Raw genomic sequence first — 113,900 nt, 5'->3', positions numbered from 1 at the left:
GCTTACTTAGGACCAACTGGACTGATATGGAGTTTTGGTCATCCACAACTGTGATACACAGTGGGGAAATGGACACTAATGTGACGTAGGCTGGCTTTTTCACTAGTTTAATGTATATTTTTAAGAGGTGGCTGTAAGAGATGGGTATTGTGAATAGTCCATCACTCAATAACTGTTCAAACCCATGTAGGCTCACCATGCAGGTTTCTGTTCTAACTAGCCATTTACACTGTACACGTGTCACTCATCTAAGCATGCTAGCCTCGCCCTTGTGCATCGGCCATCGCAAGTGCACTGGGCCCAGTTGCAAAAACAAAATGGGGGACATTATATTTACTATTAGACATGGCTAGTTAGGTGTTATATTTCAGCAATAAGGCCCGAGGAGGTGTGGTATATGGCCAATATACCACGTCTAAGGCCTGTTCTTATGCACAGCGCAACAAAGAGTGCCTGGACACAGCCCTTAGCTGTGGTATATTGGCCATATATCACAAACCCCAGAAGTGCCTTATTGCTTTTATAAATTGGTTACTAATGTAATTAGAGCAGTAAAAATAAATGTTTTGTCATACCCGTGATATACGGTCTGATATACCACGGCTGTCAGCCAATCAGCATTCAGGGCTCGAACCATCCAGTTTATGATTAGAGTTGGCGATCTCGCTAATGTGTTTTGCGTTTCCACTTCCTCATGTGGTGAATTAGCACTAATTAACTTTAGGCCTATATATAATATTAGCGCACATAAAGATTAAGGCAAATTCATCTCTCCTGAACAAAAACATCTGAAAATTCAGGAGCCCTATTTTGACCATAAAATATAAAAACATCGCAATTGTCAACCCAACAACACATTTTTCTAATAACATCCTTGATAAAGCATTGTGAATGACATTATAATGACTTTAAAATATTACTCAAATGTATTCTATTGTGTGACACTGCATGAAAAAAATAATTTTTGGTCCCACCAACTAAAAAAAGTGTGGGAACAATGTTAGACTAGAGCCCTGTTCATTATAGACCATCTAACTGTTGTTCACATCAATGTTCAGTTCTGTTGGAGAAAACCAATCCGCCTTATTGGGTAGTTAAGTTATCGGGTAATTGTGGCAATGCTTAATTTACATCATATTTATTTGAAATCCTAAACATTCATTATACAATTCAACCTGGGATCAACATTAAGAGATTTGGTTTAGCGTTCAAGACTCGACAACTCTCATCCCATACTGTACATACTGGGACACATTCGTAAAAGTTTGAATTTAATGGAAGAAGAAAAAAAATGCTTCTGAAAGAATCCAGTCCAACAACGTCATCACTGTCTCTCGAGATCTAGGTATCCACATGATATTATCACAGAGACTTACAGGAACACAACATTGATCTTGTAATGTAGTTACCACCAATGACTTAAAGGGGAATGGAAACACTTCAGGAAGTAAAGCTAAGCAATGATATGTATTCAATCCACTAATGCTAAACATGTTATTTACAGTGAGCTGGCGGTCTAAAACCTTTCCCTTTAAGGACAGGCAATAACACTTGAAGGCTTGTAGTTTAAAGCACTAGCCAAATGTACTGGAGCAAGGGTTCCCCATTCAAGTCCCTTGGTGCTGCCAGGGTGATACCTCTCACCAGTCAAAGTTGACATTCCAAGTGGTCTTTCTCTCCAGCCAACCTGTGTGTCTTAGAAGATCGCTACATCGCGTTAATGTACTTTCTTGAGACATTACACACTTCTCTCGGCGTTGTGAGATATATCATTTGTGCAGCGTGACTGCAGAACATATCACCATTGCATTTAATTTGTTTTCTATGCTAGAATGAGAGTAATGGCAATGTCTTGTCAGAGAGAGAACATGGGGAATTGGCTGAGGTAGAGGAAGGCGATGTTGGTAGAAGCATGGCTGAGGGTAGACCAGAGAGCAGGACTCCTCTGATGGCTGGGTGATCTAAGCGATGTTGGTAGAAGCATGGCTGAGGGTAGACCAGAGAGCAGGACTCCTCTGATGGCTGGGTGATCTAAGCATACATGGTCAACTGGAGCCACTGTAACAAGAGGAGATGAAAACAGGTTATGACGAGATGAAAGAAAGCAGAAGAGGACAGGAGTTAATGAAGGGAATTCCTCTTTGTATGGACGTGACGTGACCTTTTTACCTCGAGGACGTTGAGCTTGATTGTGCCGTCTCCGTTTTTGTCAAAGGCGTGGAACGTCCCTGCAAAGAGACCTCGTACAGATCAAACAGTAGCTCTATCAATGGAGGCTGCTGATGGGAGGACGGCTCATAATAATGGCCGGAATGGAGCAAATGGAATGGCATAAACACATGGAAACCATGTATTTGATACCGTTCCACCAATAGCTCTCTGGTCAATACCACAAGTCCTTCCTCTGCAATTAAGTTGCCACCAACCTCCTGTGACCGCCACCTATCTTTCTGTTATCTCTGACTCTTATTCAATGAGATGAATGCCTGTTGATTTTTCTGGTGGAATTTACATTTATCAAACCAGTGTGTACTAACTGAATATTTCCTCTAGCCTGACGAAACAGGAAATGGTGTCAAAGTCCAGTGTGTACTTACTGAACATGCCTTCTAGCCTGACAAAGCAGCAGATGAAGCTGTCAAAGTCAATGTTGAGGTGCTCGTCAGCGTAGCGCATCGTGATGATGTCATACAGCTGGTTGTTTAAGCGAAACCCTAAGTGGAATGGGGGGGGGTGGAATGGATACAAGATGAAGGATTTGCTGTAACCACAGTGGAAGATATTTTGTCATGTGCACAAGTACAGTAAAATGCCTTGCATGCTCTTTCCCAACAATACAATAAATCAATATACTGTATGTAGTACTCAAAAAAATACACAAGTCAAGAAGAACTGTGATGGAAAATTGTGTGAAGAGACAGCCTTAAATGTTAATTTTGTCATCCGTGTCACAATTACTCCTTGGTCCTGCCTGTGCTTAGTAAAGATATGTGGCAGAATGTCCTGAATATGTTCTATAAGTTAAAATATGAGACGGTCCCAAACACATACAGGAACCAACCCTATGAACCATGCAAATATAACTTGTCTGTGTAAGCAGTATATAAGCCAACTAACGGGACTGCCCCAGCAGAGCTCCTGACTGATGTGTACTGTGGTGCATCAAGTTTGCTGGAACCTCTCCAGTTAAATCAATCATCCTTTATTGTCAGTTAAGTTTGACATTGAATGTCCCTGTGAAGAAGTTCCACAACAGTACAAAAATACACAAGAATAGAAAGATCAAGAGAAATTAAGCTATATACAAGGTCAAAGTTCCTAGGGTCAGTGCCAGTACCATATTTACAATGCAGGGATACTTTTGGTTATGTAGTGTATGGGCATAAAAAAATAAAAATAATGGACAGACAATTTTTACGCACCAGGCGCCGTTCTGTGAGCTTGTGTGGCCTACCATGTTGTGGCATTGTTGCTCCTAGATGTTTCCACTTCACAATAACAGCACTTACAGTTGACAGGGGCAGCTTTAGCAGGGCAGAAATTTTACAAACGGACTTGTTGGAAAGGTGGCATCCTATGACAGTGCCACGTTGAACATCACTGAGCTCTTCAGTAAGGTTTGAATGTAAATAAGAGACCTTACAGTTTGCATTTAGTGGGGGTTGAGATTCAATTACCAACGTTTGTCTATGAAGATTGCATGGTTGTGTGCTCAATTTTATGAACCTGTCAGCAATGAGTGTGGCTAAAAAGCAGAATCCACTCATTTGAAGGGGTGTCCACATACTGCTATATATATACAGTGCCTTGCGAAAGTATTCGGCCCCCTTGAACTTTGCGACCTTTTGCCACATTTCAGGCTTCAAACAAAGATATAAAACTGTATTTTTTTGTGAAGAATCAACAACAAGTGGGACACAATCATGAAGTGGAACGACATTTATTGGATATTTCAAACTTTTTTAACAAATCAAAAACTGAAAAATTGGGCGTGCAAAATTATTCAGCCCCTTTACTTTCAGTGCAGCAAACTCTCTCCAGAAGTTCAGTGAGGATCTCTCAATGATCCAATGTTGACCTAAATGACTAATGATGATAAATACAATCCACCTGTGTGTAATCAAGTCTCCGTATAAATGCACCTGCACTGTGATAGTCTCAGAGGTCCGTTAAAAGCGCAGAGAGCATCATGAAGAACAAGGAACACACCAGGCAGGTCCGAGATACTGTTGTGAAGAAGTTTAAAGCCGGATTTGAATACAAAAAGATTTCCCAAGCTTTAAACATCCCAAGGAGCACTGTGCAAGCGATAATATTGAAATGGAAGGAGTATCAGACCACTGCAAATCTACCAAGACCTGGCCGTCCCTCTAAACTTTCAGCTCATACAAGGAGAAGACTGATCAGAGATGCAGCCAAGAGGCCCATGATCACTCTGGATGAACTGCAGAGATCTACAGCTGAGGTGGGAGACTCTGTCCATAGAACAACAATCAGTCGTATATTGCACAAATCTGGCCTTAATGGAAGAGTGGCAAGAAGAAAGCCATTTCTTAAAGATATCCATAAAAAGTGTCATTTAAAGTTTGCCACAAGCCACCTCGGAGACACACCAAACATGTGGAAGAAGGTGCTCTGGTCAGATGAAACCAAAATTGAACTTTTTGGTAACAATGAAAAACGTTATGTTTGGCGTAAAAGCAACACAGCTCATCAACCACAACACACCATCCCCACTGTCAAACATGGTGGTGGCAGCATCATGGTTTGGGCCTGCTTTTCTTCAGCAGGGACAGGGAAGATGGTTAAAATTGATGGGAAGATGGATGGAGCCAAATACAGGACCATTTTGGAAGAAAACCTGATGGAGTCTGCAAAAGACCTGAGACTGGGACGGAGATTTGTCTTCCAACAAGACAATGATCCAAAACATAAAGCAAAATCTACAATGGAATGGTTCAAAAATAAACATACCCAGGTGTTAGAATGGCCAAGTCAAAGTCCAGACCTGAATCCAATCGAGAATCTGTGGAAAGAACTGAAAACTGCTGTTCACAAATGCTCTCCATCCAACCTCACTGAGCTCGAGCTGTTTTGGAAGGAGGAATGGGAAAAAATTTCAGTCTCTCGATGTGCAAAACTGATAGAGACATACCCCAAGCGACTTACAGCTGTAATCGCAGCAAAAGGTGGCGCTACAAAGTATTGACTTAAGGGGGCTGAATAATTTTGCACACCCAATTTTTCAGTTTTTGATTTGTTAAAAAAGTTTGAAATATCCAATAAATGTCGTTCCACTTCATGATTGTGTCCCACTTGTTGTTGATTCTTCACAAAAAAATACAGTTTTATATCTTTATGTTTGAAGCCTGAAATGTGGCAAAAGGTCGCAATGTTCAAGGGGGCCGAATACTTTCGCAAGGCACTGTGTATATATATATATATAGTGTATGTATACGGGTAAGGTGACATCAGGATATCGACTCAGCAAAAAAAGAAACGTCCTCCCACTGTCAACTGCTTTTATTTTCAGCAAACTTAACATGTGTAAATATGTGTATGAGCATAACAAGCTTCAACAACTGAGACATAAACTGAACAAGTTCCACAGACATGTGACTAACTGGTGAGGACCTGCCTTACAACAGGCCTACAAGCACTCAGTCCAGCCTCAGCCTATTGCGGACAGTCTTGAGCACTGATGGAGGGACAGTGCGTTCCTGGTGTAACTCGGGCAGTTGTTGTTACCATCCTGTACCTGTCCTGCAGGTGTGATGTTCGGATGTACCGATCCTGTGCAGGTTTTGTTACACGTGGTCTGCCACTGTGAGGACGATCAGCTGTCCGTCCTGTCTCCCTGTAGCACTGTCTTAGGCGTCTCACAGTACGGACATTGCAATTTATTGCCCTGGCCACATCTGTAGGCCTCATGCCTCCTTGCAGCATGCCTAAGGCATGTTCATGCAGATGAGCAGGGACCCTGGGCATCTTTCTTTTGGTGTTTTTCAGAGTCAGTAGAAAGGCCTTTTTAGTGTCCTAATTTTTCATAACTGACCTTAATTGCCTACCGTCTGTAAGCTGTTAGTGTCTTAACGACCGTTCCACAGGTGCATGTTCATAAATTGTTTATGGTTCATTGACCAAGCATGGGAAACTGTGTTTAAACCCTTGACAATGAAGATCTGTGAAGTTATTTGGATTTTTACGAATTATCTTTCAAAGACAGGGTCCTGAAAAAGGGACGTTTCTTTTTTTGCTGAGTTTATGATCAACAGAGTAGCAGCAGCATATATGAAGATTGTGTGTGTATGTGTAGCGTCTGTATGAATGTGTGTGTGCGTGTGTGCTGGAGTGTCTGTGTGATTGAGTGTGTAGCGTGTGCATAGAGACAGGGCAAACATAAATAGAAGGGTCATTGCAGATAGCCCATGTAGCCATTTTATTAGCTATTTAGCAGTCTTATTGCTTGGGGATAGAAGCTGTTCAGGAGCCTGTTGGTGTCAGACTTGAATCACCAGTAGCACTTGTCGTTCTGAAGCAGAGAGACCAGTCTATGATTTGGGTGGCTGGAGTCCGAGCCTTCCTTTCACACCGCCTGATATAGAGGTCCTGGATGGCAGAGAGCTCGGACCCAATGATGTACTAGGCTGTCTGCACAAGCCTCTGTAGCACCATGTAATCGAGTGCGGTACAGTTTCCATACTAAGCTGTGATGCAGCCAGTCAAGATGCTTTCAATGGTGCAGCTGTAGAACTTTTAGAGGATTTGGGGGTCCATGCCCATGTCCTTTCAACCTGACTGTGGTTTGTGTGTGTGGTTCATAATACCCTTTTTACACTAGTACTGAGCCAAGCCAAGCTTCACTGGCCTGGTTAAACATCCACTATAGCTGTTGGATTGGAACCATGCTGGAAAGGAAAATGTGAAAAGAAAATATCTAAGCCAACACTGTGTGCCATGGTTCGGGTCAGCACTCTAAAGGAGTAATCAACTCATGGCTCTCTGGGAAGACTTCTAAGTCCATTCACCTGGAGGCACGTTCAGCAAGACAAAACATTTTGGAACGTTCAGATACAAATATGTAGAACAACCATGCGTCTGACATGTAGAATAATAAATCATGTCGGCTCGGTTCATGGTATTGCTATCTGTAACGTTAGAAAACGTTTGGCAACTGAACGTGGCCCTGCTGGGACTAAACGGCTGAACAAGTTTGTCCATGGAACTCACCTGCATCATTGACTGCGTTCCTCATCTCAAAGCTGCTGATGGTGCTGGATTTGTCCTTGTCATACTTCTTGAAGATCAGCTGCACACAGTGAACACATAACGGTCAATCTAAATGAATTTCAATATTGGGCTGAAAATTATCTGTTGATGATCGCTGTGAATCCATCTGTCTCAAACTCTAGGTGGCATTCTGCCTTCTCCCTATAGCTATTACCTTCGCCCACAACTACCTCATGTGAACTACAATCCCCACGCTGTGTTTTAATGTTTAATAGTCATTGCTTACGATATGGTTTTCAAAACATATGGCCCTTATCTTTCATCAGCAAGAAAGAATCCTTCAAATAAAAAATATGCAATTCCCGTAGCAGTTAAAGATCCATACAGCTACAGTGGGGCAAAAAAGTATTTAGTCAGCCACCAATTGTGCAGGTTCTCCCACTTAAAAAGATGAGAGAGGCCTGTAATTTTCATCATAGGTACACTTCAACTATGACAGACAAAATTAGAAAAAAAATCCAGAAAATCACATTGTAGGATTTTTTATGAATTTATTTGCAGATTATGGTGGAGAATAAGTATTTGGTCAATAACAAAAGTTTATCTCAATACTTTGTTATATACCCTTTGTTGGCAATGACAGAGGTCAAATGTTTTCTGTAAGTCTTCACAAGGTTTTCACACACTGTTGCTGTTATTTTGTCCCATTCCTCCATGCAGATCTCCTCCAGAGCAGTGATGTTTTGGGGCTGTTGCTGGGCAACACGGACTTTCAACTCCCTCCAAAGATTTTCTATGGGGTTGAGATCTGGAGACTGGCTAGGCCACTCCAGGACCTTGAAATGCTTCTCACAAAGCCACTCCTTCGTTGCCCGGGCGGTGTGTTTGGGATCATTGTCATGCTGAAAGACCCAGCCACGTTTCATCTTCAATGCCCTTGCTGATGGTAGGCTTTGTTACTTTGGTCCCAGCTCTCTGCAGATCATTCACTAGGTCCCCCCGTGTGGTTCTGGAATTTTTGCTCACCGTTCTTGTGATCATTTTGAGCCCACGGGGCGAGATCTTGCGTGGAGCCCCCAATCGAGGGAGATTATCAGTGGTCTTGTATGTCTTCCATTTCCTAATAATTGCTCCCACAGTTGATTTCTTCAAACCAAGCTGCTTACCTATTGCAGATTCAGTCTTCCCAGCCTGGTGCAGGTCTACAATTTTGTTTCTGGTGTCCTTTGACAGCTCTTTGGTCTTGGCCATAGTGGAGTTTGGAGTGTGACTGTTTGAGGTTGTGGACAGGTGTCTTTTATACTGATAAAAAGTTCAAACAGGTGCCATTAATACAGGTAACGAGTGGAGGACAGATGAGCCTCTTAAAGAAGAAGTTACAGGTCTGTGAGAGCCAGAAATCTTGCTTGTTTGTAGGTGACCAAATACTTATTTTCCACCATAATTTGCAAATAAATTCATTAAAAATCCTACAATGTGATTTTCTGGACATTATTTCCTCATTTTGTCTGTCATAGTTGAAGTGTACCTATGATGAAAAGTACAGGCCTCTCTTATCTTTTTAAGTGGGAGAACTTGCACAATTGGTGGCTGACTAAATACCTTTTTGCCCCACTGTATAGAGCCTCCATCCTACTAAACTACACTGTAGCAGTTACAGATCCATACAGCTATAGAGCCTTCATCCTACTAAACTACACTGGAGCAGTTACAGATCCATACAGCTATAGAGCCTTCATCCTACTAAACTACACTGGAGCAGTTACAGATCCATACAGCTATAGAGCCTTCATCCTACTAAACTACACTGTAGCGGTTACAGATCCATACAGCTATAGAGCCTTCATACTACTAAACTACACTGTAGCAGTCACAGATCCATACAGCTATAGAGCCTTCATCCTACTAAACTACACTGTAGCAGTTACAGATAGGTTAAGATAAGGTAGTTAAGCAAAGATCCATACAGCTATACAGTAGGCGCCTCTATCTGATGAAATTACACTTCCGCTACTCTTCCTGAGTTACACTTACGCACAGGTGTTCGGAGCATGCTAGATAGCTAATTCACACAGGTGTTCGGAGCATGCTAGATAGCTAATTCACACAGGTGTTCGGAGCATGCTAGATAGCTAATTCACACAGGTGTTCGGAGCATGCTAGATAGCTAATTCACACAGGTGTTCGGAGCATGCTAGATAGCTAATTCGCACAGGTGGTCAACTCTTGTCTTCCGTCTGTTTTCTGTAAACAAGCGCTGTAACATGGAGATATGGCCATGTGGGAACACTAATCCTATCAAGGTGGGTTTCAATTTAACACTTTTTAATCTTTTTAATCTTTTTTCTTGCTGACATGAAAGATAAGGTCCTTATGCTTCCAAAACCATATTGCAAGCGATGCATGCTAATGTTCCGTTTGAGCGTCGGGGGCTCTTAACAAAAAAAATGCAGAAGACTCCTTCATCCTAACTTCCATTTAAGTCAACATTTCACTTCATAGTGATGGCAACGGGAGACTACGGGTAAATGCGATTTAAGGGGAAGTTTTCTCCTTAAACCATCAGGCTCTGGAGAGTTATGGACAGAAGCATCCTACCTGCCAGGCTTTGATCTTACTCCACAGGTGTTTGAACTCCTGCAGGTTCAGTTTTCCTGTGCCGTCCGTCTGAGAAGTAGTTAAGGAAGAAACACCAGGCAATATTTTACCATGTGAAGTAGTGGAGGCTGGTGGGAGGAGCTATAGGAGGATGGGCTCATTGTATTGACGGGAATGGAATTAATGGAGCAGAGTCCATTTATGTGGTTCCATGTTTGATGTGTATGATACCTTCCATTAATTCCATTCCAGCTTTATTACAATGAGCCTGTCCTCCTATAGCTCCTCCCACCAGCCTCCTCTGGTGTGAAGAACAGCATTTCATAGAATTGTATATGTTTTTTGAAGTACTGCTTTTGTATCCGTCCGTACCTTTTAATATTGTTGTTTGCTCTGTGTTTACATAGACAGGCAACCAGAGTCGTAGACCCGAGATGGTATTAGAAACGTTCAAATAGAGTTCCAGTATTAATCATATGGGAGGATACATCCATCAAAGCGATCATGCTCCGGCAACTCTCTAAGCTGAAGCCGTCCGTCTTCATGTCATTATCTGTGGAGAAAAATATCATTTGGAAGACAAGTGCATACTACAGAGTGGACACTACGTAACAAGTCTACAAAAAGGACATGACAGGTGGACATCACAGGAGGTTGGTGGCACCTTAACTGAGGGAGGACAGACTCGTGGTAATGGCTGGAGCGGAATAGGTGGAATCGTATAAAATATGTCAAACACATGGTTTCCATGGTTTCCCTGTCTTTGATGCCATTCTATTCGCTCCATTCCAGCCATTATTATGAGCCGTCCTCCCCTCAGCAGCCTCCACTGATGGACATAGTGGGCACAAGGGAAGAGGGAGGGTCTGGCATTAAAAATGAGGGATCATGACAGCACTCACGTTTTTCCAGTACCCTTTTCATGACCACCTTGAGCTCGTTGGCACAGATCTGCATGTCCTAGAGAGGGGACATATCTCCTTTGAGCTTGTGTGCATGTAGACCCCTCAGTATAACCTATCCTTATCGCCCCCTCGGGTGTCACACCATCACTCACCTCCCCAGCAATCTGCTGGTAAATGGCCCTGAACATTTTGTGTTCTCCGCTCTCCTCATCCGGTTGCTGTGGTTTTGGCTGATTGGGAAAGTGAAAGAAAGAAACGTTTAGAGAAGATCGATGGAAGTGAAGGCATGATGTTATCAGGTTTCAGGCTGGTTTAAAAAGTGGTACAGTGCCTTGCGAAAGTATTCGGCCCCCTTGAACTTTGCAACCTTTTGCCACATTTCAGGCTTCTAACATAAAGATATAAAACTGTATTTTTTTGTGAAGACTCAACAACAAGTGGGACACAATCATGAAGTGGAACAACATTTATTGGATATTTCAAACTTTTTTAACAAATCAAAAACTGAAAAATTGGGTGTGCAAAATTATTCAGCCCCCTTATTAAGTTAATACTTTGTAGCGCCACCTTTTGCTGCGATTACAGCTGTAAGTCGCTTGGGGTATGTCTCTATCCGTTTTGCACATCAAGAGACTGAAATTTTTTCCCATTCCTCCTTGCAAAACAGCTCGAGCTCAGTGAGGTTGGATGGAGAGCATTTGTGAACAGCAGTTTTCATTTCTTTCCACAGATTTTCGATTGGATTCAGGTCTGGACTTTGACTTGGCCATTCTAACACCTGGATATGTTTATTTGTGAACCATTCCATTGTAGATTTTGCTTTATGTTTTGGATCATTGTCTTGTTGGAAGACAAATCTCCGTCCCAGTCTCAGGTCTTTTGCAGACTCCATCAGGTTTTCTTCCAGAATGGTCCTGTATTTGGCTCCATCCATCTTCCCATCAATTTTAACCATCTTCGCTGTCCCTGCTGAAGAAAAGCAGGCCCAAACCATGATGCTGCCCCCACCATGTTTGACAGTGGGGATGGTGTGTTCAGGGTGATGAGCTGTATTGCTTTTACGCCAAACATAACGTTTTGCATTGTTGCCAAAAAGTTCAATTTTGGTTTCATCTGACCAGAGCACCTTCTTCCACATGTTTGGTGTGTCTCCCAGGTGGCTTGTGGCAAACTTTAAACTACACTTTTTATGGATATCTTTAAGAAATGGCTTTCTTCTTGCCACTTCCATAAAGGCCAGATTTGTGCAATATATGACTGATTGTTGTCCTATGGACAGAGTCTCCCACCTCAGCTGTAGATCTCTGCAGTTCATCCAGAGTGATCATGGGCCTCTTGGCTGCATCTCTGATCAGTCTTCTCCTTGTATGAGCTGAAAGTTTATAGGGATGGTCAGGTCTTGGTAGATTTGCAGTGGTCTGATACTCCTTCCATTTCAATATTATCGCTTGCACAGTGCTCCTTGGGATGTTTAAAGCTTGGGAAATCTTTTTGTATCCAAATCCGGCTTTAAACCTCTTCACAACAGTATCTCGGACCTGCCTGGTGTGTTCCTTGTTCTTCATGATGCTCTCTGCGCTTTTAACAGACCTCTGAGACTATCACAGTGCAGGTTCATTTATACGGAGACTTGATTACACACAGGTGGATTGTATTTATCATCATTAGTCATTTAGGTCAACATTGGATCATTGAGAGATCCTCACTGAACTTCTGGAGAGAGTTTGCTGCACTGAAAGTAAAGGGGCTGAATAATTTTGCACGCCCAATTTTTCAGTTTTTAATTTGTTAAAAAAGTTTGAAATATCCAATAAATGTCGTTCCTCTTCATGATTGTGTCCCACTTGTTGTTGATTCTTCACAAAAAAATACAGTTTTATATCTTATATCTGTTTGAAGCCTGAAATGTGGCAAAAGGTTGCAAAGTTCAAGGGGGCCGAATACTTTCGCAAGGCACTGTATATCCCAACATGCACTACACAAAGCCATGCTAATTTTGATTGCATTGTGGACATCCATAGACAAATGGCAAAAGTAAAATCTGCCCTAAACGTCTATCATTTGTTTATTCATTACCCCTTTCCACCAGATGAGGAACCATGGCAACCAAACAACAGCAGATATGATATGTAAATACACAGTTCTGAGAACAGGTGCATTGTTACTGGAGATATGTTGACCTTTTAGAGCTGATTGTGGATCAGTGGGGGTGTCCGGAAGTCTCTCCCTGGTCAGGACAGAAGATGCTATGTGGCCTGGGGTAGATTTGGTTTCAGCCCTGTCACTGACCCCGTATTTTAGTAGGTCAGAGGTTACACTGTGCTAATGGCTACATTGGAGAATGCAAAATGGTGTAAAACACCTACAGGTGGAATTGTGTCAAGTGCAACTTCATTGGCATGGTTTGGGTGCGTGCACACGCATAAACACACACCTACACACATATACATTCATGCTACACACACATCACAACTGATGCTACTAGACTCTTATTATTATGCAAATTCCCACCCAATTTAAACATTTGCCCCCCAATCCCCTCCCTGTCCTGGCCACCTTGACAAACACATGCCTTCACAATAGGTTTCACCACAAACACCCCTCCCCTCTGCCCCCCTCCTCTCTCAAAGGAGAATACCTCTCCCCTCTGCCCCCCTCCTCTCTCAAAGGAGAATAGCCCTCCCCTCTGCCCCCCTCCTCTCTCAAAGGAGAATACCCCTCCCCTCTGCCCCCCTCCTCTCTCAAAGGAGAATACCCCTCCCCTCTGCCCCCCTCCTCTCTCAAAGGAGAATACCCCTCCCCTCTGCCCCCTTCCTCTCTCAAAGGAGAATACCCCTCCCCTCTGCCCCCTCCTCTCTCAAAGGAGAATACCTCTCCCCTCTGCCCCCTCCTCTCTCAAAGAAGAATACCCCTTCCCTCTGCCCCCCTCCTCTCTCAAAGGAGAATACCCCTCCCCTCTGCCCCCCTCCTCTCTGCACCCCTACTCTCTCAAAGGAGAATAACCCTCCCCTCTGCCCCCCTCCTCTCTCAAAGGAGAACAACCTTGACTTTCTCTTTCTTCTCCTTCTGAACCTCGATGTCATCTTGCTCAATCTCCTTGTTGGCCTTCGCTCTGTCTGATACAAACACGATGGGCTGGGGGTCGGGTGGATGGTGGGGGTGGGGTGGTAATGTTTGGGTGGATGGTGGCAGAATGGTAGTGATGGGGTGGATGGTGGGGTGGGGGTGGTAGTGGTGGGGTGGGGTGGTAGTGGTGGGGTGGACGGTGGTGGTAATGGGGGGGAAGGGGGGGGGAGGGGTAGACGGTGGTGGGGTGGATGGTGGGAGGGGGTAGTTGAAGTGACACACAGTGGTTAGAGATGATTGGTGGTAGAGGTGGACATGTGACACAGGGGTTAGATATGATTGGTGGTAGAGGTGAAAGACAGAATAGAAGAAGAAAATGACAGTAAACTCACTGGACGTAAAACAACATTTCCATTAGCCTGGATCCCTTTCTGTTTGTGCTGTATAGGCAACTCCTGTGTTTGGTATAGTAATGGCCGTAGGAGTTGGGCTTCACAGCTCGAAGAGATCAGGGGCCACCGGGCTAATGTTCAATTGGCTTCAAGTCTACATGTGAAATGACACTGGTAGCAATGGTAATTTATTTAATCTTGCGAGAAGTGAAAGAGGATATCATGAAAAACATCCAATATTCAATGTCTCGTCATAATTTGGGTAAATCAAAAGAAACTATGATGATGACGCACACACTGTACCTTTCCTTTCTTTGTCCTGTTTTTGCCTTGCTGTCGGCGTGAGGAAGAAATGGACAATAAACATAAAAATGAAATGGAGAAGTTAACATTGAAATGAACAATGAACCATCAAACCCTGTTCAGTAATAGTAATGAGGGAGAGAGAGAGAGAGAGAGAGAGAAGGGGAGGGAGAGAGAGAGAGAGAGAGAGAGAGAAGGGGAGAGAGAGAGAGAGAGAGAGAGAGAAGGGGAGAGAGAGAGAGAGAGAAGGGGAGAGAGAGAGAGAAGGGGAGAGAGAGAAGGGGAGAGAGAGAGAGAGAGAGAGAGAGAGAGAGAGAGAGAGGGGAGAGAGAGAGAGAAAGAGAGAAGGGGAGGGAGAGCGAGAAGGGGAGAGAGAGAGAGAGAGAGAAGGGGAGAGAGAGAGAGAGAGAGAGAGAAGGGGAGCGAGAGAGAGAGAGAGATGGGAGGGGGAGGGGAGAAAGAGAGAGGGGGAGGGGAGAGAGAGAGAGAGAGAGAGAGAGAGAGGGGAAGATGGGGAGAGAGAGAGAGAGAGGGAGAGAGAGAAAAAGAGAGGGGAAGATGGAGAGAGAGAGATTGTCAGTAGTGGGACTATATTTTTCATTCAAGTTTGAGTGATGTATTAATTGTAGGCGGAGGACAAAGACGCAGACATACAGACATGAACAGGTGCATATGGACAACAGGTTGATTTGATTTGATTTATTAGGATCCCCATCAGCCGACGCCAATGGCAACAGCTAGTTTTACTGGGGTCCGACACACGAAAAAGACATTACAGACAAAACACTTTACAATTTAAAAACATGAACATGTAGTGTGTGTGTGCATCTATCAGTTCCACATACATGTCAGTACATACACACAACTAGTAGGTCACATGAGAAAGAGGCGTTGTGCCGTGTAGTGTTGCTTTATTTGTTTTTTGAAACCGGGTTTGCTGTTCACTTGCTCTATATAAGATGGAAGGGAGTTCCATGCACTCATGGCTCTGTATTATACTGTACGTTTCCTTGAATATGTTCTGGACCTGGACACAGTGAAAAGACCCCTGGTGGCAGGTCTGGTGGGGTAAGTGTGTTCTGGACCTGGGGACTGTGAAAAGACCCCTGGTGGCAGGTCAGGTGGGGTAAGTGTGTTCTGGACCTGGGCACTGTGAAAAGACCCCTGGTGGCAGGTCTGGTGGGGTAAGTGTGTGTATCAGTGCTGTGTGTAAGTTGACTATGCAAACAATTTGGAATTTCCAACTCATTAATGTTTCTTATAAAAACAAGAAGTGACACAGTCATTCTTTAATCAACTCTTAGCCAAGAGAGACTGGCATGCATAGTATTAATATTAGCCCTCTGATTACAATGAAGAGCAAGATGTGACGCTCTGTTCTGGGCAGCTGCAGCTTAACTAGGTCTTTCTTTGCAGTACTTGACCACATGACCGGACAATAATCAAGATTCGACTTAACTAGAGTCTGCAGGACTTACTTTGTGGAGTGTGGTGTCAAAAAAGCAGAGCATCTCTTTATCATGGACAGACCTCTCCCCTTCTTTACAACCATTGAATCAATATGTTTTGACCATGACAGTTTGCAATCTATGGTAACACCAAGTAATTTAGTTTCCTTAACTTGATCAACAGCCACACCATTCATTACCAGATTCAGCTCAGGTCTAGAACTTAGAACTTAGGGAATGATTTGTACCAAATACAATACTATTACTTTTAGAGATGTTCAGGACCAATTAATTACTGGCCACCCATTCCAAAATAGACTGCAACTCCTTAAGGGTTTCAGTGACTTCATTAGCTGTGGTTGCTGACGCGTACATGGTTGAATCATCAGCATACATGGACACACATGCTTTGTTTAATGCCAGTGGCAAGTCAGAGAGAAAGGAGAGAGAGACGCAAGTCCATTTACTAACCTCTATTTGGTCTGACCTAATTGTATTTTCGGTTTCCCTGAAAGAGAACAGACAGACATTACACATCACCATCGAAGGCACAAGATCAAAGGCATGGAAGCTTCCTTTTTTTCTGTCACCCTTGACTGGCATGCCACCCACACACACACACACACACACACACACATACATAAATGGCCATCCACAGAAACAAATTCATCCACACACTCATTCATAGAAACACCAACACACTGAAATACCCCGCCACCATAGCAGCCCAGCCCCCCCCTCTCTCTCTCTCTCTCTCTCTCTCTCTCTCTCTCTCTCTCTCTCTCTCTCTCTCTCTCTCTCTCTCTCTCCCCTAACCCCTCTACCATGGCAGCCCCTGTCTCTCTCCCCTAACCCCTCTACCATAGCAGCCCCTCTCTCTCTCCCCTAACCCCTCTACCATAGCAGCCCCTCTCTCTCTCTCTCCTCTAACTCCTCTACCATAGCTGCCCCTCTCTCTCTCCCCTAACCCCTCTACCATAGCAGCCCCTCTCTCTCTCCCCTAACCCCTCTACCATAGCAGCCCCTCTCTCCCTCCACTCCCAGTCACTCACTCTGAGGTGCTGTTCTTCTCGGAGAAGACTCTGAGGATAAACTCTCCCTCCTCGTGGGGGTCAAAGGTCGAAGGGATGATCACGTACTCCCCGGGGGGCAGGCAGAATCGCTCGCTCACCTCACGCAGGTTGATGTAGGACTTGCATTTGGCCTTGGAGGCATTGTAAAGGAAGAAGTCTTTCTGCAGGTGCTGCTGGCTCCCAATCATCTGTAGAGAAAGAGAGGGGGGATAGAGGATGGAGGGATAGAGAGAGAGGAGGGATAGAGGATGGAGGGATAGAGAGAGAGGAGGGATAGAGGATGGAGGGATAGAGAGAGAGGAGGGATAGAGGATGGAGGGATAGAGAGAGAGGAGGGATAGAGTATGGAAGGATAGAGAGAGAGGAGGGATAGATGATGGAGGGATAGAAAGAGAAGGGATATAGTATGGAGGGATAGAGAGAGAGAGGAGGGATAGAGGATGGAGGGATAGAGAGAGAGGGGGATAGATGATGGAGGGATAGAAAGAGAGGGGGATAGAGGATGGAGGGATAGAGAGAGAAGAGGGACAGAGGATGGAGGGATAGAAAGAGAGGGGGATCGAGGATGGAGGGATAGAGAGAGGAGGGACAGAGGATGAAGGGATAGAGAGAGAGAGGAGGGACAGAGGATGGAGGGATAGAGAGAGAGGGGGATAGATGATGGAGGGATAGAGAGAGAGGAGGGACAGAGGAGGGAGGGATAGAGAGAGAGAAGGGACAGAGGATGGAGGGATATAGAGAGAGGGGGGACAGAGGATGGAGGGATAGAGGATGGAGGGATAGAAAGAGAGGAGGGACAGAGGCGAGAGGGATAGAAAGAGAGGAGGGACAGAAGAGGGAGGGATAGAGAGAGAGGAGGGACAGAGGATGGAGGGATAGAGAGAGAGGAGGGACAGAGGATGGAGGGATATAGAGAGAGGAGGGATAGAGGATGGAGGGATAGAAAGAGAGGAGGGACAGAGGAGGGAGGGATAGAGAGAGAGGAGGGACAGAGGATGGAGGGATAGAGAGAGAGGAGGGACAGAGGATGGAGGGATATAGAGAGAGGAGGGATAGAGGATGGAGGGATAGAAAGAGAGGAGGGACAGAGGAGGGAGGGATAGAGAGAGAGAGAGAAGGGACAGAGGATGGAGGGATAGAAAGAGTGGAGGGACAGAGGATGGAGGGATAGAGAGAGAGGGGGATAGAGGATGGAGGGATAGAAAGAGAGGAGGGACAGAGGAGGGAGGGATAGAAAGAGAGGGGGATAGAGGATGGAGGGATAGAGAAAGAGGAGGGACGGAGGATGGAGGGATAGAGAGAGAGGATGGACAGAGGATGGCGGGACAGAGAATGGAGGGATAGAGAGAGAGGAGGGACAGAGAAGGGATGCACAGGCACTGACTTATCATACTAGATAAAGGAATTTTAAAAATGACTGAATCAGTATAATAGAATAAAACAAATGTCTAAGGTAGACCTGGGTAGAATATTTATGTCTAAGGTAGACCTGGTTAGAATATTTATGTCTAAGGTAGACCTGGGTAGAATATTTACGTCTAAGGTAGACATGGGTAGAATATTTATGTCTAAGGTAGACCTGGTTAGAATATTTATGTCTAAGGTAGACCTGTGTAGAATATGTATGTCTAAGGTAGACCTGGGTAGAATATTTATGTCTAAGGTAGACCTGGGTAGAATATTTATGTCTAAGGTAGTCCTGGGTAGAATATTTATGTCTAAGGTAGACCTGGGTACACCTGGGTAGAATATTTATGTCTAAGGTAGACCTGGGTAGAATATTTATGTCTAAGGTAGACCTGGGTAGAATATTTATGTCTAAGGTAGACCTGGGTAGAATATTTATGTCTAAGGTAGACCTGGGTAGAATATTTATGTCTAAGGTAGTCCTGGGTAGAATATTTATGTCTAAGGTAGACCTGGGTACACCTGGGTAGAATATTTATGTCTAAGGTAGACCTGGGTAGAATATTTACTTCTAAGGTAGACCTGGGTAGAATATTTATGTCTAAGGTAGACCTGGGTACACCTGGGTAGAATATTTATGTCTAAGGTAGACCTGGGTAGAATATTTATGTCTAAGGTAGACCTGGGTAGAATATTTATGTCTAAGGTAGACCTGGGTAGAATATTTATGTCTAAGGTAGACCTGGGTAGAATATTTACGTCTAAGGTAGACCTGGGTAGAATATTTATGTCTAAGGTAGACCTGGGTAGAATATTTATGTCTAAGGTAGACCTGGGTAGAATATTTATGTCTAAGGTAGACCTGGGTAGAATATTTATGTCTAAGGTAGACCTGGGTACACCTGGGTAGAATATGTATGTCTAAGGTAGACCTGGGTAGAATATTTATGTCTAAGGTAGACCTGGGTAGAATATTTATGTCTAAGGTAGACCTGGGTAGAATATTTACGTCTAAGGTAGACCTGGGTAGAATATTTATGTCTAAGGTAGACCTGGGTAGAATATTTATGTCTAATGTAGACCTGGGTAGAATATTTATGTCTAAGGTAGACCTGGGTACACCTGGGTAGAATATTTATGTATAAGGTAGACCTGGGTAGAATATTTATATCTAAGGTAGACCTGGGTAGAATATTTATGTCTAAGGTAGACCTGGGTAGAATATTTATGTCTAAGGTAGACCTGGGTAGAATATTTATGTCTAAGGTAGACCTGGGTAGAATATTTATGTCTAAGGTAGACCTGGGTACACCTGGGTAGAATATTTATGTCTAAGGTAGACCTGGGTAGAATATTTATGTCTAAGGTAGACCTGGGTAGAATATTTATGTCTAAGGTAGACCTGGGTAGAATATTTATGTCTAAGGTAGACCTGGGTAGAATATTTATGTCTAAGGTAGACCTGGGTAGAATATTTATGTCTAAGGTAGACCTGGGTAGAATATTTATGTCTAAGGTAGACCTGGGTAGAATATTTATGTCTAAGGTAGACCTGGGTACACCTGGGTAGAATGTTTATGTCTAAGGTAGACCTGGGTAGAATATTTATGTCTAAGGTAGACCTGGGTAGAATATTTATGTCTAAGGTAGACCTGGGTAGAATATTTATGTCTAAGGTAGACCTGGGTAGAATATTTATGTCTAAGGTAGACCTGGGTAGAATATTTATGTCTAAGGTAGACCTGGGTAGAATATTTATGTCTAAGGTAGACCTGGGTAGAATATTTATGTCTAAGGTAGACCTGGGTAGAATATTTATGTCTAAGGTAGACCTGGGTAGAATATTTATGTCTAAGGTAGACCTGGGTAGAATATTTATGTCTAAGGTAGACCTGGGTACACCTGGGTAGAATATTTATGTCTAAGGTAGACCTGGGTAGAATATTTATGTCTAAGGTAGACCTGGGTAGAATATTTATGTCTAAGGTAGACCTGGGTAGAATATTTATGTCTAAGGTAGTCCTGGGTAGAATATTTATGTCTAAGGTAGACCTGGGTAGAATATTTACGTCTAAGGTAGACCTGTGTAGAATATTTATGTCTAAGGTAGACCTGGGTAGAATATTTATGTCTAAGGTAGACCTGGGTAGAATATTTATGTCTAAGGTAGACCTGGGTAGAATATTTACGTCTAAGGTAGACCTGTGTAGAATATTTATGTCTAAGGTAGACCTGGGTAGAATATTTATGTCTAAGGTAGACCTGGGTAGAATATTTATGTCTAAGGTAGACCTGGGTAGAATATTTATGTCTAAGGTAGACCTGGGTAGAATATTTATGTCTAAGGTAGACCTGGGTAGAATATTTATGTCTAAGGTAGACCTGGGTACACCTGGGTAGAATATTTATGTCTAAGGTAGACCTGGTTAGAATATTTATGTCTAAGGTAGACCTGGGTAGAATATTTATGTCTAAGGTAGACCTGGGTAGAATATTTATGTCTAAGGTAGACCTGGGTAGAATATTTATGTCTAAGGTAGACCTGGGTAGAATATTTATGTCTAAGGTAGTCCTGGGTAGAATATTTATGTCTAAGGTAGACCTGGGTAGAATATTTATGTCTAAGGTAGACCTGGGTAGAATATTTATGTCTAAGGTAGACCTGGGTAGAATATTTATGTCTAAGGTAGACCTGGGTACACCTGGGTAGAATATTTATGTCTAAGGTAGACCTGGGTAGAATATTTATGTCTAAGGTAGACCTGGGTACACCTGGGTAGAATATTTATGTCTAAGGTAGACCTGGGTAGAATATTTATGTCTAAGGTAGACCTGGGTAGAATATTTATGTCTAAGGTAGACCTGGGTAGATTATTTTCAAGTATTTCACACGTATTTGATGCAGTTCTGATAAAAGAATATGTATTGTTATCTGAAAGTCTCTTGTGTGTTTTTGGTGTGTTGTGTGTAGGCATTTTTATAACTAAGGTTTCATGTTGAACACACCAAGACAGAGCTACAAGTTAAGACAGAGGTACACCAAGTTTTACGTTCTGAAGCAGAGGTAGACTGACACACATAAGTAGCACTTTGACCACAGTCAGGTGACTACTGGGGTAGCTCTGACATCAGCTCTGACATCATCACAACAAGGTCCTCCATTCCCTGGCCATCATACCTCTTTGGGCACCTGAGGACAAGAACATAAGTCACTATCACCATGACTACATTGCCTATATGGTACACAAACACACTCCAGGCCAGCTTGAACAAAACGGGAATTAGGTGCTCGATTGAGGGACTTGAAAATCCCCAAAACATTCCTTGCCCCAGGACACACCAATGGGTGACTATCCAGGAAAATAAAGACAAGGGAGCTCTCAGTTTATGTATAGATCTGATCATTTATTGAACGAACATACAAACAGGCTTAAGTTTCGAGCGATTAGCTCTTTGGCTTAGAGTTTCCTTTCGCGAGGAAGGAGACTTCGCAAACCAGAAATCTCAATTTCTAACACGCTTCCCTCCAGAACCTAATTGAGCATCTGACCAAATTACGCACTATTTTAATTCTGGGTTAACCAAGATTAATATATGACTGATTTGATTTGAAATGCTAGAGCTAGGAGTTTTCCTAACCATACCACCCTTGTTCAGTAGGGCGCAACGTAGCAACATGTATTGAAATGGTAAATACATGTGAATATTTCTTCAGTAGTTTCGCCCACTTCCACTCAATTTCGAAAATATGTATCTTGTTTTGTACCGACTGGTCACAACCCAGAAGAATGTCCCAGCATTTATCCTGGTTAGGTGATCAAGAATACCTCCAGTTGTGTCCTGTGGTTTATCAGGAGGTATAACCCACCTCGTAGATGGAGAATCCGATGGTGTAAAGCTTGGCACCCTTGCTGCGATCTTTCCTCCGGCCCTTCTGCATCAGGGCCACCATGACGGTGCACGCAACATGCTCGGGGTCATCGGGGTCGTCGTCCTCCTCATACAGACGCATGCGGTACTGCGGGTTGGTCCAGAACGTGTCTATGGGACATCAGAGACGTGGTCAGTGGGGGTCAATGTCTTCATTCTTACTAGGTACTAGTTTTGGCTAACAAGCAGCTGAGAACGTGTGTAGTTGAAGCAGAATGAAGAGGGCATTATAACCATGATGTGTACCACTACAAATCAGCATAGTTCAAACACTATTTCTTCCAGCCCAAAGTCAACCTGGTACCTGGGAAGTTCCTGCAGCCTCCGGCGGAGCTGCCTCGTACCCAGCGGCCCTCGTTGACCGCCACCGTCCAGCTATGGGACCTGTCGTCCAGAAGTGTGTCAGGGGTCAGGTTACAGATCTCCAGCTTGGTGAAGTTCTTTTTGAAGTCCTCAAAGGATATCCTATACGGAGAATATAGTAGAATAGAATAGATTGTTGTTTATCCATTTGCACAGGAATCCTTTGTTACAGTGCCCAGCCCTGATGTCAGAAACATTGACTATTATCAGAGGGCTTCGTTCAGCTCACCAAGTCTCGCTCGTCTCAACCGTCTTCTTCTTCAGCCTGGCCTTGTCTGAGCTGGAGATGGTGGACCATTCTTTGGACCTGCGGAGAGAAAATAAAAGTCCCCTTGTTACATGTAGGCCACGTTGTTATGTTATGACTATGTCATGTATTTTATGTTTCTCTTGCTGCACAACCAGTGTCTGGAAGAATAAAAATGATGTATTGTTTATTGATTTGAAGGGGTGATTGGTTGGTTGAGTGACTCTGCACTCACTTGGCATTCCACGGCCCTTTCCATAGCACCATTCCCCAGGGGTTCCGCATTTGAACGAGGCGAATCTTGGTATCCTTGGTAACCTTAAGCTTGTCACACTAAGAAAGACACCCTTGGTCAGCAGTGAAAGACAGTTTGGCCCGCACCTCATATTAGTAGATACTGTGTTGTAACATTTTCATAGAGTTGTTGTTCTTTATTTATTTCTTTGTTTTCTGTCAGGTTTTATTTTATGCTATTTTCAGAGTGCAATGTACAGATTCAATCAACAACAATACAATAACATTAATTCAGGTTGTTTATCATTTAATAATGGGAATTGATGGGAAATTATGTAAATATATCACTAGCCACTTTAAACAATGCTACCTTATATAATGTTAGTTACCCTACATTATTCATCTCATATGCATACGTATATACTGTACTCTATATCATCGACTGCATCCTTATGTAATACATGTATCACTAGCCACTTTAACTATGCCACTTTGTTTACATACTCATCTCATATGTATACACTGTACTCGATACCATCTACTGTATCTTGCCTATGCTGCTCTGTACCATCACTCATTCATATATCCTTATGTACATATTCTTTATCCCCTTACACTGTGTATAAGACAGTAGTTTAGGAATTGTTAGTTAGATTACTTGTTGGTTATTACTGCATTGTCGGAACTAGAAGCACAAGCATTTCGCTACACTCGCATTAACATCTGCTAACCATGTGTATGTGACAAATAAAATTTGATTTGATTTGATTTATCTGTCTAATAATGTAAAGTGCTACGTTACAGTTTGGTAGAGGTTTGACCAGAGGCTTTGGCTTTGACCCGTGGCTCCATGACCATAATCGTACCTCCTCAAGTGGCTCCATGACCATAACCGTACCTCGTCTAGTGGCTCCATGACCATAACCATACCTCCTCTAGTGTCTCCATGACCATAACCGTACCTCCTCTAGTGTCTCCATGACCATAACCGTACCTCCTCTAGTGTCTCCATGACCATAACCGTACCTCCTCTAGTGTCTCCATGACCATAACCATACCTCCTCTAGTGCAGTGATAGAGTAGGCGTGGCCTCTGACCAGTCCATTCGCAGTTTCAGTCTCACAGTGACTCGGCAGCAAGGCCTGCGAGAGAGATAGGATGGACAGACCATCAGAACAGAGATACAGGGTCGTGTGGTGCCTGGGTTCAGTCACAGTAGAAAGCACAGAGCAGACTGACTCACGTCTATGGAACAGCCCATCAGAGAGCCTCTCTCCAGGGCTTTCTTCATGATCTTGTAGAGTTCTTTTGGAGCCTCGGACATCTCAAAGAACTCTGTCACACCCCCAGTGAAGTCCTCCATTGCCTCCAGGGTGTTGCCACCTTTCAGGGCCTCGTAGGAACCGTGCAACCTGACCAGGAGACAACCATACAGTTTATGATTTCGTAGTAAACTTTACAAATTGTACATCATCTTGTATGATTAAGTGGAGAATACAAAGGTGTGAATTCACTTTGGTCAATCTGAACCAGGTGATGCAAGTTGACAGTGACGCAGAGGCTGGGTTGTCGTTGCTGCTGTTGTTGTTGTTGTTGAGCACCCTTATTTTCCCCAAGGTGTATTATTAATAGACTTGTGTTGTGGCATCATCATTCACACTTACTTGGCGTAAGCCTTCTCCAGCAGAGCGCTCCAGAACTCGTTCTTCCTGAAGGACTTGGTGAACACCAGCTGGTTATTGGAGGTGGGGATACGGTCGTCCACCACGACGTCCACCCATTCGCCATAACGCCAGAACTGAGGGATAATGGAAGCAAGGGAGGTGATGAGAGGGAGTGAGAGCTGGGTTGTGTTCAGTAGGGAGAAAATGAGAAGAACATATTGTCACAGGGAGGTTCTACCTGTACTTTTCCAATTAGATCACAGAGTTTCATATTCCCATTGCAACATTTTTTTTAAAGTGTGCCCTACTGAAGGTTCAGTGATTTATATTCAGTACAGGGAATATTTTTTGGCAAACATGAATAAGATGTAAACTCAGCAAAAAAATAAACGTCCCTTTTTCAGGACCCTGTCTTTCACAGATAATTTGTAAAAATCCAAATAACTTCACAGATCTTCGTTGTAAAGTTCAAACACTGTTTCCCATGCTTGTTCAATGAACCATAAACAATTAATGAACATGCACCTGTGGAACGGTTGTTAAGACACTAACAGCTTACAGGCGGTAGGCAATTAAGGTCACAGTTATGAAAACTTCAGACACTAAAGAGGCCTTTCTACTGACTCTGAAAAACACAAAAAAAAGATGCCCAGGGTCCCTGCTCATCTGCGTGAACGTGCCTTAGGCATGCTGCAAGGAGGCATGAGGACTGCAGATATGACAAGGCCAATAAATCGCAATGTCCGTACTGTGAGATGCCTAAGACAGCGCTACAGGGAGACAGGACGGACAGCTGATCATCCTCGCACTGGCAGACCACGTGTAACAACACCTGCACAGGATCGGTACATCCGAACATCACACCTGCGGGACAGGTACAGGATGGCAACAACAGCTGCCCGAGTTACGCCAGGAATGCACAATCCCTCCATCAGTGCTCAGACTGTCCGCAATAGGCTGAGAGAGGCTGCACTGAGGGCTTGTAAGCCTGTTTTAAGGCAGGTCCTCACCAGACATCACCGGCAACAACATCGCCTATGGGCACCAACCCACCTTTGCTGGACCAGACAGGACTGGCAAAAGTGCTCTTCACTGACGAGTTTTGTCTCACCAGGGGTGATGGTCGGATTCGCCTTTATCGTCAAAAGAATGAGCATTACATCGAGGCCTGTACTCTGGAGCGGGATTGATTTGGAGGTGGAGGGTCCGTCATGGTCTGGGGCGGTGTGTCACAGCATCATCGGACTGAGCTTGTTGTCATTGCAGGGAATCTCAACGCTGTGCGTTACATGTGGTACCCTTCCTGCAGGCTCATCCTGACATGACCCTCCAGCATGATAATGCTACCAGCCATACTGCTTGTTCTGTGCGTGATTTCCTGCAAGGCAGGAATATCAGTGTTCTGCCATGGCCAGCGAAGAGCACGGATCTCAATCGGAGGGTGAGGGCTAGGGCCATTCCCCCCCAGAAATGTCCGGGAACTTGCAGGTGCCTTGGTGGAAGAGTGGGGTAACATCTCACAGCAAGAACTGGCAAATATGGTGCAGTCCATGAGGAGGAGATCCAATCCAGTACTTAATGCAGCTGGTGGCCACACCAGATACTGACTGTTACTTTTGATTTTGACCCCCCCCCCCCTTTGTTCAGGGACACATTATTACAATTCTGTTAGTCACATGTCTGTGGAACTTGTTCAGTTTTAGTCTCAGTTGTTGGATCTTGCTATGTTCATACAAATATTTACACATGTTAAGTTTGCTGAAAATAAACGCAGTTGACAGTGAGAGGACATTTATTTTTAGTAGGTTTTAGTAGAGTTTAGTAGGTCCTGAGTCTACATATATCGATTGAATAGTTCCCAGGTGACTTTGACCATGACCATACAGTACCTGGAAATGGAAGATACCAGCGTAGTTCTCTGTGAAACTCTGGTCTGATGGGATAACTCTGTACAGCAGCTTGTCATTCAGTGTCAGACAGGCAATAGCAGCAAGCAGCCAGCAGTCACCTGCAGGGAACAACAGAACGTTTTGCCTCGAAAAATAAAAAATGAGCGTACACCAAGCTCATTTCAGTCAGCTTTCTTCCCTTTGGTGCCGAATGAATATGACCCTGATCATAGCACAGAATTCAACTGTAAGTGGATATAGGACTATGTAGCGCTATGGAATGTGTATGTTCATTCTTTATTGACACTGCTCCTTGAGGTGTGATCTAGAGTGAATGAACCCCCAGACAGAAACAGTTGCCCACAGTGCTACATCTACCTATAGCAAAGAGGCTGAGACCATATGGGAAGTACATAGTACCATGGCTAAGTCAGGATCCCTATATACTACTGACTCCTTACGCCCAGCTTAAGGGTATCTACTTGCATGGCTATTTTCTGAACTATGTCAAGAACATGGTCTGGTGTAGTTTGACTGCGGCAGCCCCAGTTCGTTCTCAAACAGGAATTTAGCAGATGTTATGGGAGAGGTGTTTGAGTGCTGTGTAACAGAAACCCAAGTGCATGCCACGCGCGCAACACACACCCCACGCACGCTGTGCAAACACACACACCCTGCTGCAGGTGTCAGTCTTTTACAGTGAACAGTGTGGTTACTAGGGGGGTAACTTTTTGTCTCTCGTGCCTTAATTTCTCACACCATCTTTCCATCCTCACTCTCAATACAAGAGCTCCTTAATTGCATCCCCAGCTGTCTGTGTGTCGCAAACTTTGTCTGCCCTCTCCTTTTTCACTGTGCCGAGACACTATGGCTTCAGTTTGAACAGGGGCCGCTAATTAGCGAATGCTATTTGTGCTGTTAGATAACACCTGTATAACTTTTGATTTTCTCACATCCAAGTTTGGCATGACTCAATGCTGAATCCTCACTGTCTACTTGTACTTGTCTACAGTACTCTGCAGATGTTATTAGTCAGATGTTGCTGCTTCATACCATCGACCATGAGCATACTTTTATCAACAAGAGTCAACACCAGTGATGTCATACAGTGCATGATTTCTGTGGTCTTACCCAGTGATGTCATACAGTGCATGATTTCTGTGGTCTTACCCAGTGATGTCATACAGTGCATGATTTCTGTGGTCTTACCCAGTGATGTCATACAGTGCATGATTTCTGTGGTCTTACCCAGTGATGTCATACAGTGCATGATTTCTGTGGTCTTACCCAGTGATGTCATACAGTGCATGATTTCTGTGGTCTTACCCAGTGATGTCATACAGTGCATGATTTCTGTGGTCTTACCCAGTGATGTCATACAGTTCATGATTTATGTGGTCTTATCCAGTGATGTCATACAGTGGATGATTTCTGTGGTTTTACCCAGTGATGTCATACAGTGCATGATTTCTGTGGTCTTTCCCAGTGATGTCATACAGTGCATGATTTCTGTGGTCTTACCCAGTGATGTCATACAGTGCATGATTTCTGTGGTCTTACCCAGTGATGTCATACAGTGCATGATTTCTGTGGTCTTGCCCAGTGATGTCATACAGTGCATGATTTCTGTGGTCTTACCCAGCTCTCCTTGACAGATGTCTGTCCTACTAGCTCCGTCTATGATGAACTGGGGGTTGTCACAGATTTCCTGCCAAACAAAGAATCAGAAGAACAGCTGTAGCCATGGTAATATTGTTGGGATGTGCTACGAGGTATGGAACGTCTTGTGAGAGGGTCAATCTATTATCAGATAGTACTATGTCTTCTGGGGAATATCTTGACTGTACCATGATAATAATATGACTTACAAAGATATCACACTACATTACTAGATGGATAAATTATTGTCTTATGCACAGATTGAAGGCCTAAAATAGTCCGGTGTACTTTGGCAGAAACTAGGGTTGCACATTTTGGGGAATATTCAGAGGTGGAAACTTTCCGTGGGAATTAATTGAAATATATGCAAATTAATATTAATCCCATTTAAATGTAGATGATTTTTGCATTGGAAATATGTACCATATATGGAGACAGAAACATAAACCTTTTACCTTATCTTAAGTATACATAATTGCAAAAGATTAAATCCTTCCAATATATATATATATATATATATATATATTGTTTTACGAATTGAACTTTCATTAAATGAGTTGACTCTTCCCATGGGAGGATTTCACTGAACAACAAAAGAAGGGGAATATTGAATGATTCCCAATGATCTCCCAAAAACGTTTTCAACATACATCTGTAAAATTATAGTCTAGAAACTAAAGCTGTGGTTGTCTTCCTGTCAGGCTTCCATGTCTTCTCCCTGGACCTCCTCAATGTCCACTTCTTGAACATCAGACTCTGAGGCCTCATCTTCACTGTCACTTTCCAACCTTGTTGAGGATGGCTTGTTGTCAGGCTCAAAAAGCCTCAAATTTGCCCAGATGGCCACCAATTTTAAAATCCTTTTATTGGTCAGCCTGTTGCGTGCTTTGGTGCGTGTGTTCCCGAACAAGAACCAGTTGCCCTCTGAGGCGGCAGATGTTGGTGGGATTTGGAGGATGATGGAGGCAACAGGGGAAAGAGCCTCAGATCCACAAAGTCCCTTCCACCAGGTGGCTGATGAGATATGTTGGCACGACTGCCATATTTCATCTCCATCCCAAAGCCCTTGCTTGGAAGTGTACTTCGCCAGACTGCCAAGAACCTTACCCTCATCCAGGCCAAGGTGGCGAGACACAGTAGTGATGGCCTTGTTGATCTCTACACCAGATAGGAAGCTCTTGCCAGCATACTTGGGGTCCAACATGTACACTGCGGCGTGTATGGGCTTCAGGCAGAAGTCTTCACGCTTTTTGATGTATTTCAGAACTGCAGTTTCCAACGCTTGGAGCAACAGTAAAGAAGGCAGGGCATTACGGATCTCTCTTACATCTGCAAGCAGTCTGAACATCAGACAGGATGGCATCGTCTCCCAAAATCTGTGTAATGGCTACTGCTATAGGTTTCAGGAGTTTCAGGCTGCTTACCACTCTCTCCCAAAATACATCATCCAGGAGGATCTTCTTGATGGGGCTGTCCATATCGGCAGACTGGGATATGGCCATTTCTTGGGGAGACTCCTTCCCCTCCCAGAGACTATCAAACATGATGACAACACCACCCCAACAGGGGTTGCTGGGCAGCTTCAATGTGGTGCTCTTATTCTTCTCACTTTGCTTGGTGAGATAGATTGTTGCTATAACTTGATGAACCTTCACATACCTAATGATTTTCTTGGCTCTCTTGTAGAGTGTATCCATTGTTTCAGTGCCATGATGTCCTTGAGGAGCAGATTCAATGCATGAGCAGCACAGCCAATGGGTGTGATGTGAGGGTAGGACTCCTCCACTTTAGACCAAGCAGCCGTCATGTTCGCAGCATTGTCTGTCACCAGTGCAAATACCTTCTGTGGTCCAAGGTCATTGATAACTGCCTTCAGCTCATCTGCAATGTAGAGACCGGTGTGTCTGTTTTCCCTTGTGTCTGGGCTCTTGTAGAATACTGGTTGAGGGGTGGAGATGGTGTAGTTAATTATTCCTTGCCCACGAACAGTCAACCACCCATCAGAGATGATTGCAATACAGTCTGCTTTCTCTATGATTTGCTTGACCTTCACTAGAACTCTGTTGAACTCTGCATCCAGCAAATGAGTATATAAAGCATGTCTGGTTGGAGGGGTGTATGCTGGGTGATGAACATTCAGAAATCTCTTCCAATACACATTGCCTGTGAGCATCAGAAGTAAACCAGTTGCATTCCTGCGTTCCTCCATTGAGTCAAAAAAACGTAGGATTTGAGGAGGACCATGAGCTATTTCTATCGATGAGGTGTCTGATTCATCATTGTCACCTCAAATAGAAGTAGAGGGACCTTTGTCAGAGGTTGCTTGTTGTGAACGCCGAGGGAACTTTATGCACTTGGCCAGATGATTCTGCATCTTTGTTGCGTTCTTCATATAGGATTTGGCACAGTATTTACAAATGTACACAGCTTTTCCTTCTACATTAGCTGCAGTGAAATTTCCCCACAGATTGGATAGCGCCTGTGGCATTTTCCTGTAAAGATTAGAAGAAAAAAAATAGTTTAAAAAACCCAAATACAATTCCATGTACAGTTAAATAGTTAAAAAGTTGGATTAAACAACTCCTTTATAAGATAAGTGTTTTAAAATGAAATATGTATGGAAACAGGTGAATTAACATTCCTCAGTAAGCAGGCTCAAGCAAACTAAAACCCACATGGTAGCAAAAACTAACTAGCAGAAATTGTTCACAAGTTAGTAATTATTTAAACACACTTTTCTGTAGGCTACTATTTACTAGTTAACAAAAAATAATTTATGTCATATAAAATATATTCACCCCAGCCAGTATTGTAATCAAAACATACCAGAAAGCATTTAGTCCTTGGCTCAGACAGTGTAGTAGTGTGGGCTCAGTAGCATCTCATTAGTGTGCAAGATCTTGAGAATCAGCTGTACATGTGATGAAAGAGTGCACAGCACATGTGATGGAAGAATGCACTGTGCATGCAGAGGGTTGCAATTCCATTGAATTGGGGACAGTTTAACCAAAATTGCCTTATTGCCTTATATGTATCCCACAATAAAAGTTCACTATTATGAGCATTATTTTTTGATGAATTTAAGCTTAACTTACCATGAAAAATTCCTGAAAGATTCCGGACATTTCCGGGAAAGTTTCCGATGCTTTGCAACCCTAGCAGCAACTAAGAGACGTTTATTTTATACAATCTCCTATAGTGATTAACAGGTGTTGCCCAGGCATAAAACGATGGTCAAAACACATGCATTCAAAACTGGAGTCAACCTCACTTTACAATCATGTATTCATGAGTGGAATATGAAGGAGGGATGCAAGGCCCAGCCAAAAAACTCTTTGCACAACGTAAGTGATAAGTGATAGATCCATAGGGAAAACATAGTAACAGTAGACCAAGTCATCTGCTCACAGCTATTTTAAGTAGTACAGCAAAATGCAGTAGTGGCCTTAAAGTGGGGTCCTCATACCAAACATAGAAATAGTTATTCTACTGTATTTCTAGGATGCCAACAGAGCTGGGAAGGGTTGGCACAAAGAGGTATTGTGTTAAACTTTACATCCAGTTTTACAGTACAACGTAGCTGGTGACCGGATGTAAACTCTTTCATGTAAAGGCCTAACAGTATAAACATACTGTAGGTTTGCTTGCACAGTCATTTGAAGACAGGATTAAAAGTAGGAAGATCATGCACATAAACAAATGATACCACCTGGCAAACGCAGTGTTCAGGTTTTTCTTAAAAACGAAATGACAAAATTAGGAAGAATTTGCACTGAAGCAGTCTGGCGACAGGAAATTATATAGAAGAGAAAAGGACTTGACCCCTGGGGAGAGGACTTGACCTCTGGGGAGAGGACTGGACCCCTGGGGTTGTTTCAGAGTCTGGTTGGTTGCTCTTATTCTTTGGTTGGGTTGAGAATACTAGTTACAACCATGAATGAGACAACTTAGTGAATTATGACCTCTGCCATTAAAAGCAACTGTCACAGGTCACAACCTCTAGAGTTTTCCTACCAAGGGTTAATGTATTTGGTAATACCTCTGGACTTCTCACTTAACCTGGACAAAGATTGAATGCCAAAGGATCTACGTTGAGGGGAATGAGTTGAACTACAACCATGTTCAAATAGTTTGGCCTGCCTGTAGTGCAAGAAGGGTGGGCTTTGTGCTTTAGGGACTATTCCATTGGTTCCATTGCACCAGAAAAGCTCAATCAAGCACAGCTGAAATATTGTTCTAATATTATTTAACCCAGGTCTTGATCTCATTATTGACGATAGAGAAAGTGCAAGTCCATCTACAGTCCATAATAATGAATGAATGAAATGTAAGTTTCTGTCATTGGTGTGGATATATTTCAGTGTTTGTAGGAGTGTGTAGTGGTCACATCTTGTTTTATGGAAGCATATGTTAAAGCAGTATTGGAGGAGGTCATTATTAAAAGGGCTTGAGTTTCACGACTCAGTCATGACTCAAGGGGACGAGTCAGCAAATTGACAAATACTTGGATTGGATCCATATGCACCAACATGATTTCTCCACACCTTTAAGTGTGTGAAGAACGATTGCTTCACCACCAACTTAGACCAGTCTTACTGCTGACCTTGTGAGAGAGTTGAACTCGCATGGGCTTAAAATGGTCCAACTTCATCCGTGCTGGTGGATTTATAAATGTACAATTTTGACCCAATGGCAAATTTATCACATTTTTTCTGCAACCTGATCAGGGCCAAATTCCGGAGCTCCCCAGGGTGGTTATATATAACATACAGTACAGTAGTTCTAATTATATCCACCATCTGGAGAAATAGGTTGGATATACTGTTGGTACATACCAAGCCATCATCTTTGTCTTAAGATGTCTCGAGACTTCTTGAGACATAAAATTAAGATGTATTGAGACAGTTTGAGACATTGCAAATTTTCAAGACATCTAAATATATTTAAAGGTGCAATCCACATTAGAAAACAATACAAAAGTGGGCCACCCTGCCTCTGTTTTGGTAAAAAGCTGAGGGATGGGCCTGGAGAAATGTAACCAATCAACATAGACAGAGACTGACCAGCCAAGAGATCAAAATGATAGCTTTAACCATATTCTGAGGTTATACATTGTTTCCACAAGCTTATATTTTAGGTTATTATGGGGTATGAACGTTTAACTAAGCTTTTGAGGCATTAATAGTTAGATTCTTCAATAATCAGTGGGTACATATCATTAATTTATAAGTAAAAAAAAATGGATGTAGCAAATGCAGATTGCCCCTTTTTAAGAAACATTTTGAAGGCATGTCTTTTAACTTCTCAAGGCATGGTAATGGATGGGTATGTATGGTTGACATGGTGTGGTATAGTTTTGTACACACGGGACGAAAGCGTAACACAATTCAGACCAGCTTGAACAAAAAAGGGAATCGAGTGTTCAAATGACGGCCTTGATAATCCAAAAAAAAGCATTTCTTACCTCAGGACACTTCATGAGGTGACTATCCCAGAATGAGTTTTAGCATTGTTTTAGGTGTTAAATCCCTGAATGAGGCAGGTGCAACGTTTGCATCTGATGCAAAGGCTTAGTAAATCTGGGCCTTCAACCAAGTTTTCAATATCAAGTTAGTAAAGATCTGAGTTATGGTGGATAGAATGTCAGGTCAGCCTGTCCACTCCAGCAGTAAACCCCTCTTTGGCACCTACCTCATCACATGAGGTGCCCCATGGGTTCACAGGAAGGCTAACCTCATACCCCTGATTTAGACCTTGGATAATGTTGACCCTTTGGCTTTAAGTTAAACTTGGTCACATCGAGGTCAAGCTATCATGACTGCAAGTCAGTAAGACACCATTAGTCCTGTGACATTCCATGACTGGAAAACATCTGAGTAACATCAACTGTGGGCTTAAGCAATTTTATGCACTTACATGAGTCACTCCAGATTAGAGCTTTTGCTAAATGACTAAAATGTTCCATAGAAATGCAAACACACCCATGTATGAGCCTTCACAATGTCTTATTACAAGGATTCTTGTGAGGTTTATAATATGTTATCTCTCTTTCAAGTAAAATGTTCAACTGACTCAAAATGGCTGTTATTGTATTTAGTCAGGATCATCAAGAGATGATAATAAGACATTGTAAGGGATCATGCATGCTTACGACAAGTGTTACGCAATATAACAGCATTATGATGCATTGTTACTGCATTACACTTGCAGGCTTTGAGGTAACGTGTTACCCTATCATTATTTTCATCTTGGAATGAGAATCCACCAACAACTACAACATAAGATTCACATACTGTTGAATTACATGAATACCAAAGACTGCAAAGTCAAAAATACACTGGTTTTGCCAGTCAGAGAGTCTTGTAACAGCACACTGCCTAACAAGACTGATTATTGGTTGACTATAATATCCCAAATCTCCCTCTGCTCTCTCGCTGTAAGCCTCGTGGCGTGACTGGCGGTACTGTAGTGAGGCCTGCCTGTTGCAGAGTCTCAGCTGTCTGTGATTCTAGAACCTGATGATCCGCAGCTATGAGCCTACAAATATTCAGCAGAATTGCTCTCGCTTTCCCCCAGGTTATTTACCAGAAGTGATGTCATAACAATGTTTTTGCAGCTAATGAAGAGAGATTTGATCTTAGGCTGAGTGATAATATCTTACCACAAGTGGGTTGCTGTTTTTGTTAATCTACTTGTCTGCAGCCTTCAGCCCTCAATATGTTTAAAAAAAACTTTGACACACTTCATCAAGAGCTGGGGTGGTAGGTGTAACAGAGTAGATCCCATCCCTGGCCAGACTTGGGCTCAAACCAGGGACACATTGACCAAAAGCATTTCTTACTCAAAAAGGACAGAGATGTTCTCTAGTAGAACCTAACTATCTATTTATTTTCCTTTTGTGATACAGTGGTGCAGTCTTTATTGCAACATAAGTTCCATCTTAATAGCTTTACAATTTGTATATGTTTATCTAGCCCTGATAGATATGTTCTGATAGCACCTTCAATTGACTATGTAAATTTAAACATATCCTACCCCAACATACAGGTACAGTTCCAACCTTGAGGCAAGGTGTACTTCGCCCCTGCTAGTGGGAAAACAGATGGCACTCACCGTTGGGCGCTTCCACTCAAATTCAATGGGAAATTTGCTGCTGTACCAAAGAGAGGAATCATTGGGTGGGAACAGAGGGTCTTCAAACAGGACTTTCTTGTGTACGTATTTGTCTCGCAACTCCAAGAAGTTCTTCAGGCGCTTGGCATCTTTGACGGCCTCATTTCTGCTCAAAATGGCAGTGTAGATACTGTTGCTGGCCGTGAAGGGGTAGTCAGTCTTACCCTCAGGTACATCAGGTGATGCTTCAGTTTCCAACGCCACCTTCACTGAAGTTTCCTCAACAAGGGCCATCTTGGCTTTGTTTTTCCCCTTATGCGTGTCCTTGTTCCCCCTATCAGAGTGAGCTGCCCCCTTTATTATGTACGTTAGTCAGTCCAAATGAATGAAAGTGAGGATTCTTTTCAGATTTCAATGCAAGAGCATGAACTTGCAAAACATCCCTGATAAACTTCCCTTCGTCCTTCCTTGTGCTTTCCTCTCACTCTCAGTTCCTTTATATGCTGGGGGCACTCACAATACCAAACACACCCTCCAACCCACACTCATAAACACACACTGACACTTTTGCCTTTGCAGGTCTATAAATAGGCCCCTTGAAAAGTGGGGAGGAGGCCGCTCTGAAAAGGACTACCGCTCCGAACATTTCTAAGTCTACAGTGTAGGTCTACAATTCACTAGGTGGGAGATGGCAGATTGGGAAAGCAAGCTTGGGCGTGGGAAAGCAGGCCCCACATACCAATATTATACATACCATGTAATGATACCTACACTAACTTTACCATGTCTCTCCCTGATATCAGCCACAGTCAAGAACAATTTTGCTGATTGAATTTGAGTTGTTGTGTTGTGAAATGGATTTGTGGTGGGCCTGTAGTGTAGCTGATGAGGATGATGAATTGAACCTGTGGATTGCAAAAGCATTTTACATGACTCTCTGTCGTTCTCTGTGTCCAATGTTTAGTCTGTCCATCTGGGTGGTGTGCACTGTAGCCTTTACCAGTATGCACCAGGCAGAGCATTGATAAACATGAACCATGTTGATCTGAGGGAAACAATAGCCATAGGATAATACAGTGCATTCAGAAAGTATTCAGACCCCTTCCCTTTTTCCACATTGTTACATTACAGCCTTATTCTAAAATGGATTAAATAAAACATTTTCCTCATCATTTGGAAAGGCACACACCTGTCTATATAAGGTCCATCAGTTGACAGTGCATGTCAAAGCAAAAACCAAGCCATGAGGTCGAGGGAATTGTCCATAGAGCTCCAAGACAGGATTGTGTCGAGGCACAGATCTGGGGAAGGGTACCAAAACAATGTCTGCAGCATTGAAGGTCCCCAAGAACACAGTTGCCTCCATCGTTCTTAAATGGAAGAAGTTTGGAACCGGGCAGCCAGAGTCTTCCTAGAGCTGGCTGCCTGGGCCAAACTGAGCAATCGGGGGAGAAGGGCCTCGATCAGGGAGGTGACCAAGAACCCGATGGTCTCTCTGACAGCGCTCCAGAGTTCCTCTGTGGAGATGGGAGAACCTTCCAGAAGGACAACCATCTCTGCAGCACTCCATCAATAAGGCCTTTATGGTAGTGGCTAGACAGAAGACACTCCTCAGTACAAGGCACATGACAGCCCGCTTGGAGTTTGCCATAAGGCACCTAAAGGACTCTCGGACCATGAGAACAAGATTCTCTGGTCTGATGAAACCAATAATGAACTCTTTTGCCTGAATGCCAAGTGTCACATCTGGAGGAAACCTGGCACCACCCCTACGGTGACGCATGGTGGTGGCAGCATCATGCTGTGGGGATGTTTTCAGCAGCAGGGACTGGGAGACGAGTCAGAATCGAGGGAAAAATGAACAGAGCAAAGTACAGAGAGATCCTTGATGAAAACCTGCTCCAGAGACTGGGTTGAAGGTTTACCTTCCAACAGGACAACGACCCTAAGCACACAGCCAAGACAGCACGAGAGTGGCTTCGGGACAAGTCTCTGAGTGTTCCAGCCAAAGCCCAGACTTGAACCTGATCGAATATCACTGGAGACACCTGGCAATTGCTGTGCAGTGATGCTCCCCATCCAACCTGACAGAGCTTGAGAGGATCTGCAGAGGGAATGGGAGAAACTCCCCAAATACAGCTGTGCCAAGCTTGTAGCGTCATACCCAGGAAGACTGTAAGGCTGCAATCACTGCCAAAGTTGCTTCAAGAAAGTATTGAGTATGAATACTTATGTAAATGTTATATTTCCAGTGTTTTTTATTTAAAAAATGGTCAAACATGTATAAAAACGTGTTTTTGCTTTGTCATTATGGGGTGTTGTGTGTAGATTGATGAGGGGAAAACGAAACAATGTAATCAATTTTAGAATAAGGCTGTAACATAACAAAATGTGGAAAAAGTCAAGGGGTCTGAATACTTTCAGAATACACACTATGATAGGGCCAACTCCTGCTCTCTCTCTCTCTCTCTCTCTCTCTCTCCCTCCCTCTCTCTCTCTCTCTCTCTCTCTCTCTCTCTCTCTCTCTCTCTCTCTCTCTCTCTCTCTCTTCAGGCTCTCAGAATGACTTATTTGAAGGATTAATTGCTAGAATCTTAATTTGATTCTGCGGAATAAGAATGTTTCTGCATGGGGCATGCTAAAGGCCATGAGTGTCCTCTACTGGCTTACTAATTCCACTTCAAGCAGCTGATCTTTATGTTTTCAGAAGTCCTGACTCATATACCCTGGTTGCAACCTGTCAGTTCATAGCAGAGAGTTGCAGGACAGTGTGTTGTATATCGCAATCTCGGTTTGAGACACACTTGATAGCTGATATCTTGTTGTGTAAGGAAGTAGTTACACCGCGTGTTTTCCCTTTGGGACCTACAAAAAACGTAATACCTCTGTGAAAAGGTAGCTTGGCCTCACCATAGATGTATCTTGGGCCCTATGGGCCTAACCCACAGTGAGCACTATACTGACCTCTAGTGGCGATGAAAACGGAATGCATGTCTGGCCGAATAATTGGTTTTCTCCCCTACTGTGGGAGTGGCCTATTAGAACGACAACAGTAACTCTGACCAATCAAAAAGCATATTTTACTTATTGGTACTATGATTCGGTCTATGAAATGGCAATCGAGACTATCATCGAGTAATAAACCAACGTGGAAGGCAAATCCACGCCCACTGCCGTCTCCGTTTTGATTACTTTTGTAGTGATTTGAGCCGGTGTGTGTATGTCGCCATTATTTTATCAACCGTGTAGACCTCTGTTCATAGAAACCTATTGCTTTATAATTGTGATATTAAAAAAATGATTTCATTTCGATTGGTTTTTTTTCTCCAACATAGGACTTTGATGTTTTTGCAACAACCGCAGTACTATAGTATCTAGCTAGCTAACTGTTTTTCGCTAGTTTGGCTGACTGACTGGCTATCCAGCTAGGGACAAGATTAGCAGAAATCTAGCATAATCTGTCATTTTTGTTTTAAACAGCAATTCGGCGTGTTAAGTAGTTGGTGAGGTTAGTTAACTAACTGTCATCTTGCCTTTTGGTTAGCTAATATCCTCAAGGCGGCAAATCACGACATAGTTACGGTAACCTGTGGTGGCTACATAGCTAGCTGACTAGCGCATATAACTAGCTACAGTAGCTTGTTAGCAAATCGTATTTCCACAAGGATTTGAAAGAAGTTTGTAGTTGGAGTCGACTGATACGGAGCTGACAACATCATTCAAATTTACAAGGTAGGTAACTATGCTAACTTCATGTTAGCCATTTTTAGAGGGGCCCTTTTTCATGTTACGCTGGAGAGGAGAACTAACGTTACCTAACTAGTTTATTCTGACTGAATCAACGTCTGAAATAAGCTGTCAGATAGTCAAGCACGTCGTATCAGGTGCGTGGACAATATCAGGTTCAGCCCTGTCGAAGCAACGCATCTAAATTCAACTGAATTTAAGAGTGCCTCAGCCTTTGACATAAATGTAATATCCGGGGTGGCAATAGTGTGTGTGTGTGTGTGTGTGTGTGTGTGTGTGTGTGTGTGTGTGTGTGTGTGTGTACACACAATACATTTACTCTTCTGGCAATGATGCATGAAGCCTTTGTGTCTACAATTTGTCGGGTTTTGCAGTAGGTGTCCAAGCTTGACAAGATGTCAGAGGGAGAAGGGAAGCAGGTGTTGGACTCTGTCCAGGAGGGGAAACCAGAGTCTATGGTTGCTTCCCCCACCGGTCAGAGTGTGTCATCCGCGTCCCCCCCAGTGTCCACTGTGACACAGCCCCCTGCAACAGCGGCGACAGAGGACGAGGAAGAGGAGAGCGAGGACGAGTCAGAGATTCTGGAGGAGAGCCCGTGTGGACGCTGGCAGAAACGCAGAGAGGAGGTATTCAATGAGCATGTGCTGGAGAAAGGAAAAGAGTTACTCTTTGTGTAGTTAGACTTTTGGCCCCACAAATTTTGAACTTGTTTTTTTTACACAACTACTTTGAATCAGATGGAGAATTATTAATGTAATCCAACACTGTTCCTCATTTTAGGTGAACCAGCGCAATGTCCCTGGGATTGACAATGCCTACCTGGCCATGGACACAGAGGAGGGTGTGGAGGTGGTGTGGAATGAGGTCATGTTCTCAGAGCGGAAGAACTTCAAACTGCAGGAGGTGGGTTGGGTTCTCAACCAGGGCTCAGCTGCAACAGAACCATGCTCTATGATCAGTTATCACCCATTCATCACCACCTCCGCTGACCATCTAGCTATGAGCTTCCAGATCTTCTCATGACTGCGGCTGCCCATCTGCTTCAAAAAGCACTCAAACAGACTTTATCAAGCTACTGTTGTAGCATTTATTTATTTTTAAATTACCTGATGTTTATTTAACATACACTTTGAGATTGCATTGTTCATTATAGACAGAGTTAAAAAGTAAGAACAATTTGTAAAAAAAGAAAAGAAAAAAAAGAATAGTAACACAAAATAACGATGTTATATACAAGGAGTACCAGTACCGAAATGTGCAGGGGTAAGAGATAATTCAGGTAATATGTTCATGCAGGTAGGGGTAAAAGTGGCAAGGCAATCAGGATAGATGATAAAACAGCAGCAGCTGGCTGGTGTGTGTTGTGAGCATATGTATAGAGTCAGTGCCCCCCTTCAGATTTGTGATGAACTGTTCAGCATTCTTATGGCTTAGGGGTTGAAGCTGTTCAGGAGCCTTTTGGACCCAGGCTTGGCGCTTTGGTACCGCTTGTTGTGCGGTAGCAGAAAGAACAGGCTTTTACTTGCGTGGCTGGAGTCTTAGACTATTTTTAGGGCCTTCCTCTGACACTGCCTGGTAAAGGTCCTGGATAGCAGAGAGCTCGCCCCCAGTGATGCACTGGACAGTTGGCACTACCCTCTCTAATGCCTTATGGTTGGATGCCAATCAGTTGCCATAATAGGCGGACATGCAACCATTCAAGATGCTCTCAATGGTGCAACTGTAGAACTTTGAGGATTTGAGGACCCATGCTAAATCTTGTCAGCCTCCTGAGGGGGGATGAGGCATTGTCATGCCCTCTTCATGACTGTGTTGGTGTGTTTGGACCATAATAGGTCCTAAGTGAAGTTGACACAGAGGAACTTGAAGCTCTCGACCCGCTCCATTACAGCCCTGTCGATGTGAAAGGGGGTGTGCTCGGCCCTCCATTTCCCGTAATTTACGATCAGCTCCTTTGTCTTGCTGGCGTTGAGGGAGAGCTTGTTGTCCTGGTTATGTAGGCTGTCTCGTTGTATGTGATCAGGCCTACCACCATTGTGTCGTTGGCAAACTTAATGTTGGAGTCGTGAGCCATGTAGTAATGGGTGAGCAGGGAGTACAGGAGGGGACTAAGCATGCACCCATGCGGGGCCCTGTATTGATGTCTTGCCTTTTTGATGGTTCGTCAGTGTGTAGCGGGATTTCTTCTAAGCGTCTGGATTAGTGTCCCGCTCCTTGAAAGTGGCAGCTCTAGCCTTTAGCGCAGTGTGGATGTTGCCTGTAATCATTGGTGTTGAGCGTGTCACTGCTTTTCCTGCTAGAGTTTTTGCTTGTAAGCCGGAATCAGGAGGATAGAGTTATGGTAAGATTTGCCTAAGCTCCTTAGTGCTCAGACACACCAATGGCGTTTGCTGGCCCAGAGTACTTAGCACCTCCTGAACAGAGTGCGGGCTGTAATTTGTGAACCGACGGAGCACTTATTTTTGCATGTAGATTCACGTGAAAATGTCTGCAGTCAGATTTCAACAGCATATGGTTGCTAAAGATCCACATTTGGTGCGACATGAGCGAGCCTTAGGCAAAGTGTTCCAACCTGTTGCTGCCAAACATATAGCAAAGTACTCTTTACAAAGTGTTATGAAAACCGTTCACAGAGGTTGTTGCATAATCCTCAGGCACAATCCTCTCTCACATTGTTTTTAAACCTTTGTCAATGGGCTGGGTCATGTTCATAAGGGTGCATAACGTTTAAAAATATTTTGAACGCAAAACAAAAATGAGCATTTCTTATTAGACAAGTCCAGATGGTGGTTTGTCTTCTGTTTGGTGATGAATAAACAAGACCCTGTCCTTGGCTGTGTTCCTCTCTGACTGTCTAGACACTGTGCAGTCTGTTTGGATCTTGTCAGTGTGCTCTCAGGCAGTGTAGTCTGCCTTCTGTTCAGCATGTCAACATGCTGTGTTGGTGTGTGTTGAATACAGGCTGAGCATTGAGTAGAATGAGCTCCCTTTAGTTTGATTAGTTTTTGTTGATCATTTTTAATAGTTCCCAGAATTCTCCCGATATTGCGTTTCTGAGTTTAGGTGGCAGGTAGCCTAGTGATTAGCGCAGTGGTCGAATACCCGAGCCGACAAGCTAAATCTGTCTGTGCCCTTGAGCAAGGCACTTAACCCTAATTTGCTCCGTAGTACATACTATGTACTACAACACCTATCCGGTGTATGTGACAACTTAAGAAATATCTTTGTTTGACTCTGTGGGGAAAGTATGACTTGCAGAGATCCTGAACTAACCTTTGCTTTACCTCTTGCTTGGCAAGAGCAAGACCAGATCATATTCTGAGTTGCAATACCCTCCAATGTAATATGTGCAAGAACATTCTTGGCATTTCTTACAAGTCAGGATTGTTATCAGACATATAAGCCCTAGTTATTAAAAATATCCTGTGGCCACATCACCCACAATCAAACAAATGTAGACCGGGTTAGACCATTTTTAAATAAAAATGACATCCCCATGGAGGAAAAAAAGCAGGAACAGACATTAATTAACCCAGGTTAAGGGGTTTTGTTTGTTATATTGACTTTGTCTTAATTGGCCTTAAATTAGTGGATGATGAGAAAATGTAAATTTGGACTGAACGGTTGAGCTCATTGACATCAATCATGTTTATTAGTTGAAGATTGAGGTATGTTTGATTGCAAATATGTTTATTTTCCCTTCTCCTTTTTATCACTGTCCAGGAGAAAGTCAAAGCGGTGTTTGACAACTTGATCCAGTTGGAGCATCTGAACATTGTCAAGTTTCACAAATACTGGGCTGATGTGAAGGAAAATAGGGCCAGGGTAAGAGATTTCAAATGCAGTAAAATAACTACCTTTTTTAATAGTAGGAAATATAAATGGAATGTATTACACAGGAAATGAACAACTTTTTTCCACTTGCAGGTCATTTTCATCACAGAATACATGTCTTCAGGAAGCCTGAAGCAGTTTCTGAAAAAGACCAAGAAAAACCACAAGACAATGAATGAGAAGGTATGGAGTGGATTATTAGTCTGTTTGGATCTTAAAAGGGCTGTTATTGCTACATCATAAAAAAAAACAACTTAAATGAATGATACAGTGCATTCGGGAAGTATTCAGACCCTTTCACTCTTTCCACATTTCATCACGTGACAGCCTTATTCCAAAATGGATTGTTTTTAACCCTCATCTACACACAATACCCCATAATGACAAAGCAAAAACAGGTTTAGAAATTTCTGCTAATATTTATTTGAAAAAAATCTAAAACATTTACATACAGTAAAAGTCAAAGGTTTGGACACCTACTCATTCCATGGTTTCTCTTTATTTTTACTATTTTCTACATTGTAGAATAATAGTGAAGACAAACTATGTACACATATGGAATCATGTAGTAACCAAAAGTGTTAAACAAATCAAAATATTTTTGATTCTTCAAAGTAGCCAGCTTTGCACACTCTTGAAATTCTCTCAACCAGCTACATGAGGTAGTCACCTGGAATGCATTTCAATAAGCAGGTGTGGCTTGTTAAAAGTGAATTTGTGGAATGTCTTTCCTTAATGCATTTGAGCCAATCAGTTGTGTTGTGACAAGGTAGAGGTGGTATACAGAAGCTAGCCCTATTTGGTAAAATACCAAGTCCATATTATGGCAAGAACAGCTCAAACAAGTGAAGACATGACAGTCCATTACTTTAAGACATGAAGGTCAGTCCGGAACGTTTTAAGAACTTTGAAAGCATCTTTAAGTGTAGTCGCAAAAACCATCAAGCTCTATGATTAAATTGACTGGTACTCCTAAGTATTCAGACTCTTTACTCAGTACATTGTTGAATCACTTTTGCCAGTGATTAGCCTCAAGTCTTCTTGGGTATAAAGCTACAAGCTTGGCACACCTGTATTTGGGGAGTTTCTCCCATTCCTCGCTGCAGATCCTCTCAAGCTCTGTCAGGTTGGATGGGGAGCGTTCCTGCACAGCTATTTTCTGGTCTCGCCAGTGATGTTCGATCGGGTTTAAGTCCCTGCTGCTGAAAAACTTCCCAACAGCATGATTTGCAAATAAATTCATAAAAAATCATACAATGTGATTTTCTGGATTTTTTTTTTCTTCTCATTTTGTCTGTCATAGTTGAAGTGTACCTATGATGAAAATTACAGGCCTCTCTCATATTTTTAAGTGGGAGAACTTGCACAATTGGTGGCTGACTAAATACTTTTTTGCCCCACTGTATATACTGTACTCTATACCATCTACTGCATCTTGCCTATGCCGTTCGGCCATCACTCATCCATATATTTTTATGTGCATATTCTTATTCATTCCTTTACACTTGTGTGTGTATAAGGTAGTTGTTGTGAAATTGTTAGATATTACTGCATGGTCCGAACTAGAAGCACAAGCATTTCGCTACACTCGCATTAACATCTGCTAACCATGTGTATGTGACCATTAACATCTGCTAACCATGTGTATGTGACCATTAACATCTGCTAACCATGTGTATGTGACCATTAACATCTGCTAACCATGTGTATGTGACCATTAACATCTGCTAACCATGTGTATGTGACAAATAACATTTTATTTGTCATTACAATATTGTTTGTAAGAAATGTAATTGTAAACACTGTATAGCCTCTAGACATGGTGTAAAATGTTGATGTCATGGATGGGCAGTCCTTGCATCCATAGCTTTGTATATGACTGAGTGGGTCCATTTCTCCAGCTCCACCCAAATCAAAGTTGTTTTGGTCGCGTACACAGATTTTTCCCTCAACTGTTTACTGAAGAAGTGGCTGGGTGGCCGCTTTGCTATTGTTTGAGCCGTGCCCTTTTAAAGAACTGGTTTTAAATTGAAATGAACAAACAAAAATGAAACCAGGAAACAAGACTGACACAGAAAAAGCTGTATGCAGAATGTATGTCACCTGTATGCTCTTCCTGGTTTCCCAGTAGCTCAGTAAAAATCCCCTCTTGGCTGCAGGTGGGGCAGTGTCCCATTTTATTTCATCTTGTGACAGCGCTATTTCTAACCGAACCTACAAAGCCCACTGTTAATGCAGAACTTTCCCGCTGTTGCAATTTATACATTTTTTTGCAATTAATTGCAGCCTATTCTGGTCATTTGACAGAAGTAACACTTCAAGAACCACATGGTAATCCCATTTCAATTAGGTTTGAATGTCTTCTCTGTGCTGTCTATCAGGCCTGGAAGCGCTGGTGTACACAGATACTGTCTGCTCTCAGGTCAGTCTCTCTCACACACACAGCATTACATATATTCATATTGGACAGAGCCAGTTCTGTTTTTTCAAAACTCTAAATTCTACACATTTCACACTTCTCTTGAAGCTTCCTGTAACCTTTCTCTCCTCTCCCCAGCTACCTGCATTCCTGTGACCCTCCCATCATCCACGGCAACCTGACCTGTGACACCATCTTCATCCAGCATAATGGTCTCATTAAGATTGGCTCAGGTGGGTCTTTTCAGAGGTGTTGGTCTGAAGAGTATTTTTAGTCTCTCTTTAAAATCGGGGCCTTGTTCAGTAGGGAGGAAACATTTTGAAATGGAGTAGCTGAACACAGATTTCATTATCCATTGCAGAAATGTTTTGCTACGGTGCGCCCTACTGAACATACCCCAGGTGTGCCTTGCAACCTAACGTTCCCCATTCTCTTCGGACTAATTTGTGACTCGTCTGTTAGTGGCCCCAGACACCATCAACAACCACGTCAAGACCTGTCGGGAGGAGCAGAAGAGCCTGCATTTCTTTGCTCCTGAGTATGGAGGTAGATAACCTTTAACCTTAGACAAATGGTCCCTTTTGAGAAACCATGTAGTGGAGCTGTTTTTCTACTGACATTGTTTGACGTCTTTTTCTAGCTGTTGCAGACGTCACTACTGCAGTGGACATTTATTCTTTTGGAATGTGTGCCTTAGAGGTGAGTGAAGAGTGGTTTTGTTATTCTCACACTCGTATGACGGACGACTGAAAGAAATGAAATGCAAATCAACTTAATCATGAAGTCGATGACTAGCCTTGCTCCATGGAAACTGGAAGTTTTGTAGTCCAACAGTCTTGTCAGGTACTTCTTGTCCTGTTTCAAATCTTCTATTCCCCACACCTCCTCGTCTCTTCAGATGGCTGTACTGGAGATCCAGAGCAACGGCGAGTCGTCGTATGTGTCCCAAGAAGCCATCAACAGTGCCATTCAGTTCCTGGAGGATCCACTGCAGAGGGTGAGTCGTCGACCCTGGCCTAGCAGCTAACACCCGCTGCTTGTTGCTGATTCCTTAAGAGACACTACATTATTTATATATATTATATATATATTATATATTATATATATTTATATATATATATATATATATATTATATATATATATATAATATAATATATATATATATATAATTTATATATGAATATATATATATATATGAATGAATGACTGCAACCAACGGATGTGTTGCATTGAAATACAGAATGGGTTTGTCCTGAAGGGTGTTACCCAGTTCAGCCATAACATAACTATAGTCTGCATAGACAGGTTGCCTGACAACGTCACGAAAATGATGCGCTCGCATCGCAGGGGTAAAAGGCTGTGTTATGATTCTGAACGGACAGATGGCTAGCAACAATGACAAGTAGCATCCATGTAGGGAATCGTAGGTTGCTCATTCCAGCTCGTATCTTGTTCTTTACACCATGTCTTGCTTTTGAAGTGTTTTGACTCTATGCTTATATGGCAAACATTCACTAGCTAACCAACAAGGTATTTGAGAGACAAGTGCTTATTGTGCGACAGTATTTTTTTCAATAAACATTTGGAGACTAAATAGAGTTGACTTGTTGTCTGTAATCTTTAAAATTTAAGCCATCCCGTCTGTTTTTCCCCAAAGTTGCGCATGCATTGGTTTTGTTGCTAAACAACCCACTATAGCCCATAGTGTTCTTAAAGGGATAGTTCACTCCAAAATCAACATGGCACCAGACCATTTTTGAGCTCTGAAAACATTTGAGAGACTTTGATTTTATTATTTACATTTCTCTTTATTGACTGTATGTGTGTGTTTACCTGTGGCAGGAGTTCATCCAGACATGTCATTTCTCTTTAATGCCGGTGTTGTCCAGGACTGAACCTCGTCTTGTTAGTACCGGTGTTGTCCAGGACTGAACCTCGTCTTGTTAGTACCGGTGTTGTCCAGGACTGAACCTTGTCTTGTTAGTGCCGGTGTTGTCCAGGACTGAACCTTGTCTTGTTAGTGCCGGTGTTGTCCAGGACTGAACCTTGTCTTGTTAATGCCGGTGTTGTCCAGGACTGAACCTTGTCTTGTTCGTGCCGGTGTTGTCCAGGACTGAACCTTGTCTTGTTTGTGCAGGTGTTGTCCAGGACTGAACCTTGTCTTGTTAGTGCCGGTGTTGTCCAGGACTGAACCTTGTCTTGTTAGTGCAGGTGTTGTCCAGGACTGAACCTTGTCTTGTTTGTGCCGGTGTTGTCCAGGACTGAACCTTGTCTTGTTAGTGCCGGTGTTGTCCAGGACTGAACCTTGTCTTGTTTGTGCCGGTGTTGTCCAGGACTGAACCTTGTCTTGTTAGTGCCGGTGTTGTCCAGGACTGAACCTCGTCTTCTTAGTACCGGTGTTTTCTTGTGGTAGGAGTTCATCCAGAAGTGTCTGGAACAGGACCCCAGCAAGCGGCCCACGGCCAAAGAGCTGCTGTTCCACCAGGCCCTGTTCGAGGTGCCCTTACTGAAGCTGCTGGCAGCGCACTGCATCGTCAGCCACCAGCGTGAGTAACAAGACACACGCACACAGATACTGAAACACACTGCGACACACACAAATTGACACACACAAACTATCTTGTCATGTAGACATGATTCCAGAAAATGCTCTTGAGGACATGACGAAGAACATGGACCTCAACCTGGTGATCGTGGAGGTCAAGGACGGAGTTCAGATGAAGTGAGTCTTAGATCCAACTATCTCTTGGAATCCCAAAAGGATTGAAATGACTCTGTTAAAATCTTAAATTAATTTCAGATTTTTAGCCATCTCCACTAGCACATAACTGAGAAGAGAAGGAACTTATGGTCCTCAACTGCTGTTTAGTCTCCTATTGACACACGCTTGATGTTGTTGTGCCTTGGACAGTGTGTTCCTGGTTAGTCCGCTGTTCACAATCTGTTGATGTCCACAGGCTTTCCCAGTTCCCTGCTCTTGAGCTGGACAAGTTCCTGGAAGATGTGAGGTAGGGGAATGTGTGTGTGTTTTTGTAGAGGTGTGTGTGTGTGAGTGAGGCGTCTAACTCACCTCCCTCCCCTCCCTCTCTCTCTCTGGTGTATCAGGAATGGGATCTACCCGCTGACAGCTTTTGGGGTACCCGGCCCCAAGCAGCCCGAGCAGGAAGCAGTGAAGTCCCCCATCGTGCCCCCATCAGTCAAAAGCCCAACCCCTGAGCCTGCAGAGATGGAGACCAGGAAGGTAAGTCCTAAAGGAGGAGGGGGAAGTACAGAGCTGGAGACCAGGAAGGTAAGTCCTAAAGGAGGAGGGGGAAGTACAGAGCTGGAGACCAGGAAGGTAAGTCCTAAAGGAGGAGGGGGAAGTACAGAGCTGGAGACCAGGAAGGTAAGTCCTAAAGGAGGAGGGGGAAGTACAGAGCTGGAGATAAGGAGGTAAGTCCTATAGGAGGAGGTGGAAGTACAGAGCTGGAGACCAGGAAGGTAAGTCCTAAAGGAGGAGGGGGAAGTACAGAGCTGGAGACCAGGAAGGTAAGTCCTAAAGGAGGAGGGGGAAGTACAGAGCTGGAGATCAGGAAGGTAAGTCCAAAAGTAGGAGGGGGAAGTACAGAGCTGGATTGAAAGGCACACTGGACAAGGAAAAGGGGATTGATTAGGGAATTGAGTAGTTCAAGTATTGTTGAGACCCACATTGCCGTCAATACAGGCTGAACTCCATAGGCATAATATAGAAAATCAACAAGTGTAGGTAGTAGATACAAGAGACAAAATGTAGTACATATAAATGAAATAGATCAGTGTGTGTTTTTTAAAAGGGAGAGAGGGAGAGGGATATTTTTGTCCAAATATGTGTTATCTACTGGTTTGAATTGGCTTTGGACTACAAAAATCTTTCTGCCCAGGTCCTACAGATGCAGTGCAACATCGAGCCTGTTGATGAGGGCGCCAAACATCACGTAAGTTTCTCATGACTATTCATCACTGCTGATCTAGGATCAGGTCCCATCTGTCCATGTAATCTTATTCATTATGATTTAAAAGCCCTCCAACTCTGGGACGCTTTGTGAATACAGCCCGGGGGAAAACCTGTCCTGTTCAGATTTCAAACCTTTAAAAAAAATAGATAATCTACATACACACATCTCTATCTTACTTCCTTTTCCAGCTTACGCTGTTGCTGAAACTTGAGGACAAGTTGAACAGGCACTTAAGTTGTGATTTGTTACCAAGTAAGTATCCACACGTCTTTCGGGTTGATTTGGGGGTGTACAGAGCATGCTGTATTTATAAATACTTAGACATTTGGATTGACAGGGATTTAAAAAACAAACATATACATGAGCTGCTTAAGAAGCTGAGATTTAAAGTTGCCTTATCCAAAACAAATCGTGTATTTCTCTAAGCAGTAGGAAGCAGATTATTCAATCAACCTTTTTGTCTGTTGTTGATTATGGTGATATTATTTATCAAAGTGCAGCTGCTACTACTCTTAAACCTTTCGATGCCATGTATCATAGTGCCCTTCCTTTTGTTAGACGACAGTTTTGATACCCATCACTGTATCCTGTATCAAAAGGTTGGCTGGACTTCACTAAAGACATGTAGATCTCTATATTACTCCCTTTTTGTTTACAAGGCCGTACTTCAGAAACTTGTCTTATCTAACTTTGCTGCTAAAGTATAGACATCTGAGTTGCCTAACACGTCCACAGGGTTGGTAAACTCTTGAGGTTCCTAGGGTCTCCACCAAACTAGGTACAGTGGGGAGAACAAGTATTTGATACACTGCCGATTTTGCAGGTTTTCCTACTTACAAAGCATGTAGAGGTCTGTAATTTTATCATAGGTACACTTCAACTGTGAGAGACACAATCTAAAACAAAAATCCAGAAAATCACATCCAACAAAGGTTGGAGTCTATTTGATTGAGTGTGTGGACAGGTGTCTTTTATACAGGTAACGAATTCAAACAGGTGCAGTTAATACAGGTAATGAATGAAGAACAGGAGGGCTTCTTAAAGAAAAACTAACAGGACTGTGAGAGCCAGAATTCTTACTGGTTGGTAGGTGATCAAATACTTATGTCATGCAATAAAATGCTAATTAATTATTTAAAAATCATACAATGTGATTTTCTGGATTTTTGTTTTAGATTCCGTCTCTCACAGTTGAAGTGTACCTATGATAAATATGACAGACCTCTACATGCTTTGTAAGTAGGGAAACCTGCAAAATCGGCTGTGTATCAAATACTTGTTCTCCCCACTGTATATCTGCTTTTAGTTTTAATGCACCTTATTGCTGGAACAAAATTTGAAATAGAGTTCATCGGGCTGTCTGGGCAATTTAAAGTATTGATTGGGGATTTATTTGTGGATAAATATAACTGTTTTTCAGGGTGATTTGTGATGTTATATTTGTGCATACCATGATTATGTGTAATTTATTATACAGGGTGCATTATGAAAAGAGACCTAGGTCTCTGTCTTCCCTGTCAAAATAAAGGTTAAATACAAAAATGGACACATCAAGAGTGTTGTACTTTACCTTTTAAATGTATTTTCAGATTTTTATTGAACAGAAAGAGTGACTGTGATGAGAGATGGATTTTGTTTGAGGGCAGAAGGCCAGATTCAAACCTTTACCGACACTGTAGATATGTGTGCCGGAGGGTGTAACATTATCACTAGACCAGCCAGGTCACATGGTTTTTGACCTGTGTGTTTTGTGTACAGATGAGAATGTGCAGGAGCTGGCTGTGGAGCTCGTTCAGCTGGGATTCATCAGCGAGGTAAGACAAGGGGTCACAATCCCTGTGACCCCACAGCATGCCTGCAGCCCCAGGCTCAAAACACTCCAGCAGGAGACGGAGGGCTGAGGATGAGGCATTCTGACACTTTGCCTTTCAAATGGGGTCCTGAAATATCTTTTCTCTCGTCCAGGGTGACCAGCCACGGCTCGCTTCGGTTCTGGAAGAGGCCTTCTCTAAGTTCTACAGCCGGAACGGATTTTTGAATCCGGTCACCGTCTCCTCATAGCAGAGGAGCCTCAACCCCTCTGTCCTCAACCCCCCCCCCCCCCTGTCCTCATCCTCTCACACAGGACTTTGCTGTCGCTCACAAAAAAAATGTGGGAAAGCTTTGCAGGGACACAGGGGAAGGTCTTGGCCTGTCCCTGTCCCACCCCTCACTAGGTGTTTTAGTATTTTTTTGTAATTATGCTTCTAGTATATTTTGTTTAGCCATTTGCTTCTGTTTTAAAAGAAAAAACGACTCATTGTCACTTTAGTCAGTATTATGAGCTATATTTTGAACATTTTTAATGAGTTTTTACACACAACTATCAGAATTTTTGGTCGGTGAGCGAAAATATCTTCGGTATCGCATTCCAATGTACTTATGCATGGTGCTGTGTGTGGGCGGAGTGTGGTTGTGATTGGTCCTCTTCTCTACTTTCTCCCAGTAAACGAGGCATCTTCCTTTGATGTGAGTGTGATGCGCCCCCCCAACTTCCTTTTGTATTATCAGAATGAGATGTAGCTGTAGTTATGACGACACCTTTACATGAGCTCAGGTGGGGAGTGGGAGAGCTGATTGCAGTCCAAATGTTGGGATTATTAATAAGTTATCAATATGGTCTATCATGAACTTTCAGCACGGAGCCGGTTGGTTCTTTTCGTGAATGTTTAGTTCATTAGGATCCCCAGTAGTTGTTGCCCATGCAGCAGCTACTCTTCCTGGGGTCCACATACAAACGTTTCAATTTGAATTATTCTATGAGAAGGAACTTTGTCACTCGACTGTTTCTTACTCTTTAAAGTTTTATTTTACAAATGTTAAAGTGGTCATGCGTTTTTTTCAATGTTTGTTTTGGTGCCATTTCTCAGACACAGTGAAACAGTATTCACGTAAGGACCTCTGGTTTACACTTTAAGACTATTGGTTTACCTCAATAGTCACATTCCTTAACAAATAAATTGACTCATAACGTGTAGTGAATACATGCATGCACTCTTTATACCTTAAACTAAACTGGCTGCAAGTTAACAATTATCACTCCCTAATTAACACTACATTCCTATTCAATCAACCATTGTGAAGGGAAGATCTTTTTTCTTTACAGAAACTAAAGCGAGGAATGTGGTGTGGGCGAAGGCCTGTATGTTAAACTGAGAATAACGTATTGTCATAACAGACAGTATCAGTGTGGGAGTTACAGGACTGTATCGCTGATCCTCTGACGTGATCCCACGTTCTGCTTGAAATCAGATGCAGCACAGAAATATACTAAGAAGTCACAAACACCCACTTTCCTAGTATCTGTCGAGTCCACTTGCTGCTAGTTTGCACTAATGTACTGTTTTGGTTGTTTTAACTCGTCTTTTCAAATACAATAACTACTACTGCTTAGGTATGGTTTTAACCAGCAACGTAACGATTTGCATGTGTTAGGGGAGGGAGGGGTGTGGGTTTGGTAAGTGGGATACATGGGTTGGTATTTTTCTTCTATAGTGTATGTCATGCTGGACATAATGCTGTCTCGGGTAGGCAACCCTGGTCCTAGAGGGTCAGGTGTGTTGAATATTTGCAATCACTGAACTGATCAATTAGCTCCGTTGGTCAGGTGTGCCGAGTTGGAACAAAATGTCAATGCACTCCAGGAACAGGGATGCCTCTGCTGTATCTGGCTCTGCAACACCTTTCTCCTTTTTTAAATTTCACTTCCTGAAATAAACACGAGACATAGCACTTCAATGACTTGTTTGACTCCCTTCTGGTTTCTGTTGTTTGTCTGTTTTGTATTTTATGTAATAGTGTTTTCCTTTTGAATGTTTGTCTGCTAAAGAATAGATGAACTGATGTCCTGCACAGGGTTAGGGTCAGTTCAGTCAGTAAACTGGAATTCAAATTTCACATTTTTTCATAGAATTTGGTATTGTAATTTGTTTACTTCGGGAATGTAATTGACCGCAGCCCTGCTTGCATACCTATCATATTACCAGGTGCATGCAGAAAAACGGTATGCTCAAATTAGATAACTCCAGGTAAATGGTGATGCGCCACAGATGGAATTGATCTTATCACCAACGTTTTGGTCTCAATAACCTGAATGAAGGTTTTTTTTCTGCAAAGCTCATTTCAAACTTATGAAAAATCAGGTTCTGTGGTAACTGGTTAATGTGTACATTTTTATTATCAACTGTTTCATCAGAATAGTAAGAATAGTTGGAGCCCTTGAAGTATAATATGTATGTACTGCACAATCTTTAGTCACCAATGACATTGTGCCCAAACAACTAGTACTGTATTACACACACCAGTGTCACGCTGACAGAAACATTGATTTACTAAATTAAAGCAGCAAACTTTCATGTGCAAAGTACATCAAGCCTAAAAAGTATTGTTTCAATAGAAAACTGGAAACATGAATTCTAACAAAAAGAGACCAAAAAATGGTAAGATCAATTTCATTAGTATTCATCAATTTGAAAAACATTTCCGGGTGTGTTTTCAAATTCTTTACATTTTGTGTGTGTGTGTGTGTAAAAAAGACTACAAAAACATTACATATCACTTCAACTCAAACACATTACTGTCTCACATTAAATAGTGTTTTACCTCCTATTTTGAAAGTAATGTGTGAACTTTCAATTTACGGGTAATTTTGCACATCGCTACACAATTTTTGGTCCACAAAATTCCATGTTATATCCATGTTATTCACAACGCTGCCCAACTTTTATAGACAATATCAATTTTCAGATTACTTAACATGACTGGTAAATGATACAGTGGTGTCAACCACATCTGGGTTCAAATACTATTTGAAATCTTTGAAATACTGTAGTGTTTGCTTTAGTCTCTTGAAGAGTTCAAACCCAGATGGTCTGGGTTTGAACTCTTGCAACTAAGCTATTGGTTCCATTGTTCCAGACAAGCTCAAGGAAGTATTGATTTCAAATAGTATTTGAACCCAGGTCTGGTACGACCTGATCATCCTTTAACTTGAAGTGACACTGTCCAAAGGACCCAAACGGTTGATAATCAAGGCCAGGGGTTTGTCCACTGACAATACATGCATTGAATAAACGTTGCCCATCAATATACGGCAAATGAATGAGAGAAACCGAAAACAACGACATAAGGACAGAGTTGCTCAGACAGCCCAATTCTCTTCCAACCTAATCTTGCTCAACCCAAATCACATTACATTGTGTCAGGATTCTGAATTGAAAAGCCAACAGTGTCCTAACGGACGAGCATCTATAAAATGTAATATTTACTGTAGCCAAGGGAGCTCAATGCTACATTAACACATCGCCGTAGGCGTCAGTAATCTCACAAGTCCTCTAAACTCAAATACTTCTTCAAAGTAAAGATTGAGGGATATATGCTTTGTGAATTAAGCACCTGTGAAGCAGCCAAAGGCTTTTTGTTTCCCACCTCGCCAATGATTTATGGAGGGTTACTGAGAAGGTAATCATCTCAGACAGTTTATGTTTGGTGAGAACTACCGTATGCAAGTCCTTGTGACTGAGAATGTTGTTGAGCACTGTGACATCATCGCCACAACCAGGAAGTCTCTTGGGTGCTCTCCCGTTTCTAGGAGATAGACATGTTACAAGTGATTGCACAGGCGGATCCCTGCTCAAGAGAAGGCTTAAGATGGTCTACCGCATGTTTTCAACAGGTCGTGGTGGATTCTTATTTCTTAAGACACTGGTACATCAGCGCCCGGGGATTGAGCACATAGCGCTCTGAGTTGAGGAATTTGGTGAGGTACACCAAATTGAGCAATAACACAATTCTATAAAGCTATGACATAATTCTATAAACCTTTAACAATTCTATAGACCTACAACATAATTCTACAGCTATAACATAATTTAATGAAGCTATAACATAATTCTATAAACCTTTAACAATTATATAGACCTATAACATAATTCTACAAAGCTATAACATAATTCTATAAAGCTATGACATAATTCTGTAGACCTATAACATCATTCAATAAACCTTCAACAATTCTATAGACCCACAACATAATTCTATAAAGCTATGACATAATTCTATAGACCTATAACATAATTCTACAAAGCTATAACATAATTCTATAGACCTATAACATAATTCTATAGACCTATAACATAATTCTATAAAGCTATGACATAATTCTACAAAGCTATGACATAATTCTATGAAGCTATGACAATGCTAACAAAACAAAACGGCCTAAACCCAGCTGTCAGAAAACACAGAAAATGTTACTTTTTTCAATGTGTCAATCACTCTCGAGTCATCTGGGACCCACGAGCTAAGCCCAAGGGACTACTAGGGGGGCACTTGAACATTCGTAGTGTCATTCCAAAAAGTGATCAAATCCAACTCTACTCACAGACTCCAACCTTGACTTCCTCTGCCTCTCAGAGACATGGCTCCATAAAACCTCTCCATCTGCTGCTTTGATTGTGATTGGCTACAATGTCTTCAGGAGAGACAGGACTGAAGGAAGAGGAGGGGGTCTGATGATTTACGTTAAAGAACATATCCGATGTAAACAAATTGAGTGGTCATGTGATAATGAACTAGAATGCATTGACCTGAACGTTACACTGTCTCCCCAAATGTCTTTTACCCTTATTGGAATGTATAGGCCACCTTCCACCAAAAGTGTGTTTTTTGATCGGTTTAATAACATGCTTAGGGAATGTGACTTTGGGAAAGAGGTAAACTTAATGGGAGATTTTAACATTAATTATGAAGACACGTTTTGTCGGAAAACCCTCAGACGGATCACTAATACCTTTGACCTTACACAGCTAGTTAAAGTCCCAACCAGGGTGACTTGTTGCTCTAAAACACAGATTGATTTGGTGTTCAGTAATAAACCAGAGAGAGTGATTAAATCATTCAATATGGTTACTGGGCTATCTGATCATAATCTGACACTTATAGCCAGAAAGCTGTCTCAGAGGTTTAACCTCTACACTGTTAGAAAGCCGGATCAACTAAGAATACCGAAGAGTGAATTAAGCTATTTTGAAAACGCAATTAAGGGAATTAACTGGAATGATCTCTTGTCCTATACAGATGTGGAAGCTGATAGTCAAGTTTTTCTATCCACAATCCAGACTACAATAAATGGTTTCCTAAAGAAAATCAAATCCAAACCTGTCCAAAAGAGCGCTCTTCCTTGGCTAAATGGAGAATTCTGGAAATTGATGAAAGAACGAGATGATGCTCTAAAAATAGTCATAAGATCCAAATTAGAGCATGACAGACGTAGGTTTACCATGTTGAGAAATAAGGTGATGAAAAATCAGACAGGCCAAGGCAAACATTTTTATTAACATAATTGGTGAAGCAAAGGGAAATGCTAAACTGATTTGGGAGAATCTAAAAAAGTTAACAGGGAAAGACCATAGTAACACTGCAAAAAGACTAGAAATCATGGTGAATAACAATCTAACACAGGATGCAGTCGAAATAGCAATAGTCTTCCATTCCTACTTTATTGACTCGCTCAGTGCACTGACACAGAACCCCTCCACTGGTTTCTTGGGCTCAGTGCTAGTGAATGACGCTCAACCTGTCTTCATCATAAGGGAGGTTTCTGAGTCAAAGGTGAACAAGGTGATTAGCTCACTAAAGAACTCTAAAGCCAAAGATGTGTTTGGGCTGGACTCTACCTTTCTTAAAAACTACAAAGAGTCACTCATTGGCCCCATTACTAAGGTCACCAACACATCTATTGGTCTCGGGATGTTTCCAAGTGTATGTAAGTCGGTCATAATAACGGCCATCTTTAAATCGGGTGACCCTGTCGACGTGAGTAACTACAGGCCCATTAGTATACTACCTGTGGTGTCAAAGGTTGTTGAAAAGTGTGTAGCAGAACAACTGATTGCCCACCTCAACAACAGCCCCTTCACATTACACTCCATGCAGTTTGGCTTCAGACCAGTCAAAAGTTTGGACCCACCAACTCATTCAAGGGTTTTTCTTTATTTCTCCTATTTTCTACATTGTAGTATAATAGTGAAGGACATCAAGCCTATGAAATAACACATATGTAATCATGTAGTAACCAAAAGTGTTAAACAAATCAAATTATATTTAATATTTGAGATTCTTCAAAGTAGCCATCCTTTGCCTTGATGACAGCTTTGCACACTCTTGGCATTCTCTCTACCAGCTTCACCTGGAATTATTTTCCAACAGTCTTGAAGGAGTTCCCACATATGCTGAGCACTTGTTGGCTGCTTTCCCTTCACTCTGCGGTCCAACATATCCCAAACCATCTCAATTGGGTTGAGGTCGTGTGATTGTGGAGGCCAGGTCGTCTGATGCAGCACTCCATCACTCTCCTTCTTGGTCAAATAGCCCTTACACAGCCTGGAGGTGTGTTGGGTCATTGTCCTGTTGAAAAACAAATTATAGTCCCACTCAGCGCAAACAAGATGTGATGGTGTATTGCTGCAGAATGCTGTGGTAGCCATGCTGGTTAAGTGTGCCTTGAATTATAAATAAATCACTGACAGTGTCACGAGCAAAACACCATCACATCTCCTCCTCCATGCTTCACGGTGAGAACCACACATGCGGAGATCATCCGTTCACCTACTATGTGTCACACAAAGACACAGAGGTTGGAACCAGAAATCTCACATTTGGACTCATCAGATCAAAGGACAGAGTTCCACTGGTCTAACGTCCATTGCTCCTGTTTCTTGGCCCAATAAAGTCTTTTCTTATTATTGGTGTGCTTTAGTAGTGTTTTTTTTGCAGCAATTCGACCATGAAGGCCTGATTCACACAGTCTCCTCTGAACAGTTGATGTTGAGATGTGTCTGTTACTTGAACTCTATACTGCATTTATTTGGGCTGCAATTTCCGAGGCTGGTCATTCTAATGAACTTATCCTCTGCAGCAGAGGTAACTCTGGGTATTTCTTTCATGTGGCTGTCATAATGAAAGCCTGTTTCATCACAAAACTTGATGGTTTTTGCCAACAACACTTTAAGAAACTTTGAAAGTTCTTGAAATGTTGCGTATTGACTAACCTTCATGTCTTAAAGTAATGATGGACTGTCATTTCTCTTTCTTTTTCTTTGAGCTGTTCTTGCCATAATATGGACTTGGTCTGTTACCAAATAGGTCTATCTTCTGTATACCACCACTAACTTGTCACAACACAACTGATTGTCTCAAACGCATTAAGAAGGAATGAAATTCCATAAATACATTTTTAACAAGGCACACCTGTTAATTTAAATGCATTCATGAAGCTGGTTGAGCGGATGCCAAGAATGTGCAAAGCTGTCATCAAGGCAAAGGGTGGCTACTTTGAAGAATCTCAAACATAAAATATATTTAGATTTGTTTAACACTTTTTTTGGTTACTACATGATTCCATATGTGTTCTTTCATCGTTTTGATGTCTTCACTATTATTCCACAATGTAGAAAATAGTAAAAATAAAGAACCTGGAAAGAGTAGGTATATCCAAACTTTTGACGGTACTGTAATTCTATAGAGCTATAAAATAATTCTATAAAGCTATGACATAATTCTATAAAGCTATGACATAATTATATAGAGCTATAACATAATTCTAGAGGTATAACATAATTCTATAAAGCTATAAAATGATTATATAGCGCTTTAACATAAATGGGGAGGGGGACCTTGTGTTATCTCCAGCTGCCTGCGGGTGTCTCCCAGGGCTGAGAACAGGTCCAGTTTGATACGTGTCTCGGCGCTCAGGTTGTACTCCAGGTGCTGAGCCTTGTCCTGCAGGGCTGACAGGGCAGAGAGCAGCACATCCTGCTCCTCCTGTTCCACATAACGATACTTCCCCAGGGCCTGGGATGGGATCAGGGAAAGAGACACTCGCAACAGCCCCAGGGCTACATAGAAGCAGACTGGTTGGCACCCAAATGGATTAAGCTACACTTCACTGTTGTTGTAAAGCGAAGCGATGGTGAAACGTAGCGAATTCAGTTTGGATGTCAGGCTAACAAAGGAGCGCGGACTAACAGGGCCGTGTTCAGTAGGTACGATACTGGAGAACACGGGTTGGAATTGAGTGTAAGGTGGTGGTTGTGCCTGGAGTTGTCCAAAAATAAACGATTGGTTTCTTTTTCCGTTTTAAACCGTGTGTCCTACTGAACATGACCCTGGGGGTTTAGCAGTCATTCTGAGGTGCTTTTAACAGGATGTTTGGTTCCCCAAACTTGTAGAATGCATTTTTTTTAATACTCGTTTTTGTGTGCTGAAGAATTGCAACGCCCTCATGAGAAAGCCAATTTCCCCAGTTCGGGAACCAATGCACCACATGACCACACTATCTATTTCCAACCGTGATGGTGGATTGTTGGATGGCCAGCCATTCAAAAACAATGTGAGCTGAATATTTTTTTAAACGCTCTAAATACAGGGGTTCTCAGGGATCCCCGGATGTACTGCAGGGGGTTCGCTGTCAGATCTCATGTTAAAAAAATAATGAATATTACTAACAACTACAGATGAAATTAATTTTGTCCAAGTGATCCAAATAACTTTAGAGGGTTCTATACAATACAATGCAATATTATTAATCTACAATGTTAACCTTGGGCAACATGGGCCTGGGAGGGTCACAGGGTTATTGGTATCCAATTATATTTTTTCAAGGTCTTGTATTGAATACTTCTCAATACATAAATGCACTGTAATTTCAACTTGAAAACTCCAACATTTTCTCTCCGATGCCAAGAGGCAGGCCTTTAAAATGTTCCTTCCCAGGGCCTGAAATTTGGTTAGTCTGGCCATGCACTACCGAAGTCATAGTAAAACTCTTTGTATGCTATTTTTTGTGTTTTGATTATGAGGGTCCCTGATGAATTTTCTCCGACCCCAAAAAGTTTGAGAAGTTTGAGAACCCCTGATCTGGAACACTGACTGCCTTCAGATTATTCACGCTTTTTCCAAAATGTGTTGTGTTACAGCCTGAATTTAAAATGTATTAAGTTGAGATAAAAGTTTGACAAATGAATACAAAATGAAAAGCTGAAATGTCTTGGCTCAATAAGTATTCAACTCCTTTGTTATGTCAAGTCTAAATCATTTCAGGAGTAAAAATGGGCTTAACAAGTCACATAATAAGTTGCATGGACTCACTCTGTGTACAATAATAGTGTTGAACATGATTTTTGAATGACTACCTCATCACTGTACCCCACACGTACAATTATCTGTAAGGTCCATCAGTCAAGCAGTGAATTTAAAACTTAAGAAAAATCAGGTTCTGTGGTAACTGGTTAATGTGTACATTTTTATTATCAACTGTTTCATCAGAATAGTAAGAATAGCTGGAGCCCTTGAAGTATAATATGTATGTACTGCACAATCTTTAGTCACCAATGACATTGTGCCCAAACAACTAGTACTGTATTACACACACCAGTGTCATGCTGACAGAAACATTGACTTACTAAATTAAAGCAGCAAACTTCCATCTGAAAAGTACATCAAGCATAAAAAGTATTGTTTCGATAGAAAACTGGAAACATGAATTCTAACAAAAAGAGACCAAAAAATGGTAAGATCAATTTCATTAGTATTCATCAATTTGAAAAACAATTCGGGGTGTGTTTTCAAATTCTTTACATTTTGTGTGTGTGTGTGTGTGTGTGTGTGTGTGTGTGTGTGTGTGTGTGTGTGTGTGTGTGTGTGTGTGTGTGTGTGTGTGTGTGTGTGTGTGTGTGTGTGTGTGTGTGTGTGTGTGTGTGTGTGTAAAAAAAGACTACAAAAACATTACATATCACTTCAATTCAAACACATTACTGTCTCACATTAAATAGTGTTTTACCTCATATTTAGAAAGTAATGTGTATAGGCACATTCAATTTACGGGTAATTTTGCACATCGCTACACAATTTTTGGTCCACAAAATTCCATGTTATATCCATGTTATTCACAACGCTGCCCAACTTTTATAGACAATATCAATTTTCAGATTACTTAACATGACTGGTAAATGGTACAGTGGTGTCAACCACATCTGGGTTCAAATACTATTTGAAATCTTTCAAATACTGTAGTGTTTGCTTTAGTCTGTCTCGAAGAGTTCAAACCCAGATGGTCTGGGTTTGAACTCTTGCAACTAAGCTATTGGTTCCATTGTTCCAGACAAGCTCAAGGAAGTATTGATTTCAAATAGTATTTGAACCCAGGTCTGGTACGACCTGATCATCCTTTAACTTGAAGTGACACTGTCCAAAGGACCCAAAAGGTTGATAATCAAGGCCAGGGGTTTGTCCACTGACAATACATGCATTGAATAAACGTTGCCCATCAATATAAGGCAAATGAATAAGAGAGAGAAACCGAAAACAACGACATAAGGACAGAGTTGCTAAGAGTGAGCTCAGACAGCCCAATTCTCTTCCAACCTAATCTTGCTCAACCCAAATCACATTACACGGTACATTGTGTCAGGATTCTGAATTGAAAAGCCAACAGTGTCCTAACGGACGAGCATCTATAAAATGTCATATTTACTGTAGCCAAGGGAGCTCAATGTTACTGTAATACATCGCCGTAGGCGTCAGTAATCTCACAAGTCCTCTAAACTCAAATACTTCTTCAAAGTAAAGATTGAGGGATATATGCTTTGTGAATTAAGCACCTGTGAAGCTGCCAAAGGCTTTTTGTTTCCCACCTCGCCAATGATTTATGGAGGGTTACTGAGAAGGTAATCATCTCAGACAGTTTATGTTTGGTGAGAACTACCGTATGCAAGTCCTTGTGACTGAGAATGTTGTTGAGCACTGTGACATCATCGCCACAACCAGGAAGTCTCTTGGGTGCTCTCCCGTTTCTAGGAGATAGACATGTTACAAGTGATTGCACAGGCGGATCCCTGCTCAAGAGAAGGCTTAAGATGGTCTACCGCATGTTTTCAACAGGTCGTGGTGGATTCTTATTTCTTAAGACACTGGTACATCAGCGCCCGTGGGTTGAGCACATAGCGCTCTGAGTTGAGGAACTTGGTGAGGTACTGCGGTACGGCGGGCCGCGGCGTCATGAAGGACATGCCAGGACTGACAGCCATGACCTCGGCGATCTTGCGTTTCATCTCGCCAATCTCCTTATCCTGCTTGAGTACTTTTCCTGTGGGACAGAGGTACAGTAGAGTCACGATAAGCGATGGAGTTATAGATTAAAAATATAATTTATGAAGTCACTGAATTACTGTATCTGAACTCTCCTTACAGTGTCAAATCCTCACATAATAATCGGGCATACAGTATAACTGGAATATTCAAGCAAATCTTCCATTGATATCAATGCAAGATTTAAGTGAAAGTTCAAGCGACACGTGCATATCTCAAGTTGGCAATCGGCTAAATCAATGCTATATAGAACTATAACATAATTCTACAGAGCTATAACACAATTCTATAAAGCTATGACATAATTCTATAAACCTTTAACAATTCTATAGACCTACAACATAATTCTATAAAGCTATAATACAATTCTATAAAACTATGACATAATTCTATAGAGCTATAACATAATTCCACAAAGCTATAACATAATTCTATGAAGCTATAACAGAATTATATAAAGCTATAAAATCATTCTATAAAGCTATGACAATTCTACAAAGCTATAACATAATTCTATAGACCTATAACATAATTCTATAAAGCTATGACATAATTCTACAAAGCTATAACATAATTCTATAGACCTATAACATAATTCTATAAAGCTATGACATAATTCTACAAAGCTATAACATAATTATATGAAGCTATAACATAATTCTATAACGCAGTAACATAATTCTATAAAGCTATAACATAATTCTATAGACCTATACCATAATTCTATAAAGCTATAAATAATTCTAGAGGTATAACATAATTCTATAAAGCTATAAAATGATTATATAGTGCTTTAACATAAATGGGGAGGGGGACCTTGTGTTATCTCCAGCTGCCTGCGGGTGTCTCCCAGGGCTGAGAACAGGTCCAGTTTGATACGTGTCTCGGCGCTCAGGTTGTACTCCAGGTGCTGAGCCTTGTCCTGCAGGGCTGACAGGGCAGAGAGCAGCACATCCTGCTCCTCCTGTTCCACATAACGATACTTCCCCAGGGCCTGGGATGGGATCAGGGAAAGAGACACTCGCAACAGCCCCAGGGCTACATAGAAGCAGACTGGTTGGCACCCAAATGGATTAAGCTACATTTCACTGTTGTTGTAAAGCGAAGCGATGGTGAAACGTAGCGAATTCAGTTTGGATGTCAGGCTAACAAAGGAGCGCGGACTAAAAGGGCCGTGTTCAGTAGGTACGATACAGGAGAACACGGTTTGGAATTGAGTGTAAGGTGGTGGTTGTGCCTGGAGTTGTCCAAAAATAAACGATTGGTTTCGTTTTCTGTTTTAAACCGTGTCCTACTGAACATGACCCTGGTGGTTTAGCAGTCATTCTGAGGTGCTTTTAACAGGATGTGCTTTGGTTCCCCAAACTTGTAGAATGCATTTTTTTTGAGTGCTGAAGAATTGCAACGCCCTCATTAGAAAGCCAATTTCCCCAGTTTGGGAACCAATGCACCACATGACCACAATATCTATTTCCAACAGTGATGGTGGATCGGTGGATGGCCAGCCATTCAAAAAACAATGTGAGCTGAATATTTTTTTAAATGCTCTAAGGACATGATTCTTTCTTTGTTTTTTGTAAAATAGGTTTTTAGATATTCACAAGTTAAGTGGAGGTAGTAACAGTTGTATTGGGTTATAATTACTAAATAACTAACTAGTAACCTATGATGAATTCACTTTAAGATGTACAATGTTTTATGAAAGACTTGGCTTCTGCCTCTGCAATGTCTGCATGCTTCATGATGTATATGTCACCACAAGAAAACAATAATCACAAACAACAAGATATTAAATATATGTGAAACGAATACAGTTAGCATACAGTATTGATGAATGCAAATACAAAGTGCCCACATTACAGTACGTTGAGTTCAGGCCAACACAAACAAAACTGAAGATCTGAAAGTCCTCAAAGCACTGGCCCAAACACCATTTCCTGCTACTCAAACCCACAAACACAAATAATGACACAGATAGTCACACGCAACAAGCCACAAGTCTACAAAACGGCATATCCAAAAACACAAGACAACGGAGTATCACTTCAACAACGAGCAAGACGTGAAAACTCACAAACTCGACACGTACATTCGTACGGAACCCACTCGTGTGAAAGAGTAGTACTTTTGTTTGTTTTTACCTCCACTTCATTCACTAGAGCTATTAGACGGCCCTCTTTCCCTTGACTCTCCAGCTGTAGTTGTTTGTACTCTGTCTCTAGATCTTTTTCTTTTTTCCTTAACATTAGGGTCACAGAGTGTTCCTGCCTAGTGTGGTGGAAGATAGAGAGAATAGTACATGCTTTGTTTCAGGTGGTCAGAGAGGTGCTGCTTATTTGTGGGATTTGGGAGGTGGTTGGGGAGGTGGGGTAGTCCAAAGACAAAGAATCATGACAACATCAACAGCAAGAGATCTTGGGATTTTTTTTTTTGGGGGGGGGGGGGGGGGGGGGGGGATTTGAAATCCATCTGTACTTTTGTTTGCGTAAAACAAATATTATACTTCACTAATTATTATGCTTTTTTTTACTATGATAGTTGTTACCGGCTGCAATGAAAAGAAAGTTAATAGTACAGCAAATAAAAGAAAGAAAAGCAAGTGTTGGTGAAATTAGGATCTGGAGCAGGGGTTCTCAGGGATCCCTGGAGGTACTGCAGGGGGTCCTCTGTCAGATGTCTATATGTTTTTTTTAAATGAATATCACTAACAACAACAGATGAAATTAATTTTGGCCAAGCGATCCAAATAACTTTAGAGGGTGCTATACAATACAATGCAATATTATTAATCTACAATGTATGTTCTTAACCCTGGGCAACTTGGGCCTGGGAGGTCACAGGGTTATTGGTATCCAATTATATTTTTTCAAGGTCTTGTATTGAATACTTCTCAATACATAAATGCACTGTAATTTCAACTTGAAAACTCCAACATTCTCGCTCCGATGCCAAGAGGCAGGCCTTTAAAATGTTCCTTCCCAGGGCCTGAAATTTGGTTAGTCCGGCCATGCACTACAGAAGTCATAGTAAAACTCTTTGTATGCTATTTTTTGTGTTTTGATTATGAGGGTCCCTGATGAATTTTCTCCGACCCCAAAAAGTTTGAGAAGTTTGAGAACCCCTGATCTGGAACACTGACTGCCTTCAGATTATTCACGCTTTTTCCAAAATGTGTTGTGTTACAGCCTGAATTTAAAATGTATTAAGTTGAGATAAAAGTTTGACAAATTAATACAAAATGAAAAGCTGAAATGTCTTGGCTCAATAAGTATTCAACTCTTTTGTTATGTCAAGTCTAAATCATTTCAGGAGTAAAAATGGGCTTAACAAGTCACATAATAAGTTGCATGGACTCACTCTGTGTACAATAATAGTGTTGAACATTCTTTTTTAAATAACTATCTCATCACTGTACCCCACACGTACAATTATCTGTAAGGTCCCTCAGTCGAGCAGTGAATTTCAAACACAGATTCAACCACAAAGACCAGGTAGGTTATCCAATGCTTGCAAAGAACGACGCCTATTGGTAGAGGGGTAAAAATTTAAAAACAGACAATGAATATCCCTTTGAGCATGGTGAAGTGTGGATGGAGTATACACCCAGTCACTACACAGATACAGGCGTCCTTCCTAACTCAGTTACCAGAGAGGAAGGAAACCGCTCAGGGATTTCACCATGAGGCCAATGGTGACTTTAAAACTGTTACAGAGTTTGGCCGTGCTAGGAGAAAACTGAGGATGGATCAACAACATTGTAATTACTCCACAATACTAAGCTAAATGAGAGAGTGAAAAGAAGGAAGCCTGAACAGAATAAAAATATTCCAAAACATGCATCATGTTTGCAACAAGGCACTAAAGTAATACTGCAAAGAAATGTGGCAAAGCAATTAACTTTTTATCCTGAATACAAAGTGTTATGTTCGGGAAAATCCAAAATAACACATTACTGAGTACCACTCTCCCTATTTTCAAGTATAGTGGTTGCTGCATCATGTTATGGGTGTTCTTGTAATTGTTAAGGGCTGGGGAGTTTTCAGGATAAAAATTAAATGGAATAGAGCAATGATCATGGCAAAATCCTAGAGGAAAACCTGTTTCAATCTGCTTTCCACCAGACACTGTGAGATGAATTCACCTTTCAGCAGGACAATAAACCTAAAACACAAGGCCAAATCTACACTGGAGTTGCCTCGCAAGAAGACAGTGAATGTTCCTGAGTGGCCGAGTGACAGTTTTGACTTAAATCTACTTAAATATATGGCAAGACCTGAAAATGGTTGTCTAGCAATAATCAAAAACCAATTTGACATAGCTAAAGAATTGGTCAAATAATAATGGGCAAATGTTTCACAATCCAGGTGTGGAAAGCTCTTAGAGACTTACCCAGAAAGACTCACAGCTGTAATCACTGTCAAAGGTGCTTCTACAAAGCATTGACTCAGGGGTGTGAATACTTACAGTATGTAAATTAGATTTCTCTATTTCTTTTTCAATAAATTTGCAAAAATTTCAAAAAACATGTTTTCACTTTGTCATTATGGGGTATTATGTGTAGATGAGTGAGAAAAAAATATTGAATCCATTTTGAATTCAGGTTGTAACACAACAAAATGTGGAATAAGTCAAGGGGTATAAATAATTTCTGAAGGCGCTGTATATAGTGTGCACTACTTTTGACCATAGTACTATGGGCCCTGGTCAAAAATTGTGAACTACAGTGCCTTGCGAAAGTATTCGGCCCCCTTGAACTTTGCGACCTTTTGCCACATTTCAGGCTTCAAACATAAAGATATAAAACTGCATTTTCTTGTGAAGAATCAACAACAAGTGGGACACAATCATGAAGTGGAACGACATTTATTGGATATTTCAAACTTTTTTAACAAATCAAAAACTGAAAAATTGGGCGTGCAAAATTATTCAGCCCCCTTAAGTTAATACTTTGTAGCGCCACCTTTTGCTGCGATTACAACTGTAAGTCGCTTGGGGTATGTCTCTATCAGTTTTGCACATCGAGAGACTGAAATTTTTTCCCATTCCTCCTTGCAAAACAGCTCGAGCTCAGTGAGGTTGGATGGAGAGCATTTGTGAACAGCAGTTTTCAGTTCTTTCCACAGATTCTCAATTGGATTTAGGTCTGGACTTTGACTTGGCCATTCTAACACCTGGATATGTTTATTTTTGAACCATTCCATTGTAGATTTTGCTTTATGTTTTGGATCATTGTCTTGTTGGAAGACAAATCTCCGTTCCAGTCTCAGGTCTTTTGCAGACTCCATCAGGTTTTCTTCCGGAATGGTCCTGTATTTGGCTCCATCCATCTTCCCATCAATTTTAACCATCTTCCCTGTCCTTGCTGAAGAAAAGCAGGCCCAAACCATGATGCTGCCACCACCATGTTTGACAGTGGGGATGGTGTGATGAGCTATGTTGCTTTTACGCCAAACATAACGTTTTGCATTGTTGCCAAAAAGTTCAATTTTGGTTTCATCTGACCAGAGCACCTTCTTACACATGTTTGGTGTGTCTCCCAGGTGGCTTGTGGCAAACTTTAAATGACACTTTTTTATGGATATCTTTAAGAAATGGCTTTCTTCTTGCCACTCTTCCATAAAGGCCAGATTTGTGCAATATATGACTGATTGTTGTCCTATGGACAGAGTCTCCCACCTCAGCTGTAGATCTCTGCAGTTCATCCAGAGTGATCATGGGCCTCTTGGCTGCATCTCTGATCAGTCTTCTCCTTGTATGAGCTGAAAGTTTAGAGGGACAGCCAGGTCTTGGTAGATTTGCAGTGGTCTGATACTCCTTCCATTTCAATATTATCGCTTGCACAGTGCTCCTTGGGATGTTTAAAGCTTGGGAAATCTTTTTGTATCCAAATCCAGCTTTAAACCTCTTCACAACAGTATCTCGGACCTGCCTGGTGTGTTCCTTGTTCTTCATGATACTCTCTGCACTTTTAACGGACCTCTGAGACTATCACAGTGCAGGTGCATTTATACGGAGACTTGATTACACACAGGTGGATTGTATTTATCATCATTAGTCATTTAGGTCAACATTGGATCATTCAGAGATCCTCACTGAACTTCTGGAGAGAGTTTTCTGCACTGAAAGTAAAGGGGCTGAATAATTTGGCACGCCCAATTTTTCAGTTTTTGATTTGTTAAAAAAGTTTGAAATATCCAATAAATGTCGTTCCACTTCATGATTGTGTCCCACTTGTTGTTGATTCTTCACAAAAAATACAGTTTTATATCTTTATGTTTGAAGCCTGAAATGTGGCAAAAGGTCGCAAAGTTCAAGGGGGCCGAATACTTTCGCAAGGCACTGTACATAGGGAATAGGGTGCCATTTGGGACGCAACCTCAATAGCATCTGAGGGTAAAGGTTGTTGCGTTACATGCAAGTCATACATTTATATGCATTTGAATACAAAATAATGGCGGAAGGTGAGAGAGTGAGTGCCATACCTGTTTGGTAGACTACTACGAGCTAAGATGGCCGCCTCCTCTAGTTTGTGAGCCTGGAGTTCGGCCAGCTGTTTCTCTATGGAGAGCCTGGCCTCTGTCTCTGCTCTGGTCTTCTTCTCTAGCACGGCGCTGATCTGCTTGTCTTTCTGCTTGGTCTTGGTCAGAGACAAGATCCTGAAACACAGAGTCAAACCACAATGTTCTAGACCAGGAATGGGCCACTGTCGCATTCCCCCTTTTGTAGGCCTGAGGCCTGTGGGTACCCAGAATCATGAGCCACTGCGGCCTAGTGGTGGCCCTCACCCCCATCAAAGTTGCCCATCCCTGTTCTAGACTATTTGGCCTGTAACCTACATGGTACCCTATTCCCTACATAGTGCACTACATTTGACCAGAGCCCTATGGGCCCAATAAGGTGCATTTTGCATGCAGCATTGGTGTATGTGAATCAATACATTCCATTCCCACTAAATTGGTTAGAAGGTTCAAAACGTGAAAAAGATTTCAGTAGCACTTCATGTGATTCTCCAAAGCTAAAGTATAATTTCAGCCAGTAGTTTTGAAAGAAGTGCTCACGAGCCAAAACAGGTCCCTGAAAATGTTGCACAATTGGGTACTACGTAATTAATTTCATGTTCCGTCCTGTTTTTTTGGGGTCAATTTGTATGAAATGTTTTGAATTCCAATGTGTAAAATATGTTATGAATTTGTAAGTGCTTAAGATCCCGGACTGCATCTTTAACATAGTTATTTCATTTGAGTATAATCACATTATTGCATCAAGGTACTACACCACTTTGCCTACTTGTGTTAACCTGGCTTGAGTACAACACTCAGTGTAATAGTGCCATATGTGGAGGGTGGTGGGGTAGAGGGGGGCCATGACATAAAATTTCAAACAGAGTGGCAGTACATATGATAATTATAAACAGTTAATGTTTTATTGTCACATCCACTAGAGAGGTGCATGGAATGTGTTGTTTTACAGGGTCAGCCATAGCAAGTGCCTTGCTCAAGGGCACATCTACAGATCTTTCACCTTGTCGGCTTGGGTATTCAAACAAGCGACCTTTCGTTTACTGGCCCAATGCTCTACCCGCTACGCTACCTGGTAACCAGCAGGGGGAGCCAAAAACAGTGTATGGTAGACAGACAGGGCACTAGGGTCACTGTGTGAGGCAAAACAAAATAGACCATAAAATGCAATGTTATCACTCACTTGCTCTGGAGCAGATCGTTGTTCTGCCTGAGCAAAGACACCTCGGGCCTCAGGCTGTGCTCGCTGTTGGTCAGGTTGCAGACGTGGCTGCGCAGCTCCTGCTCACCTTGTCTGCTGGCCTGCAGCTCGCCCTTCAGCCTCCTCATCTCCTGCTCCAGCCTGGGAAATGGGGGAGAGGGGGAGGGAGAAGGGGTAGGGGAGAGAAGGAGGTAGAGAGATAGGGGGAAATAGATAGAGGGAGGTGGAGAGAGAGGGAGGTAGAGAGATAGGGAGGTGGAGAGAGAGGGTGGTGGAGAGAGAGGGAGGGAGAGAGAGAGAGAGGGAGGTGGAGAGAGAGGGAGGTGAAAAGAGAGGGAGGTGGAGGGAGCGAGGGAGGTGGAGGTGGAAAGATATATAGGGGGGAGAGAGAGATAGAGGGGGAGAGAGGGAGGTAGAGAGAGAGAGAGGTAAAGAATAAGAAGAGACATCTCTCTGTGTGTCTCCAAAGCCAATGAAATGAAAGTGAATGGCGGCGGAGTATCCCTACTTAGTGATTTGGTCAGCGTGAGGATTTGGCGCGATGGGGCCCTTGTCTGTGGCGTGCCGATTGGGGCTGACCGTTTTGGACCCGTTCTTCTGCTTCCTTTCAGACCTGCCAGTGGGAGGAGCCGAAGGGATGTTAGCGGCGCCAGGGGACATCCTGCGTGCTTTGGGGGATGAGGATGAGCTTTTGGCGGCACGGGGGACTTTGCCGCCTTGCTCCTCCTGAGGTAGATTTTCGGTGGTGGCCGAAGACTCAGTAGACCCTCCTCCTGTCGACCTTCCTCCTGTTCCACCGTCGGTGGGGGGGTCTCTGGGTTTGGAGGACAGGGGTGGCTGGGGATTTGAGTCTCCCAGCGTTGTTGCCTCCACACCCCTCTCGGTCCCTCCCTGCTCCACTCCACTGTGGATCTGGAGGCAGTCCCTGGTGAGTCTCTCGTCAGACGCCACAGCACCGTTCTGACACTGGTACTGACTGGACTCAGGTTTAGGCCTCCACTTTGAGTCTGCAGGGGGAAAGAGCTCTATTTCAAAGACAATATCTAGTTCCAGAGTATTGGACTCACATTGAGATGTAACATTTATCTTCCTACACGCATAGAGATATTAAAGTGGAGCATTAACTAAAAATGTCCTCCTTTGGCATTATATGAGTTCCAAATGGCTCCACTTTCTCTATGTACTGAACTACTTTGACCAGGGCCCATCTAAAGGGTTTAACCTGAAAACAACTGCCTTAGCAAGGCCCATCTAAAGGGTTTAACCTGAAAACAACTGCCTTAGCAAGGCCCATCTAAAGGGTTTAACCTGAAAACAACTGCCTTACCAGGGCACATCTAAAGGGTTTAACCTGAAAACAACTGCCTTACCAGGGCCCATCTAAAGAGTTTAACCTGAAAACAACTGCCTTACCAGGACCCATCTAATGGATTTAACCTGAAAACAACTGCCTTACCAGGGCCCATCTAATGGGTTTAACCTGAAAACAACTGCCTTACCAGGACCCATCTAATGGGTTTAACCTGAAAACAACTGCCTTACCAGGGCCCATCTAATGGGTTTAACCTGAAAACAACTGCCTTAACAGGGGCCATCTAAAGGGTTTAACCTGAAAACAACTGCCTTACCAGGGCCCATCTAATGGGTTTAACCTGGAAACAACTGACTTACCAAACAAAGTAGTACTACCATTGGGGAAAGATCTCATAACAGTGTAAAACAGAGCAGAAATTAATGAGTAATAGGCACAATCTCCGCTGTACTTACTGCCTTTGCAGCTGTACTTGCTGCCGTTGATGTTTGTGATGCTCTTGGGGTAAAGCTGTACTTACTGCCATTGTCGTCTGTGATGCTCTTGGGGTAAAGCTGTACTTACTGCCATTGTCGTCTGTGATGCTCTTGGGGTAAAGCTGCAGGCCCAGAGGTAGGGACTGTTCCAGGAGGTGCATATGGAAGTTGTTTTCGCTCTGCACAGCTTTCTGCGTCCGCAGTTTGAAGATGCTGGTGAAGTAACATGTGGCGTCGAACCCCAGATAGACAACAGGGTAGCCAATGCTGGGGGGAAGGGGGGGGAGCAGGAGAGAGAAAATAAATATTAAATAATGGCCTACATTATTGTGTGTCATGATGACAAACACGTGCATGAGCAGAGTACGCCACTTGTGATTCATTGCGATTTTAAGACGTTAGCTTAAACCCACTCAATTCAAGCGGTTGTGAAAATCCTTGGCATTTAGAAAGTATCTACAGCGTATAAACTGGGTTTGTTTGGAAGATTCTGCTAGAGGGTGAATATTTGGTGAGAAGTGCTTTGTGTTTCAATCGACCTACCAGTGCGCGGCGAAGAGATGAGACAGGTTGGCGTGGGAGTTGTTCAGATCTTTGAGCCTCAACGAAGCATCCGTGTACACCAGCATCACCCACAGGGACACCCACAGGGACACCGTTGACATACAGATGCCTTTCTCTGAGAAGAATAAATCAATTATTATAAAAAAACATCACAACTTACCAAGAGAAAATACTAAGCTTATGTTCATGGGTGTAGCTACCACCAGAACTGTGCTTTTACAAACAAAACAGCATAATGTGGTTCCATTTCTATGTAACAGGTTGAAACATTCAATTACGTCAAATGTCATCATTTATATTATGTCAGATTTCATAATTGTAAAAGTTTACATAATGTAAGGTTTCATCTGTTACCATAATGGTTTGTTTCAGCTCTTTACAGAAACGTGTGACTTGTTAGACATCAATTAAATAACATTCCACATGATCCTTATCTAAGGCATTCCACAGCTAGGCAATACAATACATATTGTTAAGCTGTAAAACAGGCTTGATATACTTACCTGTGTGCCAAATGTAATTGAATAAGACATAGGTGCTGGCTGCAAAGAACAACCAGTGGAGGGGAACAAAAATGAAACAAAAGATGTCCAGGGTGAACGCCGCACACACAAACACCACACAAATCACCTGCAACAGAGAGACATTATGTTGGTGCTGTGTTGGACAGCTACATTTTATTCTGTCTGCTTGAGTTTCGAACAAGATGACAATGGCTGTGGTATATAACAGGTTTATAACATTTATATAACAGGTTGCCAGGCCTAAAACTATTTTCAACAATATTTTGATCTCAATACTTTACTGTTATTGACTTCCATCTAGTCGACCATTAAGGTAGGGCTGCATCCCAAATGGAACCCTATTCCCTGTGATATAGTGCACTACTTTCAAAAGTAGGGTTCTGGTCAAAAGTAGTGCACTATATTATAGGGAATAGGGCGCCATTTGGGACACAAGATAACTGATAAAGTCCTCACCAGCCCATGGCAGTGGAAAGTGGTGTAGACGCTCCTGAAGAATAGCCAACAGGGCCACAGGTATTCCAATCGAAACTCCAGTATAAAATCTGCCAGGAGCACCAGAGTCCACACGATCATAAACTTCAGAAAGGTGTAAGCGCTGCAAAACAGGCATAAGAGGAGGATATGAAGAGTTTAATTACAAAACGCTATATATCCATTTTCAGAAATGTTGGTAAATTAGTTTTTCGTTTGTTTAAAGAACTATGGTGGAAAAATGTCAAGATCATGTTATAATACCTTTATTGCATCAAATGGTTGTTTTATCCAACAGAATAGAGTATTTTGTTAACTATTGCATGTGTGTTCTACTGAGGATGGGCCTCTGGGAAATAACACTGACAGGAGATTTACGATGTCTTTTGGGTGATAGAACCTAAAGAGCATTCCAGAGCATGAGTTCTATACGGGGCCAGACACTGGTCTCTACACAATGAAAACTGCTGACACAGCAGATGCTGTCTGCTATGTATTATAAGTATCTTTCATACAGATCTTAACCTTGTGACCAATTCTATATATCTGTTGTTCGTCATGTAGGTTGAAAAGGGTGTATCTTAGCTATAAAAGTCCTTTGTACTTTTGTCTCGGGGCTCTCAACAAATCATCTGAGCGTGATTCTTCGACCAGCCATCATTATCGTAGAGCATTAGATCTATTCACATTATATGTGTGTGTTGTATTGACCTGCTCCCGTATTAATAAGTGTTTAAAGATTTTTAAGTATAAGACTTGTGAGATAAGTTTATCTCTTCTCATAGTAAAGAAATTAACCACCACAGAACACAGGAAAGAGACTGGTGTGTTTTTTTCACTATCTAATCATGGCCGTGTTTTGTTTTTTTACCTTTATTTAACCAGGCAAGTCAGTTAAGAACAAATTCTTATTTTCAATGACAGCCTGGGAACAGTGAGTTAACTGCCTGATCAGGGGCAGAATGACAGATTTGTACCTTGTCAGCTCAGGGGTTTGAACTCTCAACCTTCTGGTTGCTAGTCCAACGCTCTGACCATTAGGCTACACTGCCGCCCCGTTCAATGACAGACATGTATTTGTTTGAAACATATCACTAGATTGTTTCATTTCATAGATACAAACTATCACATTTTGTTGAAAAAAACCCCAGATATAAAAAGTTAGCATTGCAAGGTTTTACACCGTCTAATGATACAAATAATGGCATTTTTTTGTAACGAGCTGTACAAATGATACATTTGTGACAACATATTTTTAAAATATATATATTTTAAAATGAATCAGTACAGTAATATGAGATGGTGGGTGGTGGAGCGTTCTTGGTATACACCAGAAACTGTTACAGTTCTTGACTCACACCGGTGAGCTACCATACCCCATTCCAAGGCACTTCAATCTTTTGTCTTGCCCAGTCATTCTCTGAATGGAACACATACACAATCCATGTCTCAATTTTCTCAAGGCTTGAAAATCAAATAATTTGTCTCCTACCCTTCATCTACACTGATGGAAGTGGATTTACCAAGTGACATCAATAAGGTATCATAGCTTTCACCTGGATTCACCTAGTTAGTCTATGTCATGGAAAGAGCAGTCTAGTGTTTTGCAACAAAACCAATGACAATATACATCTAGGTAGGACTGTAATATTTTACATACTGTTACCCATAAGCATTCATTTCAGATGAAAAAACGCAAGTGTGAAAATTGGTGGATATAGCTTTTTGTAAATAACTCTTCTGATGTAAAATGTGTGTGTTATAATTTTATGGAATAATGGTAAAAATGTCATGCTGATGATCTGTGATTGAAGGTTAAAAAAACATCTAAATCTACTGGAAGAGCTAAATGTAGCTTATTTCTCACGATATAGGCCTAAGCCCGTTATTATCATGCATTTGGCAGGAATATTGGCAAACTGTGAAAGATACTGTTACTTTTATGTAAAAGGTGTGCAAAACATTGTGAAGTCTTGCTTCATTAAATATAATAAACGGACGTATGCATATAAAGCTTCATTAAATTAGGTGATCCATAGACTCATAGGGATTCATCTCAATAGGCAAATAGTGTAATCACTAAATCACGATTCATTACATTATTTTACATTTGGGAACCCAACCTAGTTTTATATAGGCTATCATCTTGGAGAAAATAGACACTTGGATAAGATAATGCCTACATTCTCTCATTATAGACTACACTCCTGTCTTGTTTCCAACAACTCCTTTGTTCGTGCGCTCGACACCTACATAGCGTACTGTTATTACATCAACCCCTTTTTTGTTTGGTAACCATGACAACGTTTCATCCGCGATACTGGGTACCAACCCCCCCACACACACAAATAAAATGAACAAGGAGATGATCTCAATTGAAATGTATATTCTAGTCCTTTTACCAGACGCGCTTTTCCAGAGTAACTTCCAGTTCGTGCATTCATACACTGAACATACCTCAGCGCTTTGTCTCGTCACAAAGGGGACATCGCGAAATCTTTATTGGTCTAGACACGCTGTCTGTAACTAAATGCCTGAAATGCCTACCTGGTAGTAAGCTGACATTGTACGAATAGGTTTAAGTAGGCCTATATCTATTTAGGTCAGAGCATATAATAATAATAATAATAATAGCCTACACGATTTTTGATTATTGTAGCATAATTGAATGGTTAGTCTTCAAATGAGAGAAGATAGTCTGAATCATGTACTGTAAAAACTACCCACATCAAGTTGCAAAGGCTTATTTTTCAAGTTGACTCCGCTATAATGTTTGTAGGCCTATTTAGCAACCACAATGTCATTTTCCATATCATACAGCGTCCAAGAGTAGGCTAAAGGGAAGAAGCAATTATTGTGATAAAAATAGACATCAGGTGAGAATGACGAAGATGCGCATTACACAAAGCCTAGCAACAACAAAAGCAACGGCATCCGGTCGATGCGTCACCTCACTATACCTTTCAGATATCTCCTCCGTAATTTTAATCTTTTTCATTTTCCGTAGCTTGCTTGCGTCCACATAACGTTTCTTCATTGTATGGCTTCTATTCCTTGTGCTCTAATAAACCGCAAAAAGCGGCAATCAATGTAGGAAAAAACGAATATGGATGGCCTTGTTAGAAAACAACCTGATATTTTGAGGCTTTGTGTATGAATGAAACTCCACCACGGATGCTACTGTACGCATGTGCAGTACTTCGACGTCTCAAGCGCGCGATGGAGACAACACTCACATGAGTGCTATACGGAATCATTGGGATGTCGCTACCCCAAACCCTAGGATTCCGGATAGCACGGACCCTTCTGTGGCCACATCCTTTTATTATAAGCCAGTGGCTACATCGAGCTGAGGGGAGAATCATAGTACTTAGGCTATGAAAAATGTTTGAAAGCAAAGAGAAACGGCCCAATAGTCGAGGAGCTGGACAAGGACGACAAAATATTCCCCCTTTCAGCTCAGGTACGAAATCTTGCTATCAGCTCTCTCACTGATACAGTTTGAGTTAATGGGATTATTCCAGGTCATAGGTTAGGTGTCTTCTAGGCCTATATGTGTCTCGTCATAGCCCTATTCGGATGATTCGTTTTCATGTAAGGAGTATACTTTTTTGAAATAGAGGAAAGTAGAGAACAGCTGTGTAGGTCACATGTAGACCTACTAAATAGCCCTAAACGTCAATTTACATTAGTAGATACTTAAACCTGTTCTGGAGCCTTTATCAGGGGCATGCTCATCAGGGTTGGGATCAATTCCATTTCAATTCGGTCTTTTCTGGAACTACATTTAGGCTTAACTTCAAACATGTCAGCCTCAGCTGTAAGTGCATAGATCATAAACGTGCAAAAGATATATTCAACATATTCATAAAGTCTTTAGGTAGTTACTATTCACTTATGTCCCTCCCCATCTCATGGGAGAATAATTGATGTGTTTGAAATGGCATGCTATTCCATATAGTGAATTGCTTTTGACCAGGGCCCATGGCTTTGGTCAAAGTAGTGCACTCGGGCATACCCACTCAGCACAAACTCAGTTCAACGTCTACTTTTGATTTACATTTGGTTGAGTTATCAACTAAGGTGAATTCAACGTGAAATCAATCAAACATTTCACCATGCCATTAGATTTAGGTTAAAAGTTGGGTTAAAAAGAAAAGACAAAATGCTCTTATGTTGATTACTTTTTACAAATCCAATTAGTTTTCCATGTTGATTCAACCTCATCACAGACACTTTCAGACACAGACATGGTTATCTGGTGAACTGGGACCATGGTGAATTCAATTTTATTGTTCGATCTGTGCAACTATCCAACCATATTTGAAAAACATGCTTTGTGTGCTTGTGTCATCTTTTGTCCTTACAATCAACATTGCTACCTGCCCTAGACTACCTGCCCTAGAGTACTGTCACATATACTCTCTCTCCGGCACTCGAGGTCACCAGGCTGCTCGTTATTACACACACCTATCACCATCGTTATGCGCACCATCCACTCATCAGACTCACCTGGACTCCATCACCTGCCTGATGTCACTTCCTTTGGTTCTTTCCCCAGGCGTTATTGTTTCTGTTCCAGTGTTCATGTCTGTACACTACCTGTGTCTCTTGTTTTGTTCTATGTTCATTTATTTATTAAATACACACACAGTCACTCATTCCATTTGTTATACTTTTTGTGTATGCTATGCATAGCCGCGGGAAGTAGGGGTGCTGAGGGTGTAAATCAAAGTAAAACTTTGTAGTAATAAATCAAAAATTTAAACAGATTTTTTTCACAAAAGTAGTGCACTGGGCCTTTAATAGTCCTGTATTACTGGACGTATATAGCTGTCTGCAGCGTCAGTGCGGGCCAAAAGATTTGTTCATAAAACATTTAGTGATACAACCTTTGCATTATGATTGGGTTCTAAGCTCATGGTACATTTAAAAGTTATATTCTCCAAGAATAAATAGGTATTCATTGAAATTACCATTGAGCAGCATTACTTATCCCAGATTGTGCCTTTAAAATAAAAGGGTGCAGTGTTGTTCATTGGCCCAGAGAGGTCAATATTGTATAGAGCTTACTTGAGTAGTTATAGCATGACTTGTTTGAAAAAAAACAACATTCAAGGACAACCAAATTAAGTGATGTGTCGTTTACATAGCGGGGTTCGTTGTGACCTTCCTCTATACATTATACACGTTCTACTACCAGCCAATCACTGTGTTCATCAATGGTGTAGAAAGTTAGTTTAAAGTATACTGTAGCTATTGGGTGACTGGGTTGAGTGATTCTCTTGCTGAACAGTACTGTGGACTTAGGACTACATGATATGTACTTGATAGGTACATTTCCAATTTCTTCCTTCCAAATGGAAACAATTCCACAAATATGGATTATCCAGGCATAAGTGATCAGTCTGAAAGATCACCAGATACACTATATATACAAGAGTATGTGGACATCCCTTCAAATGAGTGGATTCGGTTATTTCAGCCACACCCATTGCTGACAGGTATATAAAATCGAACACACAGCCATGCAGTCTACATAGGCAAACATTGGCAGTATAATGGCCTTACAGAAGAGCTAGGTGCGGCAGGTAGCCTGGGGCAGCAGGTAGCATAGTGGTTAGAGCGTTGGACGAATCCTTGAGCTGACAAAGTAAAAATCTGTTGTTCTGGCCCTGAACAAGGCAGTTAACCCACTGTTCCTAGGCCGTCATTGAAAATAAGAATTTGTTCTTAACTGACTTGCCTAGTTAAAAAAAAAGAGCTCTGTGATTTTCAATATGGCACAGTCATTTGATGTCAAGTTTCTGCCCCTAGAGTTAACCTGGTCAACTGTAAATGTTGTTATTGTGAAGTGGAAACCTCTAGGAGCAACAATGGCTCAGCTGCAAAGTGGTAAGCCACACAAGCTCACAGTATGGGACTGTTGAGTGCAGAAGCGAGTAAAAATTGTCTGTCCTCGGTTGCAACACTCACTCCCGAGTTCCAAACTGCCTCTGGAAGCAATGTCATCACAAGGACTGTTTGTCTGGAGCTTCATGAAGCAGCATACCACCCTGCATACCACTGCTGGCTTGCTTCTGAAGCTAAGCAGAGTTGGTGCTGGTCAGTCCCTGGATAGGAGATGAGATGCTACTGGAAGTGGTGTTGGAGGGCCATTAGGAGGCACTCTTTCCTCTGGTCTAAAAAATACCCCAATGCCCCAGGGCAGTGATTGGGGACACTGCTCTGTGTAGGGTGCTGTCTTTCGGATGGGACGTTAAATTGGTGTCCTGACTCTCTGTGGTCATTAAAGATCCCATGGCACTTATCGTAAGAGTAGGGGTGTTAACCCCGGTATCCTGGCTAAATTCCCAATCTGGCCATCAAACCATCACGGTCACCTAATAATCCCCAGTTTATAATTGGCTCATTCATCCCCCTCCTCTCTCCTGTAACTATTCCCCAGGTCTGCTGCAAATGAGAATGTGTTCTCAGTCAACTTACCTGGCAAAATAACAGATAAGTGAAATAGGTTTCCATGGTCGAGCAGCTGCACAGAAGCCTAAGATCACCATGCCAAGTGTCGGCTGAAGTGATGTGAATCATGCCGCCATTGGATTCTGGAGCAGAGGAAATGCATTCTCTGGCATGATGAATCACGCTTCACCATCTGGCAGTCTGAAGGACGAATCTGGGTTTGGCGCATGCCAGGAGAACACTACCTGCCTGAATGCATAGTGCCAAATGTAAAGTTTGGTTTAGGAGGAATAATGGTCTGGGGCTGTTTTTCATGGTTTGGGCTAGACCCCTTAGTTCCAGTGAAAGGAAATCTTAACTCTACAGCATACAATAACATTCTAGACAATTATGTGCTTCCAACTTTGTGGCAACAGTTTGGGGAAGGCCCTTTACTGTTTCAGCATGACAATGCCCCCGTGCACAATGCGAGGTCCACACAGAAATGGTTTGTCGAGATCGGTGTGGAACAACTTGACTGGCTGCACAGATCCCTGACCCCATTGAACATCTTTGGGATAAATTGGAATGCTGACTGCAAGCCAGGCCTAATCGCCCAACATCAGTACCCGACCTCACTAATGCTCTTGTGGCTGAATGGAAGCAAGGCCCCGCAGCTATATTCCAACATCTTGGGGGAAAGCCTTCTCAGAAGAGTGGAGGAAGTAATAGCCACAAAGTCGGGACCAACTCTGTATTAATGCTCATGATTTTGGAATTAGGTTTTCGTCAAGCAGGTGTCCACATTCTTTTGGTAATGTAGTGTATGCCAAAACAACACTATAGGCACACACACGCACACACACACAGGCAGACAGGCAGACAGGCAGACAGGCAGGGTAGCCTAGTGGTTAGAGCGTTGGACTAGTAACCGGAAGGTTGCAAGTTCAACCCCCCAAGCTTGTTCTGTGGGTATTCTATAGCCCAGGCAGTGCTTTAGAATCACCTCAATATTTATGTTTTGTATAACATGTATATCGATATCTATCTCATCACTACGTCTAGCCTACATCAAGTAATGGAGCAAAAAATGTTCACTCTACACTGAATATACACTGAGTGTACAAAACATTAAGGACACCTGCTTTTTCCATGACACAGACTGACCAGGTGAATCCAGGTGAAAGCTATGATCCCTTATTGATGTGACTTGTTAAATCCACTTCAATCAGTGTAGATAAAGGGGAGGAGACAGGTTATTAAAGCATTTTTAAGCCTTGAGACAATTGAGACATGGATTGTGTATGTGTTCCATTCAGAGATTGACTGGGCAAGACAAAAGATTGGAGTGCCTTTGAATGGGGTATGGTAGTAGGTGCCAGGCACACAGTTTTGAGTGTGTCAAGAACTGCAACACTATTGGGTTTTTCACGCTCAACAGTTTCTTGTGTGTATCAAGAATGGTCCACCACCCAAAGGACATCCATCCAACAGGACACAACTGTGGGAAGCATTGGAGTCGACATGGGCCAGCATCTCTATGGAATGCTTTCAACACCTTGTCGAGTCCATGCCCTGACGACCTGAGGCTGTTCTAAGGGTAAAAGTGGGTGCAACTCAATATTAGGAAGGTATTCTTCATTTTTTGTACACTCAGTTTATATGGTCAGTCAATAGTATAAAACATTTAGATTGCTGATTTCTGGATGAAATCTATTGACTTTTCTATATTGTCTATCTTGACCTGAAGGATGATGAGTGTAGGACCATATCTAGTAATTTTCTCTGTCATCCAAGAAGCCTTTATTTTTGTCTTAGTAGCTAGTAACTAATTGGTCTGATGTTTATTTCATATCTCATCAGAGCCTCAGAGCGGTCAGTAAGCATTACGACCTGAGGAGAGGAGTCCAATTTACGACCAGCAACATGTTGAAAATAAATCAGTTGCCTTAATATTAATATTACTACATTTTCATACCACTTTTATCGTATTGAGCTGGTATAATACATTTGATAATGAACATCAATTTTTTATTTTTTTATTTTTATTTCACCTTTATTTAACCAGGTAGGCTAGTTGAGAACAAGTTCTCATTTACAACTGCGACCTGGCCAAGATAAAGCATAGCAGTGTGAACAGACAACACAGAGTTACACATGGAGTAAACAATTAACAAGTCAATAACACAGTAGAAAAAAAGGGGAGTCTATATACAATGTGTGCAAAAGGCATGAGGAGGTAGGCGAATAATTACAATATTGCAGATTAACACTGGATTGATAAATGGTCATGTACAGGTAGAGATATTGGTGTGCAAAAGAGCAGAAAAGTAAATAAATAAAAACTGTGGGGATGAGGTAGGTGAAAATGGGTGGGCTATTTACCAATAGATTATGTACAGCTGCAGCGATCGGTTAGCTGCTCAGATAGCTGATGTTTGAAGTTGGTGAGGGAGATAAAGGTCTCCAACTTCAGCGATTTTTGCAATTCGTTCCAGTCACAGGCAGCAGAGTACTGGAACGAAAGGCGGCCGAATGAGGTGTTGGCTTTAGGGATGATCAGTGAGATACACCTGCTGGAGCGCGTGCTACGGATGGGTGTTGCCATCGTAACCAGTGAACTGAGATAAGGCGGAGCTTTACCTAGCATGGCCTTGTAGACGACCTGGAGCCAGTGGGTCTTGCGACGAATATGTAGCGAGGGCCAGCCGACTAGAGCATACAAGTCGCAGTGGTGGGTAGTATAAGGTGCTTTAGTGACAAAACGGATGGCACTGTGATAAACTGCATCCAGTTTGCTGAGAAGAGTGTTGGAAGCAATTTTGTAGATGACATCGCCGAAGTCGAGGATCGGTAGGATAGTCAGTTTTACTAGGGTAAGCTTGGCAGCGTGAGTGAAGGAGGCTTTGTTACGGAATAGAAAGCCAACTCTTGATTTGATTTTCGATTGGAGATGTTTGATATGGGTCTGGAAGGAGCGTTTGCAGTCTAGCCAGACACCTAGGTACTTATAGGTGTCCACATATTCAAGGTCGGAACCATTCAGTGTGGTGATGCTAGTCGGGCAAGCGGGTGCAGGCAGCGATCGGTTGAAAAGCATGCATTTGGTTTTACTAGCGTTTAAGAGCAGTTGGAGGCCACGGAAGGAGTGTTGTATGGCATTGAAGGAGTGTTGTAGCTAGGCCACGGAAGGAGTGTTGTATGGCACTTATCAATGATAAGATTTTACTGGCAATTGTTATGAAACCAGTAACAAGCCTACTGATTTTGCTGCACTCGTTCTGTCTAAGGGTTCTAAGGCCTAGCTACAAGGTCTGGAACCTGACTCGTTCTGCCTAGTGGTCTAAGGCCTAGTTACATGGTCTGGAACCTGACTCATTCTGTCTAGTGGTCTAAGGCCTAGCTACAAGGTCTGGAACCTGACTCGTTCTGCCTAGTGGTCTAAGGCCTAGTTACATGGTCTGGAACCTGACTCATTCTGTCTAGTGGTCTAAGGCCTAGCTACATGGTCTGGAACCTGACTCGTTCTGTCTAGTGGTTTAAGGCCTAGTTACATGGTCTGGAACCTGACTCATTCTGTCTAGTGGTCTAAGGCCTAGCTACATGGTCTGGAACCTGACTCGTTCTGTCTAGTGGTCTAAGGCCTAGCTACATGGTCTAGAACCTGATTTGATGTGTTCATAAATGTGAGACGTACAGTAAGCATGTGTGACCAGGTTTTGAGTGCACGTACCCAGGAGACAGCCTCCTTACCTTTACATCCAGCTCCCTCTTGACCTCGTGGTCCAGGCGGATTATTATTTGTTCAGAAGGTGGCGAAGATAAACCTACAAAATAGAAAGCACTTCTAATGCTTTTAATGCTTTTTCCAACAATTTTTCTTAGCTACATCATGATAAGCAGTTCTTCAATAAACAGTGGGTAATCTGGCAACTTCATCAAAAGCATTGGCATAATAGGCTTTACTGGGGTTGTTGTTAGCTGTCTGTGCTGGGACTAGTCTCACTGTTCCCCTGGCGTCTTTCTCTCTCCCTCAGAGCAGGAACAAGAAAGCCCAAGCTAGTACCTGCTCCATGAACCACAGCCCCTGGAACCAAAGAGAGATCAGCAGTATACTCCCTCCTCCTCCACCACCCCTCTCAGATCTACATATTGCACAGACATGGCACATCTGAAGCACTGGCAACATCACCTGAAAACAGCTCCTTCTACTCCTATAATAGTCACAGCCAGCCAGACAGACAGCCAGACAGACAGGTTAGAGAATATACCATATTTCAGATGCTTTACAGATATTAGGCTAGGAGTTAAAGTAATCATCTGACCCCAGGGGAAAGGTAGGAGGGTTTCTTCAATTTCCTGCCTTCACAAAGACAGATCCAGTCACTGTGCACAGGAGGGACGTGTTTCCCTTGATGCCTAATCCTCAAGTGAGGGAAGAATCTTATTGCTTTACCATATGGCTCACCTACTGACACCATCCTCCCCCCTTTACCGTTTCTCTATTCTCAACCAGCCAGCAGTTGTGGAGATAAGCTGTGTAAGGCCAGCTACAATAGCTCCTGGAGTAATATCATCCACTCCTGGACTGAAGAGGTGAAGGTGCATCTGTGTACTGTATATAAACATATTATAGCAATGAATAGCATTTTATGTAGCTCTTTTCACCAAGGTTTCAAAACGCTTTCCATTCTGAAAGGCTAACTCACCAATCATCCACCACCCACCATTTGAAAAAACATTTGCCTTTATCATATTGATTCAGTATACATATTTCACTCTATTACAAACAAAACATACTGTTCAGGGTATCACAACAATTTGTAGGCTTCTCACAGAGCGTCATGATCATACTATAGACACGCTCTTGTAAGAGCCTGTGTCTTGTTTCTGCTCTCATGACCATCCAGATCGGCTTCTATGTCAATCACTACTGTTCTTCTCAACAGCATCATACCATATAAGATATTTCATGTATACATGAGCCACCCATTCACATGTCATTGTCCTTCTCAGTCTCTATACATTTCGTGGCTCTCCAGTACTGTCTATCCCTGCTGTACTGTGGCATGTTATGGTTCAGATAATGTGTGTGTGTTTGTGTGTGTGTGTTAACCATGTTTTCATGTTTTAAGCTCAGACCTATTTCAGTGGAAACTACACCAACCACCCCTACAAGTCATGATGCACCTGTGGAGACTGTCCTGGTGCCTGTGATAGGAGACTGTGCAGTAAGTGGCTAAAAGCAACACAATCAAACTCACATTTGTTATTGAACTCAATTACCTTTGCCAGAATTATATGATTCAAATTCCATTTGCAACTTTATCTCTTTTGTTCTTTTTGTAACACATTGCTTTTTCTGCTAATGACAGACAATAAAGTTAATCTAAGCCATTTATTTTGTTTCTCACAATCTATTTGTTTCTCTCTCTTACTCTCTGTCCCTCCCTTCCCATAGCCAGCCCCTGCCTCTATGCTAATAAGTACACCAACTGTGCTGCACACGGCCAAGCAGCCGGGGCTGCAGCAACAGTCATGTCACCTCCTGGTGTCCTGTCTCCTGCAGGACTAATCAGACGGTCTGATCAGCCAGAGTCATGTTCTGACCAATCATCCTGATAGACAACAACAATCATCCTGATAGACAACAACAATCATCCTGATAGACAACAACAATCATCCTGATAGACAACAACAATCATCCTGATAGACAACAACAATCATCCTGATAGACAACAACAATCATCCTGATAGACAACAACAATCATCCTGATAGACAACAACAATCATCCTGATAGACAACAACAATCATCCTGATAGACAACAACAATCATCCTGATAGACAACAACAATCATCCTGATAGACAACAACAATCATCCTGATAGACAACAACAATCATCCTGATAGACAACAACAATCATCCTGATAGACAACAACAATCTCCTAATAAACCTGGTCATGACTAAGGTGTCCTTCGTCCTGCAATAAATAATCATCCTTTGGTTAAGTTGTAAAATGCAATTAAGGGACAATACTTACTCTTTCCCTTTCAGGTTTGTGGCTGCTTCTCTGCTAGTCGTATAATGAAAGCAATTTCTAAACTGTTCTCAGGTGATGTAGGGCAAAGAACCTATGGTAAATTCTCCCCTGGCACCCAATGATCTTGGCAAAACAGTACGCACAGGGACAAAACTGATGACTTTATCTGAGGTGTTAGGTGAGGGATGAACCAACTGATAGAGGTCTACTTTTGGTAGGGTCCAACACGGAAAAGTAGAACTTCACATACAATGGAGTCACCCCAACAGAGCTCAACGTCAGAAAGGATGACCCCCAGGGGCCTCCCGGGTGGCGCAGTGGTTAAGGGCGCTGTACTGCAGCGCCAGCTGTGCCACCAGAGACTCTGGGTTCGCGCCCAGGCTCTGTCGTAACCGGTTGCGACCAGGAGGTCCGTGGGGCGTCGCACAATTAGCCTAGCGTCATCCGGGTTAGGGAGGGGTTGGCCGGTAGGTATGTCCTTGTCTCATCGCGGACCAGCGACTCCTGTGGCAGGCCGGGCGTAGTGCACGCTAACCAAGGTTGCCAGGTGCACGGTGTTTCCTCCAACACATTGGTCCACATTGGTCTGGGTTGGATGCGAGCTGTGTTAAGAAGCAGTTCGGCTTGATTGGGTTGTGTATCGGAGGACGCATGACTTTCAACCTTCTTCTCTCCCGAGCACGTATGGGAGTTGTAGAGATGAGACAAGATAGTAGCTACTAAACAATTGGATACCACGAAATTGGGGAGAAAACGGGGTAAAATTCAACAACAAAAAAAGAAAAAGAAAGGACGACCCCTTTCTATTCACACCCTTTGGCGCATCCCATCAGTCTGGGCTTAACACAGTAGGACCGGAAGCAACCGCTTGGTTCAGGGACTTTGCATCCGCTAAATAAAATAACATACATGTCTATCTGGAACTTGACCGTGGCCCTGACTCAAAGTCAGATGAAATTTAACAAGGTATATTAGTTTGAACATTTCTGCAAAGTAGGTATAAATGTGTCAGTCAAACTTTGAAGAAAAAAATATTTTTACTAGTCATCATCTGGTTTTCAATGTTTACTTTCCACCCTCTTCCCAGTGAAAACAAGGCAAAGCAGACTAGATGAGTGTAATTGACAGTGAAGTGCAGGATACGAGGAGTAACATAGGAAGTCTCTCACAGGAAGCTGGAGAGAGGACTTCCTGTCTGCTGAGGTGAGGACTTAATTGAGACCTTGGCATTCAGAGCTCTCACATAACTCCTCAAGGTCAGAACTCTTCAAGTGAGGAGCTTGGCCGCAGATGTTTGAAGTTTGAAGTAGACAGAATCCAGACTCACTGATCCCCTTTGAATGAGGCTCTACTTGGGTGTCTTACTCCTCCATGCTCACCCCCCACATGTCATTTTACTGAATTGATGGCCTGCATCCGATGGTCAGGGATGGAGAGAGCAGAAGTAACGCTGCCTCTCACCCGACTCTCCGTCCCTCCGCTCTGCCTCCATGTGCTTTGAAAAGGGGACAGACACAGTCTTCCATCTTTGGCCTGAATGCCAAGCGTCACACCTGGATGAAACCTAGCAGCATCCCAACGGTGAAGCATGGTTGTGGCAGCATCATGCTGTGGGGATGTTTTTCAGTGGCAGGAACTGGAAGACTAGTCAGGATCGATGGAAAGATGAACGGAGCAAAGTACAGAGAGGTCCTTGATGAAAACCTGCTCCAGAGCGCTCAGGACTTCAGACTGGGGGGCGAAGATTCACCTTTCCTTCAGGCCAATGACCCTAAGCACACAGCCAAGACAACACAGAAGTGGCTTCGGGACAAGTCTCTGAATGTCCATGAGTGGCCCAGCCAGAGCCCAGACTTGAACCTGATCGAACATCTCTGGAGAGATCTGAAAATAGCTGTGCAGCGACACTCCCCATCAAACCTGACAGAGCTTGAGAGGATCTGTACCAAGTACAGGTGTGCCGAGCTTGTAGCGTCATACCCAAGAAGACGCAAGGCTGTAATCGATGCCAAAGGTGCTTCAACAAAGAACTGAGTAAAGGGTCTGAATACTTCTGTAAATCTGATATTTAAAAATAATATATATATACATTTGCAAAAACGTCTAAAAACCTGTTTTTGCTTTGTCATTATTGTGTATTGTGTGTAGAGTGATGAGGGAAATTTTTTTTCATCCATTTTTGAATAATGTAACAAAATATGGAAAAAGTCAAGGGGTCTGAATACTTTCCAATAAACTGTGTTTGTGTATACTTTCCAACATGCTCGCGTGTGTTTACGTCTATGTCCATATGCGTGCTCGGGGGTCGCAAATGTTATGCCACTCCTTTTTTTGGGGTTGTGGACAACCACTGGGACACATGATAGTGGCAACAAATAGAGTTGGGTTGGATATACACTGAACAAATATATAAACACAACATGTAAAGTGTTTCATGAGCTGAAATAAAAGATCCCTGAAGTTTTCCATATGCACAAAAAGCTTATTTCTCTAAACATTAGTTTACATTCTTGTTAGTGAGCATTTATCCTTTGCCAAGATAATCCATCCACCTGACAGGTGTGACATATCAAGAAGCTGAATAAATAGCATGATCATTACACAGGTGCACCTTGTGCTGTGGACAATAAAAAGTCCATCTAAAATGTGCAGTTTTGTCACACAACACAATGCCACAGATGTCCCACTACTCTACCATAAGCCGCCTCCAACGTCATTTTAGAGAATTTGGCAGTACATCCAATCGGCATCAAAACCGTAAACCATGTGTATTGCATTGTGTGTGCAAGCAGTTTGATGATGTCAAAGTTGTGAACAGAGTGCCCCACGGTGGCGGTGAGGTTATGGTATGGGCAGGCATAAGCTACTGACAACAAACACAATTGCATTTTATTGATGGCAATTTTAATGCACGGAGATACCTTGATGAGATCCTAAGGCCCATAGTCGTGCCATTAATCTGCCGTCATCACCTCATGTTTCAGCATGGTAATGTAAGCCTGCCACACACACACTATACGATACGTTTATTAAACATAAGAATGAGTGTGGGTTTTTGTCACAACCCGGCTCATGGGAAGTGACAAAGAATTCTTATAGGACCAGGGCACAAATAATAATAATATAATAATCAATCATTTTGATCTTGATTTAACCATCTTACATATTAAACCTTATTTGTTCATCGAAAATTGTGAATAACTCACCACAGGTTAATGAGAAGGGTGTGCTTGAAGGATGCTCATAACTCTGCAATGTTGGGTTGTATTAGAGAGAGTCTCAGTCTTAAATAATTTTCCGTACACAATCTGTGCCTGTATTTAGTTTTCATGCTAGTGAGGGCCAAGAATCTACTCTCACATAGGTACGTGGTTGCAATGGGCATCAGTTTCTTAACAGTGCGATTTGCCAAGGCAGGATACTCTGAACGCAGCCCAAACCAGAAATCTGGCACTGGCTTCTGATTAAATGACATTTTCCACAGAACTGCTTGCTGCAATTTCGATGAGGATCTCTTGTTCAGACATCGGTAAGTGGACTGGTGGCAGAGCATTACGAATCCAGTTGTTTGTGTCATCTCTAATTTCGCACCCAATTCACTCAGGTGCTTCGTTATATCACATTTGACATTGTCCGTAAGCTTGAGTTAATTTGCACACAAAAAAATCATACAGTGATGGAAAGACCTGTGTGTTGTCCTTGTTATCGCAGACAGAGAAGAGCTCCAACTTCTTAATCATAGTCTCAATTTTGTCCTGCACATTGAATATAGTTGCGGAGAGTCCATGTAATCCTATATTCAGATCAGTCAGGCGAGAAAAAACATCACCCAGATAAGCCAGTCGTGTGAGAAACTTGTCATCATCAAGCGATCAGACAAGTGAAAACTATGGTCAGTAAAGAAAACTTTAAGCTTGTCTCTCAATTTTTAAAAAAACGTGTCAATACTTTGCCCCTTGATAACCAGCGTACTTCTTTATGTTATAAAAGCCTTATATGGTCGCTGCCCATATCATTGCATAGTGCAGAAAATACACGAGAGTTCAGGGGCCTTGCTTTAACAAAGTTAACCATTTTCACTGTAGTGTCCAAAACATCTTCAAACTGTCAGGCATTCCCTTGGCAGCAAGAGTCTCTCGGTGGAGGCTGCAGTGTACCCTAGTGGCATCGGGAGCAACTGCTTGCACGCACGTTACCACTCCACTATGTCTCCCTGTCATGGCTTTTGCGTATCAGTACAGATACCAACACATCTTGACCACCAAAGTCCATTTGATGTCACAAAGCTGTCCAGTAATTTAAAATATCCTTTCCTATTGTCCTGGTTTCCAGTGGTTTGCAGAAGAGGATGTCTTCCTTATTTGACCCCCCATAAACATAACAGACATATACCAGGAGCTGTGCCAGGCCCGCCTCACGCATATAATTCACTGGCTTGTATGCAAAGCAGTAATTGTTTCAAAACATCTCCTGCCATGTAACTGATGCATCGTGAAACAGTGTTGTTTGATGAAGATATTGTCTGTATAGTTTTTTTTGGCCTTTTCCCCCAGCATTGTCCCTCCCATAGAATACAGTCATTGGGTAGCCAAAACAAAATGAAAGATTGCTGACTATGCCGACTAATACTATGCTAATCATAAATCAATCCAAGTGATTTTGGAGACTGTTAGAGACTAAAATGTATGACCAAAAACAGCTGATATTTTAGAACAAATGTTTACAGATTAACTAACAGCTAATTTTTGAGACTCAAATATCAGACTGTCTGAGATGTTTCAGAACCCAATCCCTGTGAAGTAAAAAAATGATTCTGAGTAGGAGAGAAACATGGCCCATCCGAGCAGGAAGCTACAGAGAGGGCAGGAATCAAGTGTTATTTCATCAGCTGGGGAAGATAAGGGGGATGAGTCTTTCCTGTGCCAATGGTTCGAGCGATAGGAGTGGGGGCACTGGGCTCGGCCACACATGATAAGCCCAGCTATGCCATCCTGTAGGCCTTATCATGTGTACCAGTGCACCTCGACAGTTAGTCCTACGGCAAATCAAAACAATTCTGAGAAGAAAATAGAGAGAGGGAGAGATAGACAGACAGAAAGAGAGACAGAAAGAAAAAGAGAGAGAGAAAAAAAGAGAGAGACAGAGAGACAGAGAGAGAGAGAGAGAGAGAGAGAGAGAGAGAGAAAAGAGAGAGAGACAGAGAGAGTAGGGGAATGTGATGTGTGTGAGATAAAGATACATCTTAGACAGTGGGAGAAATATCTGAGTGTTTGTCCAGACTATGGACAGGCAGTTCATTTAGTCTATGATGTTATCACAACGCTCTCACTACGACAGGAAGACAGGAAGTTAAAGGAAACAGACTGGCGGCATTATCTGTTTGATACTGCCCAGGAAACCGTTAGTAGTGCCGCTAATGGCTGAAATGTGTCACAAATCATGAATTTCTGTTAGAGTGAGATTACTGTCACGGAGTTTCATGTTACATTGTAGAATAATAGGGAAGACATCAAAACTATGAAATAACACATATGCGGTCCAACTCATCCCAAACCATCTCAATTGGGTTGATTGTGGAGGACAGGTCATCTGATGAATTGTTCTGTTGAAAAACGAATTAATTTCCACCAGTCTAATGTCCATTGCTCGTGTTTCTTGGCCCAAGCAAGTCTTTTCTTATTATTGGTTTACTTTAGTAGTTGTTTCTTTGCAGCAATTTGACCATGAAGGCCTGATTCACATAGTCTCCTCTGAACAGTTGATGTTGAGATGTGCCTGTTACTTGAACTCTGCGAAACATTTATTTGGTCTGCAAGACAGTTAATTCTAATGAACTTACCCTCTGCAGCAAAGGTAACTCTGGGTCTTCCTTTCCTGTGGCGGTCCTCATGAGAGCCTGTTTTCATCATAGCACTTGATGGTTTTTGCAACTGCACTTGAAGAAACTTTCAAAATTCTCAATGTTCCGCATTGACTGAATTTCATGTCTTAAAGTAGTGATGAACTGTCTTTTTGCTTTGCTTATTTGAGCTGTTCTTGCCATAATATGGACTTGGTCTTTTACCAAATAGGGCTATCTTCTGTATACCACCCCTACCTACTGTAGTCACAACTCAGTAGTATTGTTTAACACTTTTTTTGGTTACTACATGGTTCCATATGTGTTATTTCATAGTTTTGATGTCTTCTATTCTACAATGTAGAAACAAGTAAAAATAAAGAAAAACCCTGCAATGAGTAGGTGTGTCCAAACCTTTGACTGGAAATGTATATATCATCTTAATTTAAAAGTGTTGTCACACCCTGACCATAGTTTGCTTTGTATGTTTCTATGTTTTGTTTGATCAGGGTGTGATCTGAGTGGGCATTCTATGTTGTGTGTCTAGTTTCTAGTTTGTCTGTTTCTGTGTTTGGCCTGATATGGTTCTCAATCAGAGGCAGGTGTTAGTCATTGTCTCTGATTGGGAACCATATTTAGGTAGCCTGTTTGGTGTTGGGTTTTGTGGGTGATTGTTCCTGTCTCTGTGTTTGCACCAGATAGGGTTGGTTTGGTTTTTCACATTTCTTGTTTTGTTAGTCTATTCATGTATAGTTTCTTTATTAAAGAACCATGAATAATAACCATGCTGCGTTTTGGTCCGCCTCTCCTTCAACACAAGAAAACCGTTACAAGTGTACTATGCAAAAATCGCTCCGCCATTTCCTGGTTGCTAAAATTCTATTTTCTTAATTTCAGTTTCTGTGACAAAACAAGCCGAACCACTGAAATATCTTTTTCCATAACCCAAAATATTGTATTTTCAGCTGTTTGAAACTGGTCTAGAAAACCAAAAGTAATAGACGCAAAAAGGAATGGGAAGCAGAGACCACAGTCTCCTTCACAGATGAGCCCTGCATGAACACATCAATTAACATCAATTACATTATACATATCTATGTACACATCAATTACATTAAAAGCAAACACAAAACATGAAAAGGAAAACGCAATCATCCGAAACATACACATTTTTCAGTAAAAAGGCCCTCTAACATACGCCTGAATTACCTGAGAGGCATCCATTTTAAGGACTTTGGAGATCATTCCACATGAGGCGCAAAAAAAACTAAAAGCAGGTTTTCCTAACTTGGTGTGGATTGAGTTAGAATGCAGGATGCAAAAGGCAGGACAATTGATTTGAACTCGATCGAACAGTTTGAGCCTAACTTCAAATCAAGCAAAAACAAATTCAGTTGGATACTTCAGCACTTGTTTACATTGTATTTTGTACTCAGTGTTTGATTTGACTCTCAGAGGAGAAATTATATACCATTTCCCATTTCCCATAATCAAAATCAGAGTAGATCCCTTCACAAACACTCATTCCATAGGTTCTCATTCGTTAATGGAGCCCAAGTCAGTTTTCAACTGAAGCATAGAGTGGCAACAGCGCTGCTCGCTTCCTTTCATCCATTGGTCTGAGATTGTAGGTGTGGCTCCCGAGTTGCGTGTGGTCTAAGGCACTGATTCTCAGTGCAAGAGGTATCACTACAGTCCCTGGTTTGAATCCAGGCTGTATCACTTCCGGCTGTGATTGGGAGTCCCATAGGGCGGTGCACAATTGGCCCAGCGTTGTCCAGGTTTGGCCGGGGTAGGCCTTCATTGTAAGTAAGAATTTGTTCTTAACGGACTTTCCTAGTTAAATAAAGGTTAAAATATCATAACTGACACCCTCTCTGGGTTCTAAAGCTCTCGTTGCACACTGAGATTGTAACACCTTGATCTGTTTCACCTGTCTTTGTGCTTGTCTCCACCCCACTACAGGTGTCGCCCATCATGCCCAGTGTATTTATACCTGTGTAGTCTTTTGCCAGTTTGTTTTGTTCGTCAAGACTACCAGCGTTTTACCCCTTGTTCCTGTCTGTTTCTGTTTCTCCCGGTTTTGACCATTCTGCCTGCCCTGAGCCAGCCTGCCGTTCTGTCCCTTTGGAACTCTGATCTGGATTACCGACCTCTGCCTGCCCTTGACCTGTCGTTTTGCATACCCACGTTCTAGTAATAAACTTTTGTTACATCGACACTGTCTGCATCTGGGTCTTCCCTAAAATGTGATAGAGGTATACATTGGGCTTCACATAAACTACGTCTCTCGAATAACAGTCGCCTGCCAATGTCCTACGCCTTATGTCAGGGAGCGGAAGATCACTCTGAACGATAGAGGAAGAAGACATGAAAACGTCACAGCCACGGGCGCACTTTCTCCAATCTGGAGGGGTCACAGGCAATGGTGCCCTATGTCAACACTACGCTTCCCTACATTATCCTATCCAGGGTATCTCAAATAATTTGGCCTGTACAGTATATCTGGGGCCCCTGTTTCATCGTTGTTGACCTGTACTTCCCAAGAGTGGATGTGGGGGTAGATCTTTGGCCCCACATTTGGTTGAGAGAGATTGTATAACTGCCTTAATTTTGCCATAAGCTCAAATTCATTTGTATTTATTAACGTTTGGCCCCAAGATAGAAGAAATAGGACGATTCAGCAACAAGAGTTGTGGATGTCACTAAGATTTCAGTTAAGGCCTCTGGTTTAGGGTAGTGGTTTCTCAATAAAGCCTTAACGCCATCAGGGGCTCACATGAAAACAATGTTTCCATTTCACGACGAGATGGACCCTTTAAAAAGACTGCCCATCACACCCATTGATGGGCGTAACCCTTGTCCCAATTCAAAAACAGAGGGAGTGAATCTAAACATGATGCATTGCAATGCATTCCCCCCTATCCCTGAGCATAGCCGAGTGAAGCAACAATTCTTGGCATTGTTGGTGGGGGAGAAAGCTCTCATTAGTCTGTTTCTGTCACTAACGATGAACTGGATATCATTCATATTTGTACTCTGTTCTTTTTTTGATTTGTTGTTTTGTTGGCATTGCTAGCATTTCAACAGTGCATTACCAGTATTGAGTCAGGACTTAATTAACGGTTTTCAATTTAGCGTGCATGTCGTTTTGATGAACAAGTCACTTGTCAACGCATTATCAAGTTCAAAGCTGTGTCCTTTATCTTTGTGATCAGAATCATTTCATTGGCTTCATTACTCAACCATACAGTGAAAGCCTGGAACTTCTCCTGTGGTCCTCAGAGGCCTGTTTCTCGCTTTACATGCGAGGAATAGGCCTGTCGATGGCTTAAGTTGTAAAAGCCCATTCCTCAGTAGCAGTTTGTTTTTCATGCAAACTCCTACTTCAACATTCAGATTCTGCGAATGAGTGCAAATCGCTACGCTCGGAAAACATGTGGAAAGTGCATGACGGGGCAAAATTCACAAATATACATGTCAGGCCTGAGAGATGCCTAATGCCATCCAAATATCGCATGAGAGTGGGTTATTTTTCTCTCGCGCCGGCGCTCTCACTACAGAGCTCTGACTGTTGACCCCCCCCCCCCCCCCAATAATAAATAGTCCCTGACTTTACATTGGCTTATCTGAGGCTCTCTGGGTAATCTGACGCAGACGCTCGCCAGGCCTGACAGTCGTGTAAAACATTTTAGGAAGGGGAGGGGGCTACATTCCTGTTTTCATCTGTTTGCCATTACGCTGTGTCCTTCTGGCCCAGGAACTAAATGCATACGCTTCACTCAGGAATGGCTTGGTCAAGCACAGGTCAATCCCTCATGCCATCGTATCTCGACAGCATGGCAGACACTGCATTCTGGAAACCGTGGTGTTTGATGTGGTGGGGACGGCTCATAATAATGGCTGGAATGGCGCAAATGGAATGGCATCAAAACACATGAAAATCATGTGTTTTGATGTATTTGATACTGTTCCACGAATTCCGCTCCAGCCATTAGCATGAGCCCGTCCTCACCAATTAGGGTGCCACCAACCTCCTGTGATGTGGGGATATGTTTTCAGGGTGGGGCCCCATCTGGAAGACTCGCTCAAAGAGTATCACTCTGAACGTTAGAGCAGAAATTGATAGCCTGGTGCCAGATCTGTTTGTGCTGTCCTGCCAACCTCTGACAATGAGCATTGGAGTTGGCAAGACAGCACAAACAGATCTCTAGGACCAGGTTAGGAATGTATGCACACTGTGGTAAACAATAAACATGCACTCAAATGTTTGCTCTGTAATTTCTAGAATAGATTTGAAACTACATAACACAGAGAGTTTTGCATTGTGGGGAAATCCCTCCACTGCTCCCTGCATCACAGTAAACAAGTTTAAACAAGTTGTTGTGGGATACTGTTACATTGTTCTATCATTTATGGTTCTGTCACCAGATAAACAGTAATTACAACACCACTGTAAACCGCTGAGATTTGACAACTGGAATGTGGGAGTTTTCTGTAAAGCTAATATATCGTATGTTTTCGCATAACAAACAATTGCCATCTACCAATTCACGGCAATCAACAATGCCTCCAAGCTATCTTGGGACTTTGAGTTTGAGATGATCCATTCATTTCCCATGTTCAGACCACAGGAGGTTGGTGCACCTTAATTGGGGAGGACGGACTAATAGGTGGAATGGTATCAAATATAGTTTCCATGTGTTTGATGCCATTCCATGAGCTCCGTTCCGGCCTTTATTAAGTGCCGGCCTCCCCTCAGCAGCCTCCTGTGGTTCAGTCTGATGCTAAGATTTTTCTCAGCAGCTTTGTATGCAAGGCTAGGGCCATTTTGACAGTCGGGAGATTTTGGTGAGAAGATTTTAAGCAAAGCAGCGAGCATTATGGCCCTCCATCCATATGCATGCAATCACAAAGGGCTCATATGTATACTGTACATCTGGGTGCTGCCTCATTTAGCAATTAGCAAACCCCGTAATCCCTTACATGTGGAAAAACATTTACACAAATGGTTTATGTCTGGCCCCTAAAAAAAGAGGCACGTTTTCTGCAATTTCAACATTCAGCTGGGAATTAACCTACATTATTCAACTAATCAATTGATAGTTGGAATTACTATAATTTCTGTGTGAAGAGGGCTTACTCTGTATTATGATGTGTTATACAACGGGTGGTTTAAATCATGAATGCTGATTGGTTAAAACCGCAATCCAAAGTGACATTGTTGTACATACTCTGGTTGGAGGCTTAGCTAACACGACTCATTAATTATGACATTGAAACATATACGCACATGCATTTTCTCCCCTAGATATACGGATTATCATACTGCTCGCGTGACAACTCACTCTGCCCTTTTTATCCTCCTGGTTCCACCGACATGATTCTCTAACCAGTCTCTCTACATCCTGTGCATTGAAAGCCCACTCCCCATGTTCTTCAAGTCAGGATGTTTTTTCATTCTTGTTTTTTTTTATCCCTGGCTTTCCGATTTCTATGGGAAGTGCTGGGTTGCGGCCCAATCATTTGATTTTTTTACTAAGATGTGCCGATAAGGCAGCCGGGTCGCAGGTTGATTGCGGCATGGAGACGCATGAGAAAAGGGTGGGGGACCATCAATTAGCCTTCTTTTAAAGCAGCCTGGGTAAGATAAATCAATTAGAGCATTGTTGCAGGGAGGCCCTCTGTATAAAAGGCAGCTCAGCATCAGCATCCACAACAGAGGAAGTCGTGATCTTTGATCCAAGAATTATATGGATTTTTTTCCTGTTTGATGGAGTAGATTTTGAATCTGACAGTCAACTTTTAGAATAAAGAGAAGGAAATTAGATAATTTCTAGTTGAATAAAAATGGATAAAGCAAGGATTAATCTTTTAACTCAACTCAACACAGTAGTATTACAATGTGCTGCCCCCAAATACTGTAGTTTACCACTAGTCCACAATTCAAAGTAAGGAGAATTGGAGCTTATCGCTTACATTTCATGCAGCAGACTGAGACTCTGAGATTTTGCTTTCGTTATCTTTGTAATTGAGGAAACTAGAAAGCAAAATATGCTTTATCTCGGTGTGTGAGCAATTAGAAGGGTCCCTAGACACTGCATAGTGTAACTGAACTAAGCCCCCCTCCTCCTGTGTAGTGTAACTGAACTAAGTCCCCCTCCTCCTGTGTAATGTAACTGAACTAAGTCTCCCTCCTCCTGCATAGTGTAACTGAACTAAGTCCCCCTCCTCCTGTGTAATGTAACTGAACTAAGTCCCCCTCCTCCTGTGTAATGTAACTGAACTAAGTCCCCCTCCTCCTGTGTAATGTAACTGAACTAAGTCCCCTCCTCCTGCATAGTGTAACTGAACTAAGTCCCCCTCCTCCTGTGTAATGTAACTGAACTAAGTCCCCCTCCTCCTGTGTAATGTAACTGAACTAAGTCCCCTCCTCCTGCATAGTGTAACTGAACTAAGTCCCCCTCCTCCTGTGTAATGTAACTGAACTAAGTCCCCCTCCTCCTGTGTAATGTAACTGAACTAAGTCCCCCTCCTCCTGTGTAATGTAACTGAACTAAGTCCCCTCCTCCTGCATAGTGTAACTGAACTAAGTCCCCCTCCTCCTGTGTAGTGTAACTGAACTAAGTCCCCTCCTCCTGCATAGTGTAGCTGAACTAAGTCCCCCTCCTCCTGTGTAGTGTAACTGAGCTAAGTCCCCCTCCTCCTGCATAGTGTAACTGAACTAAGTCCCCCTCCTCCTGTGTAGTGTAACTGAACTAAGTCCCCTCCTCCTGCATAGTGTAACTGAACTAAGTCCCCCTCCTCCTGTGTAGTGTAACTGAACTAAGTCCCCTCCTCCTGCATAGTGTAACTGAACTAAGTCCCCTCCTCCTGTGTAATGTAACTGAACTAAGTCCCCTCCTCCTGCATAGTGTAACTGAACTAAGCCCCCCTCCTCCTGTGTAATGTAACTGAACTAAGTCCCCTCCTCCTGCATAGTGTAACTGAACTAAGTCCCCTCCTCCTGTGTAGTGTAACTGAACTAAGTCCCCTCCTCCTGCATAGTGTAACTGAACTAAGTCCCCCTCCACCTGTGTAGTGTAACTGAACTAAGTCCCCTCCTCCTGCATAGTGTAACTGAACTAAGTCCCCCTCCTCCTGTGTAGTGTAACTGAACTAAGTCCCCTCCTCCTGCATAGTGTAACTGAACTAAGTCCCCCTCCTCCTGCATAGTGTAACTGAACTAAGTCCCCCTCCTCCTGTGTAGTGTAACTGAACTAAGTCCCCTCCTCCTGCATAGTGTAACTGAACTAAGTCCCCTCCTCCTGCATAGTGTAACTGAACTAAGTCCCCCTCCTCCTGCGTAATGTAACTGAACTAAGTCCCCCTCCTCCTGTGTAGTGTAACTGAGCTAAGTCCCCCTCCTCCTGCGTAGTGTAACTGAGCTAAGTCCCCCTCCTCCTGCGTAGTGTAACTGAACTAAGTCCCCCTCCTCCTGTGTAATGTAACTGAACTAAGTCCCCCTCCTCCTGCATAGTGTAACTGAACTAAATCCCCCTCCTCATGTGTAGTGTAACTGAACTAAATCCCCCTCCTCCTGTGTAGTGTAACTGAACTAAGTCCCCCTCCTCCTGCATAGTGTAACTGAACTAAATCCCCCTCCTCCTGCATAGTGTAACTGAACTAAGTCCCCCTCCTCCTGTGTAATGTAACTGAACTAAGTTCCCTCCTCCTGCATAGTGTAACTGAACTAAGTCCCCCTCCTCCTGTGTAGTGTAACTGAACTAAGTCCCCTCCTTCTGCATAGTGTAGCTGAACTAAGTCCCCCTCCTCCTGTGTAGTGTAACTGAGCTAAGTCCCCCTCCTCCTGTGTAGTGTAACTGAACTAAGTCCCCCTCCTCCTGTGTAGTGTAACTGAACTAAGTCCCCTCCTCCTGCATAGTGTAACTGAACTAAGTCCCCCTCCTCCTGTGTAGTGTAACTGAACTAAGTCCCCTCCTCCTGCATAGTGTAACTGAACTAAGTCCCCTCCTCCTGTGTAATGTAACTGAACTAAGTCCCCTCCTCCTGCATAGTGTAACTGAACTAAGCCCCCCTCCTCCTGTGTAATGTAACTGAACTAAGTCCCCTCCTCCTGCATAGTGTAACTGAACTAAGTCCCCCTCCTCCTGTGTAGTGTAACTGAACTAAGTCCCCTCCTCCTGCATAGTGTAACTGAACTAAGTCCCCTCCTCCTGTGTAGTGTAACTGAACTAAGTCCCCTCCTCCTGCATAGTGTAACTGAACTAAGTCCCCTCCTCCTGTGTAATGTAACTGAACTAAGTCCCCTCCTCCTGCATAGTGTAACTGAACTAAGCCCCCCTCCTCCTGTGTAATGTAACTGAACTAAGTCCCCTCCTCCTGCATAGTGTAACTGAACTAAGTCCCCCTCCTCCTGTGTAGTGTAACTGAACTAAGTCCCCTCCTCCTGCATAGTGTAACTGAACTAAGTCCCCTCCTCCTGTGTAGTGTAACTGAACTAAGTCCCCTCCTCCTGCATAGTGTAACTGAACTAAGTCCCCTCCTCCTGCATAGTGTAACTGAACTAAGTCCCCTCCTCCTGCATAGTGTAACTGAACTAAGTCCCCCTCCTCCTGTGTAATGTAACTGAACTAAGTCCCCCTCCTCCTGTGTAGTGTAACTGAGCTAAGTACCCCTCCTCCTGCGTAGTGTAACTGAACTAAGTCCCCCTCCTCCTGTGTAATGTAACTGAACTAAGTCCCCCTCCTCCTGCATAGTGTAACTGAACTAAATCCCCCTCCTCCTGTGTAGTGTAACTGAACTAAATCCCCCTCCTCCTGCGTAGTGTAACTGAACTAAGTCCCCCTCCTCCTGTGTAATGTAACTGAACTAAGTCCCCCTCCTCCTGTGTAGTGTAACTGAACTAAATCCCCCTCCTCCTGTGTAATGTAACTGAACTAAGTCCCCTCCTCCTGCATAGTGTAACTGAACTAAGTCCCCCTCCTCCTGTGTAATGTAACTGAACTAAGTCCCCCTCCTCCTGTGTAATGTAACTGAACTAAGTCCCCCTCCTCCTGTGTAATGTAACTGAACTAAGTCCCCTCCTCCTGCATAGTGTAACTGAACTAAGTCCCCCTCCTCCTGTGTAGTGTAACTGAACTAAGTCCCCTCCTCCTGCATAGTGTAGCTGAACTAAGTCCCCTCCTCCTGTGTAGTGTAACTGAGCTAAGTCCCCCTCCTCCTGCATAGTGTAACTGAACTAAGTCCCCCTCCTCCTGTGTAGTGTAACTGAACTAAGTCCCCTCCTCCTGCATAGTGTAACTGAACTAAGTCCCCCTCCTCCTGTGTAGTGTAACTGAACTAAGTCCCCTCCTCCTGCATAGTGTAACTGAACTAAGTCCCCTCCTCCTGTGTAATGTAACTGAACTAAGTCCCCTCCTCCTGCATAGTGTAACTGAACTAAGCCCCCCTCCTCCTGTGTAATGTAACTGAACTAAGTCCCCTCCTCCTGCATAGTGTAACTGAACTAAGTCCCCTCCTCCTGTGTAGTGTAACTGAACTAAGTCCCCTCCTCCTGCATAGTGTAACTGAACTAAGTCCCCCTCCACCTGTGTAGTGTAACTGAACTAAGTCCCCTCCTCCTGCATAGTGTAACTGAACTAAGTCCCCCTCCTCCTGTGTAGTGTAACTGAACTAAGTCCCCTCCTCCTGCATAGTGTAACTGAACTAAGTCCCCCTCCTCCTGCATAGTGTAACTGAACTAAGTCCCCCTCCTCCTGTGTAGTGTAACTGAACTAAGTCCCCTCCTCCTGCATAGTGTAACTGAACTAAGTCCCCTCCTCCTGCATAGTGTAACTGAACTAAGTCCCCCTCCTCCTGCGTAATGTAACTGAACTAAGTCCCCCTCCTCCTGTGTAGTGTAACTGAGCTAAGTCCCCCTCCTCCTGCGTAGTGTAACTGAGCTAAGTCCCCCTCCTCCTGCGTAGTGTAACTGAACTAAGTCCCCCTCCTCCTGTGTAATGTAACTGAACTAAGTCCCCCTCCTCCTGCATAGTGTAACTGAACTAAATCCCCCTCCTCATGTGTAGTGTAACTGAACTAAATCCCCCTCCTCCTGTGTAGTGTAACTGAACTAAGTCCCCCTCCTCCTGCATAGTGTAACTGAACTAAATCCCCCTCCTCCTGCATAGTGTAACTGAACTAAGTCCCCCTCCTCCTGTGTAATGTAACTGAACTAAGTTCCCTCCTCCTGCATAGTGTAACTGAACTAAGTCCCCCTCCTCCTGTGTAGTGTAACTGAACTAAGTCCCCTCCTTCTGCATAGTGTAGCTGAACTAAGTCCCCCTCCTCCTGTGTAGTGTAACTGAGCTAAGTCCCCCTCCTCCTGTGTAGTGTAACTGAACTAAGTCCCCCTCCTCCTGTGTAGTGTAACTGAACTAAGTCCCCTCCTCCTGCATAGTGTAACTGAACTAAGTCCCCCTCCTCCTGTGTAGTGTAACTGAACTAAGTCCCCTCCTCCTGCATAGTGTAACTGAACTAAGTCCCCTCCTCCTGTGTAATGTAACTGAACTAAGTCCCCTCCTCCTGCATAGTGTAACTGAACTAAGCCCCCCTCCTCCTGTGTAATGTAACTGAACTAAGTCCCCTCCTCCTGCATAGTGTAACTGAACTAAGTCCCCCTCCTCCTGTGTAGTGTAACTGAACTAAGTCCCCTCCTCCTGCATAGTGTAACTGAACTAAGTCCCCTCCTCCTGTGTAGTGTAACTGAACTAAGTCCCCTCCTCCTGCATAGTGTAACTGAACTAAGTCCCCTCCTCCTGTGTAATGTAACTGAACTAAGTCCCCTCCTCCTGCATAGTGTAACTGAACTAAGCCCCCTCCTCCTGTGTAATGTAACTGAACTAAGTCCCCTCCTCCTGCATAGTGTAACTGAACTAAGTCCCCCTCCTCCTGTGTAGTGTAACTGAACTAAGTCCCCTCCTCCTGCATAGTGTAACTGAACTAAGTCCCCTCCTCCTGTGTAGTGTAACTGAACTAAGTCCCCTCCTCCTGCATAGTGTAACTGAACTAAGTCCCCTCCTCCTGCATAGTGTAACTGAACTAAGTCCCCTCCTCCTGCATAGTGTAACTGAACTAAGTCCCCCTCCTCCTGTGTAATGTAACTGAACTAAGTCCCCCTCCTCCTGTGTAGTGTAACTGAGCTAAGTACCCCTCCTCCTGCGTAGTGTAACTGAACTAAGTCCCCCTCCTCCTGTGTAATGTAACTGAACTAAGTCCCCCTCCTCCTGCATAGTGTAACTGAACTAAATCCCCCTCCTCCTGTGTAGTGTAACTGAACTAAATCCCCCTCCTCCTGCGTAGTGTAACTGAACTAAGTCCCCCTCCTCCTGTGTAATGTAACTGAACTAAGTCCCCCTCCTCCTGTGTAGTGTAACTGAACTAAATCCCCCTCCTCCTGCGTAGTGTAACTGAACTAAGTCCCCCTCCTCCTGCGTAGTGTAACTGAACGTCAAACTACATGTAAGCCTACAGGCTGTCCTCGGGCCACATATGATCACTTTCTAACCATTGAGGCTGGCTCTGTATGACAGGGAAGTACAGTATGTCTTCACAGAGCCAAAGTCTTTAACAGATATGTCATCAGCTCATGACCAAATTAGTATTTTCTCTCCTTTTTCTATCCCAACCTCCCACAACTCATTTTTTTCACTTAGGTTCCAAATGGCAATGATTTGTTCCTCAGAGGTTTAGCTATGTTTCCTTTAACTTGTCCAGTGATTTTTTTTCTCGACATTGAATAAAGTTCGCATTGAAAATAGATGTGATAATTTCCAGCTTGTTTGCGTTTCAATGTAACTATCCTGTGTCAATAAAAATACACACAAAAAAAGCAAAAAACTAGTGTTGAATAAAAATATAGTGGTTGAACTGTTTCCATTACTCATTTAGGTGAATGACGCAATAATACATTGGCGGCAGTCTGTATACCCTCCCATGTATGTTTCATGTCTCAGGGAGCCTGTGAAAGCCAGCATATATAGTTAAGTGATAATGCCCACGAAGCCGGTGTTTGGAGGATATATTGGCACGGGTGTTGTTCTTGAAAGTCAGGACAATCCTTGTCCTGCAAAGAAACATTATTTTTGTAGTTGAATTTTATTTTGCAATCAGTAGGCATTTAGAATTAAATGTGCAGAGGAGCTTTATAGCTTCCCGTTGACATCTCTTGCCCCGCGTACCTTCAAAATGATTCGGTAATCATTTTTTTTTAAACACGTCATCATTTGTCACATCATCATTTGTCACAATAAAGAAAGTTAGAGAAAATAAAAAATCCACCCCTGTCGAATGGACAAAAATGTTGTCGATCTATATAAAACATTTCTCCTAGCCTATATCTGCCGTTTCCATTACAAATATCGCAAAGATTTTGTTTGCGACATTGCTTTAGTTGAATAACCCTGGTTAAATGGAAACCTGCCTACTGAGCATTCACCTAAAACAAAATAGAAATAGTACATGTCATTACTCATCAAACCTCAATTAGGGATCTGAAGTATAGTATTCATAGGCCTAGCAGTCATATTTCTTAACCAAAATCTTAATTCCTTATCTCCCCTATCATGGGGACATCCTATGGGTGTTAAAATAAAATAATTTCAAGGAGTGTTACGGGGAAGGTCCATATGTAGCTCTCTGCTCTGCTCTGTCATCATAACCAGTATGTTGCACACACAGCAGGTCACGCTATAAACACCGTACTAAGTCTCACTTGTCAAACATGCAGGTAGTCCCGGCTTTCTTCAAGCAGTCAGCCCATATCAAACTCCGTGTGACTTCCAGGGTGAGCTACACCAGATCCAGGGGGTCAAGTAGTATTCGTTTTCATTCAAATGCTTTACCTGCATTTCATTGAGCTTTCCTGGTGTAATGGAACCTTTGGAATAGTCCTAAAAGTGCATACCCATCTGGCACTCTGGGCAGGTTCAATCTACTGCCCATCTGGCACTCCGGTCAGGTTCAATCTACTGGCCGTCTGGCAGTCCGGGCAGGTTCAATCTACTGCCCATCTGGCACTCCGGTCAGGTTCAATCTACTGCCCATCTGGCACTCCGGGCAGGTTCAATCTACTGCCCACCAGGCACTCTGGGCAGGTTCAATCTACTGCCCATCTGGCACTCCGGGCAGGTTCAATCTACTGCCCACCAGGTACTCCAGGCAGGTTCAATCTACTGCCCATCTGGCACTCCGGGCAGGTTCAATCTACTGGCCATCTGGCACTCCAGGCAGGTTCAATCTACTGCCCATCTGGCACTCTGGGCAGGTTCAATCTACTGCCCATCTGGCACTCTGGGCAGGTTCAATCTACTGGCCATCTGGCACTCCGGGCAGGTTCAATCTACTGCCCATCTGGCACTCCAGGCAGGTTCAATCTACTGGCCATCTGGCACTCCGGGCAGGTTCAATCTACTGCCCATCTGGCACTGGGCAGGTTCAATCTACTGGCCATCTGGCACTCCAGGCAGGTTCAATCTGCTGCTCAAGGTATTTGAAAGAAAACAAATACTATTATAACCCAGGTCGGATCTGCACAACCATAAATGTGCATAGAGAGGAACAGATGTAGGTAATACAGTGTGGGGATGTGTTGTGGGTACTAACAAATGAGGGAATGCAAGAACCACCATCAATACAAAGAGTATGCACAGATAAATCATACAATGGAATTGAATGCAATCATTTAACTTCAACTGGATTCCAATGGTGGGTCAGACGAATTGCTTCAATGACATGAGATATACTGGTTCTGTGTTACCACATAAGAACTGCCATTGCTCGAGTATTGTCTTGGACAGTAGTTTAATAGTGTATGTGACTCGGGTCGGATTGGGCTCGAATTCCCTCCAGCTGTTAACATGTGCCTGGGGTATACTTGTCGACTAGGTGCTATGGAGTCACATTCTATGGTGCACTATAGAATGTTATACACATTGTGTGTGTATCTCACTTAAATAGCATGTAGGTCCAACGCTATATAAACAAGATCCTGGCTTGTGATTGTTCTTGATTACCAACGTCTAACATGCTGATTGCCCGGCTGCATAGGCCTTCCTCTTAGCCCCCTTATCAGGGTGCACAACTGTTCTCCTCCTGCCTGGGCCACAGGAAACTAAGGGTGGGGTGACTTTTAAGGGGGGTGGGGTTGTGTGTGTGTGTGTGTGTGTGTGTGTGTGTGTGTGTGTGTGTGTGTGTGTGTGTGTGTGTGTGTGTGTGTGTGTGTGTGTGTGTGTGTGTGTGTGTGTGTGTGTGTGTGTGTGTGTGTGTGTGTGTATGGACAGTGAGGGGACGGCAGGCGGAATTCTTATGCTCCGAGGCACGCCAGTTTGTCCTCCTCATTCCGACCACCTGCTCCCGCCGGCAGTGGTGGAAAAAGTACCAAACCGTCATACTGTAGTAAAATTAAAGATACCTTAATAGAAAATGACTCAAGTAAAAGTGAAAGTTACCCAGTAAAATACTACTTGAGTAAAAGTTTTAAAAAAATTTGGTTTAAAATATACTTAAGTATAAAAAGTTAATGTAATTGCAGAAATATACTTAAGTATCAAAAGTAAAAGTATAAATAATTTCAAATTGCTTATATTAAGCAAACAAGAAACCCCTATTTTCTTGTTTTTTTATTTACGGATAGCCAGACATAATTTGTGTTTAGTGAGTCCTCCACATCAGAGGCAGTAGGGATACCCAGGGATGGTCTCTTGATAAGTGTGTGAATTGGACCATTTTCCTGTCCTGCTAAGCATTCAAAATGTAAAGAGTACTTTGGGTGCCAGGGGAATTGTATGGAGTAAAAAGTTAATTATTTTCTTTAGGAATGTAGTTAAAGTAAAAGTTGCAAAAAAATATCAATAGTGAAGTAAAGTTCAGATACCCCAAAAAACTACTTAATTAGTACTTTAAAGTATTTTTGCTTAAGTACTTTACACCACTGCCCGCCAGGCACACCATTCTGCCATTCCATCACAGAAATGTCCATGAAAACGTGCCGGGGCCAGGCTACCTCCCTGTCCATTCCCATCCTCCACAGGTTATGCATGACTTTTTATAGTATTTCTAGGAAAGGAGAGGACCCCTCCAGCAGCAAGGCAATGCATTTCCTGGGAGACTGTGGGGTTTAGGTGTTCACAGAATAGACTAGATGATCATGTTCATCATTTGTGACAATATTTTGACCCATTCCATTGGTTGAAGGTGTCTAAACTAGAGAGAAGGTCACTTGGCATCATATAACATACAGTACCAGTCAAAAGTTTGGACACACTTACTCATTCCAGGTGTTTCTTTATTTTTACTATTTTTTACATTGTAGAATAATAGTGAATACATCAAAACTATGAAATAACACATATGGAATCATGTAGTAACCAAGAAAGTGTTAAACATATCCAAATATATTTTATATTTGAGATTCTTCAAAGTAGCCACCCTTTGCCTTGATGACAGCTTTGCACACTCTTGGCAATCCATGTTATGGACAACATGTACTCCATGCGTCTGTAGAGTACAAACTGTAGCCCTCACCACCATCAAACTATAGACAGCTTTTCCCAAAACCATACATTATACAACACCTGTCATTGCAAAGCGGCCTAAATTCTAAAGATGGAAACCATGTGAAACAGAAGGGTGCCGACATACCTTCAAGCACACATATAAGCCTACCATACATATTCATTTTCAGGCATAGTCACATAGCTGTAGTCCTTGCTCATATCCAAGCTGAAAGTAGTTTCATCACTGGGCCGGTTGCTGGAAAGGTAACTCTGTGGAGCAGCTGCAGGCTGAGAGTGCAAGAGAAGGCCTGGCTTGTGATGGATAGACTTGGGGTTGCTCTCCGGGAGTGGGTCAAAGCGGATCCCCTTACAGATGGGCAACAGATGCACTGCAGATCAGAGCTCAAGGTTGGGATGACCCCATTTTTGTCATTTGGGACGTAGCAGTATATGAGTGATGATGACCCCTCAGAGACCCCTGGGTAAATACTACAGTCCCCATGGTTACACATGCATGAAAGGAATACTCCAGTTTGCTTTACGCTTTAGTTTGAAATGGTATGTACATAAGAGACATTGCAAGAAATGACTAAGTGGTAATTATCTTCAACCTACTCGTATCACTCTAATCCCTACATTGAAGGAAACAAATCTACACAGTTTTTAGCAGATGTGCACTTTAAATGATCAAGTATACTGTCAATAATGTGTAACGTCAATCATGCATTCTATTTTAAATGTCCAGCCTCAGAAAGTTCTAAGTTATAAAAACCCTTCTATCTGTCCATTGTCTCCTCAGCCTACGGCAGCTGCAATGGGCCATCTTCGTGACATTCTCCTTCTTCCTTCACACTACAAGCTTTGTTAACCCCAGCCACTAAGCCTAAACTCCATCACGAAGCTACATAAGCCTACTATCTATAGATGCACAGTGTGCTTGTTAAGGGGGCTGCACAGTTCTCCACTCCTCTACTTCACTCCTCAGTCAAATCTTCATAACAGTTACATCAGCACCATGATATAGCAGTAATCCTATTGGGAGTAATTGTAAGGGTCTTTAGGCCATGATAATAATTCTACAGTGGTATCCACGGTGGTATAATCAAAAGTAATATGAGCAGCAGCTGAAGCAGAAGAACTCAATAACAGCATAAAAGTAGTCATAATATTTCACTGGTGCAAATCATAGACCCCTGCAACCTCACTCTAATGGCAATCTAGACTGACCTTCTGTGCACTTTCCCCAAGTCAGTAGACTCCCAACACACCGCTAATGTACATAGAACCTCTACCAACTAAAGCACAGTGCTCTGAGGCGTAGGGTGGAGTGAGGTGGGTCGGGGGTGTGTGACTTGTGAATCACAACCACCAGACATGCGGCCTGTGAATCACACAGGGTTACTCAACAACAGACACGGGGGGTGGGGGGGGGCTAAGAGAAATAATGTCAGGCAGAGGTTACTGTGGGAAGGAGATGGGGCCTGGTCTTTTTCCATCATTGTAACAAATCTAAACTAATTTCATTAACAGATGTCACAAAGTGCTCATACAGAAACTCAGCATAAAACTCAATAAAACAAGAAATGCAGATCGAGAAGCACAGGGTCTCAGGTTTCACCAAGCAACACTCTGCACAAAAACCCCCAGTTAATACTGGCAGTGAGACATTGGCCATTTAAATAATTAATCAACACTGCGAAGGGTCACCAAAGCTGTGCATTCCGATCACTGTGCAGAACACTCCGGGAATCCTGTTCAAGATTATTGGAAAACCCTGGAATGTTGGGAGGGGGGGGGTTATCATCGGACATTCATGTAATAGGCATCTGGTCCGTAAAGGAGTGCCGAGACTGTATCGTCCAGTGGGGGGGGGGGGGACAACTGTACCAGGCTCTTAGTGGGGGAGATAAGAAATTGGTGCTTTAAGTGGTAAGTAATAGATATAAGTCATCATGAGAAAGGAAGGCAGCTGTGAACACAGATATTAAGGGGGTGTTCAGTAAACTGGACAGCTTGTTTGACAAAATATAACTAAACTGAACTAAAAATATAAACGCAACATGCAACAATTTCAAATATTTTAATGAGTTACAGTTCATATAAAGAAATCAGTCAATTTAAATTATTTAATTAGGCCCGAATCAATGGATTCCACATGACTGGGAATACAGATATGTTGGACACCGATACCTAAAACGAAAAAGGTCGTGTCGTGGATCAGAAAAGCAGTCAGTTTCTGGTGTGACCACCGTTTGCCTCATGCAGTGCAATACATTTCCTTCGCATAGCGTTGATCAGGCTGTTGGTTGTGGTCTGTCGAATGTTGTCCCACTCCTCTTCAATGGCCGTCCGAAATTGCTGAACATTGGCGGGAACTGGAACACATTGTCGTACTTGTCGATCCAGAGCATTCCAAACATGCTCAATGGGTGGTCTGTCTGGTGAGTATGCAGGCCCTGGACGAACTGGGACATTTTCAGCTTCCAGGAATTGTGTACAGATCCTTGCGATGTGCATTATCATGCTGAAACATGAAGTGATGGCAGTGGATGAATGGCCGACAATGGGCCTTAGGATCTCATCACAGTATCTCTGTGCATTCAAATGGTCATAGGTGAAATGCAATTGTGTTCGTTGTCTGTAGCTTATGCCTGCCCATAACATAACCCCACCGCCACCATGGGGTACACTGTTCACAACGTTAAGATCAGCAAATTGCTCGCCCACACGTCTGCCATCTGACCAGTACAGTTAAAACCGGGATTCATCCGTGAAGAACACATTCCTCCAGCGTGCCAGTTGCCATCGAAGGTGAGCGTTTATAAACTGTAAAAAGCCATTGATTTTTGGAACTGTAAAATAACAAAGATCCCAGGTTATCCTGGTTATTAGTTGAGAGCCCATCACAGCTGTAAAGGTATGTCATGGCCCTGTAGAATATAGTTAATTAGGGTAATTGTTCATTTCTATATTACTTAACTAGGCAAGTCAGTTAAGAACAAATTCTTATTTACAGTGAAAGCCTACACCGGCCAAACCCTAACGATGCTGGGCCAATTGTGCGCTGCCCTATGGGACTCCCAATCACAGCCGGTTTTGATATAGCCTGGAATCGAACCAGGGTCTGTAGTGATGCCTCAAGTACTGCAATGCAGTGCCTTAGACCGATGCGCCACTCTGAAGCACATGAAAGACCATCATCATCCTCCCTCTTTTCTCTGATACGTTCCCCTTATCATCTCCCCTCAAACCACCTCACAATTTCACTATCATTCTCCCAGGTCAAGCTATCATTCCTAGAAAGATATACAGTACTGAGTAAACTAGGTATATCAACTTAACGTCAGGCTTCAATAGTAAAATCCTTGGAGATGTCTATGCAGTGTAAGTTGCGTAATGTGACAGCACGTGGGGCTCCGAGACAAAGGAACACCTTTTGGGGCCAAGGACTTGTATATTTTCCACAAATCTGCCTTTTATGGTGGCTTGTGAGTGAACGAAGATAAATTGCTTAATGGCTTTCCTGGAATGTGGAGTTCACAGACAGGCTAGATTCAGATAGTGATTGGTCTTGATAAAAATAACCAGCTGTTGTTGATTTTTGTGTGGGCCTTTTTTGTGCCGACTTGAGACTTTGATGTGGCAGATTTTTCTCCAGTCAAGGTAATAGACTAAACCATTTCCATGATACATAGTACATTCTACAGAGGATTTTAAAGACTAATAGTGCGTAGTACTGCCGTTTAGTGGAATCAGTGTTAATGGCGATACAATACCATTAGCAGTGTTGTCCCATTGTGGCCACCGTAACTTGATTGAATCTCAGGACAGCTTGGTCTTACCTTACAGTGCCAGACACCTGCTCTTCTCAGGATGACCAACCACAGACACACCCTGTATCCAGCCAATCACAGCCGGATCCATGACCCTTGACAACTACAGCTTCCAGCCATCAATGGCTGCCCCACGGGGACTTAATTCAAAAATGGAAGAAGGGAAAAACAGTGCAAGAAGAATGGCATTTTCTTGTGTTATCAGTGCAGAGGCTGCATGGTGTTGAAAAGACATTTCATTAATAAATTCAAGTTTGAGTTGAAAGTGTATTGTCCCTTTATGACCCCATATACAGCCCATATGTGTGGGCCAGTGTGCTTGGATATAAATGTAACAGGTGACACTCTGAGTCGTGATGTTTTGAGTAAAGATGACATCACAACTTTTATCAGGGTCTGAACATATCTGAACAAAAATATAAATGCAACATGTATGTAACGTTGAATTACAACAGGACATCTTTCTCCAACGGGAGCAGAAGACAAGAGAAGTAAAATAATTGCACACACTTACATTCAAATATTCCTTTTAACAGTGTTTCCCCTATATTAATTTAGGCTAAATTGTTGCCACCCCAACCAAAATATGATTTAGTAGATCTAGGATCTACTTTGATCTAGTAGTAATCCTCCCCCCAGTATCTTCTGAGCATGTGCAGGATTTTTTACTTAACACACAGTCTCGATTCCTCTTGTGGAGAACCTTCCCTTGTGCCTTTCTCACTGTCAATCAGTGAATGATGATTCTTCAAGTTTTACAGGTGAAAGTTCCATGCAACATCTACATACCAACCACTAGATCTGAATCAGTTTCAATGGGATACGCATTTAGATCTTCTTCAGTTATAGACTAACGTTTCAAAGTAGCCTACAGTGTTGTTTTGAATTATGGACCGTAAGCGAATTTCAGAGCAGATTGTTAACAAACTGTAACATAGCCTATCTGTGTTTAGTTTCAATCAAAGTACATATTTTGCCAGGTGGCGTACGCTGTTCTATTTTGGCCACATTAGAGAAAAATATGACGATATGATCTCAATCATTCTAAAATCTAAACTTTATTAAATGAGTCAGAATAGCCTGTTCTCTACAAGTAGAGCAGACACTGTGCGTAAAGTAGAACATCTTGGGACCTTTGTAAAAAGTTGGATCCGCAGCCACTCCGTTTCCTAATTCTTCAAACCTCCTATGAAAAGTGACTTCTGTCAGGAGCTGTATACCATCTCAAAACCAAATAACAGCTACAATGTTAGCTAACAGCAAAGCTGCATAGCTAGCTAGCTAGCATAGAATGCTAAAAACACCATCGACAGCTCCTGCTCAAGATTACGGTGAACATTCAATTGAGTTTATGTACAAAGATATATTTTAAACAACAGAATTCCGACTTAGTGCAAGAATAGAGTTGACATGGAACATAGAATTTCACTGCTTTTAGTAGCAATAGAGCGATATTTACAAACTTTTTACGTGAGCAATAGAAAACACAGCTAGCTATCTTCTCTTAAAGAGTGATGGGGAATTAACCTGACTACTCTATAGTTTATTGATCTAATTTATTGTACAAACTCTGCTACTAAACCTATGATACAGTATATTTGGCCAAACTCAAATGACATATTCCGACTCTTATAGATATTAGAAATAATAACCCCTAAAGTGATCTGATTGACCCAGTCCACTCTAAAAATCTGCTTTTTCAAAATAAAAAGTACAACTTGTTATTGTGGCAAAAACAGTTGCATTCTTAAAAACACACAGCTTGAAAGTCACCTTTCAGTGGGATTTGTACATTTTCCCTTCTGTTGCAATCTATTTGAAATCTATTTGCACTCCTTGGTTGATTTCCACAAACTGCTTTTAACCAAAAAAGTAAAAACTGAATCATCCCACATTTCAACACAGCACCCTCATGTTCACTTTCCAAGCACTGAGATGACACATGACAAATCAACTACTTACTCAGCTAAATCTCTATTGTTCATATTCTCATCATTATGTATACAGTATTTCAGTTTCTGTCTCATGTTTGTGGTGAAACGGAATTCCACACTTGTGACCTGAGATGTCTTACAGCTCCAAAAGAAAGTCAAGCAACTACTTTATTGATCAAGCAAATATAGTATTTTTGTGTGAAAGCCAAGGCAGTTCAAAGGCAAGACACATATTTATACAAATAACAGTGAGGTGGCATGTAACTGACTGATCAATCAACATGAACCTTTACAGTTTCTGTCCACCTGTCAGGTGGCAGGTAACCAAGTTATGATCATTATAATGAATCCATATGATAATATTTCAAAGTCACTCATTATATTTCCGTATACACTTCAAATAAAAAATAACGCTTAAACAAAAGGTTTTTTAATGTGTGTCCCTTTGTGTTCACCAACCATTTCTTAACATCGTAATTCAGCACCTTTTTCCCCCCATGTGGCACATTACTCTAACAAGCTGGTGG

At 42.5% G+C, this 113,900-nt stretch overlaps 3 protein-coding genes and 1 long non-coding RNA gene across 6 annotated transcripts; 2 read left to right on the top strand and 2 right to left on the bottom strand.

Annotated features, from left to right (window-relative positions):
* Positions 1 to 1,110: 1,110 nt before the first annotated feature.
* Positions 1,111 to 36,064, bottom strand: capn3b (calpain 3b). Its single transcript, XM_064925617.1, has 23 exons — positions 35,522 to 36,064; positions 28,388 to 28,457; positions 26,750 to 26,868; positions 24,861 to 24,994; positions 24,440 to 24,608; positions 24,255 to 24,338; positions 23,198 to 23,295; positions 22,945 to 23,022; positions 22,657 to 22,817; positions 22,291 to 22,463; positions 21,601 to 21,612; positions 16,995 to 17,203; positions 16,414 to 16,450; positions 14,495 to 14,524; positions 13,776 to 13,868; positions 10,886 to 10,963; positions 10,731 to 10,788; positions 10,317 to 10,381; positions 9,829 to 9,897; positions 7,231 to 7,309; positions 2,598 to 2,714; positions 2,170 to 2,228; positions 1,111 to 2,058 (listed from the first exon to the last, which is right to left on the bottom strand). Exons 1-23 carry the CDS (start codon positions 35,813 to 35,815, stop codon positions 2,032 to 2,034), a joined length of 2,313 nt encoding a protein of 770 aa, XP_064781689.1. The 5' UTR covers positions 35,816 to 36,064; the 3' UTR covers positions 1,111 to 2,031.
* Positions 36,065 to 38,718: 2,654 nt separating this feature from the next.
* Positions 38,719 to 53,273, top strand: nrbp1 (nuclear receptor binding protein 1). Of its 2 annotated transcripts, none has more exons than XM_064925616.1 (18): positions 38,719 to 39,253; positions 39,646 to 39,894; positions 40,049 to 40,171; positions 42,992 to 43,093; positions 43,196 to 43,285; positions 45,484 to 45,524; positions 45,660 to 45,754; positions 45,984 to 46,067; positions 46,162 to 46,220; positions 46,420 to 46,518; positions 47,936 to 48,068; positions 48,154 to 48,244; positions 48,480 to 48,530; positions 48,628 to 48,763; positions 49,422 to 49,475; positions 49,685 to 49,748; positions 51,255 to 51,310; positions 51,462 to 53,273. In XM_064925616.1, the coding sequence occupies exons 2-18, from the start codon at positions 39,664 to 39,666 to the stop codon at positions 51,555 to 51,557; spliced, it is 1,605 nt and encodes a 534-aa protein (XP_064781688.1). In that variant the 5' UTR covers positions 38,719 to 39,253; positions 39,646 to 39,663; the 3' UTR covers positions 51,558 to 53,273. The 2 variants fall into 2 exon arrangements, with proteins under 2 accessions (XP_064781688.1, XP_064781687.1); XM_064925615.1 differs by having other exon boundaries at positions 39,643 to 39,894.
* A 7,552-nt stretch (positions 53,274 to 60,825) lies between these two features.
* Positions 60,826 to 76,930, bottom strand: si:dkey-12h9.6 (macoilin). Of its 2 annotated transcripts, XM_064925614.1 has the most exons (11): positions 76,711 to 76,930; positions 73,733 to 73,874; positions 73,256 to 73,382; positions 72,732 to 72,867; positions 72,277 to 72,455; positions 70,909 to 71,407; positions 70,383 to 70,541; positions 69,164 to 69,337; positions 64,823 to 64,949; positions 63,498 to 63,675; positions 60,826 to 62,679 (listed from the first exon to the last, which is right to left on the bottom strand). In XM_064925614.1, exons 1-11 carry the CDS (start codon positions 76,785 to 76,787, stop codon positions 62,489 to 62,491), a joined length of 1,989 nt encoding a protein of 662 aa, XP_064781686.1. In that variant the 5' UTR covers positions 76,788 to 76,930; the 3' UTR covers positions 60,826 to 62,488. The 2 variants fall into 2 exon arrangements, 1 of the variants encoding a protein (XP_064781686.1); XR_010450343.1 differs by lacking the exon at positions 64,823 to 64,949 and having other exon boundaries at positions 62,602 to 62,679.
* Positions 76,931 to 84,707: 7,777 nt separating this feature from the next.
* On the top strand, positions 84,708 to 86,411 carry LOC135505591 (uncharacterized). The gene is made up of 3 exons (XR_010450297.1): positions 84,708 to 84,784; positions 85,324 to 85,419; positions 85,650 to 86,411. It is a non-coding gene; the product is annotated as an uncharacterized LOC135505591 (long non-coding RNA).
* Positions 86,412 to 113,900: the final 27,489 nt, after the last annotated feature.

Source organism: Oncorhynchus masou, chromosome 19 (assembly GCF_036934945.1).
Source record: "Oncorhynchus masou masou isolate Uvic2021 chromosome 19, UVic_Omas_1.1, whole genome shotgun sequence".
In the NCBI taxonomy this organism is placed as follows: domain Eukaryota; kingdom Metazoa; phylum Chordata; class Actinopteri; order Salmoniformes; family Salmonidae; genus Oncorhynchus; species Oncorhynchus masou.
Note: the sequence above shows the minus strand (reverse complement) of the source record. Positions and strands in the feature narration are given on the sequence as shown.

What these genes read in the sequence shown, in the direction of transcription:
- nrbp1 (XM_064925616.1), top strand. Translation starts at nt 39,664, where the DNA reads ATGTCAGAGGGAGAAGGGAAGCAGGTGTTGGACTCTGTCCAGGAGGGG. An exon ending in TCTCATTAAGATTGGCTCAG is followed by an intron (nt 45,755 to 45,983) that starts GTGGGTCTTTTC and finishes CTCGTCTGTTAG; the next exon opens with TGGCCCCAGACACCATCAAC. An exon ending in AAGGACGGAGTTCAGATGAA is followed by an intron (nt 48,245 to 48,479) that starts GTGAGTCTTAGA and finishes TGATGTCCACAG; the next exon opens with GCTTTCCCAGTTCCCTGCTC.
- si:dkey-12h9.6 (XM_064925614.1), bottom strand. Translation starts at nt 76,787, where the DNA reads ATGAAGAAACGTTATGTGGACGCAAGCAAGCTACGGAAAATGAAAAAG. An exon ending in CTTTCCACTGCCATGGGCTG is followed by an intron (nt 73,383 to 73,732) that starts GTGAGGACTTTA and finishes TCTCTGTTGCAG; the next exon opens with GTGATTTGTGTGGTGTTTGT. An exon ending in CAATTACATTTGGCACACAG is followed by an intron (nt 72,868 to 73,255) that starts GTAAGTATATCA and finishes TATTCTTCTCAG; the next exon opens with AGAAAGGCATCTGTATGTCA.
- capn3b (XM_064925617.1), bottom strand. Translation starts at nt 35,815, where the DNA reads ATGGCCCTTGTTGAGGAAACTTCAGTGAAGGTGGCGTTGGAAACTGAA. An exon ending in CTATCACTGCACTAGAGGAG is followed by an intron (nt 23,296 to 24,254) that starts GTATGGTTATGG and finishes TGTCTTTCTTAG; the next exon opens with TGTGACAAGCTTAAGGTTAC. An exon ending in GAGAAGAACAGCACCTCAGA is followed by an intron (nt 16,451 to 16,994) that starts GTGAGTGACTGG and finishes GTTCTCTTTCAG; the next exon opens with GGAAACCGAAAATACAATTA.